This window comes from Lolium perenne, chromosome 6 (assembly GCF_019359855.2).
Source record: "Lolium perenne isolate Kyuss_39 chromosome 6, Kyuss_2.0, whole genome shotgun sequence".
In the NCBI taxonomy this organism is placed as follows: Eukaryota; Viridiplantae; Streptophyta; class Magnoliopsida; order Poales; family Poaceae; genus Lolium; species Lolium perenne.
This window is the reverse complement of record NC_067249.2, coordinates 265,946,182-266,069,117: the sequence shown is the minus strand read 5'-3', so window position 1 is coordinate 266,069,117 and position 122,936 is coordinate 265,946,182. Positions and strand designations below refer to the sequence as shown.

General features: G+C 46.8%; 3 protein-coding genes, 3 long non-coding RNA genes and 1 pseudogene across 8 annotated transcripts; 3 read left to right on the top strand and 4 right to left on the bottom strand.

Moving 5' to 3' along the window:
* Positions 1-6,637: 6,637 nt before the first annotated feature.
* On the top strand, positions 6,638-9,388 carry LOC127305502 (uncharacterized). Its single transcript, XR_011746245.1, has 3 exons — positions 6,638-7,138; positions 8,089-8,384; positions 9,092-9,388. It is a non-coding gene; the product is annotated as an uncharacterized lncRNA (long non-coding RNA).
* A 2,858-nt stretch (positions 9,389-12,246) lies between these two features.
* Positions 12,247-15,674, bottom strand: LOC127305498 (uncharacterized). Its single transcript, XM_071821260.1, has 6 exons — positions 15,414-15,674; positions 14,902-15,013; positions 13,888-14,656; positions 13,689-13,794; positions 13,264-13,463; positions 12,247-12,805 (listed from the first exon to the last, which is right to left on the bottom strand). Exons 3-6 carry the CDS (start codon positions 14,565-14,567, stop codon positions 12,520-12,522), a joined length of 1,272 nt encoding a protein of 423 aa, XP_071677361.1. The 5' UTR covers positions 14,568-14,656; positions 14,902-15,013; positions 15,414-15,674; the 3' UTR covers positions 12,247-12,519.
* A 2,631-nt stretch (positions 15,675-18,305) lies between these two features.
* Positions 18,306-113,648, bottom strand: LOC127305496 (ribonucleoside-diphosphate reductase large subunit). Of its 2 annotated transcripts, none has more exons than XM_051335916.2 (17): positions 113,132-113,648; positions 112,961-113,022; positions 112,770-112,857; positions 22,273-22,536; positions 21,946-22,186; positions 21,799-21,875; positions 21,462-21,632; positions 21,293-21,385; positions 21,060-21,209; positions 20,882-20,968; positions 20,637-20,801; positions 20,440-20,559; positions 19,402-19,604; positions 19,173-19,322; positions 18,940-19,087; positions 18,722-18,805; positions 18,306-18,602 (listed from the first exon to the last, which is right to left on the bottom strand). In XM_051335916.2, the coding sequence occupies exons 1-17, from the start codon at positions 113,357-113,359 to the stop codon at positions 18,501-18,503; spliced, it is 2,433 nt and encodes an 810-aa protein (XP_051191876.1). In that variant the 5' UTR covers positions 113,360-113,648; the 3' UTR covers positions 18,306-18,500. The 2 variants fall into 2 exon arrangements, with proteins under 2 accessions (XP_051191876.1, XP_051191875.1); XM_051335915.2 differs by lacking the exons at positions 18,306-18,602; positions 18,722-18,805; positions 18,940-19,087; ... (9 more) ...; positions 21,946-22,186; positions 22,273-22,536 and adding exons at positions 108,015-108,341; positions 108,461-108,544; positions 108,678-108,825; ... (9 more) ...; positions 111,730-111,970; positions 112,057-112,320 and having other exon boundaries at positions 113,132-113,637.
* LOC139830097 (uncharacterized) lies at positions 42,228-46,478 on the top strand. The gene is made up of 5 exons (XM_071821394.1): positions 42,228-42,417; positions 43,150-43,223; positions 43,703-44,323; positions 45,623-45,778; positions 45,955-46,478. The coding sequence occupies exons 1-5, from the start codon at positions 42,228-42,230 to the stop codon at positions 46,315-46,317; spliced, it is 1,404 nt and encodes a 467-aa protein (XP_071677495.1). The 3' UTR covers positions 46,318-46,478.
* On the top strand, positions 75,558-78,302 carry LOC127305501 (uncharacterized). Of its 2 annotated transcripts, XR_007853979.2 has the most exons (4): positions 75,563-76,050; positions 77,001-77,082; positions 77,205-77,297; positions 78,006-78,302. It is a non-coding gene; the product is annotated as an uncharacterized lncRNA (long non-coding RNA). The 2 variants fall into 2 exon arrangements; XR_011746244.1 differs by having other exon boundaries at positions 75,558-77,082.
* Positions 81,160-84,588, bottom strand: LOC127305499 (uncharacterized; annotated as a pseudogene).
* LOC139832220 (uncharacterized) lies at positions 99,358-100,318 on the bottom strand. The gene is made up of 3 exons (XR_011746925.1): positions 100,241-100,318; positions 99,594-99,856; positions 99,358-99,492 (listed from the first exon to the last, which is right to left on the bottom strand). It is a non-coding gene; the product is annotated as an uncharacterized lncRNA (long non-coding RNA).
* Positions 113,649-122,936: the final 9,288 nt, after the last annotated feature.

Sequence of the window (122,936 nt, the reverse complement as noted above, 5' to 3'; positions counted from 1 at the left end):
CTGCATCATTTTATTTCTAGTTGAAAAATTACAGAGGGCTTAATTGGTTTAGTTTAAAATTGGTTTAGTTTCAAACCAGAGAGCTTAATTGTTACTGTAATTTATATGAATTGGCAGTAGCATAACCAAAAAAAACCCTACTGCCTAGCTACCTAGGTACTGCAAGCATTTTTATTTTCATTTTCTTTTTTGGCAGTGAGCATGAGCATGAGCAGTAGCATTTCAAAACCATTTCAAAATCTTTATTTGCAACCAGTGAGCATCAACATGAGCATTCATTTCATTTCCATTTCCATTTTAAATAGTGAAGTAGAAATAGTGAACTAAACCAGAGAACTATTTTAAATGAACCAGTAGCATTTCCATTTCATTTCCACTATAATAAAAAACCCCAACTCAATTTCTTTTTTCAACAGCACTTGTTCTTTTTATGAATAACAGCACTTGTTCTTTTTATGAATAACCCCAATTCAGTAGAACTTGTTCTTTTTTCAACAGCACTTGTTCCATTTTCTTATTCAACAATTTTTCAATTGGAAGTAGTTCATTTGAATGTATGAATATGATTCAATTTCATTTTCAGCATGAAAAATATGATGCAATATGTCTATGCAACCAGAGAGCATCTAGCAGGAACCCTAACCCTAACTAGCAGATGGTAAATCCTAACACTACGGAGGAGGGGATAGGGAAGGGGAGGGAAGGGGAGAGGAAAGGGAAGAGGGAAGGGGAGAGGGAAGCTCACGGTGGCCGGCGCGCGGCTCCTTATTCTCCAACGGCGGCGCCGACGTCGCCTCCTCCAACGGGCCCGGCGCGCGGCTCCTTCTTCTCCAACGGCCGGCGCGCGGCTCCTTCTTCTCCAACGGCGGCGCCGATGTCCCCTCCTCCAACGGTGTGGCGGCGCCGGTGGAGGATGGTGGTGGGGCAGAACGGAGGCGGACGGTGGAGGGGGATTTGGCGGTGAACGGCGGCGGATGAGGAGAAAGGGGATGGGATCGACCGTGTATCGGAGAAGATGAGGAGAAAACGGTTAAGTCCGTAGTATAGCCGTGCGGAGCTTATTGCCGGCGCACCACCTACCTGGTTCGCCGGGGACAAGTATACCCCTGGCGAATTAATAAGCCCGGTGCGCCGGCAATAAACCCGCACAGCCGTAACACAGGACATGTCAAGTCACCGAGCTAGCCGGCCCATTTCCTTTTCTTTTTCCATTCTTTTTCTTTATTTCTTTTCTCTTTATTTTATGTTTCTTTTATTTTACCCCAAATGCTATACTATTTTATTTTTCTTATCTTTTCAAGATAATAACAAAGCAATATATATATGCATGAGTATGCAAAAACAAAAAAAATGAGTTATACATACACAAAATATTGACCAACACAATATTAATTAGTCATACATAAAATATTGGCCATGACCATATGAGTAGTTATGAATTACACAAAATATGAGTTATAGATTGCAAATAAAGTTTTACATCATCGATTGAGAAGAGTGTTTCGCTTTCTTCTTGCTTTTCTTGCTCGTCGTTGAATAATTTAGCCCCGTGTCGTGACTTCTTCTTTTGAAGGGTCGAATTCGACCTCGGTAGCGTGGTCCTCGCTTCTTCTTGTGGTGTATGTTGTGTCTTCGTCCTCGGATTCTTCCATCATTGGGTCTCCGACTTGTCCTTCGAAGTCTTCCTCGTTGGCGACTCCATCCATTCCGACGATGGTCCTCTTGCCTCTCCTCACGATAACACGGCTAGGCCTGGATGGGTCAGTTATGAAGAAGCATTGGTGCACGTGTTCTCGCCAAGCACCCATGGCTCATTCTCGCGCGGTGGCGTTCGTGGACTTTGATTTGTTGGCTTCGGGTAGAAACATGGTGGTGAAATACCGGTCTTCTTTTCTCGACGCTCTTAGCCCATCCGATACGGAACATCGGCACTTTCTCCCCCAGCGTAGCTAAGCTCCCGCATTTCCTCGATTCTTCCGTAGTATCTAGTATTTACGTCACCCGTCCAGGAATCCATCGTTACCCCCGAGTTCGGTAAACACTGTTCTTGTCTTTTTCTTCCGTGTAGAATGTGTACCCGTTGATATCGTACGCTTGGTAAGTCATGATGTTGGGCGCGGGGCCATGTGACAAGGCCAATACTAGTTTATCCTTGTCGAAATCCATTGGTGGAGGATTAGCATCAATGTGGTCTTTGAACCAGCGCGCGAAAGAGGAGTTGTGCTCTCTCGTATATTTCGCTTCCGTCATCATCGGCTTGCCACTGTTTTCTCTGTCATGGTTTTGTGCTCTTTCAACCAAGGATCGATCAAGTCAATGTGTTGTAGCGCTACTAAGTTGGCTCCCGTCAAAGTCGGAACTCCGACCGCACATGTGCACGTGCGCTTCCTTCCTTCCATTTTTGTGGCCTACTCCCTCGAACTCGCGGAGGTGCTTGTTTTGAGGCAAACCAACAGTGGTCCTCGATGTCTAGATAATTCGTGCGTAAAGAGATGCACTCTTCGGTGAGCCAGCCCCGTACGATGCTTCCATCCGGATGTGACCTCGTTACGAACGTATCCTTTAATGACCCCATTCATTCTTTCAAACGGCATCATGTTGTGTAAGAATGCCGGCCCTAGATCGACGATATCATCCATGATATGGACCAACAGATGGACCATCACGTCAAAGAATGTAGGCGGGAAGTACATCTCCATCTCACATAGGATCACCACGATCTCTTCCTGGAGCCTTGCGAGTTTCTTCACGCTTATCGACTTTCGAGTTATGACGTCGAAGAAGTTACAGAGCTTGATCAGCGTTGCACGGACATGGTCATCCATTATACCTCGGATTGCAACCGGAAGAATCTGCCGTCATCATCACGTGATGCTCATGAGACTTCATGCCGCTGAAGTTTCGTTTCTTGGGGTCCATGTATCTCGCTTATTAGCCCGGAGTAACCGAAGGGCACTCGACTCCTACAAGGCAATTGAAAAATTGATCGACCTCGGCCGGACTAAAAGTGAAGCAGGAGGGGGACAGTAATAGTCCGGCTGCTTAATCCTTTTGCGCTTCGACCGCCGTCCGCCTCCTCCTCCGATCGTCCCTCTTGGGCCGGCGGGATCTGAAGCTCTACCCCGATGCCCAAAACTTTCAGGTCCTGTCTTGCTTTCGGCCCATCTTTGGTCCGGTCCGGCATGTTGAGAAGAGTGCCAAGCAAGCTCTCGCACACGTTCTTTGTAATATGCATGACATCAAGGCAGTGAGGTGTATCGAGAATTTTCCAGTACGGCAAGTCCCAAAACACGGACCTCCTTTTCCATACACCAATGAGCGGCGTCGTTTCCTTTTTCTTCTTCTTCTCTCCAGGCTTTTGACGAATCTTTCCTTGCCAAGTGGCACTCCTTCCAACCTTTCAGTAATGTATCGATCTCTTCGCCGCTCTTCTTACGTGGAGGTCCTCGGGGTTCATTTGTACCATCGAACGTATCTCCACGCTTTCTCCACGGGTCGGTTTTCGTAGCCACCTTCGATGCCCCATGTAAACTGTTTCGAAGAGCCGGGATCCTTACCAAGCTGCAAAAACATCGTCTCTTCCATGCACCGACACATGCCTTGTGTCCATGGCACACCCGGCACGAAATGTAACCGTATCCGAGGTAGTCCCGCACCGTCGTGATCAACGCGGCTCTCAAAGGGAAATATTCTTCCGCGACGGCGTCCCATGTATCTACCCCTTCCTCCGCCCACAACGTTTCAAGCTCCTCCTTTAATAGTTCGAGATACATGTTGATATCGTTTCCTGGCCGTGTCGGCCCTTGAATTAGCATACTCATCTCGTATGTACTTCCTCTTCATGCACAGCCAGGGCGGGAGGTTGTAGATCCATACAAACACGGGCCATGTGCTATGTGTGCTGCTCTGGTTTCCGAACGGATTGAATCCGTCCGTGCTCGCACCCAACCCGATGTTTCGGGATCTGCCCCAAAACTTCCGAATTCATTGTCTAATGCTTTCCACCGGCTTGCATCCGAAGGGTGCGTCAAGACTGGGTGCTCAATCCGCTCTTTATCATTCAACACTCGCCTCCTTTCTTTCTGCGTGCCGCCGCATGAGCTTTGCTTCCTTGCGGTCCGCGTAGAACCGTTGAAGCCGGGGGGCGAGCGGGAAGTACCACACAACTTTCCGAGGAGCTTTCTTCTTCCCTTTCTTGTACCGTTCAGCTTCACACACAGGACATTTGGTCTTGTCCATGTGCTCCTTGCGATACATGATACATCGTTGATGCAAAGCGTGATACTTTTCGTGGGGTAAGTCGAGAGGGCACGTGATTCTCTTGGCCTCGGCTAGACTACTGTGACACGTGTTCCCGGCAGGAAGGAGATCTTTCACGTATTCCAGGATGTCGTCGACGCTTGTGTCCGTCCATCCGTGTTTCGCCTTCATCTGCGGCACATCGAGAGCTACTCTCAGCGAGACTCCCCAACCCGCGACCCGAGTCGTACAACGGAGTATTCGAGTCTATCTCGAGTTGCTCAAGCTTTGATTTCCGCTTGGCGCCTTTCGTCTTTTCGAGAAGCAGATCTTGAAGATGAGGGTCCCGCACGATCAAGCTAGCGGCACCTCTTCGTCGTCGTCAAGGTTATTGTCGTCGTCAAGGTTATCGTCCCGTGCGACAAGCTCTTCATCGTCATCAATATCATGATGCCCTCCTTCTTGCCGGCCATTATTACCACCGCCGCCGTCGCCCCATTGACCTCCGCGCCATCATCACTCATCCATTGAGTGTGTCCATGCATGAAACCATTAGTGAGCAGGTGCCCCCGCAATTTGCCTCGAATACAGGTCAAACCATTTCCTCGTTTGCATCTCCCAAGCACGGACACAATACCTCCGTGCGGTTATTTTCATACATGTCGATGATCGCGTGTTTCAGATATCTCATCACGATGCTTTCACTCATCTCGATAACCATTATCGCCTGCATGGTAAGATTACATAATTGATTAGAACCATGCATCCGTCGGTATAGTTTTCACGGAAAATTTCGGCATGACCTTCCTACACGGTAGGACATAGGAGCGCCAGAAATGTGCCGAAACGGAAACTTAAAGAATCAACATTTCGGCGCAACGTTGGCAACTCATTTTCAACGCCAACAACACACACAAGCACAAGCACAAACACAACATATATATATGCCACACACGAAGCTTTGCTTCAAATTAATGTCCAATATACGTTGATTTCATTCCTCAATTTGTTCATTAATCACCTATTGGTTTGATATACTCGTCAACAAGATCGAGACGTCGCGCCGCTACCACACGGCGTATGGAAGCTTCGACTTTCTAGATCTAGCTCTAGATTGAGCGGTCAATGCGGGATAGTAGATCTAGATCTACATAGGGGGATGTGGGAGATGCATGTAGGAAGGGAAGATTTGGTAAAAAAATATGATTTTGTTTGGTCAAATTGGCTAAATTTGGGATAGAAATGGGCAAAAAATAGGTGGGTTGGGAGAAGGGTCGGGTTGTGTGGAGGAGTGGAGTGGTAGTAGTGGGGGGAGTGGTTGTTGAGCGTAAATAATCGCTCAGTGTTATCGCCGGCGCACCATGGCACGGGTGCGCCGGCAGATTAAGCCGATCCGGCTCTATACGCCAGCCCAGGCCCAGGAAACGCTGTTGCGCACCAGCCCAGAGCGCGCCGGCAATAGAAATTTACCGCCGTGCGCTCCTGGGCTGGTGCGCCGCAATGTTTCCCCGGCTTTGGCCCGAATCGCCGAGCCCCCGCTAAACTTTGTCCCCGGCGCGTCATTTCCGAAGGTGCGCCGGCGATATGCCTCCATCGCCGGCGCGGCGGAAAAGGGGTGCGCTGCAACACTTCCCACCGGCGCACGTGCAAGGTGGTGCGCCGCACATATTGCCTCCACCTATAGGCTTTTTCCTAGTAGTGCGAGGAGGACATCGTTGAGGTGCGACCTCCGATGACGCCCTTCGTGTGATCATTTGGCCTTGAAGCACGAGACTATTTTTTTGGGTGCAGGATTATGATGAATGACGGCGATTTGGTGGCCGGATGTTAGCTTAGACTTGTATTGGAAAACCTTAAATTCGAATTTCTATCCATGTTTGTGTGTTTTTTATTCAAAAAATCCTATTATGGTTGTCGGTGTGAGGAAGCCTTCAAAGAATGTGCGCGTCCCCCATACGCAAGTATCAGCAAATGCCGACGTCTATTTGGGAGGCGCCGTGAGATGCTCTCATTGGAGTCAACAAGATGATGAAATGTTGCACTTGGATAAAATGTTTGGGTTCAAAATGACAAAAAGACAAAATCGAACAAGCCCCACGTCTAGGCACGATTCACCTTATATTTGTCATAAATTTATCTTTTTCATCCAATACGCAGTACAATATTTAATCATCTTTTGTTTTTAGGAGGATTCAAATTTTGTTTCAGTATTTAAAATTACCCTGAATTTTAGAATTTATAGGGTGCATAGCATCCATGTGCCAAAAATTCACGTCGGACATTGGGTGCCTATATATACACTTATCAACGTATGAACATAGCGAAAACTCTGAAGGCAGCCCGAGCTTGGGTGCTCCTTTTATCGAATCCCTATCAGACCATCCGTTTCATAAGCCTACGTCATAACACGTTGTGTATAATTTTGTATAGACAGCCTGATGAAATACAGAGCCTGGATAGCCCCAACCACCTCACTCGTATGCATCATAGAACATGGAGGTCGAAAAGCAGTCAGGCCCATTCTATTTCCTCTTCTCTCTCAACTCTAATCCCGTGTCGAAGCGCATCTCGATCCCCACCGGCCACCGCCTCCGCTCTGGCCGGCCCCGCCGCGACTCCCCGACCGACGGCGCCACCAGCCGCCGCCGCCCTGACGAGGTCGCGGTTGCTATCGGCGTCTCCCTGCTAGGCCCTCTCCCCGCGGCCAGAGGAGCTCGTGGTTGTGCGCGTGAGGCTCGCTCGGTCCGTGCCCATGGCTGTGGTGCGCGCCCCCACGTCGTCCGCATCAGGTGCTAACAGGGACGGAGCAGGTCGGCGCTGCTGTCTTGGATAACCTGACCCCATTCCAGTAGAGGTGACACCATAGCACTCTTTGTGGAGCTTCGTCCCTGGCTGCTAGGTAATCAGTACATGATGCACTAGCTAATCTATGCACTATCTGCTAGCTCTTTGGGTGATGCTCTTTTTCTGTTATCTGGTAAAATGTTGTACTAGTACGCATAATTAGAATTTGCTAGCTGTATGTGATTCAGTGCAAATTTTGATTGCAATTGTTTCAGATATACTGATTTCAGCAGAATAGGAAATTATAGAGTCTATGACATGTAGACCCCCTTTGTTATTGACTAAACAAACGGACAAGTTTTTGTCCAAATAGGTCTGCCGGTTGTGCAGACTCTTGTCCAGGGCGACCCATTTTGGACAATAATGGACATTTTTGTGTCCGAAATAGGTCTCCCCATTGAAGATGCCTTTAGATTATAACTAACTTCTAGTTGAATAACTCCCTCACTGTAAACATTGCCGAAATTATTGATATATACCCCTTTTATTTTTGTTGACCTGAATATTACGTTTGAGTCTAAACTCGTACTCTACGAACTAACAATCACTACAGTTCCTCACACAAATAGACAATCTTATAAGATAACCCGGACACCGTCCAGTTGTAATTAAGCACCTGCATATATAACTTCTCGCCATTGTCAAAAAATCTAGTTTATTTACTGTCGCTAGCCCACCTACAATTACCACAACTACCCTAATTTAGCATATAAATAATTTATGCATCCAGTTTCACACACCTCTATTTACTAGCTATGCGAGATTATTTTCATACCTCTCCAAATTACTGGAAGTTCTTGCAGAAATGTGAGTGTTGCACATTGTATATTTGTTGTTAATTATCTCTCAAGTAAACATAACTTTTAATTGATCCACGATTTTCATTTCGTCAAGTCATGGATCATACATGAGTACCCTAGATTAGTAGACATTCTTGGAATTGTTATCAGGAACTGTTAATTGGAACCACCCAATGGATCACAAGCTTTTCTCTTGTATAATCAGGCGAATAATGCAGATCAACATCACAGAATGCATCATGGCATGGATTTCTCATTTGAGCTGTCATCTTGAACCATAATTTATGTAAATCTATCCCATTCGCACCATTTTTAGCTTACATATCTAGCACTATAACCCAATTAGTTAGGAAATTACACCACATTACTTATTAACGTCATTAACCATAATCCATCATCTAATCACAGGTAGATGTGGTGGCAGTAATGAATTACTCAAATATTGCATCTATCCCAAACCAATTTGTCAAACAGGGGTTTACCGTAAACTCTTGCTGGCTGGTGAGTTGCACTACACTATAATGTTATATATTACCAATTAATCAGTACACAAATGCATTTATTTATGTTACTAATGCACACATACCTTCCCACAAATCCAAAATAATTTAGATTATAAAACACTTCTCCATGTTGTTCCACACTCCTTTACTTCTACTTGACAGCTTGTACAATTTTTCTTTTGAAACGCCGAAGAAAATAATTCATGTCATGGACCCTACCACTGGATCTTGAGGATTAAACGCAACAAAGAAGCTAAAACTAACTGCAAATTTAATCCAAAAAGATTTATTTGAATGCATCTAGAAATATTTCGCTGACTGGCAAGTCGATAAATTCAACTTGTCAAAGCGATTCCCTATACTAGTACACCCATTACAGGAGGTTATCATTTTACGCTGCTTGAACGTTCCTCCTTATTTCCTATGTAAATATTGTAGTAACAAGAATATGCGTGATGCCACGACTGTATTCAAATGTTTTTTACAGTGATGAATCCGATATCTGCACATCTTTTTTGTGAAAAACTGGTGTCTAAGACTTGAAATTAGCAGTTTGCAAGGTCTTACCTTTATATGATTTCTATGGTTATCAATTTCTTTTATATATTTATCCAGCCTGAAAAAAAAAGTAGCTACCAATCTTGGCTGTTGCTGTGGGGTTCCACAACATAGCTGACAAGTTATTTTACTTGCAACATATCACAGGATAATATTGATAACCACGGATGAATGATATTACACAAAGTAATGATGATGCAAGGGAGCGCATCCAGTTTTGCTGAAGATCGCCTCCACGCTGCTAACATTGAACTTACCATGTTGGATTAAGCAATGCTGCCACACTTGTGTAGATGCCCGAACATGTAAATTATGTCTAAATCCATTAGTAGTATATCAAAACTCCAAGATCCCCAGAGCCTGCAATCTTTACGTTCACTGCTGGACAATCTCATCTAAATCAAAGACATCCATGTTCAACTGTTTTACATTTTATTCTGCTAACACCAGTAAGAAGACTTACATGGATCTGAACAAAACTACACAGATGGATAACCATTCGCAACATCATAGCTTTTCTGGTGCTTACACTGGAAATTTATAAAGAATTTTCAGTACGAAATATCTTGTATTATGTCCTTGATTCGATAAAAATAATTAGACATGCCTTAAGAGCATCTTTCAAGTTGGGTCCCCCAAACGCATCCGGATCGAGCATTTGGGGGACGTGTTTCATTCGTGTCGCGTTTGGGGGACGTCGCTTCCCAGCCGTGTCCTCCAAACGCCGCCCTCAAACTTTAAAATACTTTTTTTATTTAGTATATAGAAGAAGTGTCCTCCGGTGGCGCTTCCTGCTCGTCACCTCTTCCGAAGAGGCGATGTCGTCCGATGCGACGCATCGGAGGAACTTGTGTCCTCCTCGTCGTCGACGGAGCTCGTCGGCTGCGCCTTCTGCTTCGCTTTCGCCTCCGCCTTCGCCCGGGCCGCCGCCGCCTCCTCAACCTCTTCCTCCTCCTCAGCCTCGGCCCGGCGGCGGGGAATCATCGTTGCATCATGGAAGCCCGGAGAGGTCGCTCATCATGAGAAGCTTGGATGAATGGCGATCGATTGAAGATCCGAAAGCGCCTACGTACGGGTCTTATTGAGCGTGGATGACCGGCGGCACAAATATCAAAGAGACCGGCGGTTGCTCTTCCGCAGAGTACGCGCTCCATTCAGCAGGTTCGCGCGTCGATCAACGCGGTTGCCAATGCGACGGTTCCACTTCCCGGCTATTGCATCGTCCCTAGGTAGGCGGCGGTTGAGCGTCCGTCCGTGAGTCGCTGACGCGTCGGTCCCGCCACGCCTCGCCTCTCTTTTCGTTGTGTCTGGCGTGCCCGGAGCGTCCCCTCGTGGCGGGGATGGCCTCGGGGCGCCGGACACCGTATCGGGCCGCGCCGAACAAAAAGCGACTTTGGGGGACGCGGTTGGGAACGTTTTTTTGTCCGACGCGTCCCAAATCCCTTTGGGGGACGGTTTGAGGAACGCGACTGGAGATGCTCTAACTTTGTCTAAATTTGGTGTCTTAACTTTGTCTCAAAATTTAGACAAAATTAAGACATATTTCATGCGACAGAGGGAGTAACAAAAATCCAGATCTAGAAGCATGAATAGTGTCCCTTTTGAATGTTCAAAAAATTGTCCAATTTGTCTTTTTTGCTGTATCTACAATACTAGGTATTTCACATTAAAAATTTGCACGCTGGTACTGTATATAGTTGAAATTTTTGGAAGTTTTCAAATTTTTCAAAGAGCCCGGGCTCTAATTAGCACTTTTCACCTTCCCAACCTCGTACTGTACCTGTTTAGACTAATACACATTGCACGGCTGGCACATGAAAAACCTCCGTTTACTAATGAACGAATGAAAAATGGTCCATGATGTTCCACAACTCCAATGGTTTGCCTGTGCGGTACAGGTTCTCATCGGCGGAAATTTATTTTTCTACAGCGTACCAACTGTCCTTATTAAAGTTTGTACTACCAGACTAGACCAAGAAGACGTGTATTGCAATTTCAACACACCGTATATCATTAGAAAATGGGCAGCATTGATTGCTTGGCGATTAACCACAGCCACTCACCAGCCGAGTGCACCCAAGCCCGGGCGTACCGTGCTACTATAGCCTTTTGGCTTACCATGGCTGCGCTGCATACGATTGAGGTGGTTGGCTGGTTGCTGCCCTGTATTGGTTAGAAAGATTACCAAAGATTATACAAATTGGGATATGACGTAAGCTAAGGAAATCAATGGTATGATGTGGAAATGATATAAGGTGCACTCAAGCTCGGGCGTACAACCGAGTTTTCGATCTTACACGCTGCTGTGTTGGCCGTGTTGTCAGTCTCCAGAATGAATAACTTTCTGCAGCCTAGCTCCTTCGCTAGTTCCACCGCATGTTTGCACGCCAGGACTTTAGTGTGAACCTATGCCACTCCTCGACTAAGGCAATCGATCTTCTCATCATCCGTTCTGGCTATCCGTCATTCTTGCCTACAGAAAGCTGGCTTCTCTGGCAGAGAGCTTTTTCTTTTCTTGAGAACCTCCGATCTTTCATTCAAATAGTAGGCATTGTTTACAGTCAAACTCAGGCAACTCAGCCCAGCAGGTGGCTAAAGCAGCCATACATGACGGCCTACTCGTAAAGAGTAAAGACGAAGCAACCTCCCTTCGTGATTTGAAACCCAGCTTCACCCTTCCTTGAGCTCTGAGCTTTATCTTCCTCCGGCAGAGAACTGACTCAAACTGAATACTGATGGTGCTTTTCTTGTATCGTTACGCGCCAGCCATACTTGGTAGAACAGCCCAATTTCGTTTTCTTTGAATCCAGACAGCTAAAACTTTCCAATAGCCAGTCATGTTTACCGTAGATGATTATTTGACAGGTCCTTCCCTCACTTCCGAACCACCTCAAGCGCCGAGAGGGACTCGCCCGTGGCCAGATCGAGCTCTATCTCCCCATCGATCTCGGAGAACCGTGAGCTGCTGGTCGAGGGAGGCGTCGGTGACAAGCTCCACGGCGTCAGGGTCATGCATCATCATCGCATCAAAATTCCTTATCATAAAAATAGGCACTATGATCTCAGTTTACAATTTTGTTTATCCATAATAATTCAGAAAATTAAGAGCACCAGAAACAGCTCAACATCCTTTTAGCATAACAGAAGAAACAAAAGCTTAATCAATTGCCACGAAAACTATGCGGAATCAAAGCAAGAACCTCAAACAGAGACACAATAACTAGTCATTAGAGTATTCACAAAGAACAGCAGGTCTCTCATCCAGGCAAATGAATGATTTGTGTAATGGAACGAACAGTAAGTTGTCGAGACACAATAACTAGTCATTAGAGTATTCACAAAGAAACATTAGATCTCTCATCCAGACAAATGAATGATTTGTGCAATGGAACGAACAGCAAGCCACAATTTTGTTTTGCTTCCCTCTCTCAAGTTTTGTACAGTTGTGCCTCCTAAACTTAACCCACGAGTGAAAAAAAAAAATCGGGTCAGATGTATAATCAATTGTCATATAATCCTGGTACATTGTAATGGATAACCAGGAACAAATTTGTTCATACTGTTGCACGAACATCCTATGGCAGAGATGACGACGACTCGTCCGCCCGACGGGTCAGCACACAGTCCTCCAAGAACTTGGTTAGCTCAGAGGTGTAGAGACCCGGATTGCTTCGGTAGTGGTCGACGTGAGGAGACGACACGAAGTCACACGACCTCACCTTACACCCCGCTTTTCGTTGGCTCTCCACGAATGACTCCACTGACTTTGCGGGGATGACCCGGTCGGCAGAGCTGTATATGTACAGCTGGGGGCAGTTTGGTTGGTTCGAGGACAAAATCTCCATAACACCGGATAGCCTCCTGTAAAAAAAACAAGATGGTCAGTGAACTGCCATGTAGTCGTTTCACTGCATTTAGGATTAGGATCTTGAGCACTGGTGTGCTATTTCAATAATAGGTAGTTTTTTTTCTTTATCAACTGTCAGGGGCAGAAATACTGGCGTAATCACCAATAACATGATGAAGCCTGTTGTCAACACGTAGAGATATGTTGATCAACCGAACCATGTCATAGTTTAGTGCATCTACTCTATAATAGGTATTTTATTATATTAGGCTACAAAGACAGTTACATCATGAGCCATGGCATGATATAATGAATGATGACCAGAGTAATTATGCAAGCGCCAATCAAACATTGAACTCATATATACAAGTCAGAGGCCACGCCTCACATTTACAAACAGAAACATTGAAAAGGCATGGAGAATAGGACTGAAAATGCAAACCACTCATGCATATGTGAATGGGATACATACCTATTTATGGCTGGATAGTTCAGAACAACATCAAAAAACTTCTCCAATGCAGATAGTAGAACGGCCTCGGTTGCTGCTGGCTTCAGATCTCTTTGAGACTCCACAACTAGGACGTCAGACCTTGTATCGTTTGATATAGCTCCTTTTGTTGCTACGCTGTGTTTCTTCATGATAGCCGCCGAGAAACCTAGAGCCCAAACCTGAGCTCAGTAAAAAACACAAAATTTAGTAACTATGTTTAGGTTCCAACAAACCTTTTTTCTATGTGATATGCGAGAAAAAAAATGACCAGGGAATATACGAGTAAACGATAGCAAATATGAAATACATTTTTCTGATAAACAATGAAATTTGGATGTGGAAAAATAACAAAGTAAACCATAACCATTTAATTCCGTTCACCTGAGGTTAGCTACAGTTTTTACCTGAGAATCAGGGACAGCAACAGGCGCTGAATCGACTATGGAACCCTTAATTTTGTGCACTGCGGAAGGATCTTGCCGCTGCAAGTTCTCCAGTATCACACCATAGCTGCAACAAACACACAAAGGACTCATAAGCTTAAGAAAACCAAAGGTTTCAGTTAATTCTTGCTGTGATAAATCCAAAAGAAGATGCATGTACCAAAGCCAGCCGGTGTTACTGAAAGTGTGGAAGACTATCTTCTTCCCGTCCTCCTCCCTGACCCAATCGGCGAGATGTTCGGAGAGCATCTCGACGTTCTTCTCAGCCTTCCCTCTGACATTATAGCTGACGATGTCAGACATGGGCAGCGTGAACGTCACAGCATGGAACCCCCTGGAGGTGTACCACTCAGCATATCTCTTGAGATGCTTCTGCTTCGAGCCCAGCCACCCAAGCAGAACCACCACGGTCTGCGACCTGTCATCAGATGAGCCACTACGCGCCCCAGGGTGTGGCAGATGCCAGCGGTACAGAGCATCCGTTGACAAGGAAGGGATAGCAGCCGTCGCGCCCTCGGCCTTGGTGAACCTCGCGTACTGGTACACCATGTTGATGACCGGCAAGGACGCGACGGGTGCCTTCGCGGCCAGGTCAAACGCAGCCTGGTGGTGGCTGCGTGGGAAGGACTGTAGCCCGGACAGCGCTGAGGTTGAAGGCAGAGATGGTGCAGGTTCTGGTTTGGTGGATGGAGGAAGGGGCATGACGGTGCCGGCATTGGCGTCGATGAGCCTGTGGTGGTGGGATAGCCTGTCGGGCAGTTCGATGGAGGTGACCGCAGCGAAGGCAGCGACCGCCATGGCGGAGAGGGGTCGATGGAGGGGGGCCGAGAAGAAAGCCATAACTGCCTGACTTATAGTAACCAGGTTCTGCCAATGAGAAGGAGCTGGTTTCTGCTACTAGTATTTATTTGCCTTCCCCTGCCCTGAGTCTTGAGAAGAAGAGAAACAACAGCAAGAATAGAGTTAGATGTCGGTCCTTGCACGCGGTTCACATAAATTGAATTGAACTGAATTCAACTGCAGAACAATAATACACAGAAAATATGTGTGCCACGACATTTGTGTGCCCCAATTCACCTAACGAACCCAGACCATGTGAGGCCTAGTACACGTCTTTGTCAGGGTCAATACATGGAATATATATAACAAGATTAGGAATTTGTTTGTTGCTTACCTAGTCGAATCGATCTCCTGGCTGGAATTGGAGCAGGACTGGGCTGGCTGTCAAAGTTGAATTGACAGCCGAGCCCTGTGGACGGCGGAGGTCGCCTGCTACCTTGCTCCTCCTGCATACATGATGTGGAGGTTTAATTTGACCAGTCCTTTTCGTGGGATCCACAAGCAAAAGAGAAAACAAAAGGAAGCTTTTCTTTTTCAAAAATGCGAGGGAGGGAGGGAGGACGGTGGTCGGTGGGAGCATGATTGGTGGCGGCGATCTGCGTACGCAGACTTCTAATTGCGGAGTGGTAGGGGAAACACGCTTTCTTGCTCCGCCATTGCAGGAGTATGCGGAGAACAGGGAGAAAGAGAGGAAAATATTATCCTGAAATCCCTTCCAGAAAAGCTGGAAGAAAGAGGACTTTGCAAGAAGGAAATCGGAGCAGGGAAAAAAAGAAGAATAGATCCACGGAGCAAGCAAGAACGCAAACCAAATAAGAACGAGGGAGGAAGAGGGCGGGAGCGTACCAGGCAAGGATAGTAGGAATCTGATGAGGAAATCCGTCGCGGCCGAGATATGGAGCAATCCTGGCAGGAGGAGATAAAAATAGGTCTGGCCGCTGCAAGCGAGTTTTGAAGGCCTGGCCGCGCCGGAGATCGAATCGGATTCGGAAATTGAGGGAGGCGGGCGACGGCGCCGTCCGTCGCTGCCCACCCGACCCGACCTCACCCGCTCTCGAATTCGGAAATTGAGGGAACCTGGTCCAAGTTGGTGCCTTGGTGGGAGTATTTTATTTTCTTTCCTCCTAGATTCGACTCTCTCCCTAGTATGGGGTATATAGTCCAATATACTAGGAATATACCCTCTTGTTAATTTTATTTTATTGTGAAAAGTGAGTGTTACTCTTTCAAAAAGAATATTTCTAAAAATAAAAATAAGTATTAATTCTTAAAGAATAAAATAATCACGAAATTTGTGCATGTACACCACCACACGAGATGCGCACACGCTTCACATGTTTCTAGATGACCGAGAACATGCGGAGGCACTCTTAGGGCAATTTTTTTGATAAAGGAAGTATATTAATATTAAAAGATACCAATTACACTCAGTTTTTGCAACAACCTCACACCCTAGTGACAGTACGGATGCACACGACTAAAAAAGAGTAAAGAAAACAAAGAAATAAAAGTCCCGCTACAATCTTCTAGACCTAGCAACAGCAATACAACCACCATCGTGACAACACCTGAAGTACAGACTCTCCAAAAGTGACGCCTCCAAGAAGGAAACAGTGCACCAACATCGTCGTCGCCCGACCAAAGACCTTAGGTTTTCACCCTGAAGATAATTCTCACTCTCAAAATAATGTCTCGAACAAGATCATTGTCAGACACAACCAGTTAAGGCCAGACCTTGGGTTTTCACCCTGAGATGTAAGACTCTGAACTTCCCTTGTGTTGCCATGTGGGCGACCCAAGGGTAATCCAAACCCTACCTTTTTAACCTCCTCCTCCAGCTCTCTTTCTCTCTCCCCTCGGTTGTTTTCTAATAGGAAAAGCAAGACCGCTTCGTTTTCTATATTTTTGTTGACTACAAACTAGAATATATATTAATACGAAACAAAAAAAATATCTAGAAAATAGATTAAAACATAACAAAAAATTGTACAAGTATCTTGAAATAGATTTTCGCTCCGCTATATTTATTTATATATAGCAACGAGGGCGTACAAGTCCACAAAAATATGTTTAATTAGAGTTGAGAGCGTGTCAATATTAAGCGAGCCCGCGGCGCGGGGCCTCCGGTACCATTTTCCGGCACGTGTTACACGTGAGCTTTGTGCAGGGACAGTGAGGCGTGAGTCCTACGCGCGCTCAAGAAATTAAAGTTAAGACACGAAAAATAGTGTCCACTCTACTAATATTCCTACTTGGTTTTATTAAATTTTGAACCGTGTGCCATTGGACATTCCATGGAGGATACGAACAAAATGGTGAGGAAAAGATAGCTCAAAAATTTGGTAAGATTATGCCATGCTTTATTCTCTGCCTCATTTTGTTAGCACGTGGACCGGGCCACGAACCACGAAACTATCAGAGGAGCAAAAGCATAGCTAAATTAGTTGTGTTCATGAGCAAAAATACCAATGGAACGCACCCAGTTTCACAAAAATTGAAAAAAAAATGCTATTTAAAATAAAATTTTGCATGTACATATTTATCTTGATACATATTCGTGTAAGCTTTCACGATGATTGTATATGGCCTACACGAAAGTCACAAAATGTCCAAATGACAGTATAATGATTGGATTTATACTGTTCAAAGAATTAGAAATTTTTATTTTCTCATTTTTGTGTAGGTCACATGCTATCGTATTTTTTCGTGAAACATTACACCACTAAGTATCAAGATAATATATACATTCGTGCATTTTTCAAATTTTCTAAAACTTTGAAGTAGCAGTTTTTTTTAAAATTTTTCATAATCGGGTGTTGCGCACCCAGGTCCACCGAATCCGCGGATTAAACAACCTAAGTCCTGTAGCGTTGTAGTTTTGGCGAGTGGCAACCAGTAATATATAGTCAGACGATATTGTTAAGCAGTGGATTTGCAGAGTCTACATTTCAACTTTTGCCATTTTCTAACTATTGTTAGAGCATCTTCAGAAGAGGAGAAACTCACTTCTAAATTGTAGTTTTTAGGAGAGGAGAAATATATTGATGGTTCGCAATGCTCTTTCACTACAAAAGAAGTAAAATAGCTCCCTAAATTCGATTTAGCGACAAACACAACTGCTTCATGAAAGAACCTATCATTGCAATTACAATCTTGACTAAGATCACAGTTGCACCAAATGCATATCGAAGGCAAATTTCTATCCTTATCTTCAACCTTTTTTCATTCACATCCTTCTTGTACTCATCAACAATGTTGGCAATTTACAACTTCAATTGCATCTTTTTCCATTTTATTGTATACTTATCATCTTCAATGCTGTCATGAACTCCTCCATCTTATGCACCTTCTCATGAGCTAGCTCAAGCTCATCTTCCACCTTTTGATTCAATTCTTCGAAGATAATCTTGTCTTCTTACAATGCTTCAACAAGGATTTCCAACCACAAGCACCACATGTCTCACACACAGAATCCTAGAATTACGAAAAATCAAACCAAATTGGTTTAATTTGGGAAAAAGTCCCAAATTGGTAAACTCTAGACACTTGCCACATCTGATTCACAGCCAGCCACGGTGGTAAAACCAGGTGGCGGTGCTGTCCGTGCTCACAGACCCCTTGGCTGATTTATGCATGGACAGAATCACACCAAAAGTGTCCAAGAAAAATCTGGAAATAAAATGCAATCCATGGAACCCCTTGGCTACTGCCAATTCCATAGATTTAGAATACCAGGACTATTCAGATAAAAACTGTTCCATGCAAATATTATACATTAATTAGATATAGGTGATATACAAGCACAATGCCCAACTGCCTATGCATGAGCGCACAATGGTTGCTTTAATCAGAGTTCATCATGCAGAGGCAGCTTAGCCGGCGGAAAGTAATTGTATGGGTCAGCGTAGCGCGTCACAAGGGCGAACAGCAAATCTAACTTCCACAGGCCAGGCAGTCCTCCCGATTGTTCAAGGAGCAGGTCACCTGTGCCATCTTCGCCTCCAGATCCTCTTCCTCCTCGGCAAGCTTCTTATCCTGCATATTTGTTGTTACTCATGGTAAGAATGATGACTTGACAGTTGACCAAAAATCACTGTAAAATCTGCAGATCATCAGAGCACCCAAAAAGGGACTGGGGTAAGTTGTCTTATCACCTTCAGAAGACTAGTGTCCACTGTGAATTTGATCGCATCGGCAGCAGCTCGTGTCCTCAGGTAATACATCCCAGTTTTCAGGCCCTAGCACATGACAGGAAAAAAAATGTTATGTTTCTGTCGATGCACTTGTGCTTTCTGGGAAATCAGCAACCTAAACATGTCACTAATTGCTGAACTTCTCAGTAAAACTACAGAAAGGTAGAGCCAGGGCAAACCTTTGACCAAGCGTGGAAGTGCAGGGAAGTCAGCTTCCCAGAGCTTGCTTGATCCATGTGGATATTGAGGCTCTGGCTTTGATCAATATAGCAGCCACGGTCGACAGCCATGTCAACAACAGTTTTCTGCTTGATCTCCCAAACAGTCCTGGTTCAATGATATAGAAAAGTTCAGATGTGCATAAACTGACACCTTTAAAAACTAAAGCATGAGATGATCATATTTCACATACTTGTAAATTGCTTTTAGATCGTCTGGGATCTCAGTGATCTTTTGGACAGAGCCATCCTGGTAGATAATATTGTTCTTCAGAACAGGAGACCACACACCCATCTCGGTCAAATCATGGAGGAGATGCTTGTTCACTACAACAAACTCACCACTGCCAAGAGAAAAGCAAGTATGTCATCTAATCATCATAATTTCAACAGCTCAGCGCTACAAGGAGCAGATATACAAACCTTAGAACTCTTCGACTGTAAATGTTTGACGTGTATGGTTCAAAGCACTCGTTGTTGCCAAGAATTTGACTAGTAGAAGCAGTGGGCATTGGAGCAACCAGAAGAGAGTTCCTTAATCCAACTTTGGAAATCATCCCCCTTACAGCTGGCCAGTCCCATCTTTCTGATGGCACTACATTCCACATATCAGGTTGAAGAATGCCCTGTACAGGTGTATGGACAAGAACCTTAGAAATAGGATTTGGCTATTAAAATCCTACAGAGGAACAAAACAGTCTGATGACTGTACATCCATAACTCTAAGAGTTCCATTAAAAACAATTCGAGAAAGAATACCAATATCTGAATACAATTATTACACTAGAGATACGGATACTGCAAAATTGCAGTTAGTGGTTAATTATGTTTGATGGGGACAGAAGTAGTGGGAAGGGCCTATCTCACAGGTAAATTTGTTGTGGAGTTTTTCATAGTTGATAAGTAAATCATGCTAAAATCTGATATCTACATAAAAACTTTGCTGCTGATGGTGAGCAAGGAAATATTTTATTGTTTTCTACCATCAGTTAGTTTTGTATGTGAAATAATGCATAGTTGTACAAATCACGCCATATATTCAGCACAAATGACAGGCATATTACACACATCAGACAAACCTTGCTGACTGTGCTCCCAGCATAAGTTTCACAAGGACCTTTTGCAGCAATTTCACCAGCAGCTTTCAAAGCATGATTATAGATAGTCTCAAAGATATCCTTGTTTAACTATGCACTAGCACTAGCACAAACTCTCAGTTAAGCGGTTAATTAAGCTCAATAGTTGATGGGAACAGGCTGTATGGGGAAGGGCCTATCTCACAGGTACAGTTGTTGAGTTCTTCATAGTTGATAAGTAGATCATGCTACAATCTGATATCACCTTAAATACCTAGCCACTGACGGTGAGAAAAAAATGATTTTATGTGAAATGCATGGTTCACCATAATCACACGAGATACTCAGCACAGATAACAGGCATATTTACAGACATCAGACAAACCTTGCTGGTAGGGCTCCCAACATAAGTTTCATAAGGACCTTCATTTGCGGCAATCTCAGCAGAAGCTTTCAAAGAATGGTAATAGATAGTCTCAAAGATATCCTTGTTTAACTGCTGGGCCTGATAAACAATTACATTATAATGTGTATCAGCAAAGCACAAAATGATAGCACCACTTTTGTTAGCTTGGGATGTACCTCTGGTGAATCGAATGGCATGCCAAGTAAAATAAAAGTGTCTGCTAGGCCTTGAACACCAATTCCAATTGGCCTGTGCCTCATGTTTGACCTCCTTGCTGTCTCAACGGGGTAATAATTAATATCAATTATTTTGTTGAGATTCCATGTCACAAGTGAAGTAATCTGCCGTACACCAAAAATATGTTAGTAGCAATCAGAATAATGGGACAGAATCATACACTGTAAAAATGAGCCAAGCAAACCTCAGCTAGTTTATCGAAGTCAAAGTATCTGTTTTTTGATCCACTGCTGCCAACAAGTTTAGCTGGATGTGACTCTATAGGAACACCCTGAAACATCAAGCAAATGGTGGCATGTTAAACACGCAAGTCACTGGACTACACCAACTGACCAATGAATTGAGTAGGCATCAACACATACATTTTCCCTTACAAAACGTGGTAGAGCAATTGATGCAAGATTGCAAACAGCAGTTTCGGTGGGACTTGTGTACTCAATTATCTCCGTACACAAGTTGGAAGACTTAATTGTGCCCAGATTCTGCTGATTACTTTTCCTATTGCAAGAGTCCTGCACATCATTAAGTATTTTCAAAGACAGGCCATTGGATATTTCAGTGGGAGAAGGCATGCGTTGATAGAATTGCAAAATACCTTATAAAGCATATATGGTGTTCCAGTTTCTATCTGTGCCTTCAAAATGTCAAACCAGAGAGACTGTGCTGACACAACCTTCTTTGCCTTGCCCTGAAATTTGTAACTGGGTTATTGAATATTCTTTAGTTACTTAAAATAAATATATGTATATCCAGATTCAACCTACTTCTCTTTCATATTTCTTGTACAGATTATTAAACTCGTCTCCCCAGCAATCAGCCAAACCTGGAGCCTCACTGGGACAAAATAGCGACCACTGCTCATTACTTTGCACCCTTTCCATGAATAAATCAGGAATCCAGAGAGCATAGAAAAGATCCCTGGCACGATTCTCCTCCTGTAGATTGTACATATTGAGGCTTGATAAGATGGTATTAAGATAATAGCATGGCTCATATTCTTACAGCTTGGTAGTGGTGATCAAATGCCAAAAGGTAAATCCAAGCTGGTAATCAGTTTCTATTGTCTCTACCCAAAAGTTTGTTATATTGAAGAGTGTTTACCTTTCCATGGTTCTTCCTTAGATCAAGGAACTCAAAAATATCAGCATGCCAAGGCTCCAAGTATATAGCAAATGCACCTGTAAATTAAAAGTCCATAAGGAACCCTTAAGAATCACATAAAACTGCTGACTAACTGATGCTACTTACCCTTTCTCTTGCCTCCACCTTGATCAACATAACGTGCAGTATCATTGAAAACACGTAGCATGGGGACAATTCCATTGGAAGTTCCATTTGTTCCTCGAATGTAACTGCCAGTAGCGCGGACATTGTGAATTGAGACACCAATTCCTCCAGCAGATTTGCTTATGGAAGCACATTCAGAAAGAGTATCATAGATTCCCTCAATACTATCGTCTTTCATGCAGATAAGAAAGCAGCTACTTAACTGCATCACAAAGAATAGGAAAAATAAGTATACAGCTTGAGAATCAATAATGAAATCTTGTAGAGTAGATGGTAGTGGTGCAGTACTTGAGGCCTTGGAGTGCCAGCGTTGAAAAGGGTTGGGGAAGCATGAGTAAACCAGCGCTGAGACATCATGTGGTACGTTTTGACAGCAGAGTCGATGTCATCCTTGTGTATCCCAACAGAAACTCTCATCAACATATGCTGTGGTCTTTCCACAACCTTTCCACCAACTTTCAACAGGTAAGACCTCTCAAGCGTCTTGAAACCGAAGTAGTCGTAGTCAAAGTCTCTATCATAAATTATCTCACTGTCCAAGCGAGTAGCGTTCTGCAATTGATACAGTAGCCAGAAATTCCATAAGCAACAATCAATGAACAACACAAATAATAATCACAAGATTAGCGCCAGTACAATATTTTAGGTTCCACGCAGGGAGCGGATAAATAGAGCTACTGCACGTCAGTCGTATCTGACAGTGGACTACGGTGGGCCAAGATTTACCGGCGTGAGAGGAACGTTTCGTGGCGGCATGACGAAGGAATTGCTAGGCCTATCTGGTTATGCGCTCCCTGTAAATGTTCAACGTGTACGGTTCAAAGAACTCGTTGTTAGCTACAGGTTTTACTGGATAGAATTATTGCACTAGCACTAGAGATAGCACAAATTTGCATTAAGAATAAAAAAAATCTATTAAAAGGTAGCTTAAATCGCGGCGCGCCAAGCGTCCAAAGTCTTAAGTCGCGAATATTCACGCGAGCGCACGCGCTATACACGTAGTGTATGGCTCCATCTTGTTTCTACCAACTAGGAGACAAGGAAATACGCCCCTTATAAGTTGGTTCCAACCTCTCTAGCTTAGCAAGGTGGGACTAAACATTGCAAGGGAACACATGTGTGCACATGAGCTTCGTCAGTTTGGGCCATCTTGTGGCTGCGCTACTGGGCTGATTTTATTTGTCGCTGGCCTTTTGGCTTTCGGCTAGGGGTTGAGAGTGAGACAGGCAGCTAGGTGACATACATGCACGTGAAACCCCTTTCTGTGCTAGCAAACAACGAATCTCATCCCCCTTGATAGGCGTGAGGAGTGAATGAGCACAAGCAATTGAAAAGGTCCGTGACCCGGTATCCTCCCACGTCCATAGCATGGTGCAATCCATTATCAAATGTCTCTGACTAGTAAAAGGTGTTGGATTGCCATTTTTGCACACAAAAAAAAACACGCGTGCTTTTCCTGACCAAACGTGCGGTCCATACAGACAACGATCTTCTTCCCCGTGACGACCCCGATGTCCCTCTTATTTTTCTTCCTCACCCTTGTCGGCGGAGTTCACCACCCGACGCTGCTCCCCTTTCACCCCCGCTTTATACCTTGCACGCAATGACGCCGCGATCTTTCTGTCACGTCGCTGGCGCTCTCTCATTCTCTCGAATCGCAGTTGCTCCCATCCTCCCATGCCCAGCAAGGTCGTGCTAAAAATATAGATCTCTCGCGATGGCGGTGTTGACGGCATGGACCAGCTCCAGTCGTGATGGTGGCTGGCGGCGATCCAGTCGCGGTGGTGCTATTGGTGGCAGAACAGCGGAGCTCCAATCGGGCGGTGGTGCTGTCCTCCCGAGCTGGAGCTAAAGATTGCCATTTTGCTCCTGATCTATCTCTGTGGCGGTACAGCTCGTTCGTCGGGAGCAGTTGGAGATGTCGGGCGCGATAGTGGGCCGCATCAACTTCAAGGTCAAGAGACAGGTTTGCCTCGTACATCAACTATGATATATCTTCCTCTCCCCCATTGCTTCCACGGCTTTGCAACTCTCGTCTTTTTAATTTTCCATGGAAACTTTGGTTCTTCCTCCATCTTCTAGCTAGCTAGCTAGTTAAATCCTGCTCAAGTGGTTTTGGCTAATTGCTTGGCAAGCTTAAAATGTCGTGTGGAGATCTACTGCAGTTTCTGTCCTACTCAACTCAGCGGATGATTACATGCTTCTTAACGCTTGCCCCTCTGTTTTGTTTTGCAGATTGAATAGGGGAGGAGGTGTTCTACTGCCTCAAGAGATGCATCAATTCAGCATGGTGCAACCCATTATCAAATGTATACTACGTATTAAACTAGACGACGTTGAGGGGTCCAAAACGACCGCCGCGACGAAGCCGACACAATGTTCTCCAGAGTGAGGGCCTAGGATCGGGATGCGGCTTGCCCACGGGTTGTGGCGAGGCTGCGCGCCCATCTGTGCGACCGTTGTACGTAGCTTTCAATCCGGCGTTTCTTTCTGTTTTGCATGAGTTTCTGTTGCCAAAATATATGGGAATACAAGTATACAAAACCCGTTGTACTCGATAGCTTCCTTCTTGTACATAGATGATCGATGTCGGCCGGCTTGCTGCCATGCCCTCATGCTCAACATCTTCTTTCGTCAAGGATGTGTAACCCGATGCACAGTTTGGTTTGAAACTGCTGAAACCGTCAGCCTAGGCCGCACTGCACCGTGTCAACGGTTTCTGGTTTGAAATCGTGATACAAAAAATTATTTGCTGGGTTCAGACCGGTTGGAACCGAGGTAAACCACAGACCCGCCCTATCGCATGCATCAGCTGTCTTCGTCCGTCTGCGCCCGTGCCGTGCGTTTGGGGCAACCGCACGCCATGCACCCAGTGGACCAAGGTAAACCAACAACCTCAACAATGGCTTTCACGACGTGGTGCTCTATGCCTGTTCCCAGCTCTGTTTGGCCGACCTCTCCAACAATTACTTGGCCGGGGTCCTTACTGTGCTTTCGCCAGCCATGGAGCCCCTCAACTTGTCAACGAACAACTTCGGTGGCGTCGTGCCGGTAGCGGTGGCCGGGTGCCGGCGCTTAGGTCATTGCTCCTCGACACCAAATAGTTCACCGGAGATAAGCAAGCTTGCCGGGCTCGAGCGGCTGACCCTAGCGTCCAACCCGTCGGCGCCATGCTGTTGGCGTCCTTGCCGGCATTGGTTTAGCTGAATGTGCACGAGTGGTTGTGAATGTGTGCGGGCCTACGTACCGCTTTTCGCGCTTTGGATCCGCGAGGTCCATCTCTGCGAGCATCTCGTCAGCCATGATCTGCTTCATCTCGGAGGGGATGAACTCGCCGCTGCCGAACTCGAGGCTGAACTTGCCGGGCTCCCTGCTTGCGGAGAAGCTGAGCTTCCCCACGAGGTTGCTCCTGTCGTACCGTTGTACAGTTATTAGGAACGTACAGTAGTGCGGTCTGCTCCTCGGGGGCGTCCTCTTCCTGTTGCCACCGGTGTCGCCCCAGAGGACGCATGGGTCTCGTCATCGCCGTAGTCCTCGGACTCGTTTTCGCTGTTGTTGGCGCTGTTCGCCACCACCGGCATGCTGCTCCCGCGCCTGTCCCCCCGCGTCGGAGTTGTCCCCGCCGGTCTTGTAGGTACCGCATGAACGCAGGCTTTGGCGTCGTCGGGAAGTGGAGGCCGCTACATGTGTTTGGTCTTCATGTGTAGTCTTTTGAGACGATGCCAACCAGTAAAACTCGTACCAGCCCGTTATACCATGTCGTATCTTTACGGTGTACGCCAGTCAAACAGAATTAAACTTGTGTGAACGATTTGGTTTAAGGAACCGACAGAAACCAAGGATGCCCAGGGCGAAGGATGTGGGATCATTCTTTATGGCTACCACCACATCCTCGTCACAACCATGCATGAAGCCTACGTGTGGTCGGCGGCCATCGCCGCGGCCACCGGGTGCATAGCCAGAGGAAATTCTCCTTCCGTGTAAAAAGGCTCCGGAAACGATGGATGACCAACAAGGTCGTCGACCGGTCTACACGGCGCCCCAGGGCCCGGTAACAGCTAGCATCGTGTATGCCAAGGGCGAGGCCGATGCTATTTGCTTCGTTCGTGGCATAACAATCAGCTCAGCTAGCTAGGTCTCTATTAGTTAGTACTACTTAAAATCTGTAACAAGCATATTATAAAGTGTATTCATCGACGAGTCTGCAAGATGGTGTAGCAAACTGGATGAGCTATTGATTTGAAACTTATGACAGAGGTCATAGTCGATAGGTACATGTTGACGTTTACGGTCATCCAGGAGGTGTCGTACTAGGTGCGGGAGGGTGAGAGCATCATCTCCACTCGTTTGCCCTCCCCACGCCGAAATCCGGGGAAATTTACGTCCGGATTGGACGTAAATTTAGCGTGGGGAGGAGTAGTTTCCCAGCCGCGATCTCAGGCGAAGACGGCGATCTAAATTTGAAAAACGGAAACTTGACAAACTACGGCATAAAACGGTCGAATTTAGACTAAATTTAATGATATTTACTATATAGAGGACGAAGTTCGTACATAGAGACCGAATTCGACTATATTTCGAATTCGGCTAGGGGGAATACAACTGTAAATATGAAAACACGGCGCTCTACATGCCGAAATGGCGGTAGAACACCGTGTAGTCGCCGCCATCGTCGTCGGAGCTGTCGTCGTCGAACTGTGGCGGCGCCGAAGCCGCCTGGCTGCTGCCTTGGCCTGCGTCTCCCCACCGGCCGCTGGTGCGAGGCGGGGACGGCGATGGCTTGTACAGCTCGTCGTCGGAGGCTTCGAGGTCGATGACGGGGACAACGGCGCCAGATGGAGGAGTCGCAGGCCGCCGGAAGCGAGCGGCGTCCTGGAGGTGCCTCGCCTGCCGCTCCGCTTCCTCCTTCTCCCACTGCTCCCTCGACCAGGCGCAGGCCTGGTCGAGCGGCATGGCGTTGTCGGCGGGTACGAGGTCCTGGAGGGACCTCGCGATGACGGCTTCGAGGATGGGGGCATCCTCGGCGCTTTCTTCCTCCTCGACCTTCACCTTCGCCGGTTTGCGCTTCCGCTCGCCGAAGGTGTCGTGGTCGCGCTTGGGGCGGCGCCGTCCTTGTGCCGTCGATGGTTCGCGGATGACGATGCCGCCGCCGCGCGTGCGGTGGCTCGGCGGGGAAGGCGACTCCTTTTTCACCGGCACCAAGGATGGCGCCGACCTGGTGATCGAGCTCGCCGCCGAACCGGACGACGAGGAACTGGCAGCCATACGCCGTGGCTGCCAGCTGTTCGATGCCCTTGATAGAGGGGGCATCGTGAGCCTCGGCGAGTTGCCGCCCTCGATGTGCTCGAGGACGTTGTGGAGCGTCCTATCCGGCGCGCTCCACCAACGCCGGCGACCCGCGGCGTTGTTGCGCGGAGGCGGAGGTGGCGGGCCATCGTAGGACGCCAGTTCGCGCTCCCACCACCGGAGAAAGAACGAATTCCACCGAGTGTAGTTCTCGGGGTGGTGGCGCGGGTTGGCGCGTTCTTCCTCCGTCATCCCCATCCTCGCCTCCTCGATGGCGACGTCGAGGGCGTGGCCCTGAGGCGGCGGCGGGATTGGCACGCCACCAGCGCTTAGCCGCCACCCGCCGCCTGGGGGCCTCGTGTCCGGCGGGTAGGGGTACCCCGCCTGGTGGAGGAGGTGCCCCTCCCACGTGTGGAGAGATCGGCGGGGGAACCCGTTGTTGGATGCGCCGTCGTCATCGTAGAACGCCATCGTTGGAGGTGGAGGTGGAGGGTGAGTGGAGGGAGAATGGAGGAAAGAGTGGAGCAGGGGCGTCGCGGCGAGTGGAGTGGCTTAAATAGGCGCGGCGGGCGCCGGCGATTAATGTCGCGTGGAAGACGATGCGTGCGCGGAAGACGATGCGATTGCATTAACTCGCCGCGTGGAAGCTACGCGGCCGGCGAATGCTGACCGGCGGTAGGCTTTTACAGCGCGCGGAAGACGATGCGATGAGGATGACGATCGGTGTCTCTCGCTGACAAGTTGGGGCCACCAGACGCGCGGGAAGTTTCCTCGCCGTTTCGCGCGCTTTTGTTTCGTCCGGAGTCCCCGAGTGCTCCCCGAGGGGCCGGGGATGGCGTGGGATCGCCGGATGAATTTAGGCCCAAATCCGGACGAAATCGAGGAACCGGGGGCGCGACTGGGCCGAATTTCGCCGTCCGGATGGAAAAAACGTCGTTCGGGGGCCTCGTCGGGGAGACGAGTGGAGATGCTCTGACAACTTTACTTGTCGCCCAAGACTCCAAGTGGTGGTAGTAGCTGAGCTAGACGAAGAACTCATAAGTGTTGCTTTTTGTCCCGTATCCACATCAACATGTTATGACTTCATCACATGTCTTGGGATCACTAACATTCTTGATCGGCGTGGGGTGGTGTAGGGACAGAAATAGCAGGAGCTAAGGGAATTTTATCCCCTGCTCTACACAACCTAGTTTGGGCATGCACTGCGTTGCACAGACGATGCAAAACAAAACGATAGAAAGTAAAAAAATATAACTCAAATTAATTTGTAATTCAAAAATATGGATTATCACTCATCAATCCTCATGCTCTCAGTTTAAGGCTCGTCGGGTTTGAACATGTGGTTGCTAGCTCCCGATTAGACCTTGTGATTTTTTCATCCTTGCCGTTGTGGGCATCGGTAGACGTGATCCACGGCCTAACATCGTTGGTACCGCTTAAATACTCTCCCTTGCCACGGAGAAGGCGGAAAACTATAGGCCTTCTCCGTGGGCTGCTAAACGTGGGGCACAACTCGATATGCTTTAGCTACTCACCGTTGCGCTTTGACATCTGTTAAATAATGAACTTGCCCTGATTTTTCTTAACTATAATTACTATCCATTACAACACGATTATATTACATGAGGTTGCCAGAATCGGCCCGAATTGGGTGTATGAACTATTGGTAAAATTTGTTGCAAGAAATATATCTAAAGTTGATTGCATATGACAAGTTCTTCGATGGATAGAGTAACGTACTCTAGCAGATAGCGGATAAGTACTCAAACCTGGATACTTCCGGCGGGTATCTGGTTTTGGGCCAAAATAGTGACGAGAGCAGATCCCCCATAGTATGCTAGCCTGAAAATATTAGAATGGTCAATGCAACTCTACCGTGCATGTTAGGTCCCATGCGATGGCCCATGTGATGCCACAACATGAAGGTATGCATGCCAGGATAAGGTGTTGCACTAGTTACTTTGATTCGACTGCATTTCTTTCCATTAACTCTATGTTGCATTGTTTCTTTGGGGACCACCATATGTGCTAGTAAACAATATGAAATCGTGGTGAAATGTTTATGGACCATACATGAATTAAAAGTTTTCACAAAACACGTTCAAGATTGTTCTTATTTGAAGACCACTTCTTCAAGCCAAGTTCTTCAGGGACCCAATTTTCAAACTGATCTTTAGTTCGATCGGACATTATTTTATGTCATTTTGGATAAAAATTTATTCACGTGCATACTCTTATAATAAAATCTTGGATATATATCAAAGTGCCATGCGTATTTCATAATTTATAACACAAAATGTTTGTCATAAACAAATTGGTTCAACATGATCAAAGTGGGGCCTAGCTTGTTCGAACCTTCAAGTTTGATGGTGCTTTATTTTTAATCAACATAAAACATCAAGGAACATAAATCAATGTAGTCACTAATATTTAACTAAGTGATTAGGCATGTAGTAATGGTTGTACCTATTATTCAGTTTGCCCCAACTTTGTTTAACATACACGCCAACTAGAATACAAATAATGACGCGCGCCACAGAGAGAGGCACATGAGGTGGTAGGTAGCACATAAAGTAAAAGGGTGCATGATGGCATGAAATATTCGTAGGTAGGAAAGGCGATGAAAGTACAAGACGTGGAAACCCTGGCTTCACAACGCCACCGAAAACCTTCCCTAGAACTTCTTCGCGTGTCGCAAGTGTGCCTATCATTTCATGTGAACTATTAGCCGTTGATACACCTATAGACTCATATTGCATGCTTCATGGGAGATTTACAATGCCGTCTGAATCGCCTCAGTCGGATCCCATATGCATGGCATGTAGGTCACTAGTGCAACTTTGGGCCGGAAATGACAAGGTGGGCATGCATGGCCCATGCAGGGACTATGTGTGCTGAGTCCTATGCAGAGAATGTTAGGGTACAAGCCACGAGGACACATTAGTCTCAGTGAACTGCCGAGGCGGGAACGGTACGCCAAAGTTTTGGCGGGAAAACATCGTGTCTCAAACTTGGGCGGGATACTGACCGGGGCGGGACTAGTACACCAAAGTTTTTGCGGGAAAACATCGTGTCTCAAAGTTGAGCAGGAAAGTGGCTAGGTCGGGAACGGTACGCCAAAGTTTTGGCGGGAAAACGTCGTGTCTCAAAGTTGGGCGGGAAATTGGTTGGGGCGGGAACGGTACGCCAAAATTTTGGCGGGAAAACGTCGTGTCTCAAAGTTGGGCGGGAAAGTGGCTGGGGCGGGAACAGTACGCCAAAGTTTTGGCGGGAAAATATCGTGTCTCAAAGTTGGGCGGTAAAGTGGCCAGGTCGGCAACGGTACGCGAAAGTTTTGTCGCGAAAACTTCGTGTCTCAAAGTAGGGCGGGAAAGTGGCCGGGGCGGGAATGACGCGCCAAAGTTTTGGCGGGAAAACGTCGTGTCCCAATGGGCGCAAAAGAGGCCAGGGCGGGAACAGTATGCCATTTTTTTACGGGGGAAAGTCGTGCCTCAAAGTATGGTGGGAAAGTGGCCAGGTCGGAAATAGTACGCCAAAGTTTTGGCCGAAAAACGTCGTGTCTCAAAGTTTGGTGGGAAGGTGGTCGTGGCAAGAACGATACATCAAAGTTTTGGCGGGAAAATGGCGTGTCTCAAAGTTGGGTGGGGAAAAGGCCATGGTAGGGACGGTACGCCAAAGTTTTGCCGAGAAAACATCGTGTCTGAAAGTAGGGCGGGAAAGTGGCCGGGTCGAGAACGGTATGCCAAAGTTTTGGCGAGAAAACGGTGTGTCTCAAAGTTGGGCGGGAAAGTGGCCAGGTCGGGAATGACTCACCAAGTATTGGTGGGAAAACGTCGTGTCTCAAAGTTGGGCGGGAAAATGGCCATGACAAGAACCGTACACCAAAGTTTTGGCGGAAAAATGTCGTGTCTCAAAGTAGGGCGGGAAAGTGGCCGGGTCGGGTATGGTACGCCAAAATTTTTGCGGGAAAACATCGTGTCTCCAATTTGGGCGAGAAAGTGGCCAGGTCGGGAACTGTACGCCAAAGTTTTGGCGGAAAACATCGTATCTCAAAGTAGGGTGGGAAAGTGGCCGGGTCGGGAACGGTACGCCAATTTTTTGGTGGAAAAAATGCGTATCTCAAAGTTTGGCGGGAAAGTGGCAAGGTCGGGAACGACTCGCCAAGTTTTGGCGGGAAAACGTCGTGTCTCAAAGTTGGGCGGGAAAGTGGCCGTGACAGGAACTGTACGCCAAAGTTTTGGCGGAATAACATCGTGTCTCAAAGTAGGGCGGGAAAGTAGCCGGGTCGGGTATGGTACGCCAAAATTTTGGCGGGAAAACATCGTGTCTCCAATTTGGGCGAGAAAGTGGCCAAGTCAGGAACTCTACGCCAAAGTTTTGGCGGAAAAATGTTGTATCTCAAAGTAGGGCGGGGAAGTGGCCGGGTCGGGAACGGTACGCCAATTTTTTGGTGGGAAAAAGGCGTGTCTCAAAGTTTGGCGGGAAAGTGGCAAGGTCGGGAACGACTCGCCAAGTTTTGGCGGCAAAACGTCGTGTCTCAAATTGGGCGGGAAAGTGGCCGTGACAGGAACTGTACGCCAAAGTTTTGGTGGAATAACATCGTGTCTCAAAGTATGGCGGGAAAATGGCTGGGTCGGGAATGGTACGCCAAAAATTTGGCGACAAAACGTCGTGTCTCAAAGTTGGGCGGGGAAAGTGGCTAGGTCGGCTACGCCAAAGTTTTGGTGGAAAAATGTCGTATCTCAAAGTCGGGCGGGAAAGTGGCTAGGTCGGGAACGGTACGCCAATTTTTTGGCGTGAAAACATCGTGTCTCAAAGTTGGGCAGGAAAGTAGCTAGGCCAGGCACGACTCGCCAAATTTTGGTGGGAAAACGTCGTGTCTCAAAGTTGAGTGGGCAATTTGTCGGGTCGGGAACGGTACGCCAAAGTTTTGGCGGGAAAACATCGTGTCTCAAAGTAGGGCAGGAAAGTGGCTGGGTCGGGAAAGTGGCCAGGTTGGGAACGGTACGCCATAGTTTTGGCGGGAGTATGAGTGTTAGCATGTCTGGGCAACCGGGTGAGGGCAAAGAGCGATACTCCGCTATCAGCGGCGCGCACTAGTATTGAGCGGCGATTGCACTACGCAGATGCTACGATTTTTTCTAAAGAAAAAAAACAATTTTGAAACTAAGATGCATTTCACTGAAGTTTTCTTTTTTTAAGTTCGAAATAAATTTGAACTAAACCTAATAAGTAGATCTAATTGGGGTCGGGGAAGGCGCTCCAGTCGAGGGCGGCGCCGTTGTCAGCTTCGTCGCCGCCGTTTTTGTCTCTTCATCTTCCTCGTCCTGGAAGGACGACGAGAAGCCGTAGGTCAACTCGCCGCTAGCGTCTACGTCGACGTCGATGATGGCGCCACTATTCACCTCCGTCTCACGTACTCATTGTGTCTCAATGCCTTGGCAAAGCCCAGGAGCGCCTTCCAGGTGGCCGGGTTCATGTACCGCCGCCTGCTTCCGGAAGTGCACTGCTACCTTCTTCTCAGCCTATGTAGGTGTTGGCGGTGGCGATGGGGTCCACTTGGTGCGGCGACGGAAGGAAATGCGGCCTCGGGGAAGGTCTGTCTCCCGCGTGATCGAAGAGGCGGCGAAATTGGCTTTCTCTTCAGTACGGCGGGTCGGAAACAATGGCGCGAGGAGGAAGACGACCGCGATGGCGCCCTAGAGCAGGTTGTGGCTGTAGCGGTTCTGCACGAGCACGGCGTTGACGTTGCGCCCTCTCCGGTAGTCGTAGCATCCGAAGCGGTTGCAGGGGCCGGCCGTCGGGACTAGCTGGCGCTCATATGATATGGCTTTGTAAGTTTGATTGTGGTGCTTGGTAGTATCATTTACAAGTAGTACGGTCTAGGAATTTCCGAAAATTGGCCTGCTAATTAATTTACTTTGTGAGAAGAGATGAAGATGTGTATGGAGCACGTACGTACAATCAGTGGCGAAGGACGAACAAAATCTAAGGTAGGGCGAATTTTGAATGATGCAAATACCAAATAGTCCTTAAAAAATAGTAATATCTCAATACAATAAAAATAAAAAAATATTTGATTATAAGTATAACCTAAAAAACATACCAATAATGCTAACTCAACGGCAAAGCTTTACATCTTCTTAAAAAATATGATGTAATTCAAATAATCAAGACGTTTGATTATCCCTCGTTCGATGCGCAACTCAATTTTGATTATTTTTGCTGCTAGAAAATTCCTTTCAATTGTTGATATCGTCACGGGTAAACCCTATGTCATCTTAATGAAGTAATAATGCGGTCGGAGAAAGTATTACGTGTATTTAAAATATCTAAAAATCTTCAATTCTACAAATATGTATAATGAATAACTTGAGCTTATCTTGTATATACTAGGGTATATTCAATGATAAATCTCTGTAATACAAGCAATATTATTCACATTGAATCTAGAATATGAGTTTATATTTGGAGGAAAAAATATTCTATGTTTTTTTTGTCTGTAAGCGATTTTGCGCAGTGTTTTTACTGAAACACGCATAACTTTCTCATACGGAGTCCTTTTTTATGTATGACCAGTCAAAATTTTCAGAAAAAATACGCGCATCTAAGTGTATTCACCAAAAATCAAGGTAGGACGGCTGCCCTACCTTGCCCTACTGGGAGCTCCGCCCCTGTACAATCGAAAGAGACGGACAAATATAGCTAGCTAGGTTTGAGTGTTTTTCTTTGTGCCTAGTACTACTTCGTAGCTTGGGAGAGATCGAGTTGCTCTTGATTCTTCCGTACGCACGTAGACAACTAGTAGGCTTGGGAGTAAGAAAGAAGGGAAGAATATGAGCGGTTTGGTGTGGTTTAAATAGACGCAAGGTAGCCCTGGTTCACTTAATTATCTATGCATGGATTTTGGGCGTGAGTAAGCGAGAGTTTCAAACTGATGAAAATGAAAGAGTCCCGTTTTCACGGCACTGACCGTGTGATTGTGGCCGCGCGTGTAAATTAGGCTTTGGGTTGATTGATTGTGGGGTCACGTACACGTAAACTCGTAGGCCTGCCTAATCTAAGAATGGAAGCCCGGCCGTGAGATACTATTCTTTTTGGGACCCATTCTTTTTCGTGAAAAAAAAGAAAAGAAAAAGGAAGAAATTATTCTGGGCAACACGTAGAGGTCGATGGAGGCGTGAGAGAGTAAAAGAAGGAAGAAATCAGAGTGTATTAATTCAGCGTGGCCGAATTAAACCTCAAGCTGGGCGGGAAAGTGGCCGGGTCGGGAAGCCTATATACGGCGGCATGGTGTGCTTTAATTAGAGTGCGGGGCTGTTGTCTACAACGTCGCTGCCGCGCGTCCTCTTCGTAGTCCCAGAAGGACGACTAGAAGCCGTAGCTCGACTCGCTGGTAGCGTCTGCATCGACGTTGATGATGGCGCCAGTGTCCACTTCCGTCCACCATTTCGCGTACTCCTCCTCGTTGGGCGGAACGAGGTTGATTGGTGTACTTCGCGAGCGCCTTCGCAGGCCCGGAGTGTCTTTCGGGTGGCCGGGTGCATGTACCGCCGCCTGCTCCCTGAGGTGCGATGACACCTTCTTCTGAGCATATATAGGTGTTGGCTGCGGCGACGCGCCTCTTCTTGTTGCGGCGACGGAAGGAAATGCGGCCTCCTCCTCCCGCCCGATGCACGAGAGGCGGCGTGGCTCCGTCTTCAGTACGATGTGTAGGAAACCACCGCGCGAGGAGGAAGACGACCGCGATGGCGCCCTCGGGAAGGCTATGGCTGTTGGATTTAGTGCGGTCGCGGTGGTGCATCCACTGCGGTGGCGGCATGGGCATGCATGTAGCTGTGATGTGGGGACACAGCGTTGACGTCGCGGCCTCTCCGGTAGTCGTGGCATCCAAAGCGGTTGTAAGGGTCAGCGGTTAGGACTAGCTGGCACTCGTTCCTGCCCACTAGAGGAACGACACACGCTGTATGTAGCTCCGCCGGTCGATGTTTGTAGCACAAGCGACCGGCATTGGCAGCATCGTCGGCAACACATTGCAGCTCTGGGGGCGGGGGCCTTGCAGCTCTGGTGCCAGTCCTTTGCAGCGCCGCGGCACCTCCTCTCGTGGGAGCAGGTCCGGCCACCCCTTGGAGCTGGAAGGAGATAAGGAGCGTGGTGTGCGGGAGAGATGCATGGATAGATAAGGTACTGGTAGGAGAGTGGACGTGGCAAGACTATGACCCAGCGATTGATCAGATCGGACGCGTTAGAGAGAGCCTCCGGATGAACTGAAGCTTTTTTTCCTTTTCTTTGTGCCTACTACTACTACTACTTGCTTGGAAGAGATCGAGTAGGAGCGGTTAGGTGGTTTAATTATACGCGAGGTAGCCTGGTTCACTTAATCACTAGCTATATATGCATGGGTTTTGGGCGTGAGTCAGCGAGAGCTCCAAGCTGATGAAAATGAAAGAGTCCCCTTTTCACGTCACCGACCGTGCGATTGTGGTCATGCGCGTAAATTAGCCTAGGTTTGTGGGGTTGATTAATTGTGGGGACACGTACACGTAAACATATGAAAATGAAAGAGTGTCCATTTCAGGGCACGTGTAAAAATTAGGTTTTGGTCGTGTAAATTAGGCTTTGGGTTGGTGAATTGTGGGGTCATGTACACGTACGTAAAGGTAGGCGCCTAGTCTAAGAATGGAATCCCTTGAGATAATCTTTTTCCGGGGCTTGATCACGAGTAGCACTAATTAGCGAGAAAAAGAAAAGGAAGGAAGCGAGGAGAGGAAATGATTCTTGGCAACAGTTAGAGACGGGGAGGCGTGTGAGAGAATAGAAGAAGGGAATCAGAGTGGATTCAGCTTAGCCGCGTGACGGAATTAAACCTCAAGCCCAACCGTGGAGACGTGATGTATCAGTATATGACAGCCCTCTAGAAAATCCGATGATGGAGGGAATTAAAAGCGAGGAAAGAGATGACCCCGCACACGTCCTCACGGCTGACCAATACGGCGTTGAGCTCGGCCGGCCAGTGCTTCATGCTCTCCTCCTCCGCGGCCCGCTCCGCCTCCTCCTCCGCCGCTGTCACCACGACCAGTGTCGTGCATCGCCGCTACCGTGGAGACCGCCCTTGCCTTCCACGGCACGACCACTTGCTCGTCGCGCTCCTGACTATTGAAGTCTTTTGCGGCGGACCTGCAATGCTTCTAGAGGTCCTCCTACTCCTCTTCCTCCTCTTTGTCCGGGAGGTCCCAATCCATAGCAACAGCCGCCGTCTTTGCCACGCGGTCCTCCTCCTCTACACGTTGGCAGCACGGTCGGCCTTCTCGCGGGCCTCCTTTCTCCACCGCATCCATACGCACCACCACCATGGCATCCCGAAAGGCATTTGCGGCGGCGTCGATCGCCGCCGCCTCCGTCGCCTACTATTCTGGTAAATAATGAACTTGCCCTAATTTTTCTTGGCTGAAATGACTATTCTTGCCCTGAATTTTCTTACCTGTAATGACTATTTATTACAACATGATTATATAACATTAAGTTGCCAGATATTTTTATTGAAATAGAAGAAAATGTAACACAATTTTAAAGTTAACAAATATACTTGAAAATAATGTCTTGAATTAGAAAAAATGTACACCTTCTAATTGATATTAATTGACTCAACTTTATCTAGACATAGATGTATCTAGTACAAAAAGCATATAGATATATATGTATCTACACAAAGTTGAATTAATTAATTTGGATCGCAGGAAGTACTAAAAACCTATAACCATACTCAAGCATGGTCAAAATGAACGCATCAGTAGCCAAAAAAAAGAACGTAGCTCACTGGAATATGTACACTATGAAAACTAGAAGGAGCACTAATATAAGTTTCATAGAGGTTTCACCATGTTTCATATTTATGAATTAAAAGTGTTCCACCTTCAAGATTGGTCTTATTTAAAGACCACTTCTTTACAAACACAATGTGCAAACTGATCTTCACTTCCACCTGACGTTATTTTATGTCATTTTGGGTAAATTTTATTCCCACGCATATTTGTTATCATAAAATCATCAATATATATATAGAAGCGCCATGAATATTTCATAATTTATAACACAAAGTTTATAATGAACAAATTGGGCCCAACATGATCAAAGTGGGGCCTAGCTTGTTTGAAACCATAAAGTTTAATGGTGTTTTATTTTCTGATCAACATAAAACATCAATTAACATAAATCAATGTAGTCACTAATATTTAACTGAGTGATTAAGCATGTAGTAATACTTGTACCTATCATTCAATTCACGTTAACTAGAATATAAATAATAACGCGCATCACTAACAGATGCACATGAGGTGGTAAGCAGTGCATAAAGTAAAATGGTCGGCGACATGATGGCATGAAAAATTGGTAGGTAGAAAAGGCGATGAAAGTACAAGACATGGAAACCCTAGCTTCCTGACGCCACCGATGAACTTCCCTAGAACTTCTTCGTCTGTGGCAAGTCGGCCTATCATTTCATGTGAACTATAATCCATTGGTACCCCTATAGACTCATATTGCATGCATCATGTGAGATATACAATGCCATCAGAATCACCCCAGTCAGACCCGTATGAAAAAAACTTAGTCCATGTAGGTCACATGTGCAACTTTGGGCGGGAATGCATGACCCATGAAGAGAGTATGTGTGATGATGCCTATGAAGAGAATGGCTAGGGGACCAGCCATGAAGACACATTAGTCTCGGTGAACTGCCAGGTTGGGAACGGTGCTCAAAAGTTTTGGCGGGAAAGCATTGTGACTGAATATTGGGTGGGAAAGTGGTCGGGTCGGGAACGGTACTCCAAAGTTTTGGCGGGAAAATATCGTGTCTCAAAGTTGGGCGGGAAAATGGCCGGGCCGGGAACGATACTAGCTCCAAAGTTTTGGCGAGAAAACGCAGTGTCTCAAAGTTTGGTGGGAAAGTTTTGGTGAGAAAACATCCTGTCTGAAAGTTGGGTGGGAAGTGGTTGGGTCAAGAACGGCACGTCAATGTTTTGGCGGGAAACATCGTGTCTCAAAGTATGGTGGGAAAGTGGCCGGGTCGGGAATAGTACTTCAAAGTTTTGTCGGGGAAACATTGTGTCTCAAAATTGCGCAGGTAAGTGGCTACGGAATGAACAGTACTCCAAAGTTTTGGAGGGAAAACGTCGTGTCTCAAAGTTGGACAGAAAAGTGGCAAGGTTAGGAATGGTACGCCAATGTTTTGACGGGAAAACTTCGTGTGTCATAGTTGGACGGGAAAGTGGCCGGGTTTGGAACAAAAAGCCAAAATTTTGACGGGAAAACGGTGTGTCTCAAAGGTGGGCGGGAAAGTGGCCAGGTTGGGAATGGTACACCATTTTTTTGGCGGGAAAACATCATGTCTCAAAGTTGGGCGGGAAAGTGGCCGGGTCGGGAACGATACTCAAAAGTTTCTACGGGAAAACGGCGTGTCTCAAGTTTGGGCGGGAAATGAGCCGGGTCGAGACGGTACGCCAACGTTTTGGTGGGAAAACGTCGTGTCTGAAAGTTGGGGGGAAAGTGGCCGGGTCGAGAATGGTACGCCAATGTTTTGGCGGGAAAACGTCGTGTCTCAAATTATGGCGGGAAAATAGTCGGGTCAGGAGCGGCACACCAAAGTTTTGTCGAGAAAACCTCATGTCTCAAATTATGGCGGGAAAGTGTTCAGGTCGGGAAAGGTACGCCAGAGTTTTGGCGGGAAAACATTGTGTCTCAAAGTTGGGCGGGAAATTGGCTGGGTCGGGAATGGTACGCCAAAGTTTTGGCTGGAAAACGCCGTGTCTCAAAGTTGGGCGGGAGAGTGACCGGGTCGGGAATGGTACGCCAAAGCTTTGGCAGGAAAACACCGAGTCTCAAAGTTGGGCGGGAAAGTGGCCAGGTCGGGAACGTACGCCAAAGTTTTGGCTGGAAAACGTCGTGTCTCAAAGTTGGATAGGAAAGTTTCTGGTTCGGGACGGTACGCAAAAGTTTTGGCGGGAAAACATCGTGTCTCAAAGTTGGACGGGAAAGTGGCTGGGTCGGGAACAATAAGCCAAAGCTTTTGCAGGAAAACGCTCTATCTCAAAGTAGGGCGGGAAAGTGGCCGGGGCGAGAGCAGTACGCCAAAACTTTGGTGGGAAACCATCGTGTCTCAAAGTTGGGCGGTGAAGTGGCCGGGGATGGGAATGGTACACCAAAGTTTTGGCGGGAAATTAACGTGTCTGCAAGTAGCGCGGGAAAGTGGCCGGAGCGGGAACGGTACACCAAAGCTTCCGCGGGAAACCGCCGTGTCTCAAAGTTGGGCGGCGGGAAATGTACGCCAAAGTTTTGGCGGGAAAACGTCGTGTCTCAAAAGTTGGGCGGGAAAGTGGCCGGGGCAGGAACGGTACACCAAAGTTTTGGCGGAAAAACGCCATGTCTCAAAGTAGGGCGGGAAAGTGGTCGAGCGGGAACGGTATGCCAAAGCTTTGGCGGGAAACAGTCGTGTCTCAAAGTTGGGCGGTGAAGTGGCCGGTTCGGGAACGGTACGCTAAATTTTTGGCGGGAAAACTTCGTGTCTCAAAGTAGGACGGTGAAGTGGCCGGGGGTGGGAACGGTACACCAAAGTTTTGGCGGGAAATTAACGTGTCTTAAAGTAGCCCGGAAAGTGGCCGGAGCGGGAACGGTACGCCAAAAATTTCGCAGGAAACCGCCGTGTCTCAAAGTTGGGCGGTGAAGTGGCCGGGGCGGGAACGGTACGACGAGAAGCCATGCTCAAATCGCCGCCACCGTCCGCATTGATGGCGCCCACGGGCAGGATGTGGTTGTTGGATTTAGTGTGGTCGCCGGGGCATCCAGTGCATATGTAGCCGTGTTGCGCTAAATGTCATGTCATGCCGGGATCGGGTGAGGTACTCATCGTACTGCGGCTAGGTCGAATCCGTGGATTTTTGGATGGCATATCATGTCTTGTACTTGTAGCATCTAGCCCGAAACCAGATTGACTAGAAACGGATTGTTTCAAACTCGAATCAGATTGTTTAATACATTACTAACGAGATAGTCACTACTCACTAGTAGTAGTATGTTGGGAAGTAACCAAATATATCAGCGTGGTATATATTGATGGTTTATATATCATGCTAGTTTAAGTCCAGGTCTACTACTAATTTGTGTCCAAGCCTATAGGAAGTAGGTCGTACGTGTGAATCAACCGCTTGTGCATACACGTGCGTACCTACACTCGGAAGAGAGGGATAAATATAGCTACCTAGGTTTTGAGTGTTTTTCTTTGTGTCTACTACTAGTCTGTATAGCTTGGATGAGATGGCTCTTGATTCCTCCGTGTGTACGTAGAAAGCTAGCAGAAAATACTTGTACTATACTAAATATAAGAAAGAACGGAAGAATATGAGCGGAAGGGTGCTGCGCTTGATGTCACGCCTCTCCGGCTCCGGTAGTCGTGACATCCGAAGCGCGGTTGTAGGGACCAGCGGTCAGGACTAGCTGGCACTCGTATGATATGGCTTTGTAAGTTTATGGGAACTACACACGCTATATGTAGCTCCGCCGGTCGATTTAAGTAGCACACGTTGTCGGCGTTGGCAGCACCACCGGCCACCCATTGCAGCTCTGGGGGGCGGAGGGCATGCAGCTCCGGTGCCCGCCCTTTGCAGCACCGTGACGCGCTGCAATAGCGACGTCTCCGCCCGTGGGAGCAGGCCCGGCCACCCCTTGGAGGTGGAAGGAGATAAGGAGTGTGTTGTGTGCGGGAGAGATAAGGTACTTGGAGGAAAAACCGGGCTAGTGTACCCTCCCTCGCATGGTGAGGGCAAAGAGTGATACTCCCCAATCCGCAGCGCCGCGGCGGGAGGAGAAATGATTCTCGTATCGGCAACACGTAGATATGGATGAATGCATGAAAAAGAAGAAGAAAAAGGAAGGAAGAAATGAGAGTGGATTCAGCGTTCCTTTTATTTTAGAGAGAAAATCCCACCCCACCCCACCGATGATGCCCATGATTAATAATTAGACGTTGGCCGGTTAACTAATTAATTAGTGGATCTGGCCCGGGCATCGACCGTGTGATTGTGAGCATCGATTGATTGATTGAGGGAGGGAATGAGATGGCGCGTCAGGTGTCGTCTCACACTGCACGTGCAGGTGCAGTTCCTCTACTACTCGCGCGATTCAGCCCGGCCGCCAGCCAACACGTACGAGAGCAAATTACACGGTAAACCAGGTGGCGCTGGCCGTAAACCCCTTGCCTGATTTATGAATCACACCAAGACAAATCTGGAAATTAATAAAATGCAATCCCCTTGGATAGCTAGCTGGCGGGGCTCCAGCATGAGGACTTGAGGAATTCGCTCAGCCTCCACGTACTCTGATCGAATGATAATCCTCCTCGCGCGCCGTAGGCTTCTTCCTCGTATTGCAGTGTCACCTTCTTGTGCTAGTAGAGAAAGAAGGGAAGAATAGGAGCGGTTTGGTAGTTTAATTAGACGCTAAGTTCACTGAATTAGCTATGCATGGATTTTGGGCGTGAGTACGTAAGCCGGAGTTCCAAACTGATGAAAATGACAGCGTCCCCTTTTGACGGCAGCGACCGTGTGATTGTGGTCGTGCGTGTATATTATTAGGCTTGCTTTTGATTCTTCGTCTTGGGTACGTACATACGTGGAGTAGGCAGCAGCAAATAATTGGAGAGAAGAATATACTAGTACTACTAGCAGTAGCAGCGGTTTGGTGGTTTATTTTTTTTTTTTTTTTTTTTTTGAGCGGGGGTTTGGTGGTTTATTTAATCAGACGCTGGCTGGTTCGTTAGTTAATTAGGTAGTGTATGCATGGACTTTTGGCTAGTGGTGAGACGGTGAGACGAAGTGGATCCGCCTGGGCACCGACTGCGTGATTGTGGGCCCCAGGCGTGTACGTACTTTGGGTTGATTAATTGTTGGGTGACGTCCTTATCCAAGATGGATGATGAGAAGGCGCAGCTCGATTCGCCATACATCGACGTTGATGATGGCGCCAGTTTCCACCGCCAACCACCACTTGTGTACTCCTCCTCGGTGGCCAAGAAAGAGGTGTTGGCGGACTCCGCCAGCGCCTTGGCGAGCCTAGGAGCTAGTGTGTTCTGGGTCGTCGTCTACTACCGGATCGGAGGTACGCTGCCACCTTTTTCTCGGCCTATGTAGTTGTTGGCGGTGGCGATAGGGCCCGCTTCTTGCAGCGGCGATGGAAGAAACGGCAGCCTTTGGTCCGACGGGTCGGAAACCACCGCGTGAGGAGGAACACTAGCGCGGCGGCACCCTCGAGCGTGCGTGGGTAAGCGGTGAATGTTGGGCGTAGACAGCGGTGTCGGGTTGGGCCTGTAGCCGTGATTCGCGGGCATGGTGTCGATGTTGGCGGGCCCCACCACCGCCTGGAAATCGGGCCCAAACCCTTTAATACCGGTTCGTCCATAACGAGAGGATTAATCGATGTTGGCTGCTACTAATGTTACGCGATTATGATTGGCCTTTGTTTTATTTGGAAGAGGGGACTGAGCATTTGCAAGTGTTGAATTAGATTGTGGTGCTTCCTAGCGAGAGAGGTGTTTAATTTAGTCCAGAAAGGAGATGAAGATGTGTGGGAAAACAGGGCTGAATACCTATTTAGTCGAGGTTGGAAGAGATGGAGTTGATCTTTGATTCTTCCCGTAGTACTCGTAGTAGTAGATAGACAGCGGCAATTAATAAATTGAAGAGATACTAGTAGTATATGTAGCAGAATACTACTAGTACTAGAGTAGTGTAGTACATTAGTAGCAGCGTTTTGGTGGTTTAGTTGGACGCGAGCTAGGCATGCATGCACTGATTCTGGCTAGTAATAAAGAAAAATGCGTGAGTTGATCAGTGCGTGTTGGGAAAGTGATGAAAATGAGAAGGCAGGTCGATCCGCCCGGTTTTGACGGCAGCGACCGTGTGATTGTGGGTCCCAGGCGTGTACTTTGGGTTGATTAACACGTGATTGATGGCGAGTAGTAGTAGTATCGACCGATGAGTTGGTAGCGAGAAAAAATAAGAAAAGGAAGCAGGATTTAGTTCCTCCCGCGATGGAGGAGGAGGAGAATTGATTGCCTGGCCCACCGGAGCTAGCCGTGAGAGAGGGAAAAAAAAGGAGGAGGAGGAAATCAGAGTGGAGGCGGAATCGCGTGCATGTGCAGTTCCTCCGCGCGCAACTGACTCGCGCGAGCGCGTCGGAGAGAGAAAAAGGACGGCGGAGCCTCCGCGACGCGACAGGAGGCAGAGTGTGGGACTTCCGCGTATCTCGCCGGTTCGCCTTATCCAACCGAGCCACGCTCCCTCTGTGGGCCCAAGAGAAAAAAAAAAAAAAAAGGAAGGAAATCAGAGTGGACCCGCGTGACGGAATTACACTGCACGTGCCTGCCTATATATTACCGCCACAGGAGTTCGGCCAGCTCACGTACTGCACGCGACCATCCAGCTCGACCTCCTCACGGAGAGGCGCGACCTCTACGCGCGGAACCTGGGACGCCACGGCCGAGCTCATGCTCGGCTACGGCGCGCGTTTCACGCAGTTCCTCCGCGGCTGCCCGCGCGCGTTCCGGGCGCTCACCAGCCTCGCCGTCGAGAACCTCAGGTTCACCGACCCCGACGCCATCACAAACCTCGTCCGCCACTGCCGCGCCCTCGAGCACCTGTCCATGCGCTTCTGCGGATTCGTGCCGCCCACCACGGTCATGGTCGTGGACGCGCCGCCCGAGTCGCGGCTCAGGACGCTTCTGTGCCTCGAGTGCAACGTCCCCGGCATCACGATCCTGCAGGCGCCCAGCCTCGTCGAGTTCTACTGCGGGTGGCGGGTGCTCGTCGAGGAGGACGAGGGAGCACAGCCCCCGCCAGCGTCCTTTGGGTGCACGCCGCAGCTCAAGAAGCTCACACTCCAATACGAGCAGTACGAAGAAGCCTACGACGACGAGGAGTATCATTCAGAGTGGAGGCTCAGCGAGTTCCTCATGCTCGAGCCCCACCAGCTACAGGTGCTAACGCTCTCATTTGAAGCTACCAAGGTACTCCACTATATATATATGGCTTAACTCCATTGATATTGGTAGCAATTTAATGTAATCTTCAGTTAGATTTTCTTTGACGAAAAGTTGTGATTGAGTAGTGCATATCCACACTTTTTTAAAAATATATTATCTCACAAACTTCATAACATATGGACTTAATTTTTTTGCATGTCAAAAATTACAACTATAATGTGTTAAAAATAATTCGGTTTTTTGGCATTTTTTGATTTTAAAAAATCAATTAAAATTTCTTTAACTCTATCACCTTTGCTAACTTGGAGCTAACTGATTCTCAATTCGTCATCATTTAGATCTTTCGCCCGTCAGATCACCATTATGGTGAAGGACCAAAATTTGACTAATATATAACTGAAAATATCTTAGATGCTAGATAGTACTTACTTTATTGAGAACATCCTACTCCATCCTATGAAAATTGTCTGAGATTTGTCTAAATTCGGATGTATCTAGACACTAAATAGTATCTAGAATTCTAGATACATCTAAATTTTGACAAATATGAGACAAGTTTCATAAGACGGGGGGAATAGATCATAACGATGGCTTGAGAAGCTAGTACGACAAACAAATAGTGGTGGTGGTTGTAGGATGGCAAGGGGCGGTTAAACGGGGAGGTGGAGGGGTCTTTGTGCTCTTTGGAGCTTTGGGGGATGGTCAAAAAATGGATGTGAGAATTTTGGGGAGGAAGGAACTGCCGTGCACCATGGCCGATTAGCAAACATGAGTGGCAAAATGGAGCAACATGTTTGTTAACGAGGTTGGGTTCAGGATGCGGACCTATGGTGGTGATGTTGTGTTGGCTGAAGAAAGATGTCTCTATTCCCCTCTAGCTTAATGGAATGGTGTAAAGAGAACTGATACACAATGGCCGCTTCGCAACAACCTATGGCCCGTGAGTGGGCCAATACTAGATCAAGAAGAGGATACGACATCGAGAAAAAAAAGGTTAGGAGGCATTACGGGTGGAAATAGACCATGTTGATGTGTGGAGAGATGAGCTAGAGGTTGATGCTTCTATACATGTAGGTGGTTGGATATAGTTCCATTGGTCCATGATAATAGATCAATACAAAATATTCCACTTCTAAACCAACGCTCCAAGGTTCGAATTAAGAGTTTTCTAAATGAAATTTTGCATGTTTGTACGGTGTGTGCTATGATGCTTTTCAAGTAAACCGTGGGCTTCTATGTTAAATGTTTTTAAGGTTCTCACATGCATTCATAAATGTGTATTGTCATGCTCTTTGAGATTTTGTCCATGACTGCCTATGACAGATCTGGGTGCAACCAGAATACCCAAAATATTTGAGGCCCGCACTCGGCGGGCTAAAGGAGCTCAATCTAGAGAAGATCCATCCTACCAATGACTTTACGTGGCTCGTCTTTCATCTACTTGGAGCTGCACCACGCTTGCAGACTCTTCACATCGAGGTATGTGTTTGCCCCTCACTCTTTACGAGTATTGATTTCCACAACAAATATTTATTCGAGATTTGTTGACACAACGTTGCATCTACAATACAGACATAATGAACATTTATAAATTTGTAAAAACAATGTTATCCATGTCTTTGATACATACTCTATGCGTGCGCGTGTGAATGCAGGTCTTCAACCACGTGTGCCACCCCGACTGGCACAAGAAACTCGACATAGAGACGGACACGGTGTGCATGCCGCCGCTCGGGTTCAAGCACCGCCGCCTGAAGGAGGTGTCCATCCGCCGCGCGTTCCATGTGTTCAAGGACATGCCATTCGCGAGAAGGATCTTGGAGATGGCTGTGAAACTGGAGAAACTTACCCTTGGCGTGGAGGACTTGGGCTGTGACGGTTGCACGGTCACGTTGCCGAGATGGCCGGCTCTAGCCAGTTCTAGGCACACGTTCAACAGAGCTAGCAAGGATGTCGATATGCTCGTGGAGAAGCTGAAACATGGCATCGCCACGTCTGCCCAGATACAATTGCTTTGATCTGAGACCGATGAGATTTTGCTTTATGATACGGAGTATATATATTGCCATTGCGCATCTGTTGGGGGATTTTTGGTGTACAAGTAGTTGTTTCCTTACCCAGCTACTCGTACTGCCAGTTAAGTTAAGTTCAGAACTTTCAGGCACTATTTAGAAGCAAATTCATTGCTCATGCTTGTCTTTTTTTTAGAGAGAAATGCTGCCTACTTAGTCAATGTCTATAGAAGAGCGCCGAGACAAGAAAGTCCGGCGGCTGACTGAACAAGTCTTATACACTACTTATACTAGCCCTTCTTAATTAGCTATCTTACACGGAGTGCGGACGAATTACAACCGAGCTTGGGTGCACTCGATGAATGTGTGGCTAAAGTTAATCCATGAGCATTTAATGTTTCTATTTTTTAGTATGAGAATTAGCTGAAATTTACAATACATGTGTACGTTGTGTACATCTCCTGTACGACATTGAATGAATATGGATGGTCGGCAGTATGAGAATTAAAATCCGGCCGTGTGGTTGAGCAGGTGCAACATGTACCGGAGTTTGGCACATCTTGGACCTGTTGTGTTAAGCGCAAGCCACTAACTAGATTTTGGATGGTTGCCTCCGTGGAGTTTTTTTTTTTCAAACGAGCATTTTAGAGTTTCAAAACAGTCCAACGAAAAATTCCTAGATTTTGACAATGTCATATTGTACGGTGCAAAAATATCAACATGCAATAGTTTGTTTTTATGGCTTACACAAAAATGAAAACACTGACTCCGGCGCGCCCCAAAAAGAGCCGGCTTTGTTTCGGGCTCAATAAAACAGTCGGCAACCCCGTGTTGACCCCTTTGCGGGGCGCCGAACGGGCGCGCCACGTTGGATTCAACGTGTGGGCTCCGCCTGTCATCCACACGACCCTAATCCCTACAAGTTTCCCCCAAATCTCCCCCTTCTGCCCGCCGCTCCATCTCCCGCGCCCATCCAGCTCCCGCGATGCAAAACCCTCGCCACCATGCCACCGAAGAAGAAGAAGGCTATGGCGAAACCGCGCGCGGTGGCGCCGAAGGAGAAGCCAGCGCACATGACGCAGAAGTAGTGGGACGACGAGAAGAGGCGCTGCTCCATCTTGACGGCGGACCGTAGACGGTGTCGCCTGGCGAGCGATGCAAAAAAAACTGAGGAAGCGGCGACAGCCGCGATGGAGATGTGCCTGAGCTTGGGTGGCACGCCATCCAAAGCCGGAAGCGGCTGCTACCCCCTCAACGGCCGCAGTATGGCGGGCGGCGGCGCGTTATCGAGAAGCGTCTCTCCCTCCTCGCCAACCTACTTTGCCAAGCCTCCATCGCTCTCGCGGATGGAGGGGCGCGCCCGCTACTCCCCCGACTACGCCGACATCGACATGATTGTGACCCGAACGCGACGTACTCACGAGCATCGACGCCGAGGGGTAGAAATGCCTTCCGCTTCACCATCGACCTGAACAGAGACATCAACAACGGCTCACCAGATCTGCGCCGCGCACCGGGAGGTAGCGCCGGCCACGTGACCGACCGCACTGGTCTCCCCGCAGCCTGTACATCGGCGATAGCAGGAGCACCCACCATGTGTTCGGCAGCGCGTCTGGGCCACCATGGAGGACGAAGATGTAAGTTTTCTCTTGAATCATGGTTTGTGCACATATAATAGAGCTCCGGGGAGCAAAAGATGAGCCTTTTGATTGGTTTGCTAGGTGAACGACATCGACATCCTGAGTGGCATGATCCGCCACGGCCACGCCTACGAGCCCGTCTTCAAGGAGGATGGATACGGTGATGAGGGCGATGACTACGAGGAAGGAGACGGGATGGACGACGAGAAGATCGACAAGGACGCCGATGAAGTAGCTGAGGAGGAGTTGATCGACGTCGACACCGGCATGTCCACGAAGAACAAGAAGCGGAGGAAGAAGAAGGGCACCGGCACTCGAGGGCCAAAGTGGAACTCCCTAGAGAACATGTGCCTCGCCGACGCGTGGAAGCTGGTCAGCTTCTGCCCCATCACCGGCTCCAATCAATTCGGCGGCAAGTACTACAAAGGCATCTTTCATCAATTCAATGAGAGGAAGAGTTTCAGTGAGTACGCCACCATCCACATGATCTGGAGCGAGTCCGTCATGTCTCACCGTTGGAACCTCATCAAGAAGTCATGCAACACGTTTCATGGCTACTATGAGAAGGTGAAGAACCGCGCCGAGAGCAGCAAAAAGATGGTGGATTGGGTATGTATTGGCATTGTATTCATGTATACCATTTGATAGCTTCATGCCATTGTATTCATGCATTGCTTGCTCTTCCTGCATTTGCTAGATTCTCAACACCCTCACCATGTACAAGCATCGAAATGGTGACAAGGACTTCCCCTTCATGGATTGCTTCACAAAGCTTGAGTGTTGCAAGAAGTAGGGCGTCGTCCGCCTCAATCTCAATGACAAGAACCACGTCGGAGAAGATGGACCGGTTGCAGCCGCCCCCTCCTCCACCGGGTGCCCCATTGGCAAAATAAAGCCAAAGCCGAGAGGAATGCGGCACCGTCATTAGCCGCCATCGACGCCTCCATCGAGAAGATGGTGTCCTCCTTCTCCATCTAGAATAAGGAGGCGGCGGATAGGGGTGCCGCCATGTGGAAGGCAATGTTAGAGAAGCAAGATGTGAAGATTGGGCTCGAGAGGGAGAAGGTGGAGGCGACCAAGATGGAAGCTCAAGCCCGCGTCATGAAAGTCATGAATGAAGCGATGCAACTATCATTGGCCAAGATGACTCAAGAATCGAAGATCTTGATTGTGGACATGATGAGCATGGATCCATTGGCGAGGGTGTGGCTCGAGATGTACCACGAGCGAATCGGCAAGGAGGTGATGGCGACGCAACCTGCGGCAGCAGCCTCGGCACCATCGATACACCTGCCTGCGCCGGCGTACATGACGACATCGACATCGACGAGCATGGCTGCGCCGGCTCCCATGTGTCGTTGCCTAATCGACGGTACCCCGGAGGAGGGATCCTCACGAGGGGGAGAAGAAGTAGGGGCCATAGGGCGGAGTGCACACGGGACGGTGGTACGCGAGTTACCCAGCTTCGGAACACCTGCACGATGACAGGGCCTACTGCTGCTTGTCTGGAATTATCTCGGCGCTTTCGCGTTGTTACAATGAGTTGTGGTTATGCCTCTAGGGCTCCCGGGATCCGGCTTATAAAGGCGCACAGATCTAGGGTTTACATGGAGAGTCCTAGCCGGATCACAGATTGCCTAGCTACGGTACAATATCTTGCCGTGCACGTCACGGATCCGCCTTCCATACACGTCGTCCTGGATCCGGGTCCCTCATGGGCCTCCATGGATCCGGGTTACTCCTACGTCGGTACGGATCCGGCTTACTGATCCTGGGCCGGACTTCTTCCTTCATGATCAACAGCAACTGGGCCGCCCGATGGGCCACATGCCTCATCACCGTCTGTGGGCCACCCGGGCTTGCCGGATCTAGGCACTGTCGATGGTACACCCTTGAAGTATACCCACAACAGTAGCCCCCAGAGTTCTCCGAGTTTCACCTGCAGTTTCCGCCATGCTTGTACCTTTAGTTTCCGGCATCGCTGGCAACGCGGAGAAACTTGAAGAACTCCAACTTCGCATTTTCTTCTTTTTCCAACTTACAGCCGGAAAATGCTCTCATCCTGCGGGACTTCATCCATCGACGTTCCAAAGAACATTTCCGGGTTATTCCCTGCTCGCGAACGAGAGCCAACTTATCTTCACGCCATTACCCGGAATCTTAAAAGACTCAAACGGTTCCGCCAATTCTGGCGCCATTTTCGCGCGATTTGCGCGGTAACTTATCCCTAGCCATTTTTACCGTTAGGGTTTGGGACACGTGTCACGCATCCAACGGCGCGACGCTTGCGTTCCGACCACAGGATGCGGAGCACGAATCTTATCCCCTCAGCCTATAAATATCAGCCGTCGAGACCCCTTACCTTCATTCACCCCCTTCTCACCTTCCTGCCGAGCGCCGCCCGTGAACCCTTCCTCCGCCGTGCCGGAACCTGCCGGAGTAATCGCCAGAGCATCGCCGGAGCGAACCCACCACCGCAGTGTTCTTCGTGTTCTTAACTCCGGCGAGCCACCGCACGGAAAACTCGTCACCGGCGACTCCGACCACCGCACACGCCATTACGGTAAATCTTCGAGCTTCATCTTCGCGCCGCAGTTGGTAGGGGTGAACCTGGGGAAGACGATGTGGGATCCGACTAAGGAAAATTTCCGCCAAACTCTTTTTCTTCAGATGTCTTCAACGACTCCACCTCCGAGCTCGGAACCAATCATGGCGACGCCAATCTCCTCCGCCCCTCCTCCCTTCGCCCTGCCTCAGCCGTGGATCCTTCAAAGGATTCCGGCAAGGAGGCTGAGGGCACCTCTGCTCACCCGGAGAAAACCTCCGGGGCGGGTCAAACGGAGCAGCAGGCGGAAGAGGCTGCCAAGAAATCGAAAGCTCGAAAGCGCGACTCCGAAGCTAAGGGGAAGTGGTGGCCCTGCACCACCACTGAGATGGAATTGAAGAATCTCGAGGCGGAGGGCTTCCTGCAACCCGGAAGCTGGAGGTCAGTTCCAAATGAACCAGCTCCGGCTCCAAGGGACGACGAGATGGTGCTGACAAAGGCACTGGTGGAGCGCGGATTTTCATTTCCGCCTTCGGACTTCTTTCGGGAGATTCTGAAGACGTATGGACTCCAACCCCACAACATATCTCCGAATAGCGTGCTCGCCATCAGCAACCACGTCGCTCTCTGCGAAGGCCACCTCCGGGTTACTCCAGAGCTCCCCCTCTTCCAATACTATTTTTCTGTCAAGAAGGAGAAGATCCGCCAGACTTCCGAATTGGCGACTTGCGGTTCCGTCACCTTCATAATCCGCCCGGGCCGCGTCTACCCCCCCACCGACCGCCACGAATCCGCGAGGTACTGGTCCGGGGGTTTCTTCTATTTGAAGGACGTCTCCGACCCCGCGAGCGACAGGAAGCTGCCGCCTTTCAAGAACTGCCCCGCCACGGAGCTTCCATCATGGACGCACTGCCCCCACTTCTCCGACTCACCACAGCTGACCCGCGCTGTCAGGCGGATCTGCAAGCTCACGGAGGAAGGGCTGACGGGGAAGGACTTAACCCTTTCCTGGTTCACGAAGCGGATCCAGCCGCTGCAACACAGGGATCGCCTGATGTTTGAATACACAGGGCGCGACGATCCAATGCGCGCCACCAAAGACAATCTCTCCGCCGACGCCATCGACAAAAGGATCCGGGTCCTCATCAAAATCCCACGTGAACTCCACGTTCACGTATGCAACAAAGACATCCACACGGAGGGATCCGGAACCGCGGTACGTCGTCTTGACTTTGGTTTATTGTTTTTCTTCAAACTTTTCTGTCTAAGTGTTAACTTTGCATTTAGCTCGAGGCGCTTGAGGAAAGCGAACTCGGAACTCTCCTCCGAGTCCCATCCACTGGCAACGCGGATCCGGAAGCCGCATCAGAGGCGGAAGCTCCTGAAGCTCCACGTCCTGCGAAGAGGAAGAAGCCAGCCCCTTCCAGCCCTTATGCGAAACGCCCTCGCGAGACGCTCAGCATTGCGGCTACCCGGAAAGCTGAGGCAGAAAAGAAGCGCCTCTCGCTGATTAATACCAGCAACAAAGGGCAGCCTGCCATCCAGCATTTCTTCAAGCCTTCCGGGTAAGCGTCTACTTCCGAGACCCAAGTTCTGGTTTAACGCTAAAACTCGTACTTATGCTTTTATGTCATTTCTGAAGCTCCGGAAGCCAGCCCCCCAAGGCCCCAAGGGTCCCGAAGAAGAAGGCCAAGCCATCTCCGGCTTCCATTCCAATTACTCCTGAGGTGGAAGTTCCGCCCAAGGCTTCATCTGCCAGCAAGCCGGATCCGAAAGACGTCATCGACCTTGATGACCTTCCTGAAGATCCTGCCCACCATGGTGACTCCGCCCAGGGGACCTCCTCACCCATTCCTCCGCCAGATCAGCCAAGCTCCGCTTTCGCGGGGCCTACTGGAGAAGAACAAGAGCAAAAAGTTAAGCTCCTCCAAGTTACCAACGCGACTCGAGTCAACCTCGAACCAACTCCGTCCCTCCAAAAGCTTACCCTTGCACAACGTCACGCGGAAGTTTCCGCGATGCTGAACAAGGTGTGGGGAAAACCGGACGAGGAGGTGCGTGAACTCGCCGAACTGGAGGAGAACCTGAAGGATTTTTCGCCAAGCACAAGGAAGTGTGGCAGGTAATACTAGCCCCCAAGCATTGGGTGATATAGTTCCGTGCAACGTGTATTATCCGATGCTTTCCCAGAATGTACTTTAGACGGAATTTTAAAAAAATTTATACCTACTGAATTCCTCGCTAGCCCCCAGGATTTTTAAATATCCGGCTAACTCCCTGCTGCTTCACAGACCACACGGAAATTGCACGAAGATCTGCGCATTCACGTGCTAGAGTAGATCACGGAGATCGAGGGGCTGCGCCAGAACGCGGAAAATAGCCAAAAGGCTATCCAGCTGCTTGAGACCCGCCTTAAAGGTACGAGATCCGGGTCTTCACTTTTTGTACTGTCATAGTTCAGGATGCATAATGTGTGCAACTTTCTGCCTTCAGAAGAATCTGCCAAGCACTCCTCGTTTGATGAGCTTTCCGCCAAAGTCAAGGTGCTTGAGGCGGAGAACGAGTCCCTCAAAGCCTTCATCCAAGAATCCTCAATCAAGGAGACTGAGGCGAGGAAAGAGCTCTCCGGGAAGCATGCCCGCGACCTGGCGGAGCTGAATGAAAAACTGGAGAGAAGCCAGGGCCGCGTGATTTCCACAATTGCTAAGAACAAAGTTCTGGAAGCGGAGGCGGAAGCCATTGACAAACTTATCTTCCGTAAGCATTTTTCCGTATCGTTGCTCCGACTAACTTGTATGAGTCCTCTCTAGCGGAACTGAATCTCTTTCTTCCACAAAGAAGCCTTGGCTTTGAATGGTCAAAAGAGTCAAACCTTACGAGGACGGAGGCATACGATGAAGCGCGGATATCAATTGACGCATTATTTGAAGCTCGTCGCGGAATCGCCATGCCTCTGTCTCTCGAAGAAGGCCAAAACCACGGTCATCGATACGATGACCAAACTTATGAAGCTGGTGCCGGATTTCATCAAGGATCGGGCAGGAGTCTTCAAAGACGCGGAGTCGCCTCCCTAATCCTGGCCACCTGCAAGGCTCACTTCCCCTCGCTCAACCTGGCGAATGTTGCACGCGGAGCCCCCAAGGGTTCCGATATGGATGCCCTCCTCGCGGAAACCGAAGGCTATGAACAGCTGTTTGTCAGGCGAGTGGATCACTCGTTCTGGTATAACAAGCACGATCTGCCCGAAGGATTTTCCGATGCAGAGGAAGAAGCGGGTGAGCCGGAGTATTACGGGGAAGGATCCGGGTCAAGCGGCGAGCATTCCGGAGGAAACTCTGGCGACGACTCCGAAGCCGGATCTGGTGACAGCGACGACGGCTCCTCCTACCAGCAATCAGAAGAGGAGGACTCCGAGTAGAGTTCCTGTTTTAAACAATGAAACAAGTTGCATCATTTTGGCCCCAGAGTGGGTTTGTAATAAGACTTAAATTATTAAGTAGCTAGGAACGAAACGATTATGCATGGGGCGGAAACACTTATCCTGCTATCCGTTAATGTTATGTGCATGTTTCGTTTTATGTCGGAAAGCAAGTGCTGATTTCATTGTTTTCCGGCTTGCCCGCTTGACCTTCCGCGAGCCGGAAGACCTTAGCCGGAACGTCGCGGCGACTTTAAGCCCAATGGCAATCCGTCAATAACCGCGGAAACAAGCCCCCGTGCGTAGGTGCCGGAAATCGCTACTAGGAATCCACGAGTTCGCAATGACAACAACTTAATCGTAAAACTTAAGCTTACGTCCTGAAGGACGATTTTTGAAAATCACAACTTTTGTACACGCCTAGGCGGAAAAATTCAGCTCTGCGGTTTTAGTCGGAAAACATACACGATCTAAAATGAACAAGTAAAGGAGGTAAAAGACTCAAAGAGTGAACCATAAGCTTTATTTCATTGATCATGTATAAGTATTACAGAGTTTATAACTCGGAAAATATATGCTAAGTGTAGAAAGGACGTAGCTGTGCGATGTTCCAAGGGCGATCTGTTTCATCGTAAATGTCATCCGGATCCTCACGCTTGCGTTTCCGGTGCCAGTTAGCAGGTCTATCCCTCAGCTCGCGGAAATCAACAAGGTAGTACGACCCGTTATGGAGCACTTTGCTAACGACGAAGGGTCCTTCCCATGGAGTTTGCAGCTTATGGTCTTTCACCTGTCGAAGGCGGAGGACCAGGTCTCCTGCCATGAAGGAGCGATTCCGAACTCGACGACTGTGATAGCGTCGGAGCTTCTGCTGGTAGATGGCGGAGCGCTGATCAGCTAGGTTCCGAGCTTCCTCAATCAGGTCCACAGATAGCTGTCTGGCCTCATCAGCTGTTTCTTCATTGTAGGCGGAAACTCGCGGTGAATCGTGGATGATGTCGGAGGGTAGCACGGCTTCGGATCCGTATACCAGGAAAAAAGGGGTAAACCCTGTTGATCTGTTAGGGGTAGTTCAGAACTCCACAAAACGACTTCCACTCGTCACCCAAGCTCCACTGCTCGTCGCAGTTGGTTCTTCAAGGCGCGGCTTAATTCCTGATAATATCAGACCGTTAGCCCTTTCAACCTGACCGTTAGATTGTGGATGAGCCACAGATGCAAGGTCCAGTCGAATCCCCATTGTGTCACAATAATCCCTCAACTCTCCTTGGGCGAAGTTTGTGCCATTATCTGTGATTATGCTGTGCGGGATGCCGAATCTCATCACGAGGCTGCAGACGAATTTTAGTGCCGTAGCACCATCGGCTTTTCTCACTGGCTTAGCCTCGATCCATTTGCTGAACTTGTCAACAGCAACCAGGAGGTATTCAAAACCGCCAGGAGATGATCTCTTTAACTTACCAACCATATCGAGCCCCCAGACCGCAAATGGCCAGGTGATAGGTATGGTCTTCAGCTCTTGGGCTGGAGCGTTTGGTTGAGTAGCGTAATACTGACAACCTCGGCAGGTCTTGACTATTTTATCAGCGTCTTCTTTAGCTGTAAGCCAATAGAAACCTAACCGAAAAGCTTTTGCAACGAGTGATCTGGGAGCGGCATGATGCCCGCAATCCCCTGCGTGGATCTCTCTGAGGATTTCAATGCCATCTTGATTAGAGACGCATTTAAGAAATACCCCTGCTGCACTTCGTTTATAGAGCTGTCCATCAACTATTGTGTAGGTTCCTGCTCGTCCGACGATTCGTCGTGCGAGGACCTCGTCCTCTCGGCAACTTCGATCGATGAGGTAGTCCAGAAAGGCTGTGTCCAAGCCGGAATGATAGCCATCACTTCCCTAGCCGGAGACACCGCCACCTCCGGGTTTTCCGGGTTAGCGCCTTTACCGAGGGTATCCGGAGATGCTCCAGGAAAATGCCAGGCGGAATTTGCCTCCTGCCGGATCCGAGCTTGGATAGCATGTCCGCCGCTGTGTTATCGTCTCTCCTGACGTACTTGACTTCGTATCCGAGGAAGCACTTGGCGATCTCATCAACTTCGTCTCTGTAGGCCGCCATGACGGAGTTTCTGGCGTTCCAGGTTTCGGCTACTTGTTGTGCCACCAGGTCGGAATCTCCACAGCATATGATGTGCTTGATCCCAATTTCCTTAGCGATGCGCAGGCCGTGTAGTAGAGCCTCATATTCCGCCATGTTGTTAGTAGCTTCAAGTGGATCTCGCAGAACATACCTGCAGCTTCTTCTCCGGTAGGGGACTTCAGGGTGACTCCGGCTCCCGAGCCTTGATGCTGCTTGGATCCATCGAAGTGCATGACCCATGTCTCTCGGTTCCGGCTCCGGACTTGCATCCGGAGCTTCGTCCAATCTGCGACGAAATCCGCCAAGACTTGGGATTTTACCGCAGTCCCGGGCTTGTAAGCGATGTCGAAGGCGGATAATTCGATGCCCCATTTAGCCGTACGTCCCGTTGCGTCAGCGTTGTTGAGAATTGTTGACAGCGGAGCCTTGCTCACGATCGCATCGGATGCTCTTGGAAGTAGTGTCTCGGCTCTTCCGGCTGCCTAGGAATACTCCATAGGCTAGCTTAGAAAGTGAGGGTATCTTTGCTTTGACTCCGTCAAAGACCTCGCTAATATAGTAGACAGGTCTTTGGACGTCATATTCATGACCTTCTTCCTTTCGCTCCACCACGATGACGAGGTCGATGACTTTGTTGGTAGCTGCGGATAAAGGAGCATTGGCTCGACTTCGCTGGAGCTGCCAAGATAGGTGGGGAGGTAAGTATTTCCTTCAACCCTCGAAGAGCTGCGTCACCGCATCGTCCTGCATAAATTTGTCTGTTTTCTTCAGCAGCTTGTACAGAGGTAGTGCCTTCTCGCCAAGACGGCTAACAAACCTACTGATTGCTGCAACACAACCAGTTAGTCGTTGCACATCTTTGAGACAAGTTGGCCTTTTGATGCACAGGATTGCCTTGATCTTTTCCGGGTTAACTTCAATGCCTCTGTGAGAGACTATGAAGCCAAGGAGTTTTCCTGCTGGCACGCCAAAGACGCACTTCAGCGGATTCAACATCATCTTGTACCCGCGGAGGTTGTCGAAGGTTTCGTGAGGTCGCTGATCAAGTCGGATCCTTTCCGGGTCATGACCGCGATGTCGTCGACGTAAGCGTGCACGTTCCGCCAATTTGGTCCTTCGTGCACCGCTGCATCGTACGTTGGTAAGTAGCACCTGCATTTTTCAAACCAAAGGGCATAGTAACATAGCAGTAAGTACCGAACGGGGTAATGAATGAAGTCACCTTTTGGTCGGATTCCTTCATCCGGATCCGATGATACCCGAATCACGCATCAAGAAAACACAGAAGTTCCGCCCCCGCCGTCGAATCAATGACTTGGTCAATGCGCGGCAAGGGGAACGGATCCTTCGGGCAATGTTTGTTCAAGCCAGAGTAATCGATGCACATTCTTAGTATTTCAGTGTTCTTTTTGGGTACAAGGACGGGATTCGCGACCCAATCGGTGTGGATAACTTCTATTACAAAACCTCGCTTCTAGTAACTTTGCTAGGTCCATTCCTATGGCGCGGCGCTTTTTAGCTCCAAAGCGTCGCATAGCTTGCTTCACTGGTTTGGCCCCCGGAGTTATGTTGAGGTAGTGCTCGGCGAGTTCCCTAGGTACTCCGGACATGTCAGAAGGTTGCCATGCGAAGATATCCATGTTAGCGCGGAGTAACTCGACGAGCGCTTTCCTATTTGGGGTCCATGTTGGCTCCGATCGAAACCTGCTTGGAAGAGTCACCCGGGATGAGGTCATGCTTCTTGGTTTCTATCGCGGGCTTGAAGGAGGTTTTCTGCTCGGAGATCTCGCTTCTTGGTGGTCTCATCTCGCCGGATCCACCGCGGCTCCGTAGCCTTTCAGCCTCTTCTCCGGATATCACGTACTCGCGAAGGCGGCTTCGCCTAACTCGCACTCATGAGCCTTTTTGTAGTCTCCGGATACGGTAATCATACCTTTAGGACCCGGAATCTTGAGCTTGTTGTAGATGTAGCACGCTCTTGCGTGGAACTTGTGGTAGGTGGGCCTCGCGAAGATGACGTGGTAGGAGCTCTTGAAAGGCACAACTTCAAACGTGATCTTCTCTTCGCGGAAATTATGAACGTCGCCAAAGGCCACGGGAAGTGTGATGCTGCCGAGGGAGTTCGCCTTCTTACCCGGAACCACACCATGAAACTCAGTGGTGCTGTGTTTGAGCTGTTCCTTGGTGAGGTTCATCCGCTCTAGAGTCTCCATGTACTTGATGTTCAAGCTGGCTCCGCCATCCATGAGGCACTTGGAGAAGTCATACCCGTCTATGCGGGGACTTACAACCAAGGCGTAGCATTCCTTTGGCACGATTGCGGGGTGATCCTTCCGATCAAATGTGCATGGGATTTCCGACCACCGACGTATCGCGGCACACCGAAACTATGGCGTTCAGGATCCGGGTAGCTGACTTGGAGGCGCGCATCGTTGGGGTTCCGAGGAAAGTGTGGTAAGCCCCCACGCTCTTTTTGTCGAATGGATTGGATTTACCTGCGGCTCCTGCCTTAGGATCCGGCGAGTTATCATCCTCATCCATCGCCTCGGAACTATCGTCCTCTTTGTCCTTGTTCTTGCCCTTGCCACCTTTGCCGCGTGGGCGGTGCTTCCGGGCGCGCTTGTATCCTGCCTCCGGGTCGTTCTTTAGATCATTGACCCATTTGCGCTATGCGGTTGGTGTGAGTGGACTTCCCCGTAGCCGGATCCGCATGGGCCGTGCAGGGCATGTCTCTCGTATTCCTCATAGGTTTGCGGGCGCGGGATCCGCCACCGTGACCTCGGAGGTATGTCGCCGACCGCCGGCTCCGCCTCCGCGTCCGCGTCCTCTGCCGCCTCCCCGAACCTCCGCGTTGAAACGCCATGGCGATCATCTCGGATCCGCCACTCTTCTCGGTCATCGTGGTTCTTGCGCTTATGGCTGCCGTTGCTACCGTTGTCACGGTTCTTTTTTTGCCGATGCAAGGGGATTGCCGTGGATCGCGAGATCACCGCTGCGCCATCATCGGGCGGCGCAGTGATCGCCGGCGATGGTGATCATGTCGTCCAACGTCGCTTGATTTGCATTAACCATGCAAGTTAGCTTGTGCCGTAGCAATCCTCCTCGCTGCAAGCCCCCAATGAAGGCGTGCATTGCTGTGCGGTTGTCGACGTTCTCGCACTCGTTTCTGCATGCCAACCATCGGGTGAGGAAATTCCTCGATGTTTCGCCCTTCTTCTCGGATGCATGCTCGTAGGTCGCTTGTTGTGGCAGGCCTCTTGTAGGTGCCCCTGAAGTGTTTCTCGAAAGCGTTCTTCAGGTCGAACCAGCAAAAGATGGAATTCTTCTCGAGGTCGCTTAGCCAGATCCGGGCTGGACCTACAAGGTACAACTGAAGCATGCGGCAGCGATGTTAGGGGTTCCTCCGGCGAAGGTTACAAAGATTGTAGTAATCCTCAATCCAGGTATCCGGCCTTTCGGTGCCATCATAATGCTTCAGATTTCAGGTAGCTTGAGGTTCATCCTTGGCTTTGGTTCCTCTCGAATCATCCTGCCAAAGCACTTCGGACCAATGTAGTCGGTTATGTACTCGTTAAGGCGATCCCGCGCGTCGCACGAGCCGTGGCGAGGAGACTTTGAGCGAGAGCGAGATCTCCGGCCATTGCCTCCGCCTCCACCTCCGCCGTCACCGCTAGGTGGTGGTGAGGGAGACCTGCGAGGTGGGCGGTCTGACTTCTTGCTTCCGCCATCTGAATCTCCTCGGCCTTCCTGGTGCCGGCTCCGGCACCTGAGGCTGCCTTCGCTCGGCGTTGGCTGCCCCGGTGGTTCCGGTGCGGTTCCGGGTTCCGGCGAGGCTCGGGTCATGGCTCCGACGAGGTTCTGGATCGCGGTTCCGGCGAGGTTCTCGGACCACGGTCCTCATTCCGACTCCTTCGGGCTCGGGCTCATGAACATTGTTCGGTTCCGGCGAGGTTCCGGCGAGCGCTCCCTCGTTTCTCGTTTCTTGGCAGCACGTTGTCGCGGATAACAATCCCACCATGCCCCGGGGGCCCGGTGTTTCCGGCTGGACTACGGCGGCGAGGGGGTCGCGGGTAACCGTTGGGCGGAGGAGAGGGGTTGCGGTATTTGTCTCGTCCAGAGTACATTGCATCCTTTCCCTTTCTTGGATCTGACGGTGGCGTCTTTGATGGTACGGGGATCGGATTTGGGTGTTCCCTGGCTTTCCTTCTTCTCGCGCTCCGAGGATCCGGTGTGTGATTCATCGTCGGGATGCCGATCAGCGCGGGCGTCCTTCGCGCGGTAGATACACAGTTATCTGGATTGGATTCCAACCTGCGCGAAGTATCCGCCTTGCTTTGCTGCTGCATTGCTGAAGCGACAAGTGTGCGGAGATAGTTGATATCAACCTCTTCGTCCTTCTTCTTCAGCAATTCCGTAGCTTTTTGCATGTTGTCCTTTGGGGTTTCCAGCGGCTGGTGCTCTGCGGGCGTGTTGAAGGGTATCCTGCGAGGCGGAATTGCTTCTCTAACAATTCGATCGGCCTCCGCCTGCGCATAGATCATCTTTACCTCCCACTCAGCCCTCATGCTCTTGACCTGCTCGAGTGTGGCAGCAATCTCGCGGTCCCGTCTGTCGGTTTTCCGCCTGTGCTGCATGATCTGCCCTCCCTACCTTTAACGCAGCTTCGGTATCGGCGAGCTTCTTGGCTGTGGCCAGCATTTCCTTTCTGGTGATCTCTAGAGCCTCCAGATCTGTGGCGTCGCCCGGGGTTATAGGTGTGTTAAGAACTGCTCGCGCGGCCACCTCTTCTGCTGACAGGATTTCCTCCGAGGAAGAATCCCTTTGGGGTCGCACCCGAGACATTGGAGATCCTTGTTGGGATGGTTGGGGGTCAGATTGGCTGGCTTGGTCTCCAGATCCAGTTTGTCCCAGCGCTGCTACCGTTGCGAGAACCTGCTTGGGCTGGGCGGAGTCGACTTCGGGCTGATCACTGTATCCGTATTCCCTTATCTTGCGAACGAAGTCATCAGACTCCATGGAGGGGGTATCTCCGGAAATTGGGCTCAGATTGCCCAAAATCGACTCTTCAACCGGAGCTTCGCTTTCTCCGACAAGCTCAACCTGATCCGGATCCGCGTTGTGTTCCGGTGCTTCTACCTGCTCAGGACCAGCTCCGTCTTCTTGAGGGGCGGTTCCGGCGGTATGGGCCAAGAAGTGTACGAAGTGGCACCTCTGCTTTTCTAACACCTGGGAGACCTGTGCGGATCTCGCATTGGTCTTCCACCTTTGTTTCTCGCTCAGGGCGGATTGGGTGGGCTTTGAAATTTCCAGATCCAAGGCGGAATCTTCCTTGGGAAGCTCTGCGTCTCAGATCGGATCTTCGCGACAGCGTCCAGCTCTGCGGCGGTCGCGTCTCGTTACTTACTGCTGGGTTTCCGTCGGAATCGACGGTTTCCCCCGATGAAGATGTGTATGCCGCCAATTGGGACGATGGAGAGCTTGACGGGTTTGTCCTAGCCGGAATCCAGCACTCATCCGGAGGGACGATCGGCAGATTCCCGGCGTAAAGGACGCGCCCCCATGCTGATGGTGTCGTCGTAGCTTCCCATGGCGGAACCCTCCCGGTTCCGGCCTCCGCACGCCACAGCCCCACGGTGGGCGCCAACCGTCGTTGCCTAATCGACGGTACCCGGAGGAGGGATCCTCACGAGGGGGAGAAGAAGTAGGGGCCATAGGGCGGAGTGCACACGGGACGGTGGTACGCGAGTTACCCAGCCTTCGGAACACCCGCACGATGACAGGGCCTACCGTCGCTTGTCTGGAATTATCTCGGCGCTTTCGCGTTGTTACAATGAGTTGTGGTTATGCCTCTAGGGCTCCCGGGATCCGGCTTATAAAGGCGCACGGATCTAGGGTTTACATGGAGAGTCCTAGCCGGATCACAGATTGCCTAGCTACGGTACAATATCTTGCCGTGCACGTCACGGATCCGCCTTCCATACACGTCGTCCTGGATCCGGGTCCCTCATGGGCCTCCATGGATCCGGGTTACTCCTACGTCGGTACGGATCCGGCCATCGATCCTGGGGCCGGACTTCTTCCTTCATGATCAACAAAGAATCGGGCCGCCCGATGGGCCACATGCCTCATCACCGTCTGTGGGCCACCCGGGCTTGCCGGATCTAGGCACTGTCGATGGTACACCCTTGAAGTATACCCACAACACCATGCCTCCACCGGCGTCCGCTAACGAGGTGCCGCACGTGATCGCCGACGACACTACTAGGAAAAGGCCTACCGCCGGCGAACCTAAAAGGCCCATTGCCGGCGCACCACGAGCCCGCCGGTGCGAACGCGCCGGTGATAATGAGCATCGCGCCGGCGCACTGTGCAAGGCGCCAAGGCGATATGTCAACATCGCCGGCGCACCACCCAAGCTTCGCCGGCAAAGCCAAATTCCACCGGCGCACGTGCAGCTGCGCCGGCAGTAGGTCTTCCAAAGATCGGCGCATGCCACGTGCGCCGGTAGTAGGGCATTTAGGTGCGCCGGTAATTATATTCGAAAATTCATTTTACAGCCTTTTTTTCTAGCATATTACAATACATATTTGACAAAGTATATATTTACAACGCAGTTCATATTTAGACAAAGATTACATGCAATATGAGAAGCACATAGAGAGCCAAGTTTCATTTCGGTATCAATACACAATTACGCAAGTCTCGTTCCGGAATGTGTTGATTCATACAACACATGTGCATATGCAACACCGAACGACGAAGTTTCACAAAGTTAGAAGTCTCGGTACATAGTCGTCACAAGTATCGTCATACACCTCACAATGTAGGTCCTAACCTAAACTACAATCACATAGAACATGACCAACATGGTCATGATGACCATCATCACGAAGGCCATGGTCTTCATCCGGTTCCTCCTCATGTCCCTCATCTCTCCCGCTAGATAACGGGCGTATCTTCCTTCCGCCTCCATCCTAGTGGGGTATCCCTTGTAGCTGTTGCCGCTGAACGGTGCACCTGTCTCCGACAGTCCTCCCGCCGTCGTAGACTCCAGGAACCCTCCCCTTGTACACGACATATGTCGTCGGCATCTCCATTCACAAGACAAGTAAAACGTTAGTACCAATGCAATGAACAAGTGCCAACTTAAATAAGAGACAAGTAGTATGAACTAAATAGCATGTGCCTCATACTTTGTTGGTCGAAATAAATAATAACATACAGGGATGGGGTCAGTGAGGCTAGGTAGGATGCACAATAGATTGATATTTGTGGCCATCACACCAAGCCTCACTAGCCCCACCCCGAGTGTACAAGTGACCGAACATTTTAATCATCGGCCAATGCAATTAAGAAGTGCGAACTCAAATAGAAGACAAGTAGTACGAATTAAATAGCGTGCCTCATACTTTGTCGGTCGAAACAAATATTAACATCCAGGGATGGAGTCAGTGAGGCTAGGTAGGATGCACAATAGATTGATACTTGTGGCCGTCGCACCAAGGCTCACTGGCTCCACCCCGAGTGTACGAGTGACCGAACATTCTAATCATCGGCGAACTCCAAATACGAGGCAAGTAGTGGTCGAGTAAATGCAAATAATTATTAAGCTATGTACGCCATAATCTTGAAATATATAGCAAAGTAAATGAAACTATAGACACATGTTCACATGCACATTCATACAACTAAATAAAAGCAACTAGTCGATTCTATGGGAATATATAGCAATTATTACAGTACGGAAGTTCAAGGACATATCGTTCAAGCTTTAACAAGTGTTCCCGTCGTAGGATCAGGTTGTACGCCTAGGGGGAATGGACGGCAGCCCTCAAGCGAGTTGAACGGCCTCTCATCACGCGACATCTCCAAGCGGAGTTCTATCTCGTCATTAGGTGGTAGACCGTAGCCGTAGAAGAACTCGCTGCACCTATTGTTGACATCCTGCAGGATTATCGTGCAAATGAACTGCTGGATGCGACCCCGCTTCTTTCTAATCTCTCTATCGGGGACATCCGCCATGTTTGCAAACCTATTTCTGAGATTCTCTCGGCAGCAACATGTCATCTGCGTACTTTATGTACTCCTGCATCTGAAGGATGGCGTACCACGCGTCCATCCCATTGTCGGGCGTCGACTGCCTGAGGCAGGGGAAGTTGATTGTGTGGGTTAAGACCAAGCCTCCTCGGGATTTCCTCTCTACTTTGAGGGGGCCTGCCTTGTTGGCGAAGCCGGTGAGAGCATCATTGAGAAGGGCCTTGATGTGGGTGTAGTCTTTCTTGTGGTCCCTACCCGAGTCGAGATAGGCGCATGCGAGTGTTGCGGGTGCACGACGATGAGGGTGCAGAACTTGTCTCTGCGGAAAACACACGGATTAACCTTTGGAAATGCAAATGGAGATATAGGATAGAATGGTAATGGGGGACTAGCGAGTGATTACTTACTCGGGGAAGTAAGGGATGAGAATGGCGCCCTTTTTAATGTTCGCCAGCATGAAATCCTCGGCTTTCTGGGTGGCAATCGCCGATCCCCAGCGTTGCAGATGATGCTCTCCCGCATATAGAAGGGGTCCATTATCGCGATGGTCGGCGTCTCCTCCTTAACAACTGGGCGAGACAAGCTAAGAGCAACTAGGCGAACCACACTAAAGTGGAGCGCTTGCATGCGATAGATGCTGAAGATGTCGTTGAACCGGATGAAGCACAAGTCCGCGGGGTACTTCTCGACGAAGTTCATGCCAGTTGGCACCTTCGCCACCAAGAGAGGGTAACCAGGATCTTTTGATTTGAGAAGAAGGTTCTCCACATGCAAGACAGTCTCATGCAAGCTCCTCATATCCGGGGTGAGTTTCTTCACGACATGCTCCGGCAGCATCGGTTGACCCAAGTGATGCAGAGGTCGCCAATTGTTTGGCAACTTCTCAAGGAGTGGGACCTTGTCCTTGGATTTGGCCGCCGCCTTGTCTTGGGCGTCCTTCTTATTTTGCCTCTTCCTCTTCTTGGGTTGTACTGATGGACCCTCCATCGCCGTAGTGGCCGTAGCACGGAGTGTGTTTGGGCTCAACATATTTTTGACGGCGGCGGTGGCGACCTCCTCAGGATTTTCCTCCTCAGCCGTTTCTTGAGAATCGAACAGCTTCTTGGAGCACACATATTTCAAGCCCGGCGCATCCTCATGGACAACTTGTGAAGACGTAGGAATATCCCATTGGAAGTTGTCACGTTCGTATTCCTCGGCCTCTGGCGCAGCTGGCTGTTGTGGTGGGGTGCTGACCTCCGGCGCAGGTGGCCGTTACGGTGGGGCGATGACCACGGGCGCCGGCGGCTGTCGTGGAGGGACGCCGACATGTGGCGCCGCAAGGTGCTTGTCTTTGCTTGCCGTCGACCCCGAGTAGGTGTTGATCCGAATTAGGGTCTTCGGCCATAGCAGTACCCAACCCTTCAGTGAGGCCAGATTCAACGGGCTATCGTCATCGGCACCATGCGGTTGATTAGGAGGAAACAAATCCTCATAGCCCGGTAACGCCCGATCCACTTCAACCCGGTAAACGTCATCCGCCATATCTCGTGTGTGCCACTTCTTATCCAGGGGCCGAAGGATGGACCCCCTCGCGACGTCTTTGAGTTCGTCGTTTACTCTCATCAAGAAGGTGCATGGCGTCGAGAGCGCCTGCGAGAACATGTGTATGGCGTTAGAGAGAGGGCAAGGATGACGAAACTAATATATTAACTTGATGTACACATTAGTTAATTACCGTGAGGGCGTTGAGCTCGGCTAATGTCGACGGGCCAGCACATGCGGCGGCGGGCATGCAAGTGACGGAGGGGCTGCTACCCGGCATGGACGGTGAATCCCTAGCACCAGCGACATTGCCGGCGGCCGGAGGAGTCTCCATTATAACATTGTCATTGCCGGCGGACGGCGGCACCATCGAGTTGCTGCCGTTGAAGCTAACCACTTGCATTTTCGGGGGGGGGCCTTGTTTGCCACCCTCATACCACGCTTGTAGAGCGTTGAAATCTGCTTGGACCGAAGCGGCGACTTCAGCTTTGACTTCAGTGTACGAGTGTAGCTTTGAGTTGCGGTACTGGGCCATGGTACTCAAACCAGCTTGGACTTGGGCTAGGATTGACTCCCTCATTTCCTCCGCCTCCCGCTGCTTCCTCTCATTACGCGCATTTTTATCGGCCGCAGACGACAAGCCATAGTTACCATGCTTGTAGCCTGTACCGGCGCCAGCCACACGGCCTCTATGCGGCCTTCTCGTCGGTGAATGCTCATTAACGATGTTTAGCGCCCGTACGAGAGGCTTGTCCCATGCTACCCTGCCCGTCGACGCTCGGGACGAGGAGCCTTCGTCACCTTGAGAAAGTCTTTGTCTTTCTTCTTCCTGCGGAAGAAACGCGAACCATTTAGAAATGTTGCTACTATTATATGAACGATACTTGATCTAATTAAACCGGTAAATTGCTTACCAGTTTTTTCTCCAACGCCAGGACCTTCTGGTCGTTCGTGAACCAAATTATGTCGGTTACGACCTTCGGGTCCGTGACAAGTTCCCCGGTTAGTTTCTTCTTATGGTACCGGGACCTGATGAATCTTCTTTCAAGCGGGTCCTTGTACTTGAGCCAGGGGTTCTCAATGCCGGCATTTACATACGCCTCGTCCTCCTTCGCCCAATAGGGCTCCTTTCCCTCGTACCCACGGCTCCCAAGGTTGTGGTTGCCGATGTTAAGCTCCCGCATTTCCTTCCCCCACAACTTGCGATTCTTGGTTGCTTGTAGCTCTTCATTGGCCACAAAAGCATCAAAGTCCGCCTGGGTGACATGCGGAAAGGCGGAGTGGACCTCTTCAAAACCTTTGCCCTCAGCAATCAGCTTCCGCACCATGTACTTATAGCTGCTGAGGTGTTTGGTGAACTTCAGGAGGGCTTGTGAGTTCACAATGTTGTTGGTTTGATGACTAGAGGCGTAGTCGCCTAGGAACTTGTATCGTGCGTGCAACCTCGCAATGAGCTGGGCTCGCAAAGGCGCTTTGCTCTCAGCTCGGAGGTCCGTCTCGTTGAGATTGATGACCTCTCGGAGGATACATGCCAGTTGGTTGCCGTACCCCTTGGCAACATCCTTAGGCTCCACCGGCAAACCACTGGCGGGGTCCACCTCTTTGACTGTGTCTCTGCCGGTGCCGACCGTGTTTTGGCGCCTTGCCTTCCGCGGCCTCTTGGCTCCACTTGTCCCGGTGCCACTACTCCCGGCGGCGCCGCTAGGATCGTCGCCGCTTGTCTCGCTGCCACCCCCGGCGGCGCCGGTTGCCTCATCGCCGCTAGGCTCGTAGGTACTACCCCCGGCGGCGTCGCTTGCCTCGTTGCCGCTCGGCTCGTCGGCACTACCCCCAGCGGCATCCTCCATCTCATGGTCCTCGTCGCCGCCAACACCAGCGGCCTCGGCATCCTCCTCCGTCCTAAAGAAGTGCCTATTGTAGTGCTCCTCTAACTCTTCTTGAGACGACATGGTGGCTTGCACTAATAGAAGATGAAAAAGAGTTAGAATTCACGGAAAAATTCGGCATGACCTTTGCTAAAAATTGGTCATGCCGAGTGCTAGAATTGGCGGAACGGAAATGAATCGACATTCCGGCACTCAATAGCAACTCAATCCTCGTAATGTAAATGCAAACATATAAATGCCATAACCATAACCATAACCATCTCCATAACCATGCCATCACCATAACCATCACCATATAAATTACAGTAGCATTTCAGCATATACATTACAGTGGCATTTTACATCAGCATAAAAATAACACTTGACAGCATCCATTTAAAACCAGAAAAGGAAATATTTGCAACTTAACACTTTAAATCCCATTACTGCTAGCATAGCAGTAGCTAGCAACTTAGCATTACTGCTTATTTACATAAACAAATGAAATATTTGCAACTTAACACTTTAAATCCCTGGCACCTACTGAGAACCTTGCATACTAGCTACTGCTAGTAAACCTACTGCTAGCAAATTAAGAAATGAAGTAAATCCCTGAATCAGTAGCATGCATTACAGTAGCATTACAGTAGCTACTGACTATGTTCTCTGTATTATTTAGCATTTTACACCATAGCCAGAATTCAAACACTAAAATAAAAACCAGAATTCAAACAGTAAAATAAAAACCAGAATTCAAACCATCTTTAGTATTTTACACCATAACCATTTTACATCAACATAGAGAGCTTGTACCCACTTATACAAAATACACTAGGTACCTTATCATTTTGTTTTAAATGAACCAGATAAGGAACATAGCACCAATTTTCATTTTCTTTTAAATGAACCAGAGAAGCTCATGTGTCATTTCTCATTTGTGGATTATCAGAAAGCTCCAATTATAAATCAACTAAATGAACCTAGCTAGCTACTGTCCATTTGCAACAGCACATCATATATTTGCAAAAACACATCATACATTTGCTAAAAAAATTCAACCTGATTTCCTGATACATCTAAGAGTTTTCTCCAACCTCCCATCTCAAATTACATAACTCAAGTAATATAACCAGAGACAATAGTAGTAGCAACAATTTTTTAAATGAACAATTTTTTAAACCCTAGCAACCTGCAACTAAAATCATTTTCTAAATTCACCAAATTGTCTACCTCATTTCTAATATCTTGCATACAGCTCGAGTATCAAAGAGCTACAGCCTAAGTGCCTACTGGTGGAGAATGAACCAGGTGGTCAGAGATGGAGAGCTACAGCCTAAGTGCCTAACTGTCATCATTGAAAAATCATATTCTAATGTAGGGTCTAAATATTGCTACTTCATTTGCATTTCATCTAAACCAACTTGATTGCTATATCATTTAAACCTACTGCATCATTTTATTTCTAGTTGAAAAATTACAGAGGGCTTAATTGGTTTAGTTTAAAATTGGTTTAGTTTCAAACCAGAGAGCTTAATTGTTACTGTAATTTATATGAATTGGCAGTAGCATAACCAAAAAACCCTACTGCCTAGCTACCTAGGTACTGCAAGCATTTTTATTTTCATTTTCTTTTTTGGCAGTGAGCATGAGCATGAGCAGTAGCATTTCAAAACCATTTCAAAATCTTTATTTGCAACCAGTGAGCATCAACATGAGCATTCATTTCATTTCCATTTCCATTTTAAATAGTGAAGTAGAAATAGTGAACTAAACCAGAGAACTATTTTAAATGAACCAGTAGCATTTCCATTTCATTTCCACTATAATAAAAAACCCCAACTCAATTTCTTTTTTCAACAGCACTTGTTCTTTTTATGAATAACAGCACTTGTTCTTTTTATGAATAACCCCAATTCAGTAGAACTTGTTCTTTTTTCAACAGCACTTGTTCCATTTTCTTATTCAACAATTTTTCAATTGGAAGTAGTTCATTTGAATGTATGAATATGATTCAATTTCATTTTCAGCATGAAAAATATGATGCAATATGTCTATGCAACCAGAGAGCATCTAGCAGGAACCCTAACCCTAACTAGCAGTAGGTAAATCCTAACCCTACGGAGGAGGGGATAGGGAAGGGGGAGGGAAGGGGAGAGGAAAGGGAAGAGGGAAGGGGAGAGGGAAGCTCACAGTGGCTGGCGCGCGGCTCCTTCTTCTCCAACGGCGGCGCCGACGTCCCCTCCTCCAACGGCTGGCGCGCGGCTCCTTCTTCTCCAACGGCTGGCGCGCGGCTCCTTCTTCTCCAACGGCGGCGCCGATGTCCCCTCCTCCAACGGTGTGGCGGCGCTGGTGGAGGATGGTGGTGGGGCAGAACGGAGGCGGACGGTGGAGGGGGGATTTGGCGGTGAACGGCGGCGGATGAGGAGAAAGGGGATGGGATCGGCGTGTCTTGGAGAAGATGAGGAGAAAACGGTTAAGTCCGTAGTATAGCCGTGCCAGGCTTATTGCCGGCGCACCACCTACCTGGTTCGCCGGGGACAAGTATACCCCCGGCGAATTAATAAGCCTGGTGCGCCGGCAATAAACCTGGCACAGCTGTAACCTGGGACATGTCAATTCACCTAGCTAGCCTGCCCATTTCCTTTTCTTTTTTCCATTCTTTTTCTTTATTTCTTTTCTCTTTATTTTATGTTTCTTTTATTTTACCCCAAATGCTATACTATTTTATTTTTCTTATCTTTTCAAGATAATAACAAAGCAATATATATATGCATGAGTATGCAAAAACAAAAAAAATGAGTTATACATACACAAAATATTGACCAACACAATATTAATTAGTCATACATAAAATATTGGCCATGACCATATGAGTAGTTATGAATTACACAAAATATGAGTTATAGATTGCAAATAAAGTTTTACATCATCGATTGAGAAGAGTGTTTCGCTTTCTTCTTGCTTTTCTTGCTCGTCGTTGAATAATTTAGCCCCGTGTCGTGACTTCTTCTTTTGAAGGGTCGACCTGACCTCGGTAGCGTGGTCCTGCTTCTTCTTGTGGTGTATGTTGTGTCTTCGTCCTCGGATTCTTCCATCATTGGGTCTCCGACTTGTCCTTCGAAGTCTTCCTCGTTGGCGACTCCATCCATTCCGACGATGGTCCTCTTGCCTCTCCTCACGATAACACGGCTAGGCCTGGATGGGTCGGTTATGAAGAAGCATTGGTGCACGTGTTCTGCCAGTACCCATGGCTCATTCTGCGCGGTGGCGTTCGTGGACTTTGATTTGTTGGCTTCGGGTAGAAACATGGTGGTGAAATACCGGTCTTCTTTTCTGACGCTCTTAGCCCATCTGATACGGAACATCGGCACTTTCTCCCCAGCGTAGCTAAGCTCCCAGATTTCCTCGATTCTTCCGTAGTATCTAGTATTTACGTCACCCGTCCAGGAATCCATCGTTACCCCTGAGTTCTGGTAAACACTGTTCTTGTCTTTTTCTTCCGTGTAGAATGTGTACCCGTTGATATCGTACGCTTGGTAAGTCATGATGTTGGGCGCGGGGCCATGTGACAAGGCCAATACTAGTTTATCCTTGTCAGAATCCATTGGTGGAGGATTAGCATCAATGTGGTCTTTGAACCAGCGCGCGAAAGAGGAGTTGTGCTCTCTGTATATTTCTGCTTCCGTCATCATCGGCTTGCCACTGTTCTCTGTCATGGTTTTGTGCTCTTTCAACCAAGGATCGATCAAGTCAATGTGTTGTAGCGCTACTAAGTTGGCCCTGTCAAAGTCGGAACTCCGACCAGACATGTGCACGTGCAGTTCCTTCCTTCCATTTTTGTGGCCTACTCCCTCGAACCTGCGGAGGTGCTTGTTTTGAGGCAAACCAACAGGGTCCTCGATGTCTAGATAATTCGTGCGTAAAGAGATGCACTCTTCGGTGAGCCAGCCCTGTACGATGCTTCCATCCGGATGTGACCTGTTACGAACGTATCCTTTAATGACCCCATTCATTCTTTCAAACGGCATCATGTTGTGTAAGAATGCCGGCCCTAGACTGACGATATCATCCATGATATGGACCAACAGATGGACCATCACGTCAAAGAATGTAGGCGGGAAGTACATCTCCATCTCACATAGGATCACCACGATCTCTTCCTGGAGCCTTGCGAGTTTCTTCACGCTTATCGACTTTCGAGTTATGACGTCGAAGAAGTTACAGAGCCGATCCAGCGTTGCACGGACATGGTCATCCATTATACCTCGGATTGCAACCGGAAGAATCTGCGTCATCATCACGTGACAGTCATGAGACTTCATGCCGCTGAAGTTTCGTTTCTTGGGGTCCATGTATCTCGCTTATTAGCCCGGAGTAACCGAAGGGCACTCGACTCCTACAAGGCAATTGAAAAATTGATCGACCTCGGCCGGACTAAAAGTGAAGCAGGAGGGGGACAGTAATAGTCCGGCTGCTTAATCCTTTTGCGCTTCGACCGCCGTCCGCCTCCTCCTCCGATCGTCCCTCTTGGGCCGGCGGGATCTGAAGCTCTTCCTCGATGCCCAAAACTTTCAGGTCTGTCTTGCTTTCGGCCCATCTTTGGTCCGGTCCGGCATGTTGAGAAGAGTGCCAAGCAAGCTCTCGCACACGTTCTTTGTAATATGCATGACATCAAGGCGGTGAGGTGTATCGAGAATTTTCCAAAGACGGCAAGTCCCAAAACACGGACCTCCTTTTCCATACACCAATGAGCGGCGTCGTTTCCTTTTTCTTCTTCTTCTCTCCAGGCTTTTGACGAATCTTTCCCGGCGCAGTGGCACTCCTTCCAACCTTTCAGTAATGTATCGATCTCTTCGCCGCTCTTCTTACGTGGAGGTCCTCGGGGTTCATTTGTACCATCGAACAGATCTCCACGCTTTCTCCACGGGTCGGTTTTCGTAGCCACCTTCGATGCCCCATGTAAACTGTTTTCGAAGAGCCGGGATCCTTACCAAGCTGCAAAAACATCGTCTCTTCCATGCACACGACACATGCCTTGTGTCCATGGCACACCGGCACGAAATGTAACCGTATCCGAGGTAGTCCTGCACCGTCGTGATCAACGCGGCTCTCAAAGGGAAATATTCTTCCGCGACGGCGTCCCATGTATCTACCCCTTCCTCCGCCAACAACGTTTCAAGCTCCTCCTTTAATAGTTCGAGATACATGTTGATATCGTTTCCTGGCTGTGTCGGCCCTTGAATTAGCATACTCATCTGTATGTACTTCCTCTTCATGCACAGCCAGGGCGGGAGGTTGTAGATCCATACAAACACGGGCCATGTGCTATGTGTGCTGCTCTGGTTTCCGAACGGATTGAATCCGTCCGTGCTCGCACCCAACCTGATGTTTCGGGATCTGCCCCAAAACTTCCGAATTCATTGTCTAATGCTTTCCACTCGGCTTGCATCCGAAGGGTGCGTCGGACTGGGTGCTCAATCCGCTCTTTATCATTCAACACTGCCTCCTTTCTTTCTGCGTGCCAGCGCATGAGCTTTGCTTCCTTGCGGTCCGCGTAGAACCGTTGAAGCCGGGGGGCGAGCGGGAAGTACCACACAACTTTCCGAGGAGCTTTCTTCTTCCCTTTCTTGTACCGTTCAGCTTCACACACAGGACATTTGGTCTTGTCCATGTGCTCCTTGCGATACATGATACAGTCGTTGATGCAGGCGTGATACTTTTCGTGGGGTAAGTCGAGAGGGCACGTGATTCTCTTGGCCTCGGCTAGACTACCAGGACACGTGTTCCCGGCAGGAAGGAGATCTTTCACGTATTCCAGGATGTCGTCGACGCTTGTGTCCGTCCATCCGTGTTTCGCCTTCATCTGCGGCACATCGAGAGCTACTCTCAAGCGAGACTCCCCCAACCCGCGACCTGAGTCGTACAACGGAGTATTCGAGTCTATCTCGAGTTGCTCAAGCTTTGATTTCCGCTTGGCGCCTTTCGTCTTTTCGAGAAGCAGATCTTGAAGATGAGGGTCCCGCACGACTGAAGCTAGCGGCACCTCTTCGTCGTCGTCAAGGTTATTGTCGTCGTCAAGGTTATCGTCCTGTGCGACAAGCTCTTCATCGTCATCAATATCATGATGCCCTCCTTCTTGCCGGCCATTATTACCACCTGCTGCCGTCGCCCCATTGACCTCCGCGCCATCATCACTCATCCATTGAGTGTGTCCATGCATGAAACCATTAGTGAGCAGGTGCCCCTGCAATTTGCCTGAATACAGGTCAAACCATTTCCCTCGTTTGCATCTCCGGCACGGACACAATACCTCCGTGCGGTTATTTTCATACATGTCGATGATCGCGTGTTTCAGATATCTCATCACGATGCTTTCACTCATCTCGATAACCATTATCGCCTGCATGGTAAGATTACATAATTGATTAGAACCATGCATCCGTCGGTATAGTTTTCACGGAAAATTTCGGCATGACCTTCCTACACGGTAGGACATAGGAGCGCCAGAAATGTGCCGAAACGGAAACTTAAAGAATCAACATTTCGGCGCAACGTTGGCAACTCATTTTCAACGCCAACAACACACACAAGCACAAGCACAAACACAACATATATATATGCCACACACGAGCTTTGCTTCAAATTAATGTCCAATATACGTTGATTTCATTCCTCAATTTGTTCATTAATCACCTATTGGTTTGATATACTCGTCAACAAGATCGAGACGTCGCGCCGCTACCACGGCGTATGGAAGCCGACTTTCTAGATCTAGATCTAGATTGAGCGGTCAATGCGGGATAGTAGATCTAGATCTACATAGGGGGATGTGGGAGATGCATGTAGGAAGGGAAGATTTGGTAAAAAAATATGATTTTGTTTGGTCAAATTGGCTAAATTTGGGATAGAAATGGGCAAAAAATAGGTGGGTTGGGAGAAGGGTCGGGTTGTGTGGAGGAGTGGAGTGGTAGTAGTGGGGGAGTGGTTGTTGAGCAGAAATAATCGCCCAGTTATTGCCGGCGCACCATGGCACGGGTGCGGCGCAAAGATTAAGCCGATCCGGCTCTATTCGCGAGGCCAGGCCCAGGAAACATCGTTGGCGCACCAGCCCAGGAGCGCGCCGGCAATAGAAATTTACCGCCGGTGCGCTCCTGGGCTGGTGCGCCGGCAATGTTTCCTGGGCCTGGCCCGAACCGGCCGAGCCCCTGCCAAACTTTGTCCCCGGCGCGTCATTTCCGAAGGTGCGCCGGCAGTATGCCTCCATCGCCGGCGCGGCGGAAAAGGGGTGCGCCGGCAACACTTCCCACCGGCGCACGTGCAAGGTGGTGCGCCGGCACATATTGCCTCCACCTATAGGCTTTTTCCTAGTAGTGCGAGGAGGACATCGTTGAGGTGCAGCCTCCGATGACGCCCTTCGTGTGATCATTTGGCCTTGAAGCACAGACTATTTTTTTGGGTGCAGGATTATGATGAATGACGGCGATTTGGTGGCCGGATGTTAGCTTAGACTTGTATTGGAAAACCTTAAATTCGAATTTCTATCCATGTTTGTGTGTTTTTTATTCAAAAAATCCTATTATGGTTGTCGGTGTGAGGAAGCCTTCAGCAAATGTGCCGGCGTCCCCCATACGCAAGTACCAGTGCAGCTGCCGACGTCTATTTGGGAGGCGCCGGTGGAGATGCTCTCATTGGAGTCAACAAGATGATGAAATGTTGCACTTGGATAAAATGTTTGGGTTCAAAATGACAAAAAGACAAAATCGAACAAGCCCCACGTCTAGGCACGATTCACCTTATATTTGTCATAAATTTATCTTTTTCATCCAATACGAGTACAATATTTAATCATCTTTTGTTTTTAGGAGGATTCAAATTTTGTTTCAGTATTTAAAATTACCCTGAATTTTAGAATTTATAGGGTGCATAGCATCCATGTGCCAAAAATTCACGTCGGACATTGGGTGCCTATATATACACTTATCAACGTATGAACATAGCGAAAACTCTGAAGGCAGCCCGAGCTTGGGTGCTCCTTTTATCGAATCCCTATCAGACCATCCGTTTCATAAGCCTACGTCATAACACGTTGTGTATAATTTTGTATAGACAGCCTGATGAAATACAGAGCCTGGATAGCCCCAACCACCTCACTCGTATGCATCATAGAACATGGAGGTCGAAAAGCAGTCAGGCCCATTCTATTTCCTCTTCTCTCTCAACTCTAATCCCGTGTCGAAGCGCATCTCGATCCCCACCGGCCACCGCCTCCGCTCTGGCCGGCCCCGCCGCGACTCCCCGACCGACGGCGCCACCAGCCGCCGCCGCCCTGACGAGGTCGCGGTTGCTATCGGCGTCTCCCTGCTAGGCCCTCTCCCCGCGGCCAGAGGAGCTCGTGGTTGTGCGCGTGAGGCTCGCTCGGTCCGTGCCCATGGCTGTGGTGCGCGCCCCCACGTCGTCCGCATCAGGTGCTAACAGGGACGGAGCAGGTCGGCGCTGCTGTCTTGGATAACCTGACCCCATTCCAGTAGAGGTGACACCATAGCACTCTTTGTGGAGCTTCGTCCCTGGCTGCTAGGTAATCAGTACATGATGCACTAGCTAATCTATGCACTATCTGCTAGCTCTTTGGGTGATGCTCTTTTTCTGTTATCTGGTAAAATGTTGTACTAGTACGCATAATTAGAATTTGCTAGCTGTATGTGATTCAGTGCAAATTTTGATTGCAATTGTTTCAGATATACTGATTTCAGCAGAATAGGAAATTATAGAGTCTATGACATGTAGACCCCCTTTGTTATTGACTAAACAAACGGACAAGTTTTTGTCCAAATAGGTCTGCCGGTTGTGCAGACTCTTGTCCAGGGCGACCCATTTTGGACAATAATGGACATTTTTGTGTCCGAAATAGGTCTCCCCATTGAAGATGCCTTTAGATTATAACTAACTTCTAGTTGAATAACTCCCTCACTGTAAACATTGCCGAAATTATTGATATATACCCCTTTTATTTTTGTTGACCTGAATATTACGTTTGAGTCTAAACTCGTACTCTACGAACTAACAATCACTACAGTTCCTCACACAAATAGACAATCTTATAAGATAACCCGGACACCGTCCAGTTGTAATTAAGCACCTGCATATATAACTTCTCGCCATTGTCAAAAAATCTAGTTTATTTACTGTCGCTAGCCCACCTACAATTACCACAACTACCCTAATTTAGCATATAAATAATTTATGCATCCAGTTTCACACACCTCTATTTACTAGCTATGCGAGATTATTTTCATACCTCTCCAAATTACTGGAAGTTCTTGCAGAAATGTGAGTGTTGCACATTGTATATTTGTTGTTAATTATCTCTCAAGTAAACATAACTTTTAATTGATCCACGATTTTCATTTCGTCAAGTCATGGATCATACATGAGTACCCTAGATTAGTAGACATTCTTGGAATTGTTATCAGGAACTGTTAATTGGAACCACCCAATGGATCACAAGCTTTTCTCTTGTATAATCAGGCGAATAATGCAGATCAACATCACAGAATGCATCATGGCATGGATTTCTCATTTGAGCTGTCATCTTGAACCATAATTTGCGGTAAATCTATCCCATTCGCACCATTTTTAGCTTACATATCTAGCACTATAACCCAATTAGTTAGGAAATTACACCACATTACTTATTAACGTCATTAACCATAATCCATCATCTAATCACAGGTAGATGTGGTGGCAGTAATGAATTACTCAAATATTGCATCTATCCCAAACCAATTTGTCAAACAGGGGTTTACCGTAAACTCTTGCTGGCTGGTGAGTTGCACTACACTATAATGTTATATATTACCAATTAATCAGTACACAAATGCATTTATTTATGTTACTAATGCACACATACCTTCCCACAAATCCAAAATAATTTAGATTATAAAACACTTCTCCATGTTGTTCCACACTCCTTTACTTCTACTTGACAGCTTGTACAATTTTTCTTTTGAAACGCCGAAGAAAATAATTCATGTCATGGACCCTACCACTGGATCTTGAGGATTAAACGCAACAAAGAAGCTAAAACTAACTGCAAATTTAATCCAAAAAGATTTATTTGAATGCATCTAGAAATATTTCGCTGACTGGCAAGTCGATAAATTCAACTTGTCAAAGCGATTCCCTATACTAGTACACCCATTACAGGAGGTTATCATTTTACGCTGCTTGAACGTTCCTCCTTATTTCCTATGTAAATATTGTAGTAACAAGAATATGCGTGATGCCACGACTGTATTCAAATGTTTTTTACAGTGATGAATCCGATATCTGCACATCTTTTTTTGTGAAAAACTGGTGTCTAAGACTTGAAATTAGCAGTTTGCAAGGTCTTACCTTTATATGATTTCTATGGTTATCAATTTCTTTTATATATTTATCCAGCCTGAAAAAAAAAGTAGCTACCAATCTTGGCTGTTGCTGTGGGGTTCCACAACATAGCTGACAAGTTATTTTACTTGCAACATATCACAGGATAATATTGATAACCACGGATGAATGATATTACACAAAGTAATGATGATGCAAGGGAGCGCATCCAGTTTTGCTGAAGATCGCCTCCACGCTGCTAACATTGAACTTACCATGTTGGATTAAGCAATGCTGCCACACTTGTGTAGATGCCCGAACATGTAAATTATGTCTAAATCCATTAGTAGTATATCAAAACTCCAAGATCCCCAGAGCCTGCAATCTTTACGTTCACTGCTGGACAATCTCATCTAAATCAAAGACATCCATGTTCAACTGTTTTACATTTTATTCTGCTAACACCAGTAAGAAGACTTACATGGATCTGAACAAAACTACACAGATGGATAACCATTCGCAACATCATAGCTTTTCTGGTGCTTACACTGGAAATTTATAAAGAATTTTCAGTACGAAATATCTTGTATTATGTCCTTGATTCGATAAAAATAATTAGACATGCCTTAAGAGCATCTTCAGCTGGGTCCCCCAAACGCATCCGGATCGAGCATTTGGGGGACGTGTTTCATTCGTGTCGCGTTTGGGGGACGTCGCTTCCCAGCCGTGTCCTCCAAACGCCGCCCTCAAACTTTAAAATACTTTTTTTATTTAGTATATAGAAGAAGTGTCCTCCGGTGGCGCTTCCTGCTCGTCACCTCTTCCGAAGAGGCGATGTCGTCCGATGCGACGCATCGGAGGAACTTGTGTCCTCCTCGTCGTCGACGGAGCTCGTCGGCTGCGCCTTCTGCTTCGCTTTCGCCTCCGCCTTCGCCCGGGCCGCCGCCGCCTCCTCAACCTCTTCCTCCTCCTCAGCCTCGGCCCGGCGGCGGGGAATCATCGTTGCATCATGGAAGCCCGGAGAGGTCGCTCATCATGAGAAGCTTGGATGAATGGCGATCGATTGAAGATCCGAAAGCGCCTACGTACGGGTCTTATTGAGCGTGGATGACCGGCGGCACAAATATCAAAGAGACCGGCGGTTGCTCTTCCGCAGAGTACGCGCTCCATTCAGCAGGTTCGCGCGTCGATCAACGCGGTTGCCAATGCGACGGTTCCACTTCCCGGCTATTGCATCGTCCCTAGGTAGGCGGCGGTTGAGCGTCCGTCCGTGAGTCGCTGACGCGTCGGTCCCGCCACGCCTCGCCTCTCTTTTCGTTGTGTCTGGCGTGCCCGGAGCGTCCCCTGTGGGGCGGGGATGGCCTCGGGGCGCCGGACACCGTATCGGGCCGCGCCGAACAAAAAGCGACTTTGGGGGACGCGGTTGGGAACGTTTTTTTGTCCGACGCGTCCCAAATCCCTTTGGGGGACGGTTTGAGGAACGCGACTGGAGATGCTCTAACTTTGTCTAAATTTGGTGTCTTAACTTTGTCTCAAAATTTAGACAAAATTAAGACATATTTCATGCGACAGAGGGAGTAACAAAAATCCAGATCTAGAAGCATGAATAGTGTCCCTTTTGAATGTTCAAAAAATTGTCCAATTTGTCTTTTTTGCTGTATCTACAATACTAGGTATTTCACATTAAAAATTTGCACGCTGGTACTGTATATAGTTGAAATTTTTGGAAGTTTTCAAATTTTTCAAAGAGCCCGGGCTCTAATTAGCACTTTTCACCTTCCCAACCTCGTACTGTACCTGTTTAGACTAATACACATTGCACGGCTGGCACATGAAAAACCTCCGTTTACTAATGAACGAATGAAAAATGGTCCATGATGTTCCACAACTCCAATGGTTTGCCTGTGCGGTACAGGTTCTCATCGGCGGAAATTTATTTTTCTACAGCGTACCAACTGTCCTTATTAAAGTTTGTACTACCAGACTAGACCAAGAAGACGTGTATTGCAATTTCAACACACCGTATATCATTAGAAAATGGGCAGCATTGATTGCTTGGCGATTAACCACAGCCACTCACCAGCCGAGTGCACCCAAGCCCGGGCGTACCGTGCTACTATAGCCTTTTGGCTTACCATGGCTGCGCTGCATACGATTGAGGTGGTTGGCTGGTTGCTGCCCTGTATTGGTTAGAAAGATTACCAAAGATTATACAAATTGGGATATGACGTAAGCTAAGGAAATCAATGGTATGATGTGGAAATGATATAAGGTGCACTCAAGCTCGGGCGTACAACCGAGTTTTCGATCTTACACGCTGCTGTGTTGGCCGTGTTGTCAGTCTCCAGAATGAATAACTTTCTGCAGCCTAGCTCCTTCGCTAGTTCCACCGCATGTTTGCACGCCAGGACTTTAGTGTGAACCTATGCCACTCCTCGACTAAGGCAATCGATCTTCTCATCATCCGTTCTGGCTATCCGTCATTCTTGCCTACAGAAAGCTGGCTTCTCTGGCAGAGAGCTTTTTCTTTTCTTGAGAACCTCCGATCTTTCATTCAAATAGTAGGCATTGTTTACAGTCAAACTCAGGCAACTCAGCCCAGCAGGTGGCTAAAGCAGCCATACATGACGGCCTACTCGTAAAGAGTAAAGACGAAGCAACCTCCCTTCGTGATTTGAAACCCAGCTTCACCCTTCCTTGAGCTCTGAGCTTTATCTTCCTCCGGCAGAGAACTGACTCAAACTGAATACTGATGGTGCTTTTCTTGCATCGTTACGCGCCAGCCATACTTGGTAGAACAGCCCAATTTCGTTTTCTTTGAATCCAGACAGCTAAAACTTTCCAATAGCCAGTCATGTTTACCGTAGATGATTATTTGACAGGTCCTTCCCTCACTTCCGAACCACCTCAAGCGCCGAGAGGGACTCGCCCGTGGCCAGATCGAGCTCTATCTCCCCATCGATCTCGGAGAACCGTGAGCTGCTGGTCGAGGGAGGCGTCGGTGACAAGCTCCACGGCGTCAGGGTCATGCATCATCATCGCATCAAAATTCCTTATCATAAAAATAGGCACTATGATCTCAGTTTACAATTTTGTTTATCCATAATAATTCAGAAAATTAAGAGCACCAGAAACAGCTCAACATCCTTTTAGCATAACAGAAGAAACAAAAGCTTAATCAATTGCCACGAAAACTATGCGGAATCAAAGCAAGAACCTCAAACAGAGACACAATAACTAGTCATTAGAGTATTCACAAAGAACAGCAGGTCTCTCATCCAGGCAAATGAATGATTTGTGTAATGGAACGAACAGTAAGTTGTCGAGACACAATAACTAGTCATTAGAGTATTCACAAAGAAACATTAGATCTCTCATCCAGACAAATGAATGATTTGTGCAATGGAACGAACAGCAAGCCACAATTTTGTTTTGCTTCCCTCTCTCAAGTTTTGTACAGTTGTGCCTCCTAAACTTAACCCACGAGTGAAAAAAAAAAATCGGGTCAGATGTATAATCAATTGTCATATAATCCTGGTACATTGTAATGGATAACCAGGAACAAATTTGTTCATACTGTTGCACGAACATCCTATGGCAGAGATGACGACGACTCGTCCGCCCGACGGGTCAGCACACAGTCCTCCAAGAACTTGGTTAGCTCAGAGGTGTAGAGACCCGGATTGCTTCGGTAGTGGTCGACGTGAGGAGACGACACGAAGTCACACGACCTCACCTTACACCCCGCTTTTCGTTGGCTCTCCACGAATGACTCCACTGACTTTGCGGGGATGACCCGGTCGGCAGAGCTGTATATGTACAGCTGGGGGCAGTTTGGTTGGTTCGAGGACAAAATCTCCATAACACCGGATAGCCTCCTGTAAAAAAAACAAGATGGTCAGTGAACTGCCATGTAGTCGTTTCACTGCATTTAGGATTAGGATCTTGAGCACTGGTGTGCTATTTCAATAATAGGTAGTTTTTTTTCTTTATCAACTGTCAGGGGCAGAAATACTGGCGTAATCACCAATAACATGATGAAGCCTGTTGTCAACACGTAGAGATATGTTGATCAACCGAACCATGTCATAGTTTAGTGCATCTACTCTATAATAGGTATTTTATTATATTAGGCTACAAAGACAGTTACATCATGAGCCATGGCATGATATAATGAATGATGACCAGAGTAATTATGCAAGCGCCAATCAAACATTGAACTCATATATACAAGTCAGAGGCCACGCCTCACATTTACAAACAGAAACATTGAAAAGGCATGGAGAATAGGACTGAAAATGCAAACCACTCATGCATATGTGAATGGGATACATACCTATTTATGGCTGGATAGTTCAGAACAACATCAAAAAACTTCTCCAATGCAGATAGTAGAACGGCCTCGGTTGCTGCTGGCTTCAGATCTCTTTGAGACTCCACAACTAGGACGTCAGACCTTGTATCGTTTGATATAGCTCCTTTTGTTGCTACGCTGTGTTTCTTCATGATAGCCGCCGAGAAACCTAGAGCCCAAACCTGAGCTCAGTAAAAAACACAAAATTTAGTAACTATGTTTAGGTTCCAACAAACCTTTTTTCTATGTGATATGCGAGAAAAAAAATGACCAGGGAATATACGAGTAAACGATAGCAAATATGAAATACATTTTTCTGATAAACAATGAAATTTGGATGTGGAAAAATAACAAAGTAAACCATAACCATTTAATTCCGTTCACCTGAGGTTAGCTACAGTTTTTACCTGAGAATCAGGGACAGCAACAGGCGCTGAATCGACTATGGAACCCTTAATTTTGTGCACTGCGGAAGGATCTTGCCGCTGCAAGTTCTCCAGTATCACACCATAGCTGCAACAAACACACAAAGGACTCATAAGCTTAAGAAAACCAAAGGTTTCAGTTAATTCTTGCTGTGATAAATCCAAAAGAAGATGCATGTACCAAAGCCAGCCGGTGTTACTGAAAGTGTGGAAGACTATCTTCTTCCCGTCCTCCTCCCTGACCCAATCGGCGAGATGTTCGGAGAGCATCTCGACGTTCTTCTCAGCCTTCCCTCTGACATTATAGCTGACGATGTCAGACATGGGCAGCGTGAACGTCACAGCATGGAACCCCTGGAGGTGTACCACTCAGCATATCTCTTGAGATGCTTCTGCTTCGAGCCCAGCCACCCAAGCAGAACCACCACGGTCTGCGACCTGTCATCAGATGAGCCACTACGCGCCCCAGGGTGTGGCAGATGCCAGCGGTACAGAGCATCCGTTGACAAGGAAGGGATAGCAGCCGTCGCGCCCTCGGCCTTGGTGAACCTCGCGTACTGGTACACCATGTTGATGACCGGCAAGGACGCGACGGGTGCCTTCGCGGCCAGGTCAAACGCAGCCTGGTGGTGGCTGCGTGGGAAGGACTGTAGCCCGGACAGCGCTGAGGTTGAAGGCAGAGATGGTGCAGGTTCTGGTTTGGTGGATGGAGGAAGGGGCATGACGGTGCCGGCATTGGCGTCGATGAGCCTGTGGTGGTGGGATAGCCTGTCGGGCAGTTCGATGGAGGTGACCGCAGCGAAGGCAGCGACCGCCATGGCGGAGAGGGGTCGATGGAGGGGGGCCGAGAAGAAAGCCATAACTGCCTGACTTATAGTAACCAGGTTCTGCCAATGAGAAGGAGCTGGTTTCTGCTACTAGTATTTATTTGCCTTCCCCTGCCCTGAGTCTTGAGAAGAAGAGAAACAACAGCAAGAATAGAGTTAGATGTCGGTCCTTGCACGCGGTTCACATAAATTGAATTGAACTGAATTCAACTGCAGAACAATAATACACAGAAAATATGTGTGCCACGACATTTGTGTGCCCCAATTCACCTAACGAACCCAGACCATGTGAGGCCTAGTACACGTCTTTGTCAGGGTCAATACATGGAATATATATAACAAGATTAGGAATTTGTTTGTTGCTTACCTAGTCGAATCGATCTCCTGGCTGGAATTGGAGCAGGACTGGGCTGGCTGTCAAAGTTGAATTGACAGCCGAGCCCTGTGGACGGCGGAGGTCGCCTGCTACCTTGCTCCTCCTGCATACATGATGTGGAGGTTTAATTTGACCAGTCCTTTTCGTGGGATCCACAAGCAAAAGAGAAAACAAAAGGAAGCTTTTCTTTTTCAAAAATGCGAGGGAGGGAGGGAGGACGGTGGTCGGTGGGAGCATGATTGGTGGCGGCGATCTGCGTACGCAGACTTCTAATTGCGGAGTGGTAGGGGAAACACGCTTTCTTGCTCCGCCATTGCAGGAGTATGCGGAGAACAGGGAGAAAGAGAGGAAAATATTATCCTGAAATCCCTTCCAGAAAAGCTGGAAGAAAGAGGACTTTGCAAGAAGGAAATCGGAGCAGGGAAAAAAAGAAGAATAGATCCACGGAGCAAGCAAGAACGCAAACCAAATAAGAACGAGGGAGGAAGAGGGCGGGAGCGTACCAGGCAAGGATAGTAGGAATCTGATGAGGAAATCCGTCGCGGCCGAGATATGGAGCAATCCTGGCAGGAGGAGATAAAAATAGGTCTGGCCGCTGCAAGCGAGTTTTGAAGGCCTGGCCGCGCCGGAGATCGAATCGGATTCGGAAATTGAGGGAGGCGGGCGACGGCGCCGTCCGTCGCTGCCCACCCGACCCGACCTCACCCGCTCTCGAATTCGGAAATTGAGGGAACCTGGTCCAAGTTGGTGCCTTGGTGGGAGTATTTTATTTTCTTTCCTCCTAGATTCGACTCTCTCCCTAGTATGGGGTATATAGTCCAATATACTAGGAATATACCCTCTTGTTAATTTTATTTTATTGTGAAAAGTGAGTGTTACTCTTTCAAAAAGAATATTTCCAAAAATAAAAATTGGTATTAATTCAATTCTTAAGGAATTAAATAATCGTGAAATTGTGCATGTACACCACCACACGAGATGCGCACACGCTTCACATGTTTCTAGATGACGGGCACTCTTAGGGCATTTTTTTAGATAAAGAGAATATATTAATATCAAAAGATACCAATTACATTCAGTCTCTGCAACAACGCCACATTCTAGTGACAGTACGGATGCACACGGCCAAAAAAAGTGAAGAAAACTAAGGACAATTCCAACGGCGCGACGCATTTTGAACGCCCAAAATGTCCGCGGGCGTCCGTTTACATTGCCTGGCGGACGTTGAAATGGTCGCGCGTCCGTTTGCGTTTGGGACTGGCTTCAGCGGGGCGACGCATTTTCAGCGCAGGCCGGCCAGATTTTAGAAAACAGATTGTAGCCTCAAATTTGCACGAAATTACAGCCGCAAATTGAGGTCTGCAATATGTTCATCATACTTTACACAAGGTACGGCGCAAAGTGGAGAAAAAGGGGCACAACAAGGCCTGAACAGCAATAAAAAAAAGTCCAAAAGGAGACCAAGGTGCTGGGCGCATGGCGATGGCGATCAGGTGTCTCGCGCGCGGATTTCGGCGCGCCTCTTCATGAACCATGCCCTGGTGTCGTCATCGATCCCGCTCAAGTCGGGAAGCATGATCCTTATGTCTTCTGCACGCAATTTGGCCTCGGCGTCTGCCTTTTTGGCCTCGACGTCCATCCTTTGGACCTCAATGACCTCCTTCGCGAGGTTGTGGTAGATAGCAGTTGCGGCCTCTTTTTCCAGACGCCTCTTCTCGTCCCTAGCAGCCCAGGCGGCAAGATTCCCGGCCATTAGCTTCTCCATGCTCTGGGTGAACGCAATGGCCTGCGCCTCCCGGGCTAGATCGGCCTTGGTAGCCTTATGGCCTCGGGGACGAGGTGGAAGGGCTGGACGGCCTTGATCGTCGTCTTCGCCGTCGAGGTTGATCGATGTCCCATTCCTCACAGCTTCGTTGTAGGACGCAAAGCTTGTCATCCACTTGTTGGCGTCCTTGAGCACGTCCCAGCAATGGACCATATGAAAGCCCTTCTTATGCGTCGCCCTAAACTTCTCCAAGGCGCGGGATACCTGCAATCATAGCCGCCAATGATGTACATAGAATGATGCAAATAGTGTAGAATGATGATGGTTGTATCGTGTTTACCCGGCACCTGGCGTGTCTTGTGTGTCGCGCCCGGGTAGGAGTGATGTCTACGGGTGCTTCTATTCTTGTAGACAGTGTTGGGCCTCCAAGAGCAGAGGTTTGTAGAACAGCAGCAAGTTTCCCTTAAGTGGATCACCCAAGGTTTATCGAACTCAGGGAGGAAGAGGTCAAAGATATCCCTCTCATGCAACCCTGCAACCACAAAGCAAGAAGTCTCTTGTGTCCCCAACACACCTAATAGGTGCACTAGTTCGGCGAAGAGATAGTGAAATACAAGTGGTATGAATGAATATGAGCAGTAGTACGGCGCTGTAAAAGTGCTATTGCCGACGTGCGATTGATGGTAGTAATATTGCAGGCAGTATAAATGCAGTAAAACAGTAAACAAGCAGCGATAGCAGTATTTAGGAACAAGGCCTAGGGATCATACTTTCACTAGTGGACACTCTCAACATTGATCACATAACAGAATAAATAGATAGATGCTAGACTCTACACCCTCTTGTTGGATGATGAACACCACTAACTGTGTAGGATTACACAAACCCTCAATGCCGGAGTTAACAAGCTCCACAATATTCAATGTTCATATTTAAATAACCTTAGAGTGCATGACAGATCAACATAACCAAACCAAGTACTAACATAGCATGCACACTGTCACCTTCACACTACGAAAGGAGGAATAGATCACATCAATACTATCATAGCAATAGTTAACTTCATAATCTACAAGAGATCACAATCATAGCCTACGCCAAGTACTACACGATGCACACACTGTCACCATTACACCGTGCAGGAGGAATAAACTACTTTAATAACATCACTAGAGTAGCACACAGATAAATTGTGATACAAAACACATTGCAATCATAAAGGGATATAAATAAGCACTTCACTATGTCATTCATAACAGTGAATAAGTATTCTGTGAAATATAGCCTAAGAGACCCACACGGTGCACACACTGTCACCTTTACACACGTGGGACAAGGAGTCTCCGGAGATCACATAAGTAAAACCCACTTGACTAGCATAATGACATCTAGATTACAAGCATCATCATATGAATCTCAATCATGTAAGGCAGCTCATGAGATTATTGTATTGAAGCACATAGGAGAGAGATTAACCACATAGCTACCGGTACAGCCCCGAGCCTCGATGGAGAACTACTCCCTCCTCATGGGAGACAGCAGCGTTGATGAAGATGGCGGTGGTGTCGATGGAGAAGCCTTCCGGGGGCACTTTCCCATCCCGGCGGCATGCCGGAACAGAGACTCCTGTCCCCCAGATCTTGGCTTCGCGATGGCGGCGGCTCTGGAAGGTTTCTCGTACCGTGGCTTTTTCGTATCGAGGTTTTAGGTCGAGGAGGCTTAAATAGGCGAAGAGGCGGAGTCGGAGGTCTGACGGGGCGATGACACAATAGGGGGGCGCGGCCCAGGCCCTGGCCGCGCCGCCCTATCATCTGGGCCCACCAGGGCTCCCCTCTGGTGGCTCTCGGGTGTTCTGGAAGCTTCGTGGAAAAATAGGATGCTGGGCATTGATTTCGTCCGATTCGAGAATATTTCCTTACTAGGATTTACGAAACCAAAACAAGCAGTAAAATGTGTGAACTGCCCTCTTCGGCATCTCGTCAATAGGTTAGTTCCGGAAAACGCATAAATATGACATAAAGTATGCATAAAACATGTAGATATCATCAATAATGTGGCATGGAACATAAGAAATTATCGATACGTCGGAGACGTATCAGCATCCCCAAGCTTAGTTCCTGCTCGTCCCGAGCAGGTAAACGATAATAAAGATAATTTCTGGAGTGACATGCCATCATAACCTTGATCATACTATTGTAAGCATATGTAATGAATGCAGCGATCAAAACAATGGTAATGACATGAGTAAACAAATGAATCATAAAGCAAAGACTTTTCATGAATAGTACTTTCAAGACAAGCATCAATAAGTCTTGCATAAGAGTTAACTCATAAAGCAATAAATCAAAGTAAAGGTATTGAAGCAACACAAAGGAAGATTGAGTTTCAGCTGTTGCTTTCAACTTATAACATGTATATCTCATGGATATTGTCAATGTAAAGTAATATAACAAGTGCAATATGCAAGTATGTAGGAATCAATGCACAGTTCACACAAGTGTTTGCTTCTTGAGGTGGAGAGAAATAGGTGAACTGACTCAACATAAAAGTAAAAGAAAGGCCCTTCGCAGAGGGAAGCATTGATTGCTATATTTGTGCTAGAGCTTTGGTTTTGAAAACAAGAAACAATTTTGTCAACAGTAGTAATAAATCATATGTGTTATGTAAATTATATCTTACAAGTTGCAAGCCTCATGCATAGTATACTAATAGTGCCCGCACCTTGTCCTAATTAGCTTGGATTACCGGGATTGTCATCGCAATACACATGTTTTAACCAAGTGTCACAAAGGGGTACCTCTATGCCGCCTGTACAAAGGTCTAAGGAGAAAGCTCGCATTGGATTTCTCGCTTTTGATTATTTTCAACTTAGACATCCATACCGGGACAACATAGACAACAGATAATGGACTCCTCTTTAATGCATAAGCATGTAGCAACAATTAATGTTCTCATATGAGATTGAGGATGTATGTCCAAAACTAAAACTTCCACCATGATTCATGGCTTTAGTTAGCGGCCCAATGTTCTTCTCTAACATTATGCATGCTCTAACCATTAAATGAGTGGTAAATCTCCCTTACTTCAGACAAGACGGACATGCATAGCAACTCACATGATATTCAACAAAGAGTAGTTGATGGCGTCCCCAGGAACATGGTTATCGAACAACAAACAACTTAATAAGAGATAAAGTGCATACGTACATATTCAATACCACAATAGTTTTTAAGCTATTTGTCCCATGAGCTATATATTGCAAAGGTAAAGGATAGAAATTTTAAAGGTGGCACTCAAGCAATTTACTTTGGAATGGCGGAGAAATACCATGTAGTAGGTAGGTATGGTGGACACAAATGGCATAGTGGTTGGCTCAAGGATTTTGGATGCATGAGAAATATTCCCTCTCGATACAAGGTTTAGGCTAGCAAAGTTATTTGAAACAAACACAAGGATGAACCGGTGCAGCAAAACTTACATAAAAAGACATATTGTAAACATTATAAGACTCTACACCGTCTTCCTTGTTGTTCAAAACTCAATACTAGAAATTATCTAGACCTTAGAGAGACCAATTATGCAAACCAAAATTTAGCAAGCTCTATGTATTTCTTCATTAATGGGTGCAAAGTATATGATGCAAGAGCTTAAACATGAGCACAACAATTGCCAAGTATCAAATTATCCAAGACATTTTATCAATTACTACATGTAGCATTTCCTGTTTCCAACCATATAACAATTAACGAAGCAGTTTCAACCTTCGCCATGAACATTAAAAACTAAGAACACATGTGTTCATATGAACCAGCGGAGCGTGTCTCTCTCCCACACAAGCATTTATTCAAACAAAAACACAAACAAAAGCACACAGACGCTCCAAGTAAAGTACATAAGATGTGACCGAATAAAAATATAGTTTCAAGAGAAGGAACCTGATAATTTGTCGATGAAGAAGGGGATGCCTTGGGCATCCCCAAGCTTAGACGCCTGAGTCTTCTTGAAATATGCAGGGATGAACCACGGGTGCATCCCCAAGCTTAGACTCTTCACTCTTCTTGATCATAGTATATCATCCTCCTCTCTTGACCCTTGAAAACTTCCTCCACACCAAACTCGAAACAAACTCATTAGAGGGTTAGTGCATAATCAAAAATTCACATGTTCAGAGGTGACACAATCATTCTTAACACTTCTGGATATTGCACAAAGCTACTGGAAGTCAATGGAACAAAGAAATCCATCCAACACAGCAAAAAAGGCAATGCGAAATAAAAGGCAGAATCTGTCAAAACAGAACAGTCCGTAAAGACGAATTTTAAAGTGGCACCAGACTTGCTCAGATGAAAATGCCCAAACTGAATGAAAGTTGCGTACATATCTGAGGATCACGCACGTAAATTGGCAGATTTCTCTGAGTTACCTACAGAGAACCCTGCCCAAATTCGTGACAGACAGAAATCTGTTTCTGCGCAGTAATCCAAATCTAGTATCAACCTTACTATCAAAGACTTTACTTGGTACAACAATGCAATAAAGTAAAGATAAGGAGAGGTTGCTACAGTAGTAACAACTTCCAAGACACAAATATAAAACAAAAGTACTGTAGTAAAATAAACACATGGGTTATCTCCCAAGAAGTTCTTTCTTTATAGCCATTAAGATGGGCTCCGTAGTTTTAATGATGCACTCGCAAGAAATAAGAGTTGAAGCAAAAGAGAGCATCAAAAAGCAAATTCAAAACACATTTAAGTCTAACATGCTTCCTATGCATAGGAATCTTGTAAATAAACAAGTTCATGAAGAGCAAAGTAACAAGCATAGGAAGATAAAACAAGAGTAACTTCAAAAATTTCAGCATATAGAGAGGTGTTTTAGTAACATGAAAATTTCTACAACCATATTTTCCTCTCTCATAATAATTTTCAGAGGCATCATGAACAAACTCAACAATATAAGTATCACATAAAGCATTCTTATCCACATGCATAAAAGTATCATTACTCTCCACATAAGCATAATCAATTTTATTAGTTGTAGTGGGAGCAAATTCAACAAAGTAGCTATCATTATTATTCTCATCATCAAATATAGGAGGCATATTGTAATCATAATTAAACTTATCCTCCATAGTAGGTGGCACCAAAAGACCACTATCATTATAATCATCATATATGGGAGGCATATCATAATCAACATAAACTTTCTCCTCAATACCCGGAGGGCTAAAGAGATCATTTTCATCAAAACCGACCTCCCCAAGCTTAAATTCTTCCATAGCATTAGCAACAATGGTGTTCAAAGCATTCATACTAATAACATTCCCATTAGCATGCATAAGTTCCATGGGTTTTTTAATTTTCTCTTCAAACACATCATGTCCTAATTCAAGATAAAGTTCATAAAGATCTCTCATTTTGTTGTTGTCTTCCATTAAGCCTTACTAGTGTAAAACAAGAGACAAAAAGATGCAATTGCAGGATCTAAAGGAAATAGCTTCGAGCACACACACAACGGCAACAGAAAAGTACTTAGTTACCTGGGACCGGAGTATGAGTGCCTTTTACCTTTCCTCCCTGGCAACAGCGCCAGAAAATAGCTTAGTTGCCGGGGTCCGGTGTGTGTGTGCCGTTTACCTTTCCTCCCCGGCAACGGCGCCAAAAAATAGCTTGATGTCTACGGGTGCTTCTATTCTTGTAGACAGTGCTGGGCCTCCAAGAGCAGAGGTTTGTAGAATAGCAGCAAGTTTCCCTTAAGTGGATCACCCAAGGTTTATCGAACTCAGGGAGGAAGAGGTCAAAGATATCCCTCTCATGCAACCCTGCAACCACAAAGCAAGAAGTCTCTTGTGTCCCCAACACACCTAATGGGTGCACTAGTTCGGCGAAGAGATAGTGAAATACAAGTGGTATGAATGAATATGAGCAGTAGTACGGCGCCAGAAAAGTGCTTGCTGGCGTGCAGTTGATGGTAGTAATATTGCAGGCATTATAAATGCAGTAAAACAGTAAACAAGCAGCGATAGCAGTATTTAGGAACAAGGCCTAGGGATCATACTTTCACTAGTGGACACTCTCAACATTGATCACATAACAGAATAAATAGATAGATGCTAGACTCTACACCCTCTTGTTGGATGATGAACACCACTAACTGTGTAGGATTACACGAACCCTCAATGCCGGAGTTAACAAGCTCCACAATATTCAATGTTCATATTTAAATAACCTTAGAGTGCATGACAGATCAACATAACCAAACCAAGTACTAACATAGCATGCACACTGTCACCTTCACACTACGAAAGGAGGAATAGATCACATCAATACTATCATAGCAATAGTTAACTTCATAATCTACAAGAGATCACAATCATAGCCTACGCCAAGTACTACACGATGCACACACTGTCACCATTACACCGTGCAGGAGGAATAAACTACTTTAATAACATCACTAGAGTAGCACACAGATAAATTGTGATACAAAACACATTGCAATCATAAAGGGATATAAATAAGCACTTCACTATGCCATTCATAACAGTGAATAAGTATTCTGTGAAATATAGCCTAAGAGACCCACACGGTGCACACACTGTCACCTTTACACACGTGGGACAAGGAGTCTCCGGAGATCACATAAGTAAAACCCACTTGACTAGCATAATGACATCTAGATTACAAGCATCATCATATGAATCTCAATCATGTAAGGCAGCTCATGAGATTATTGTATTGAAGCACATAGGAGAGAGATTAACCACATAGCTACCGGTACAGCCCCGAGCCTCGATGGAGAACTACTCCCTCCTCATGGGAGACAGCAGCGTTGATGAAGATGGCGGTGGTGTCGATGGAGAAGCCTTCCGGGGGCACTTCCCCGTCCCGGCGGCATGCCGGAACAGAGACTTCTGTCCCCCAGATCTTGGCTTCGCGATGGCGGCGGCTCTGGAAGGTTTCTCGTACCATGGCTTTTTCGTATCGAGGTTTTATGTCGAGGAGGCTTAAATAGGCGAAGAGGCGGAGTCGGAGGGTTGACGGGGCGATGACACAATAGGGGGGCGCGGCCCAGGCCCTGGCCGCGCCGCCCTATCATCTGGGCCCACCAGGGCTCCCCTCTGGTGGCTCTCGGGTGTTCTGGAAGCTTCGTGGAAAAATAGGATGCTGGGCATTGATTTCGTCCGATTCCGAGAATATTTCCTTACTAGGATTTCTGAAACCAAAAACAGCAGAAAACAGGAAGTGGCCCTTCGGCATCTCGTCAATAGGTTAGTTCCGGAAAACGCATAAATATGACATAAAGTATGCATAAAACATGTAGATATCATCAATAATGTGGCATGGAACATAAGAAATTATCGATACGTCGGAGACGTATCAAGGAGTCACCGCTTCTCGGCGTCCGGTTGAGGACGGGAACCGCCGCCCCGTTGAACTGCTCCGGCGCCCCGGTCAACTGCACCGGTGGCACGCCGGAGGCGAACCGCGACGCCGGGTGGACCTGCAAGGGAGCGGGAGTTCCAGGACGCAGCTGGGAACTTACCGAGCTCACCGACGAGGCCGGAGGAGCGACGCCGGGATCCCCTCTCTCTTGACGAGCATGTAGCCCTCCGCTAAGGTCGGATGGAGGGCTACTTGCGCGACGCCGGCTTTGATCTGCATCTGCCAGGCCTGCTGGTTGGCGGCCGCGGCAGTCTTGATCTTCTGGTTCTTGCGCGTCGCAGCCTCGATGATTTTCTCCTCCGAGGAGAGCACCTTCTTTGCCGCCTTCGGCTTTGCCTCCCGGCCGCCGCTGGTGGCGGCCCACTTTGCTTCCGCCGGAGCTGCAGCCTCCATTGTGGCTATGGTCGTGGCTACGGGGGAGTGTGGGGCGGCGGCGGGTGCGAGGGTTTGCTCCGCATCCATGGCGGTGGCTGCGGCGGTGAGGACGTCCATCGCTTCTGGACTGCTCGCGCCGGTCTAGTTTGATATTTCGCGCGGGGAATGGCCACTGGCGGGAATAATATCGTCCTCCCTGCCACTGACGCGCGGGTCCTACGTATTTTTCGGCGGACACTCGGCGCGACCGCGGAGCGTCCGCGGAGACGCAAACCTGGCGCATATTTGGGCTAGGTTTGCGTCTCCAAGGACGGCCCGATCACTTTGCGTCGCCCCGCTGGAGCAGGGCCCAGACGCATTTCTGGTCACGGCGGACGCAAACGGTCGCTCGCGCCGCTGGAGATGCCCTAAGAAATGAAAGTCTCGCTACAACCTTCTAGACCTAGCAACAGCAATACAACCACCATCGTGACAACACCTGAAGTACAGACTCTTCAAAAGCGACGCCTCCAAGAAGGAAACAGTGCACCAACGCCGTCGTCGCCTGACCAAAGGCCTTAGGTTTTCATCCTGAAGATAATCTTCACTCTCAAAATAATATCTCCAACAAGATCATTGCCAGACACAACCAGTTAAGGCCAACCCTTGGGTTTTCACCCTGAGATGTAAGACTCTGAACTTCCCTTGTGCTGCCATGTGGGTGACCCAAGGGTAATCCAAACCCTACCTTAACCTCCTCCTCCAGCTCTCTTTCTCTCTCTTCCCTCGGTTGTTTTCTAATAGGAAAAGCAAGACCGCTTCATTTTTTTATGTTTTTGTTAACTACAAACTAGAATATATATTAATATGAAACAAAAAAATTATCTAGAAAATAGATTAAAACGAAAAAAAATGTACAAGTATCTTGAAATAGATTTTCGCTCCGCTACATTTATTTATATATAGCAACCAGGGCATACAAGTCCACAAAAATATGTTTAATTAGAGTTGAGAGCGTGTCAATATTAAGCGAGCCCGCGGCACGGGGCCTCCGGTACCATTTTTCGGCACGTGTTACACGTGAGCTTTGTCCAGGGACAGTGAGGCGTGAGTCCTACGCGCGCTCAAGAAATTAGTTAAAGTTAAGACACGAAAAATAGTGTCCACTCTACTAATATTCCTACGTGGTTTTATTAAAGGAAGTGGCTACAGAGTGCTGTAGCACCGTATTGTCTTAGGGAGTGACCCCCTGTCCGACCTCACTTTTTTCCGGATTTGGGTGTGGTCCCCGCAACCTTTCCAAAAAAGGAAAGTTTCTTTCCTGTTTGGTTCTGGGCTCACGTGCCGCCAGATTTTTTGACTAGCCCACCACAACAGGACGAGAAAATCTGGGACCAGGAGAATACAGACAACTAAAACTACATTTAAAGCCCAGATCAGATCCAGAACACAAAACAAATGGTCGGAGCCCAGGCACGAGTTCTACCTCTCCCTCTCGTCCACCGTTTCTTCCTCCAGCCGCCAGGGCAGAGCCCAGTTCTTCCCCAATCTCCATGGATGCAGAACTGAAGAACAACAGAAGAAAAGTACATCTGAAGACCAGATCTGCAGAACAACTCTCTGGAAAACAAGAAGCAAAGAGGTAAACAGACTCTAACTTCACCCCTGCCCCTCTTCCTCCAATTTCCCAATGATATGATGTTGCCAACAAGAAATTACATCTGGATCTCAATCTACAACTTTGAACATCTACAACTTTGAACATCTTGCATGAACTTTCAATGGAACATTAGGCCCCAGATCATGGAGATTCAACAAAAAACACAGGAGATGCAGATTTCGAAAAAAATACATGCAAAAGTAAAAAGAGGACAAGCTGAGGCAAGGACAACATAAAAGGGAAGAGATGTAGGAAACCATGCATATAAACACATGTCATCTGCATGATTCATAGTAGGTATAGCATATAGATCCAGAAACAAGACATGTAGAATAGTTGGTGCCCATATCTAGATGAGAAATAGTTTCTGAAAAATGCAGGCTTTGTATGAGAAACTGCATTTTCAGTTGAATCCATCAGAAAACAGTTTCTGCTTGAGAACATGTAGTTTCCTTGCTGGAAAAACACCAAAATCATCATGAAAAATCTTCTCTTGAATCCATTAGAACCATAGCATCAAGAAAAACTTGTAGGGAACTACAGCAAGTTGTCCATCTTGAGATTTCCTGTGTAGTTAAATGAAAAAAAAAATATAAGTACATGCATTAACATCAGTAGAGCTTGTTAGTTTCTTTCCCAAGGTTTATTGACACTAAAACTAAATCAGGTTTCTTTTTTGTACTAGAAGAGTTATTTTCTTTGTGTAAACCCTTCCCCTGCGCTGATTATTTATGGTCAATTTGTGTGCAGCGGCGCTATTGATCCAAGGATCAGTTCAAGTTTACAGCCGCAAGGTGGAGTACCTCTACTCATTGGTGCTACATGTGCTGAAATTTCTCTCGCGAAATAAGTAAGGATACGTCATGCTTCAAATGTGCCTCAAACTGCCAGACAGTGAAACCATTTGCAGTAAAAAAAAATGTACAGTAGACATCATAATGAGCAAGTCAGTACTACATGTCTGTTTCTCTGTGTTAGATGTATAAATTTTTAGTTTCCATTCATACAGAAGCACAGAATGATGAGGAAGCCAGTAACAAGTACTAGATGCTTTGTTGTTTTCTATGTAAAAAGCATGATATTAGTTAGCAGTATGTGATTGTATAAAAAATGAACTAACAGTATGTGATTTTTCAACCAAAAGGTGATAGCAGTAGCACATGGAAAAACATAATCAAACTAAGTGAAGAACAGCACAACTACTGTCATATGACCTCAAATGTTGTGTTTAAAATACATTCCTGCAAGAAAATGCTAACATCTTAGTCCCTACTGACAGGTTATGGATCCAGTATGCTCTGAGTGCTAGATCTGAATGAGCCAGTACCTGAGGATGACAGTGTGTTTGACGATTTGCAAAAAGAACATACACCACTGGACAACACAAGAACCGCAAGCAATGCAGATGTAACAAGAAGTTCTGAACAAAACAAGCATGCTAGTGGTAGCAACATTGGTGCAAGTTCTGGACAGAGCAAGCATGCTAGTGGTAGCAACATGGGTGCATCCGCTGGCACAGACCCTATAACAGGTGAAACTCTATCTACTGATGATTCAGGAGGTGACGACGATGATGAAGTCCAATCAACTCCAGTAAGCCAAACTGAAGTGCAAACACCATATCCTGGCATGATTTTCGATTCATGGGATGAAGCAAAGATGCATTACAACAGATATGCTAAGAAGCTTGGATTCTCCATCAAGTGTAGTACATCCAAGATCTCAACAATTGATGGTCAGAAGGACAAACAGATGTTCGTTTGCAACAAGAATGGCAAAAATGAGGACATAAACATGCAAGAGGCGGCACCGGTTAGGCAGCGGAACAAAAGCATCACTAAGAAAACTGAATGCAGGGCTAGGCTAAGGATCAAAAGGAAAGGTAAAAAGTGGCATGTAACATATTTCGTTGAAGAGCACAATCACAGTATGATAAAGAAGTTTTCTTTGAAGAAATATTTAAGGTCTCACAAAGGAATTCCTAAGGAAGAAAGGGATTTTGTCAAGCTCTTGCATAAGGTGAATCTGTCTTCTGGAAAGGTAATGAGGATCATGGGAGAAGTCTATGGTGGTCTGGCCAATGTACCCTATGATGCCAAGTCTGTTAGCAATTTCATGGCTACCATTAATGAAGATCAAACACACAAAGACATGCCAAAGCTGCTTTCTCACTTTGCAAAGATTAAAAAGGAAGACCCAGATTTCTACTTCAACTTGCATACAGATCATGCTGATAAGGTTGACCGCATATTTTGGGTGGATGGGCCAGCAATAGCTGCATACAAGAACTACAACGATTGTGTCTCATTTGACACCACGTACATGACAAACATGTATAATATGCCATTTGCGCCGTTCATTGGGATCAATAGGTACTGTCAGAGCATCCAGCTAGGTTGTGGTTTCCTTAAAAATGAAAATGTGGAGAGTTTTGAGTGGCTCTTTCAAGAGTTTCTTGAAGCAATGGGCGGCCTCCAGCCCCAAAACTTCATTACTGATCAAGATGCAGCAATGAGATCTGCAATTCTCGTTGTGTTTCCAAACTGTTGGCACAGAAACTGTAGGTGGCACATTATGCGAGAATGCGCGACGAGTTTTGGGAAATTTCTTGTCAAAACATGAGGAGCTAAGGCAAGAGTTGAATGCAATTATTGACTACAGCATGTCAGTTGATGAATTTGAAACAAGGTGGGCAGATATGCTCCGCAAACACAGTGTAGCGGACAACACACATCTTGATGATTTGTATCGCTTAAGAGCAACTTTTGTCCCAGCTTACTTCAAGGATCGCTTCTTCCCGTTCCTACAAACTACCGCCCGGAGTGAGGGGTTTAACGCTGTTACGAAAACATACGGTAACCCTCACACGAGCCTGCATCACTTCTTTGAACAATACTTGAAGTTGCAAGAGAAAATTAATGTAGCGGAGGATTCAGTCGAGTTTATGGATGAAGATAAGACTTTTAGGGTGTGGGGTGACTACCCTCTTGAAGAGCAAGCGTTGAACATTTATACGCGACCGATATACTTGCGTCTCAGGGCCGAGCTTCGTAAAGTGACATCCTACAATGTACAACTTATTGGTGGCCAAAGTTACGATGTCCTCCCAATTAAAACCTATGTCTATGGCTATGGTAGTAGGAGCTACCAAGTTGAGGCTAATGTTGAAACTGAAACTTACAACATGCGAGTCTTTGCAAGTTCGGTAGGGATGGATTGCTTTGCTGCCATATTTTCAGAGTAATGGTGCAATTGGGTTGTATTAACAAAATTCCAGAGAAATACATACTAGACAGGTGGAGAGTACAGGAGGAAACAATTGTGGAGGAAAAAATGGACTTGCCTAAGCAGCCTGTGGGCAGGAAGATGAATAACAGAGAAAGGCAGCAGTTGCGCTACGGCACTCTATGCAATGATTACACCAGAGTAGCAAGAATGGCATCAACATCAGAGAAAGGGAAAGCCATTGCAGATAAATACATTCTAGCTCTAGAGAAAGAGTTACTGGAAATGAAAGCTTCTGAATCTGCGAAAAGGAAGAAGAAGAAACAGGCTGCTCCATATTCTGATGAGGCACCAGATGTAGAAAATGTAGGTGATGATGGGCAAGGGAATTCTTCAAAGTTTGACCATGTTGAGGATCCGGTTTATACTGCGAAACAAGGTCGTCCAGCTGAAAAGAGGAAGAAATCTGGACTGCACTTGAAGGCTACAAAGGCTGTGAAATGCAGTGTATGTGGGTCAATCCAACACACTGCAGCTACATGCAAAGATAAGATAACGCCAGGACCAGAATCAAAGGAAATAGATTTCTTCCGTGACATGGTCTAGCTTATTAAAAAATGCAAAGTTGTTTTGTTTATGATTTAAGTTGTAATGAACTTAGCTTTGTGATGAAGTCAAACTTGTAGTATTCTTACTGTGGTGGTAGGTGGCATGATCTTTTTACATGCATGTGCTTCATGATGTTAGATGAATGCGAAAACTTTGTGTTGAATTGCTGTCCATGTGCTTACTGTTAGATCAATCATTTATTGATGTCCATGTGCTTACTAGACAGCAATCATTTATCATGTAGCAAATGCACTTTGTAAGCACATTCAGAAATGTATAAAAACACATTCAATCAAACATTGTTTCAGAAAAAAGTACAAGAAAACATATATGTATAAAACAGTGTGTAGAGAAATAGCACACAGGAAAATACACTAATATACCACAGCTGTCATACAAAAAACAGACAACAAAATACTCATTCTGGTCTTCAGACATTATTACCTTACTGGGAAGAGAAGTTCCTCCCAGTCAATCCTGTTCTCGACATAATCCATCCATTTCTTCAGGAATATCTTCCTAAGCGCAGGCATGTCTGATGGATTAATTGGTGCCATCCTTCTCCCATTCCAACACTCAATGTACTTGAGCATGAAGAACCCACAGTCATACCTTGGAAAACATAAAAAATGGAAAATGCATATATCAGCTAAAAAATCCATGGACAACTAGGGAAAAGTAGAATTTCTTATGCAGAAGGAAGTAGTACTTACGTAGTCAATTGCCTTGGTGTAGTTATGTGCACTGTTTTGTATTTCGAGATGTCGATTTTTGATTCACTGTAGTTTGTTGCCCACAAATGCTTGATACTTCCAATAATTGTTCGAGCATCAGCCATCAGCGCTTTGTCCCCCTCACGCCTTAGTGAGTCCATCACTTCAAACCTCCCCGACGTCAAGTTCAACACAATAAGATAGTAGTGCCCAGTCATTTTCTTGATTTCAGGTGTCAAATCTTGAAGAACTGAAAACATTATCTGTACAGTTGTTGTAGAGAAAAGTAGGATCAGGAACATAACCGTAGCGGGAACATAAGCTTAGAAACACAGAAGCATGTTATATTTGAGAAGAAATGTATAAAAAATACTTCCAAATTATGTTCTAACTCTTTGAATCATGTATTGCTAATAAGTTTTTTAGTTACATGTAGAATCTCCAATGAAAAATAAGTTATAATTGTATAAAAGAACACCCATATCCAGGAAGCATGTATAAGTTATCATTGTATAAGTTATCATTGTTATCATTGTATAAGTTATCATTGTTATATTTGAGAAAAAATGCAGTAAGCATGTATCCAGGAAGCTTTTAAAAAGGAAAAAATGGAGGAAGCATAAAAGCAAACAAGAGATAGAACGTACCATATCTTTGTGGTCTAGGCGGTGCGTAGGTGAACACTCGAAAGCTTTCCTAACAGTCCTATCTAATATACAGTTGGTTGCACTCCTTAGTTTAGTCTGCACACCATTATAAAGTATAAAAAGGGACAAGTTAGAGAGAGCAAAAAAAGACATATCCAGGAAAATGCACAGAAGAAAACATTTTAATTGAAAAAATGATTTTACTAACCGCAATCATAAGAGGCATAATGAATTTCTTCTGCTTGGCCATCTCTGCAGAAAGAACTTGCAATGCGATCTCGCAGGTTGTGTTGCTTAGCCAACCTCCTGGCTTGACTGAGTCTGATAAATCGCGGAGTTCAACGAAGAAACTTCCATAGTCGATAATCCTTTCCTCATTCAACTTATCTCTATTTCTGCCTCCATACATGCACACCTTATTGTATAACTCAGTATCTGATTTGGGTACAGAAGGCTTCTTATCGTTTGCAACAAATGGCGATTTCTGTTGAGGTCCTAGCTTCAAAATCCTTTTTGTTTGAGGAATGGGTGTGGAACTACCAGGAGTTGTAGGTGAAACAACAGATGAATTCTGCAAGTTAATGGCTTTTCCTCCTGAGATAGGCATCTCAATTGAAGCAAAAATCTTGTCGAGGGAGTCTCCACTATCATTGCTAGATATGACAATAACTTCATCCACTTGTGAATCTTGTTCCTTTTGTACTGTTTCAACTTGCTGGACATGTGTTGTCTCTGTCTGCTCTGTCTGCTCAGAAACTGTGAGCTCACGAACTGTCAGTTCAGGAACTGTATGCTGAACCACTGTCTTCTTGCCAGGACTGAATCCGAGATCAAAAGATGGGCAATCCTCTGCCAACTCTCTAACCTTCCTCTGATGTTCTGATTCTGGAGTTTCTGCATTTTCAAGTTCGACAGACAAGTTCTTGGACATGTTTCTAAAATACTTTGAAGAAGATGAAGGAGAATTGCAAAGCTTCGTCAAACTAGCATTAGCCCGTGCTTCAGCAGTAGCAAACCTCGTAAGCCTCCTTGGGCTAGGAGAAGTATTTTTGACATCTTCCTTATGAAATGGAGATTTTACAGGAGACATTGATCTAGTGACAGGCCTTCTGGCAACTGGAGTAACCTGCCCGGTGCGAAAATGAAACAGATTTACTCGTCTTTGTTTTCAGTTGAGCAGAACCATTACTTCTCTCATCCTCTTGCTCAACTTGCATGCCTTCTCCAGTGATATGAACTTGAGGAGTTTCAGTGCTTGACTGAGATCCAGTACCATATCCTTGAAGAATCCTCAATGCATCAACTGTGTTTGTATGCGGAAGAGATACTTCTGTCTCCACAGGCACTATAGGAAGTACTTCCTCACTGGCTTGAACAAGTTCTTCAAGACTCACATTGCCTTCATCAGTACCATCTTCCTCATATAGTTTCGCAGGTTCTTTGTTGAGCGTCTGATCATCTTCAGCAAACATGTTGCATGTAATGTCAACACTTTGACCATCTGATGTTTTTTCTTCAGCAAACATGTTGCGTGTAATGTCAACACTTTGACCATCTGATGCTTTTTCTTCAGAAAAAACCGCGGGTCCTTCGACATGACAATCTTCACTGACAGCAGACACTTTCATCTTCTTCTTCTTAGGTCGTCCCGCAGCTATAATTATGTCATCGGGTTTCCTTTTCTTGGATTTTACCTCATTGTCTCTAGGATTTGCTTCACCTTCCATCTGGTCCACTTGCACATCTTTCTGTTCTCCGTCGTCTCTGACAGTATGTTGCACTTTTGTAGCTCTCCTACGGTGTTTGTGCTTGCTCATGTTATCAACTTCATCCTGTGCCTGATGAACATCAGGATTGCCTTCTTTTACTTGATTCGGAGCAAATGACCTGATAAACTGAGATAATCCATCCTCAAACGCAGTGCACATGTTTATGACAGCTTCTCTGTACTGTACCAATTTCTGTTGCAACAAAACCGAAAAAGAGAATGGAAAAACATTAGAAACTAGTGCACTCATAGTAACTAGAAAACATTTCATGTCAACTGGAAGAAAAAACTTACTTCCTCGTTTGGATATTCTTGTGCATGACATCTGATGAACATGTCTATAGCAGATGGGTCATTTTTGAAAAGTACAGTCTTGTTCCGAAAGCAAGCCTTGAGCTGTGGTAGTAACACAAATTTCTTATAAATAAAAAGGTTGTTAAGTAAAATCAAACATGGTATTCTAAAAAAATGTTGAACATCCAATAAATGGTACCATATGGAAGGTACAAAGAAGAAACTATTTACAAAAGACAGTGTATAATTATTAGGAGAACCAGTTCATACTTTGGAAAAAAACAAAAAAATTGAAAGAATTAAAAGGAACAATGGGCAGTACCGGTAATTTCCCAAATGATCCATCAGTGTTGGTATCCAAATTTACAACATGCCTTATTAATTGGTTAGTCCAAACACAAATGCGAGGTCCTGGCGGCAAATCAACAACATCTGATTCCAGTGAATCTACATATAGAACCTACAAAAACAATGTAGAAAACAACAAGTGATTATGTCTTTTAAGCAAAATGTTACAAAAAACAAAAGAAAAAAAGAATAGAAAGAGTCAAAACAGAAATGAAGGAACTCACCATTAGGTATGGCATGCAAGCTTTAAACCAGTTCTTTTTTCCTTTCGCGTTCGCGGTCTTAATGAGGATGTCGATAATAAATCTTGCCCAGTCCAACCTTCGGATTGCTTCTATGTTAATCACCGCTGGATAGCATTTTGGGCTAACATAAATTCCGGTTGTAGGCGCAAGCACAGAAGACATAAGGAAGATAATGAACTTCCTCAAGTAAGCATCATCAGCGGGATAGCTGCGTTCCAACTGCTTCTCCACCTCTGATAAGGTTGGTTGCCTCCCATTATTTATCCCCATCATCTCTAGCACAGAACTAGTTGCATCGATGTTTTGCTTGTAAGGGACAGGGTGTGTACCCATGGGTACTGCCATCACACTCACAACCGACTGAACATTGACTGGGATTTTACCCCTCTCACCAAAATCAAGAACACGAGCAACTGGATCAAAGTGTTCCATCAGGAATCTGCATAACTCTGGGATTAACTTTGAACACTTCATACTAAGGATGGCACCAAAATCTGCTCCTCTGATCAAAGCACGCTGCTTAGATGTCATTCCTTTGCAAACCCTAACAACCTTCATTGGTGAAGATCGGTTGAATAAGTTGTTACTCAGACAAAAATGTAGTAGCATGAGAAACAACACTCATTTACACCATGCATAAGTAAGAAAAGAAATGAAAAAGGGGAAGCATACAGTAGAAACAAAAAAAAAAGTTACAAAAAAAACCTTCTTGTCAACAACATTATCCTCTTCATCTAACTTTTCATCATCATGTACTGGATGCTCTGGCACATCGATAGCGGGCTCATCAGAAGGAGGAACAGTCTGCAATGGTACTGGTTCTTCTTGCACACCCTGAGATACAAATTTATACTGTAACCTCTCCTTCATCCTCTTGAATTTAGAATGTTTCTGCCGGCTTTTTGGAGTTTTAGAATGTTTCTGCAACATACAAAAATTAGAAAAACGCAAGAATTTCCTAATCAGCGAGACATAACAAAAAAAACCATAAAAAAATCATGCATACGGTGGGACAGATTTCTTACGAGAGGGATTACAGGTTTCATTGCAACCTAATAGATGACAGAAACAAATGATCCAGAGTAGAAAACCTGGAAAACAACATTTAAATAAGCTTTTATACATCCACAGTATTAAATATATACATCCAAAAAAGATAAGTCAAACTTCTCTGTAACCTTGCTGAAATGAAAATGCATATGCAGATCTGAAGATGTTAATAAGATTTTATACATCCACAATATTTAATATATACATCCAAAAAAGATAAGTCAACTTGAAAATGCATATGCAAAAAACAACATGTTAATAAGCTTTTATACACCAACCAGTACTTAAAATATACATCCAAAAGGGTAAGTCAAATCCTCCTATAACCTTGCTGACTTGAAAATGTAGATGCAAAAAAACATGTTAATGAAGTCTTATACACCACTAACGATGCTGGACCGCCGATCAAATCGCCAGGCAAGGCCTGCAGCACAATGCCAAAAGCCGTGGTTCGCAGCAGCGGCGGCAGCGGACGATGCTCCCAGGGAGATCAGGCTAGTTGCCGCAAGCTCCATGGCTGTTGCTCGCCCGTTGCCTGTCAGTTACAACTTTACAAGTCCTACGCAATGCTACAGGCAACTGTTCGTTTCCAGAGTGCATGCCGAGGAGAAGATGCATCCATCTGGGGTGGGTAAGCCTATGGAAGAAGCCACAGAGGAGGACAGGGATCGTGGATCGTGGCAAGGCAACACACCCCCAACCCAATGCGCAAAGGACTTACTACCATAACCCTGATGGTACCCTGGATGATCTGGAAACACAGCAACAGCTGCGTTTTCGATGGACAGCAGCCCTCCATCCGCAGCCTATGTACTACCATCAAAGACGAAGCGGCAGCCTGGGCTACAGCTGGTGCCAACGGACTGAGAGACGTGCTTCCAGCGACCTGGGATGTGCACTAATTTCCTAGCTGTAATAAACCCCTGTAACACCTCGTAAGAGGGTTGTAAACTTCTTCTATCTTTTCAATGAAATGAAACGCAAAAAAGAGTCCACCAATTTCTATTACACCAACCAGTACTAAATATACATGCAAAAAGGTAAAATCAATTTTCCCTATAAAACCTTGCAGACTTGAAAATGCAGGTACAAACAACAATAAGTTAATGAAGTTTTATACACCAACCAGTACTTAAAATATACATGCAAAAAGTAAAATCAATCTTCCTATAAAAACTTGCTGACTTGAAAATGCAGATACAACAAATAATAAGTTAATGAAGTTTTATACACCAACCAGTACTTAAAATATACATGCAAAAAGTAAAATCAATCTTCCTATAAAAACTTGCTGACTTGAAAATGCAGATACAACAAATAATAAGTTAATGAAGTTTTATACATCAACCAGTACTTAAATATACATGCAAAAGGTAAAATCAATCTTCGTATAAACCTTGCTGACTTCAAAATGCAGATACAAAAAACAACATGTTAATCAAATTTTATACACCCACATTATTAAAAAAATACATGCAACAGCACTCAAAAATGTACATCGCGAAGAACTTGAACTACTCTAAAGTACATGACAGTGATGATTTGCGCAACTTGAACTACTCAAAATGTACATCACGAAGAACTTGAACTACTCTAAAGTACATGACAGTGATGATTTGCGCAACTTGAACTACTCAAAATGTACATCACGAAGAACTTGAACTACTCTAAAAGCACATGACAGCCATCATTGGATTTGGATTTCATCTGTGGGGCGTAGGATGAACTACTAGAATCTACTACTGTTAGCAGGGCAACTCGATCTGCTACAAGTGCTACTACCATAAACTCGATCTGCTACAAGTACTACTACGATAACTCGATATGCTACTTCTCGAGCTACTTCTGACAATGATCAAACAGTACAAGTGCAAATCGAGATACTAATCATCAAAATCGACATGATCCGGTGCGAATCAAACACATCAAACACAACAGTGGGACTAATGCAAAACTATACCAAGCCACCGATGAGTTTCCGCCACAAAATCAACAGGCATACGACCAAAAAAATCTCCGCCACGGGCAAAATCATCTCGGCGGACGAACACCTCTAGCTATCGGGACGAAATCAAAGCACGTAAGAGGGGCAGGGCGTGCGAAATCGAAGCACTAACCAGCGTACCAGCTGTGGATCGACGCGGGCTCGACGCAGAACAAATCGCCGTCGCGGACGCCTCCTCTCCACCTCGAATGGGACGAAATCACACCGACGGCGAGTCGATCCCCGCGTCCACGACACCGATTCTACTCACCAGAGCAGACCTACGGCTCCCCCGGCGACGAGCTCGGCAGCGGCGCGGTGATTTAGGGGAGGAGATCCATCGATTTGGGGGAGAAGCCGAGCAGCGCGATGTGAGAGAGAGAGGAATTGGGTTTGGACAAAGAGGCGAAGAAGAAGCCGACTAGGCCACGCGTGCGGATGTCGTCGTCAGCGGCCGTTGGACGTTAGCGAGGAGGAACGCGAGCGGTCAGATTTTGATCCGACGGTTAAAACGAGAGGTCACCGTCTAAGACAAGCCAGAGACCCAGCACGTAATAGAAATTGGGATTATTAAATTTTGAACCGTGTGCCATTGGACATTCCATGGACGATACGAATAAAATGGTGAGGAAAAGGTAGCTCGGAAATTTGGTAAGAATATGCCATGCTTTATTCTCTGCCTCATTTTGCTAGCAGGTGGACCTGGCCACGAAACTATCAGAGGAGCAAAAGCATAGCTAAATTAGTTGTGTTCATGAGCAAAAATACCACGGAACGCACCCAGTTTCACAAAAATTGAAAAAAAAAGCTATTTAAAACAAAATTTTGCATGTACATATTTATCTTGATACATACTCGTGTAAGCTTTCACGGAAAAAATATGATTGTATCTGGCCTACACGAAAGTCACAAAATGTCTAAATGACAGTATAATGATTGGATTTATACAGTTCAAAGAATTAGAAATTTTCAATTTCTCATTTTTGTGTAGGTCACATACAATCGTATTTTTCCGTGAAACATTACACGACTAAGTGTCAAGATAATATATACATGCGCGCATTTTTCAAATTTTTCTAAAACTTTGAAATAGCAGTTTTTTTTTTATTTTTTCATAATCGGGTGTTGTGCACCTAGGTCCACTGAATCCGCGGATTAAACAACCTAAGTCCTGCCTGTAGCGTTGTAGTTTTGGCGAGTGGCAACCAGTAATATACAATCAGCCGATTTTGTTAAGGAGTGGATTTGCAGAGTCTACATTTCAACTTCTGCCATTTTCTAACTATTGTTAGAGCATCTTCAGAAGAGGAGAAATTCACTTCTAAATTGTAGTTTTTAGGAGAGGAGAGAGAAATATATTGATGGTTTGCAATGCTCTTTCACAACAAAAGAAGTAAAATAGCTCCCTAAATTCGATTTGGCGACAAACACAACTGCTTCATGAAAGAACCTATCATTGCAATTACAATCTTGACTAAGATCACAGTTGCACCAGATGCATATCGAAGTCAAATTTCTTTCTTTATAGCATATCTTTCTATTATCCTCATCTTCAACCTTTTTTCATTCACTTCCTTCTTGTACTCATCAACAATGTTGGCAATTTACAAATCCAATTGCATCTTTTTCCATTTTATTGTATACTTATCATCTTCAATGTTGTCATGAACTCCTCCATCTTACGCACCTTCTCATGAGCTAGCTCAAGCTCATCTTCCACCTTTTGATTCGAATCTTCCAAGATAATCTAGTCTTCTTGACAATGCTTCAACAAGGATTTCCAACCACAAGCACCACATGCCTCACACGTAGAATCCTAGAATTAGGAAAAATCAAACCAAATTGGTTTAATTTGGGAAAAAAAGTCCCAAATTGGTAAACTCTAGACACTTACCGCATGTGATTCGTAGCAAGCCACGGTGGTAAAACCAGGTGGCGGTGCTGTCCATGCTCACGGACCACTTGGCTGATTTATGCATGGACAGAATCACACCAAAAGTGTCCAAAAAAAATCTGGAAATAAAATGCAGTCCATGGAACCCCTTGGCTACTGCCAATTCCATAGATTTAGAATACCAGGGACTATTCAGATAAAAGTTGTTTCATGCAAATATTATACATTAATTAGATATAGGTGATATACAAGCACGATGCCCAACTGCCTATGCATGAGCGCACAACGGTTGCTTTAATCCAGAGTTCATCATGCCGAGGCAGCTTACAGCTATCGAGATCATCAGACCGAACAACAAGCCAGCGGAAAGTAATTGTATGAGTCAGCGTAGCGCGTCACAAGGGCGAACGGCAAATCTAACTTCCACATGCCAGGCAGTCCTCTCGATTGTTCAAGGAGCAGGTCACCTGTGCCATTTTTGCCTCCAGATCCTCTTCCTCCTCGGCAAGCTTCTTATCCTGCACATTTGTTGTTACTCATGGTAAGAATGATGACTTGGCAGTTGAGCAAAAATCACTGTAAAATCTGCAGATCATCAGAGCACCCAAAAAGGGACTGGGGTAAGTTGTCTTATCACCTTGAGAAGACTAGTGTCCACTGTGAATTTGATCGCATCAGCAGCAGCTCGCGTCCTCAGGTAATACATCCCAGTTTTCAGGCCCTAGCACATGACAGGAAAAAAATGTTATGTTTCTGTCGATGCACTTGTGCTTTCTGGGAAATCAGCAACCTAAACTTGTCACTAATTGCTGAACTTCTCAGTAAAACTACAGAAAGGCAGAGCTAAGGCAAACCTTTGACCAAGCGTGGAAGTGCAGGGAAGTCAGCTTCCCAGAGCTTGCTTGATCCATGTGGATATTGAGGCTCTGGCTTTGATCAATATAGCAGCCACGGTCGACAGCCATGTCAACAACAGTTTTCTGCTTGATCTCCCAAACAGTCCTGGTTCAATGATATAGAACAATTTAGATATGCATAAACTGACACCTTTAAAAACTACAGCATGAGATGATCATATTTCACATACTTGTAAATTGCTTTTAGATCGTCTGGTATCTCAGTGATCTTTTGGACAGAGCCATCCTGATAGATGATATTGTTCTTCAGAACAGGAGACCAGACACCCATCTCGGTCAAATCATGGAGGAGATGCTTGTTCACTACAACAAACTCACCACTGCCAAGAGAAAAGCAAGTATGTCATCTAACCATCGTAATTTCAACAGCTCAGCGCTACAAGGAGCAGATATGCTAACCTTAGAACTCTCCGACTGTAAATGTTTGACGTGTACGGTTCAAAGCACTCGTTGTTGCCAAGAATTTGACTAGTAGAAGCAGTGGGCATTGGAGCAACAAGAAGAGAGTTCCTTAATCCAACTTTGGAAATCATCCCCCTTACAGCTGGCCAGTCCCATCTGTCCGATGGCACTACATTCCACATATCAGGTTGAAGGATGCCCTGCACAGGTGTATGGACAAGAACCTTAGATATATGATTTGGCTGTTAAAATCCTACAGAGGAACAAAACGGTCTGATGATTGTACATCCATAACTCTAAGAGTTCCATTACAAACAATTCGAGAAAGAATACCAATATCTGAATACACTTATTACACTAGAGAATACCACAAACTTGCAGTTATGTGGTTAGTTATGATCAACGGTTTGATGGGGACAGAAGTAGTGGGAAGGGCCTATCTCACAGGTAAATTTGTTGAGGATTTTTTCATAGTTAATAAGTAAATCATGCTTAAATCTGATATCTCCATAAATACTTTGCTGCTGATGGTGAGCAAGGAAATATTTTATTGTTTTCTACCATCAGTTAACTTTGTATGTGAAATAATGCATAGTTGTACAAATCACGCCATATATTCAGCACAAATGACAGGCATATTACACACATCAGACAAACCTTGCTGACTGGGCTCCCAGCATAAGTTTCACAAGGACCTTTTGCAGCAATTTCAGCAGAAGCTTTCAAAGCATGTTTATAGATAGTATCAAAGATATCCTTGTTTAACTATGCACTAGCACTAGCACAAACTTTCAGTTAAGCGGTTAATTAAGCTCAATAGTTGATGGGAACAGGCAGTATGGGGAAGGGACTATCTCAGTCACAGGTATAGTTGTTGAGTTCTTCATAGTTGATAAGTAGATCATGCTACAATCTGATATCTCCTTAAAGACCTAGCCACTGATGGTGAGAAAAAAAAAGATTTTACTGTTCTCTACCATCAGTTAAATATTTCTATGTGAAATGCATGGTTCAACATAACCACACGAGATACTCAGCACAGATAAAAAGCATATTTACAGACATCAGACAAACCTTGCTGGCAGGGCTCCCAACATAAGTTTCATAAGGACCTTCATTTGCGGCAATCTCAGCAGAAGCTTTCAAAGAATGGTAATAGATAGTCTCAAAGATATCCTTGTTTAACTGCTGGGCCTGATAAACAATTACATTATAATGTGTATCAGCAAAGCACAAAATGATAGCACCACTTTTGTGAGCTTGGGATGTACCTCTGGTGAATCGAATGGCATGCCAAGTAAAATAAAAGTGTCTGCTAGGCCTTGAACACCTATTCCAATTGGCCTGTGCCTCATGTTTGACCTCCTTGCTGTCTCAACGGGGTAATAATTAATATCAATTATTTTGTTGAGATTCCATGTCACAAGTGAAGTAATCTGTCGTACAACAAAAATATGTTAGTAGCAATCAGACTAATGGGACAGAATCATACACTGTAAAGATGAGCCAAGCAAACCTCAGCTAGTTTATTGAAGTCAAAGTATCTGTTTTTCGATCCACTGCTGCCAACAAGTTTAGCTGGATGTGACTCTATAGGAACACCCTGAAACATCAAGCAAATGGTGGCATGTTAAACACGCAAGTCACTGGACTACACAAACTGACCAATGAATTGAGTAGGCATCAACACATACATTTTCCCTTACAAAACGTGGTAGAGCAATTGATGCAAGATTGCAAACAGCAGTTTCGGTGGGACTTGTGTACTCAATTATCTCCGTACACAAGTTGGAAGACTTAATTGTGCCCAGATTCTGCTGATTACTTTTCCTATTGCAAGAGTCCTGCACATCATTAAGTATTTTCAAAGACAGGCCATTGGATATTTCAGTGGGAGAAGGCATGCGTTGATAGAATTGCAAAATACCTTATAAAGCATATATGGTGTTCCAGTTTCTATCTGTGCCTTCAAAATGTCAAACCAGAGAGACTGTGCTGACACAATCTTCTTTGCCTTACCCTGAAATTTGTAGCTGGGTTATTGAATATTCTTTAGTTACTTAAAATAAATATATGTATATCCAGATTCAACCTACTTCTCTTTCATATTTCTTGTACAGATTATTAAACTCATCCCCCCAGCAATCAGCCAAACCTGGAGCCTCACTGGGACAAAATAGCGACCACTGCTCATTACTTTGCACCCTTTCCATGAATAAATCAGGAATCCAGAGAGCATAGAAAAGATCCCTGGCACGATTCTCCTCCTGTAGATTGTACATATTGAGGCTCAGATAAGATGGTATTAAGATAATAGCACGGCTCATATTTCTTACAGCTTAGTAGTGGTGATCAAATGCCAAAAGGTAAATCCAAGCTGGTAATCAGTTTCTAGTGTCTCTACCCAAAAGTGTGTTATGTAGTATTCAAGAGTGTTTACCTTTCCATGGTTCTTCCTTAGATCAAGGAACTCAAAAATATCAGCATGCCAAGGCTCCAAGTATATAGCAAATGCACCTGTAGATTAGAAGTCCATAAGGAACCCTTAAGAATCACATAAAACTGCTGACTGCCTGATGCTACTTACCCTTTCTCTTGCCTCCACCTTGATCAACATAACGTGCAGTATCATTGAAAACACGTAGCATGGGGACAATTCCATTGGAAGTTCCATTTGTTCCTCGAATGTAACTGCCAGTAGCACGGACATTGTGAATTGAGACACCGATTCCTCCAGCAGATTTGCTTATGGAAGCACATTCAGAAAGAGTATCATAGATCCCCTCAATACTATCGTCTTTCATGCAGATAAGAAAGCAGCTACTTAACTGCATCACAAAGAATAGGAAAAATAAGTATACAGCTTGAGAATCAACATTGAAATCTTGTATAGTAGATGGAAGTGGTGCAGTACTTGAGGCCTTGGAGTGCCAGCATTGAAAAGGGTTGGGGAAGCATGAGTAAACCAGCGCTGAGACATCATGTGGTACGTTTTGACAGCAGAGTCAATGTCATCCTTGTGTATCCCAACAGAAACTCTCATCAACATATGCTGTGGTCTCTCCACAACCTTTCCACCAACTTTCAACAGATAAGACCTCTCGAGCGTCTTGAAACCAAAGTAGTCGTAGTCAAAGTCTCTATCATAAATTATCTCACTGTCCAAGCGAGTAGCATTCTGAAAATGATAAGGTAGGCAGAAATTCCGTAAGCAACATTGTATATCAATGAACAACACAAATAATAAACATCTGACGAATCTCATTCCACAACTCAGAAAAATAATGTAAAAGAGTAGTAGATTATGTACAAAGTCATTAACAAACTAAAATGAGTGAACCAGTAAACAAAGCATTGCATATTGAAACAATACACATGAACAACCAGCTACTTGTGTCGGTTCAACCAGAACAACTGGAGTAACTTTTACAATAAAGTAAACCAGAACAGCTAACTATGCAACAATTGTGCCAGAGTGCCAGGTGATCATGTTCAGCATATCGCATCTTAGCTATATAACAGTGTTAAGTACGATACACACTCAGCGTAAACGACTTATCTAAAGGGACGAATAACGCATGTTCCCACAAAGGACAAGGTTAGCAATTACTAGCATCTAAGCCGGACCTTCATGATGATCTCGTAGACGTCATCGGCGATGAGGGGAGACATCAGCCCAGACCTCTCGTTGACATGTGTGTACATGACCTTCACACTGCATGCATCCAGAAAGCGAAACAGCCACGTCACAACACAGAATCACAGATCATCACAATTTTGCACAATATACAGAGAGGAAAAAAAACAGATCCACGTACGTCTCCGAGAAGGACTTCATGGTGTTCTTGTGCAGGTTGGAGACGGCGATCCTGGCCGCGAGCTGCGCGTCGCAGAGAAACGGGGATAAAATCAGTTGATGACGATCAAGCACAGCAGCAGGGGATGGAATGGATCGGTGTGGTGGGGGTGGAGAGGGGGGAGGGGGTTACCGAGGCGTAGTCGGGGTGGGAGGCGGTGAGGGCGGCGGCGGTCTCGGCGGCGAGCTCGTCGAGCTGGCTGGTGGTGACGCCCTTGTAGACGCCGGCGCAGACCTTCTGGGCGACGAGGACGGGGTCGCAGTGGTCCTGGCTGAGGCCGTAGCTGAGCTTCTTGAGCCGCGCCGTGATCTTGTCGAAGTGGACGGCCTCCTGCCGCCCGTCGCGCTTCACCACGTACATCTCCGCCGAACGCGTCCGGGCGGGCCTTCCGTCGAACAGGTCACGGGCACCGGGAGCGGCGGCGGCGGGAAGGCGGCGTGCGGCGCTAGGGGGTTCCGGAATTCGGGGAGGAGGCGGCGAAGGATTTGGAACGGCGTCGAGGGATCGTCGCGTGCGGATGATTTCGAAAGAAAATTAGAAGAGAAGTGGTATATGGTGGGAGGTTGGGGGAACCGCGCGCGATTTGGAGGAAAAGCGCGGGAGTGGCCAAATGTTTTCGCGCGCGCGCGATTCTATCCTGGGTGGAGTGGTTGGCCGCTCGCGTGAATGCTTATGTTCGGGCGGGCCCCCCGTCAGCCCCTGGGTGACCCCACGGCTCAGTCAAAAGGCGCTGGAGCACTAAAAACCGCCGGTTTTCGCCGTCGCCTTCTCGCCTGCCACGGCCACTTCCCCTTTTACGCGCACCACCGCCGTCGAGACCGTGCCGCCACCATTGCCCCCAGCGCAAATCCTCTGGTTTTCGTGGGCGTGTGCACCCACCCGAGCGGCTCGTTCTACACGGAGATTCACGGTGGCGTCGAACGCCTCATCCTTGGCACCTTTGCCACCGTGGAGCAGGCAGCGCGCGTCTACGATGCGGCGGCATGGCACCTCAAGTGAAACCGCCAGCAGCTCAATTACAAGGATTGCACCTCGCTCGAGGAGACGGAGTTCTTGGCCGGCTTCGAGAACCTCGTCACCGCCAAGCAGCGCCGCCTCGCCATTGCGGAGGCGGATGAACGTCCACCATGGAGGTGTGGTACGGCGCCTTCCCGCAGAGCGTCCTCGGCGTGCGTGCCTTCTTCGTGCAGGAGAAGGCGGAGCGCAGGGCGAAGGAGGAGGTCATTCACACGTGCTAGCGGTTCATCGAGGCGCACGAAGCCGGTCCAACGAAAAACATCGAGCGATAATGATGAATGTTGGATTGAAATCGTCGGGATCGGACTTCAACTTCTCCAATTTATGTATTTTTAGATGTATTGCATCCATTTAATTATCGTTTTTGTCGTTGTTTTAAAACCTATTATCCGTGGTATGTTCGATTTTATTTTCAATCATATATACGTAAAATTAGATTTTTCCCTTGTATTTTATATTTTTCGCGTCTGGAAAATCTAGAGATACGCTGCACCCATAAAAGCGAAAACCAACTATGTATAACTTTTTTTAGCGCGCCAAAGGTGCACACGTCCGTTGAAGATGCTCTTAGTCAGAAGACATAGTACGAGTACAGCATACACACGTGAGATAGATCAGAACGATCGAGAGGACACGCGCGTCCACATATCTAAGCAGAAAACACCTCGAACAAATTTACAGTGGAGTTTCTACAATTTCTGCAACTGCCATCACCACCGCAATTGTCGTTGGAGACGAAGGAAAACCATCGCCTCGAAGGGGCTTTGTGAGCCGTGGCCTCGCCCGGTCCGGGCCTCGTCTATGTGCGTTGGCAGAGCCATACCGGAGCTAGGCGGTCCTTCAGTTGGCAGCCACCGCGTGCCGAGTTGGCTTGCGCTCTGTCTTCAATTCGGTCTCTAACGCCATTTTCCCTCACTGTTGGTGTGGCTGGAGGTTGCTGTCGGTTGATGATATGAGCTTGGAAGTTGCACGGTCGGCTCTCGGCGGACGACGTAAGGATTCTGGTGGCTTCTCTCCCATGTCATGGGGATGACGTGGAGTGGGCGGGGGGGTCCTAACATCGGTGGTGCATGCTTCGGCAGTGGCGGCTCCTAGATCATATCTTGGAGGCTTTGTTTGTTGATAGCGGACTGCTCATGGGTCCTTGGAGCGGTGGGAGTTGATTTCGGGTGAAAGCCCGGCCCTTTGGTGCAAACGGTGACAGTGCCCGCAGGTGTCGTGTCCCTCTTGGGGCACCGTTTGTGGTCACTCCCATGTGCTAGAGCTCCGGGTGAAAACATTCGACCATTCTTGGTCTCAATGATAACCCTCTTGGGGCGTCGTCGTGGAGTTTGGATTCCTTTGGTCGGCCCTCGTTGTCATCGACGGGCATGCTCAGATCCTTTCTTGGGGCTCTTCGATCCCGACGTAGGGCCAACCATCGGCGGCCTCTTATCTTTGACACATGCCATTGGGGTCTTAGGTCCCTGTTGTCTGCTGGCAGGATCGGCGCTCCACGGCCCGGAGCGGGAGGGCAGGTGGCCTTTCCTGGCGACAACTTGGTGGGTACGAGACGACGATGTCCGGTGGCATCACAAGGAGATAGGGTCTCAACTTTAGTCGGTAGTGTCGGTTGTATCTTGGAGGGTGTGGCATCTCCTATCCTTTCTTTGTATTTTTCTTTGGTTTGCTTTGTAAGAGGTCTCCATCACTATCTTGTATCGGTTTGGCCGTGTGTGGCTTTATTTATAAAGCGATGTGAAATCCTATTTCGAGGAGATTAGAGTCAATGGTAATTCCTTTATAAAAGAGAATACAGTGGATGCAATGCAATCCTTATGAAAAAACTTGAGTGTGACACAGTCCTGAAATAAAAAAAATCAATATTATGGCTGAAGGAGGAGACCAGGACATAGAGTGTCTCAATGACATAGGCATCCCCAATGGACCTGTCGAAGAAGGTACCCGGGGTTCATTGAAGGCCCACGAGTCGACGAATATGGAGTTCGGAAGCCCAATTAGTTATCAATAAGGAAAGATAGAATTGTATTAGGAAATAGAGAGATTTGTAATTCTACGGGTTGAACTCAAAGAGTCTCCCGGAATCTGTAAACTTGTGTATCACGAAACCCTCGGCTTCACCTCCTATATAAGGGGGAGTCGAGGGACAAAGAGAGGATCGATTTCATTGTCAACACGACCCTAGTTTTCTAGCAGTCGAGTACTTTTTCGGCTGAAACCCTCGAGATCTACTTGCCCTCTACTTCCAACTAAACCCTAGTCTACAATCTGTAGGCACTGACAAGTTAATACCTTGTCAATTGGCGCCATCTGTGGGAATTAGAGGTGACAAGGAGCTGATCTCGATGGCACGTTCAAGATCGTCGACTTCTTCGGTAGCAAGCAACGGGATGGATAGAGGTAAACGGATCGAAACTGATCTAGTCGATTTTGTTCCTCACCCGCCCTCCCGTTTGGATGCATATGCGTATCTGGAGGAGCCTATGGAGATGATGTTCGGAAGGTTCCACTTCCGTGTCGAAAAAGAAGGATCGTATCTGTGGTGACCCTACATACCACTGCATGTTGTAGTATGCCAGTCGTTGATATAACATTCACGAAGTACCATTCCGCAAATATTACATCCCTCAGAGTAGTACAACAGAACATAGCAGGTCCATAACTCATTCATTTAATATTACAAACATGATACACATATTGTCTCGGAGCTCCTCTTGGGTCCTAAGAGGGATACTCCTGGGTTCGAGGCGAACCCAACTTAGCTTACAATATAAAAATCTCATTAAGTTATACATTTATTCTCCCGAGCAGCTAAGTATTAAGAGTTCGGGCTGCTCGGCTACTACTACTACTTGATGCTTCTAGGCTTGATCTCCTCCGGAAGCCTTCCTGGTTCCGTAGACTATGAGGTAGTCTACGCCTTCAATACCTCCGGAGAGGTCTGGTTCTTCATAGCCGATGATCTCGGCTCCTTCAGTGCTGTCGTAGTTCTCCTCCAGACGATTAAGACAATCTAAGCAAGGGATTTAAGAGTGGGATGAGTACGAGCGTACTCAACAAGTTCATTATAGATAAGAGGTGTTTAATGCACTAGCTACGATATTAGACCAGAAAGTCTAATACCAATGCAGGTTTTGATAAACATTTCTTCAAGAGATTGCTTTTATTTCAAAGAGCTATGTCCGTCAGCCTTCACCGGTTTACTAGAACTTCATGGAACTCCTTTCCGGCCGCGTTCGCAGTTCCATATCCCGGAACAGGGAGTGACAGGTCACGGTTCTTTACACTCTGCAGAGGTGTGTTGCTTTACCCATAAGAGATCTTATCCTTGGTGCCAACCGGGCAGCTCTCCCGTCCACACTTCCTATGGTGTGAGGCCCGGTATAAGGTCATAGCCAACCATATTCCTCCGCTACCTCGCACACCCACCCTTTGTTGCAAACCCCGACCCTGGGTCCTCGTCGGTCCACTTACACCATTTAAGGATGGACCCCGACCACGACAACGATGGGGATCGAACCAAACTCCTTCGCCGGTAGCTGCAACCCATCATAGACCACATTACCGTGGGGAATTAGAGTGGGATCCCCACCCTCAAGTTGTTCCGCAAGCCGCAACCGCTACGGTATGCATAGCATAACCGTGGGGACTTAGAGTGGGACCCCCACCCACAAGTTGCTCCGCAAGATACAACTGCTACGGTAAGCGCATCCGTTGATGTACAAGAGGTGGAAATACGATTGACTAGTCCGTCCCATTTCAGATCTTATGGTTAACACGGTTATTACGGCACAAGAATCACTGGCGACATTTGTTGTTTAATCCTAAATGGATATAAACCCTTGCAATGGAACCTCCACCATATCAACACAATCCATGGTTCCATTGCCCACCACATAGTCATATTCATAGCTATGAAAGTAGTGGTTTTGGTTTTTATGCAATAGTGATAACCATAATACTTTGCAAGTAATTTGATAGAAATACTCAAATGATATGAGCAAGTGATGAACTTGCCTGAACACTGCAAAGTTTTGCAGTTGGATGGTGTGGACTGACCCTTGTCCTCTGTCTCTGAAAAATAGCATCATTGTCCGATAAGGGCAATGGTTAAAGAAGCAATTATGCATAATTCCAGTTTTAGGGTTTGTTCCCCCCTTCCGATGTCGTTATTATTTCATGTGAGAGGTTTAATACTAAGAACAATTTGGTGATACTTAATTTAGGGCATAATACAACCTTGAAATGTTGTCAAGGTGTTTTTAAAGTCCAATTGCATTAATGGACTTATTTTCATTATTGAAAATAATATGTGTGATTTAAATCATTATTTAAATCATCAAATTAAGACTTATTCTTATTTTTCTTCAAAAATTCTCTTTGCTATTTTATTTGGATAGAGAATTTTATGCTGATCAATTTTCATATTTTTAATTATTTTTTAGAGGTTTATTCTATTTTATAAAATTCTTTGAAATTCTCACTTAAATGGTATTTTGGAAATGCCCAAATTGCCCTCGGACCCACCTGTTAGGGTGAACCCGAGTGGGTTGGGCTCAACCCAGTTGGCCTGGTCCGGCCCACTCGGTCGCCCTCACTTCCTCCTCTCTCTCTCTCGCGAACCCTAACCCTAACCCTCTCTGGCGATTTGCGTCGCCGCCGTCTTCTCGGAATTGTTCCGCCCATCTCCGGCCGTCGCCGCCGTCGGGGTATGGCGCATCTGAACCGCCGTTCAACGGCGCTCCAGATCCATGATGACCCACAAGTATAGGGGTGTATCGTAGTATTTTCGATAAGTAAGAATGTCGATCCCAACGAGGAGCAGAAGGTGTTGACAAGCAGTTTTGATGAAGGATTCACTGTAAATGCTCACAGATAAATATTCATGGGGTTTTGATATAACAGATGAATAAAGTACGAGTAAGTAAAGTGCGAGAGTAACAATTGCAGCGAGTGGCCCAATCCTTTTTAGCACAAAGGACAAGCCGGTTTGTTTACTTATAATGACCAAACGTTCTCGAGGATACACGGGATTTTAGTCTAGTGCTTTCGCTACATACGGCTAAATAATCTTCATTGTTATGATAAGTGTTGTGTGGGTGAACCTATGCTAATGTACCGCCCTTCCTAGGACTAATACATACTTGTGATTATACCCCTTGCAAGCATCCGCAACTACAAGAAAGTAATTAAGAATAAATCTAACCACAGCCTTAAACTCTGAGATCCTGCTATCCCTCCTGCATCGATATACCAACGGGGGTTTAGGTTTCTGTCACTCCGGCAACCCCGCAATTGGCAAACGAGTACAAGATGCATTCCCCTAGGCCCATAAAGGTGAATTGTCATGTAGTCGACGTTCACATGACACCACTAGAAGAATAACACCACAACTTAAATATGGTATGAATATTACTCAACCATAGTTCACTACTAACAGTTAGACTTCACCCATGTCCTCAAGAACTAAACGAACTACTCACGAGACATCATATGGAACATGATCAGAGGTGATATGATGATGAATAACAATCTGAACATAAACCTTGGTTCAATGGTTTCACTCAATAGCATCAACAACAAGTAGAAATCGATACCGGGAGAGTTTCCCCTATCAAACAATCAAGATCAAACCCAAATTGCTACGGCGGTGACGATGTCCAGCGGTGGAGACGGCGGTGATGATGGTGGAGATGATGATGATGGTGATGGAGATGATGTCCAGCTCGATGACGGTGACGATGGCGTCGATTTCCCCCTCCGGGAGGGAATTTCCCCGGCGGATCTCAGCCCGCCGGAGAGCTCTTTTCTCTCTGGTGTTCTCCGCCCCGCAGAGGCGGCTGTAACTCTTCGTGAGGTATCCTCTGTGGCTTAGGTCTTCGGGACGAAGGGTTTCGCAAAGAAAAGGAGGCGAAAGAGGCTGTGGGGCCCCCACACCACAAGGTGGCGCGGCCAGGCCATGGGCCACGCCGGCCTGTGGTCTGGCCCCACCTTGGGTCTTCTCAGCTCCCCCTTCTGGCTTCCTTCGTCATCTGGAAAAATAGGATTTTTGGTATAATTTCCTTCCACAGTTGATCTTCCGAAATATTGCGTTCTGGCGGTGCTTTTTCCAAAGAGAATCCTCGGCTCCGGTGCTCGATCCTCCAATAATGATGAAACATGCAAAATAGATGAAATAACATAAGTATTATGTCCAAATATGAAATATATCAATGAATAACAGCAAATTATGATACAAAATAGTGATGCAAATTGGACGTATCAACTCCCCCCAAGCTTAGACTTCGCTTGTCCCCAAGCGAAACTGAACTCAGTAAACAGGACCACATGTTTATGGAGTGAAGAGTCGATAAATAAAATACGGACAAGAAGCATCATATTCATTCACACAAGACATTCTAGTAAACAACTTCCTCATATAACTCAACTTGAAACAAGTATAAAGTAATCACAAATAAAGGTGCATAAGAAATCATAGTTGGTGATGGCAAACTTCGTTCTTGGTCAGAGAACAATTAACAGGTTATACTTATCTATCGAGCAATGCTCTCATGTTAAAGTTTATATTGCACAACTTGCATACTCAATCATAATAGTCTCCTCATAATCATTGATAACTTGCAAAGCTATATTCATTCAGATAAAACTTGTACTAAACAAGGAAGAATAAAAGACATGATGAAGCAGATCACAGTATAATGGTTTGATCACAACTACTCAAATGCTTGCTTGAGATGGAGAGAAATAGGTTTACTGACTCAACATAAAGTAAAAGACAGGCCCTTCGCAGAGGGAAGCAGGGATTAAATCATGTGCTAGAGCTTTTCAGTTTTGAAATCATATAGAGATAATAAAAGTAACATTTTGAGAGGTGTTTGTTGTTGTCAACGACTGGTAGCGGGTACTCTAACCCCCTTGCCAGACAACCTTCAAAGAGCGGCTCCCATTTTATTTTTATTTTGTGTGGCACTCCTTCCAACCTTTCTTTCACAAACCATGGCTAACCGAATCCTCGGGTGCCTGCCAACAATCTCATACCATGAAGGAGTGCCTTTTTATTTTGGTTTTATTATGATGATGACACTCCCCCCAACCTTTGCTTGCACAAGCCATGGCTAACCGAATCCTTCGGGTGCCGTCCATCAATCACATACCATGGAGGAGTGTCTATTTAGTTTAATTAATTTGGGACTGGGAATCCCATTGCCAGCTCTTTTTGCAAAATTATTGGATAAGCGGATGAAGCCACTAGTCCATTGGTGAAAGTTGCCCAACAAGATTGAAAGATAAAACACCACATACTTCCTCATGAGCTATAAAACATTGACACAAATAAGAGATAGTATATTTTGAATTATTTAAAGGTAGCACATGAAGTATTTACTTGGAATGGCAGAAAATACCATGTAGTAGGTAGGTATGGTGGACACAAATGGCATAGGTTTGGGTTAAGGTTTGGATGCACGAGAAGTATTCCCTCTCAGTACAGGTCTTTGGCTAGCAAGGTTAATTAGCAAGCATAAGAGTCGAGGGAAACAAACAAATATACATGTGATAGAAACAATCATGCATCTTCCTTATAAGCACAAACAATTTTAACTTCAGAATAACAAGCTATGAGCTAACAAGAAAGAAAGACAATGAAACATCTACATGTATTTCTCTTTTCTATTTAAACCTCAAAGTGTTGTTGCTATTGACCAATGCTAAGTTTGCCAAAACCAAATAGATTTATTCAATGCTCCCAAAGTGATACCAATACTAACAACAAGGTAAATCATATAATAGAGATTGCAAACTAAAATAAGATGTGCAATATGTAAATGATAAGACTTCTCATTAATATTTCATAACGATAAATCACACCAAGGGATACATAGACAACCAACTAAAGGAGAGATACTTCCAAACTGCAACCCATCTTATATGATAACTTCCCTACTCATGATATGACACTACTTGATAGTAAAAAGTAAAAGATAGTGATGATGTGATACCGCGGCACTCCCCCAAGCTTGGAACAAACCAAGGGGATGCCAATACCGATGATGAATTACTCCTTCGGCGATGGTGGTGATGAACTCCTTCCGCGCTTCTTACAGATCTCCTTCAGCTTCAGTTTCTCAGCTTGGCAATTCTGCACTAAGACTCGAAGAGATTCATTGTTATCTGAAGTTGGCGATGATGACCTTGTGATGTGAATCGAGTGGTATTCCAACATTCTATGGAGACGGCAATTCTCCTCCTGGAGTATCTCCACTTCTCTTCTTAGAGCCCGATATTGATCACAAAACTCATCGGTAGTCCGTAGAGCTTCTTCCAACACAGGGAAGGAGTCGAGGCTAAGAGCGGGTGGTAAGGGTCCCTGCAAGTTATGAGAAAAAGAACGTCGAGTGTCAACAGATCCCACCAAGATTTGCTTGCTCCCAACGGCTTGCTGCTCTTGTTTTGATGGCACCCTCTTCACTTCTTCCTCCGAAAGCCCCTTGCCCTTGTTGTTGGAGGCCATGGTGCTTCTAGACCGAAAACAGATCCTGGCAGAAACAGCTCGAAACAAAACACGTCGAGAAAACGATATACGGACATCCAGGGGTCCGGGGGATTATATAGCAAAAAATTTCACGACAAAAGGAAAGTACCAGATCGAACTAGAGTCGGAAAGGGGCGACGAGGCGGCCAGACCATAGGGCGGCGCGGGCCCAGGCCAGGCCGCGCCGGCCTATGGTGGCACGCCCTCGTGCGTCTCCTCCACTCCGTTTCGATCTCGTAATTTTTCATATTTTCCAAAAACAGCAAAAATATTGTTCGAAAGTAAATTGCGAACTTTTTATTACCAGTACTGTTACCTATTCAAAGTCGAGTTCTGGCGAACTATCAATTTGTCCTTTGATGAAAGCCTCCGGTGTCTCCACTCGAATAA

Bases quoted from the DNA above. Each gene is read 5' to 3' on its own strand.
- LOC127305498 (XM_071821260.1), bottom strand. From the start codon at position 14,567: ATGGCTTTCTTCTCGGCCCCCCTCCATCGACCCCTCTCCGCCATGGCG. The intron at 13,464-13,688 runs GTAAAAACTGTA...TACTGAGCTCAG, and splicing joins TTGCTGTCCCTGATTCTCAG to GTTTGGGCTCTAGGTTTCTC. The intron at 12,806-13,263 runs GTATGTATCCCA...TTTTTTTTACAG, and splicing joins AACTATCCAGCCATAAATAG to GAGGCTATCCGGTGTTATGG.
- LOC139830097 (XM_071821394.1), top strand. From the start codon at position 42,228: ATGGATGATGAGAAGGCGCAGCTCGATTCGCCATACATCGACGTTGAT. The intron at 42,418-43,149 runs GTACGCTGCCAC...TGAGTTGATCAG, and splicing joins CGTCTACTACCGGATCGGAG to TGCGTGTTGGGAAAGTGATG. The intron at 43,224-43,702 runs GTGGGTCCCAGG...TTACCGCCACAG, and splicing joins ACGGCAGCGACCGTGTGATT to GAGTTCGGCCAGCTCACGTA.
- LOC127305496 (XM_051335916.2), bottom strand. From the start codon at position 113,359: ATGTACGTGGTGAAGCGCGACGGGCGGCAGGAGGCCGTCCACTTCGAC. The intron at 19,088-19,172 runs GTATGTGAAATA...TCATTGAACCAG, and splicing joins GATCTAAAAGCAATTTACAA to GACTGTTTGGGAGATCAAGC. The intron at 18,806-18,939 runs GTTTGCCCTGGC...GTCATGTGCTAG, and splicing joins ACTTCCACGCTTGGTCAAAG to GGCCTGAAAACTGGGATGTA.